The sequence below is a fragment of the Carcharhinus amblyrhynchos genome, chromosome 26 (assembly GCF_965287045.1).
Source record: "Carcharhinus amblyrhynchos chromosome 26, sCarAmb.v2.hapA, whole genome shotgun sequence".
Lineage (NCBI taxonomy): Eukaryota > Metazoa > Chordata > Chondrichthyes > Carcharhiniformes > Carcharhinidae > Carcharhinus > Carcharhinus amblyrhynchos.
In genome coordinates, this window is record NC_137349.1 from 18,623,805 (window position 1) to 18,729,390 (window position 105,586).

At 42.7% G+C, this 105,586-nt stretch overlaps 1 protein-coding gene and 1 pseudogene across 2 annotated transcripts; both read left to right on the forward strand.

Moving 5' to 3' along the window:
* Window positions 1-7,363: 7,363 nt before the first annotated feature.
* Window positions 7,364-97,138, forward strand: LOC145358858 (nuclear receptor ROR-beta-like). Of its 2 annotated transcripts, none has more exons than XM_080213201.1 (10): window positions 7,364-7,552; window positions 62,108-62,193; window positions 69,147-69,288; window positions 71,849-72,262; window positions 77,207-77,328; window positions 79,365-79,497; window positions 84,001-84,108; window positions 84,864-84,974; window positions 88,030-88,142; window positions 93,891-97,138. In XM_080213201.1, exons 1-10 carry the CDS (start codon window positions 7,546-7,548, stop codon window positions 94,050-94,052), a joined length of 1,398 nt encoding a protein of 465 aa, XP_080069327.1. In that variant the 5' UTR covers window positions 7,364-7,545; the 3' UTR covers window positions 94,053-97,138. The 2 variants fall into 2 exon arrangements, with proteins under 2 accessions (XP_080069327.1, XP_080069326.1); XM_080213200.1 differs by lacking the exon at window positions 7,364-7,552 and adding an exon at window positions 50,516-50,632.
* On the forward strand, window positions 57,515-57,915 carry LOC145358660 (large ribosomal subunit protein eL28 pseudogene; annotated as a pseudogene).
* Window positions 97,139-105,586: the final 8,448 nt, after the last annotated feature.

Below are 105,586 nucleotides of genomic sequence, written 5' to 3' on the forward strand. Positions count from 1 at the left end.
GGTGTTGAGAGACTTCTTACCGTATATCTCATTGGGCGTGTAGTGTCCTGACCTGATCAATATGTTTTGGGCCCAGAGACTGAGTGAGGGGGCGCACAGGCACTCCAAAATGTTCCCAGTGAACTATGTTCAGAGGAGGGAAGAAATTCCAACCTGCAGGGTTGGGGTGGGGGAAAGCGGGCAGTGGAAGGAGTCCATCTCTTCTGCAGCAACTGTTGCTGCTTGGCCTGGCCTTGTGTTCTTCTTCCATTTCTCCTGGAGGCTAAGTGGACCCTGAGAAAAATGTCCATGTTCAGGCATTCCTTTTTCCAGGTGAATCTTACACAAACTGGGGAAGAAGCACAGCGCTGGTCTTGTCTCAGGTGAGTTCCCAGAATAAAAGGCTTGTCAGAGTGTCCCAGAAACTGATGTATTTCAGGAATCCTCTTCAGTTTTCCAGCAGCAAGTGAACTGTAAAAGGTGATAAACCTTTCAGTAGCACTAAGAATTCTCAGCAATGATTTGGTGATTCCCAATCCGCTAATTGCTGTTAGGAGAACATAAGAGGTCAAACACTATCTGCCACAAATGCCATTCAGCCTCTTTAATGAGTGCTAACAAGCAATTGAAGTGTCAATCATCCCTTTAACAATTCTCTGGATGACTGCTTTGAACACAACCCCTTTGCCAAGATGGTGTCTTGCACGAAATGCAGACGAAATCAGTCTTTCAGCCAAGACTCCCATCTCGCCCACCTTGGAGAGTCTTTGACACCAAAAGCATTCAGGTCAATTGTGCCAATGAACTTCGAAACAACTTCCGGCAAGTTGACGTAAGGAGCAAAAATGTGACAGTGGCTTGGGTATAGATTTACCTCTTTAATCTCTTAAGACCATAAGACTATAAGACACAGGAGCAGAATTAGGCCATTCGGCCCATTGAGTCTGCTGTGACATTCAATCATGGCTGATATTTTTCTCATCCCCATTCTCCTGCCTTTTCCCCATAACCCCAGATCCCTTTATTAATCAAGAACCTATCTATCTCTGTCTTAAAGACATTCAGTGACCTGGCATCCATGGCCTTCTGCAGCAAAGAGCTCCACAGATTCACTACTTTCTGGCTGAAGAAATTTATCCTCATCTCTGTTGTAAAGGAACATTCTTTTAGTCTGAGGTTGTGTTCTCTGCTTCTAGTGGTTGTACTCTTAGCAGGGTACAACCACTAGGTTACTGGCAAATCCTAGCTTTAATCTAATGACATTTATGCAAGTCAAGTAATTTCACTGCTGGGGCAAAAGAATCAGTGTCAGCATTAAACATTCCCTCTCAAGTCCAGTGCTGGTTAGGTAGGGTTAATTCCCTTCATCATCATGCTAATCATGTGCCTCTACTCATGTCTCAATGGAATATGATCCGAGTAATGTGATACAACCTCTATTTATATAGCATCTTCAATGTAATGACACATCCCAAGGTATCCCAAGGTATCCAACATAAGTTGACACCAAGCCACCCATATAAAGTGATTTTAGGGCAAAAGCACAGCCTTTGTTGTGGGTTTTAAGGAGCTTCTTAAAGGAGGAATGAGATGCAGGGGTGCAAGGTTTCGGAAGAGAACTCCAAAACTTAAAGCCTTGGCAGCTGAAGGGAAATGATGAAGTTAGCAAAATCAGGGATGCTGAAGAGACCTGAACTGGAAGAGCATGGATCTCAAAGGGCTGTAGGATGGGAAGAGATTGCTAAGATAGGAAAGAGCAAGGCCATGGAGGGAATTACAAACATGATTCCTTAAAATAAAACTGTTGCTTAACTGAGAGCCAGCCAGGGAGATTCACTGGCTTCCCTGCATGTGTTTCTCAGTGGCAGGAGGTGGCGCGCCGTTGGCTGACACCGGGATCTTCCTGTCCCACAGCCATCAATTGGATTTCCCACTGAGTCCACTAAACGCTACCAGGAAATGCACGGCAGGCCTGCGCCGTTGTCAGGACCAGAAGATCCTGCCAGTGTGAAGAGCCTGAAGATTTCATCCAACATCTTTCCATTTCTCACACCAACCATCCTAGAGGCTGGTGTAAATGACACTGCACCCTCCCTAACAGCACAGTGAATGTACCTACACTTCAGAGACTGCAGCGGTTAAAGGAGACAGCTCACCACCACCCTCTCAAGGGCAACAAAGGATGGACCATAAATGCTGGCCTAGCCAGCGACGCCCATGTCCTATGAATGCATTAAAAAATTTGGTCTCCTGTTACTGAACCATTTGCAATTTTGTAGTGTAGGCGTGAACCCAATGGAAATTATAAATATGTTACCTAAATCTTCTTAGGATCCCTCCTGTCCATCCAAACTTACAAAGTGAGAAGGATCATATCCCAGGAATTTGAGTTGGATTCAAATCCAATTTCAATGAGATGAGAGATCTTCATGGGATATAATTTTAAAATGACTATCAAATTTTCATTTCTGGTAAACAGAGTCATCTAATGGGACTACACATTGGAAATTTGCACACGGAGGTTAATAGGTGAAAAGTCCTCGAAGGTTACTGACCACTTGGTAAATTTCCAAATGCGTTCCCAGCACTCAGACCGCTAGTGAAATTCACTCTCCAGATAGAGAATCAACTTAGATTCCTGGTTAGGTGTGTTTGCTGTGCCTAATTCTGGGGATATTTAACAGGTGTCTGTTTGTTTGAGAAGGCTTTTCACCATTAATTTCACCTTCACCACACTAATCTTGAACTGTGAGTAAGACATTTCCAAACTCATTGCACACAAGACTTGAGGCAAGGCAGAATTATATTCCTCATTTACGATAGGTTTTGGAAACAACTGACACTCAGGAGAAGTTTAATTGTCATCTGTGTTGAAGCTTTCTTTTTCCTTCAACATAGTCATTGCATCTCAGAAGTGATTAGCGGAGAAGCCTGCCAAGATACTTCAGTAATGTCATAAGGAACCATATAAATGTGACACTGCCCTGGTAGACATTGCATTAACTTTTGAACACTTCCAAATGTAAACTTTTGTGTACAGTCATTCGGTAGAACAGAACTTGACAATTGCTGAAAAAAGAAACATGCTATCAAAGTTTTTTATCATGCGTTCATCAGGACAGTCACAAGAAATTACCAACAATAAAAGGGAACAACAATTTACAGTTCCTGAGAAGAAAGTGCTGATTGGTTGCCAAGTGGAGGCTGATTGGTGGAGACATTGGCAGACAGCACTCAGCATGGAACAGTTAACTGCCTAGCTTTGCTCAAATTCAAACTGAGGAGCTCCAATTTGATTGGTCAGGTCTTTGCTCTAGGGAATGAACCTGGGAATGTCTGTTCCCCAAACTTTTGTTTAGTTGAAAAGGACGCAAAGGCCATCTGGCTTCTAGCATTCATAAGTGAACCATACCGCGAGCCCAACTGATAGTCTTAAATTGGCTCTCAGTGTAATTCGTAGCACAATCAGGATTGGTTAGCAAGAGCTGTCCAATCATGGTATCACGTCTAATGTCGGACAACAGGGGTGGCATTTTCCAGCTGTGCTTGCCCCAAGACTGGAAAACCCCAGCAAGTTCGATGGACCTTTGCATGGTCTGTGTCCTGCCTACTATGATTCCCATGGTGGGCAGGGCAGGAAGGTTCCGCCCCATATTTTGGGTTTTGCAAGCACAGGCTGATTGGGTACAGTCAGTACCTTTCTATTGTGAACAGTTGAAGAGGTGTGATATTTTGTCTGAATTTGAATAAAGCTTGTCAGTTAATTGTTCCCTGTTGCATTCCTCATTCTCATACACACTTTACTGTTAGCTGTCCTGATGATTACAAGATGAAAAGCTTTGCTGGCCTGTCACTTTTTTCAACAATAAATGCTTATTTCTACATCTATAATACTTTAACCCTAAGGACAGAAGTAAATACCAAATATGAATGCTATACTGATCATAATTTCTAGTGATCATTGCTGATTGCTATATGATCAAGAGCAGTGATCAAAAATCATTATTGTGTGCTTTGCATGTTGCCCTGCAGTTAGTGGCTCCTCATTCACTGACAATCAGCATTCATTGGGATGGGAATCAGAATCCACTGTTTAAATAAGCTCTATCTCAGCAAATTCACATTGCTGCACAGATAAAAAGCTGCGCTACCCAAAAGTGAATGTATATCACCTGTGTTTGCCTGATGGTTATAAATCAAACCTTGTAGTCGATAGCATTATCTAAAACTCTCTATGGGAGTACATTGTAATCACTGCTGTGCACTAGCAATTCACTTACCTTTGATCTCTGCATTGGGAAACAATGGGTATATGCTCTCAGTGCTGCCAAAAAAATTTAGGCACTGGTTCATCTTTAACAGTATGATTGTCAAAGACCTCGGCTTCAGCTTCAGACTTGCTATTTAACTATCATTGGCGAAATATGAGTATGCATTACACAAAGAAATGACTGGAGGAAAAGATGTTGTGACACCTGGTTTGCGCTCACTTTATACTGTGCCAGATGGCTAAATAATTGTGCAGTTTTGTTTTATTTTCTCCAATGTATTACTTGTGAACGGTATTGTGGCACAGTGATCAGCACTGCTGCTTCACAGCGCCAGGGACCTGCATTCGATTCCCATTTTGGGTCACTGCCTGTGCAGAGTCTGCATGTTCTCCCCGTGTCTGTGTGGGTTTCCTCCAGGTGCTCTGGTTTCCTTCCACAGTCCGAAAGCTGTGCTGGTTGGGTGCATTGGCCATGCTAAATTCTCCCTCAATGTACCCAAACAGGCGCCAGAGTGTGGCAACTAGGGGATTTTCACGGTAGCTTCATTGCAGTGTTAATGTAAGCCAACTTGTGATACGAATAAATAACCTTTAGCTTTTGTTAAATCTCAAAAGGTGAATTCCTGTTGCACCAAATGGAAGAGTATGCTCTCTTCACCTCCAGTCCAATTTTGGTTGCAATATTATCGAAGTAAAGCCTCAATATAAATATTCATGTGATTTAAAAAGGCTTCTCCCAAATCGTCTTTCAGCATGGAAATCACACAATTTGCAATGACTCTAAACAATGAAACTTGCTTTGATTACTGTCTTTGCGGTAAATATTGCATTAAATCTTCTACACAAAAATAAATGCAACCATCACTTATCTTAGGTCTTTGTGAAAAGGAAATTGCATGTATTTCACAGGTAACATTTTAGATCCCAGCTTGCATCAAAAAAGTTGCTACTATGGTAACAAATATATAAGAATATTTTTTTCCGAGTGTATTTTCCTCAAACTTCTTGTCTGGAAATAATTGAACACGACAGAGTTAATACAGGAGAGAGAGAGAGAGAGAAAGAGAGAGAGGAGGGGGACAAGAGGAGACAGCGAGGACAGGAGGGGGAGGGAAGGAGGGGTAGTGAGGGCAGAAGCAGGAGGGCAAGAGCGGGAGGAAGGACGGTGGGGGCAAGGGCAAAAGAGGGAGGAAAGACAAGAGTGCAGGGAGAGAGGGCAGGAAGGGAGCGAAAGAGGGAGAGCACGGACAGGAGGGAGAGGTGAATTGTGGGGGAATGAACGATAAGAGGAAGAAGGAAGCAAGAGTGCAGAGTGGGGTGGGGGGTAGATGGGGAGTGAAGATTTGGGATGGCAAGGTTGGGAGGGGGAAGGAGGGCAGGAATGGGGGGGGAAGAGCAAGCAGGGACAGCGGATGAGGGGGAGGGAGGATACAGGAAGGGACGTAGGGCAAAAGAGAGGAACATGGGAGGAGGATTGATGGCAAGGCAGGGGTAGAGAGAGCGAGAGGGGTGGGCAGCGAGGGCAGGGGAGTTGGAGTCAGGGTAAGGGAGGGAGAGTGAGGGTAAGGGAGAGGGAGTGAGGGAAAGGGAGTGGTGAGAGAGGTAAGTGAGGGAGAGCAAGGGCAAGGGAGGGGAGCAAAGGTATTAGGAAGGGGAGTGCAGGCAAGAGGAGGTGGACGAGCAAGAGAGGAGTGAGAGCAAAGGAAAATAAATGGTGATGAGGACTTGAGCTCACAAAAGGAAAGAGATAGGTTAAATGAGTATGTAAAACTCTGGCAAATAGAGCATCACATGGGCAATGTGAAATTGTCCATTCTGGCAGGAAGCATAAAAAAGATACTATTTAAATGGTGAGTAATTGCAGAGGGATGTAGGTGTTCTAATGCATGCATCACAAGTATAGCAAGTAATAAAAAAAAGCACTTTATTGCTTATTGTAACAAGAATTGATTATGCCTCAGTTGTATAGGGCACTGGTGAGACCACATCCAGTGTATTGAGTACAGTATTGGTCTCCTTACTTAAGGAAAAATGTAAATATATTGGAAGCAATTCAGAGAAAGCTAAGAATCATAGTCACAGGGGGCGATCTTACCTAAGTGCCAACGAGCGTGGAAACAGGAGAGAATCACACCCATTTTTTGGGCAAACTTTTAAACAGTATCTTATGCCAGTTAGTGCAATGAAAGAAACAAAGTGTGATTCACACCAGGAGGGGGAGTGGACAGAGTATATTCTCACCAGGAAGCCAGCTGCTGACTGCAAGGGGCACTATTGCACATGTCCTTTGATCTCTTGGTGTTCTGTTGTACAAGTGTGCGCAGAACACTGAGAGATCTGTCACTATCTCCACCCCTCCCCTGGGCTCCCCCCCCCACTCCCCTCGGACATTGCCCTCCCCTGATTGTTAGCCTCTCTGGCTAATTGATGACTGCCCTTAAACCACCCCCCCACCACGCGCACCCCTTTTTCAATCACCCAGGGGACGTCCAGTCCCACCAGCAAGGCCATCATGACAGGTCCCCGCTGCTGGGATTATATGTAATCCTCACTGGTGAGGACCTCCACCCATATGATTGGTCGGCAGGAGGAAAGGAGGGAGCGATTTGGGAAGGTGAAGAAATGGGAGGAAGGGAGGGAGAAAAGGGAAGGTGAAGATACAGTGACCACTGGCCTGAGTGTGGAGGGAGGGAGGGAGAGAGAGGGAAGGAGGGGAGAAATGGAGAGAGGGAGGGTACGGAGGGAGGGATGGTGAGGGTGTTGAGGAAGAGAGTGTAGAGAGAGTGAGAATGTAGAGGGAGGGAGGGGGTGCAGAGGGAGGAAGGAGAGGGTGCAGAAGGAGGGTGTGGAGAGGAGAGGATGTGGAAGGAGGGAGTGAGGAGACGGAGTGGAGAGAATGAGAGGGAGTGCAGAGAGGGAAGGAGGAAGAGAGGTGTTGAGGAAGGGAAGGGGGGGCCGTGTGGAGGGAGTGTCTTAGCTGGGCGGTGATTGGTCAATGGGTGATGAGTGGGCGGAACTGCTGGCGGAGGAGGCGGGGTCAGTGCGGAGGGAGCAACCAATCAGGCGGAGGCTGCACTTTCCCCCCGCCGCCGCTGAAAAGTGGCGAGAATTTGGGTTTGGATTTGGAGAGGAGCGGGAGAGAGAGACAGAGTGGCAGCCCCGCGGTACCCAGCCCCGCTCAGAGCCCAGCCTCACTCAGCACAGCCCCGGCAACTCCAGGCGCGCCGCGACACTGGCTCAGCTCCGAGTGATTATTAATCTCGATACAAGCGAGCAGCCTGTATATAAACTCCAGTATGAGGGGTAAGTCAGTGACTGCGCGGGGGAGGAAATGAGGGCGATTTAAATCAATAGAAACTTTTTCTATTCTGTGTGTTGGAGGCGAGTTTGTAGTTTATTATTGCTCTTTCCAAAGTGCAGGGAATGTTTCAAACCTTTGGGTGAAATCCTGTAATCTCGGTGATAAATAATGAGGATTAAGTTTCAAGTCCCGACCTTTAGTCCACGGCTCCTCCGCTGTGAGTGAGGCTGAATTTGTTGAAATGTTCTCACTCTCCAGTCTGGATTCTGAAATGAGCTGTGTGCTGTCAGCCTTTGATCTCTTAGCTAAATTGCCCCTTTTCTAACCCGTTTGTATTTCAGTCAATCCTGATCCAGTTTCATTTCATCCCCATGTGTATATAATCCTGGTCCAGTATATATATTCCATCTGTATAGAATCCTGATCCAGTCTACATATTCAGTTTCCATGTGTATATAATCCTGAACAAGACTGCATATTCCATTTCCATGCGTATATAGTCCTGACCCAGTCTATATATTCCATTTGTATGTGTGTATAGTCTTGATCCAGTCTGCATATTTCATTTGTATGTGTATATAATCCTGATCCAGTCTATATATTCCATTTGTATGTGTATATAATCCTGATTCAGTCTATATATTCCATTTGTATGTGTATATAATCCTGATCCAGTCTATATATTCCATTTGTATGTGTATATAATCCTGATCCAGTCTATATATTCCATTTGTATGTGTATATAATCCTGATCCAGTCTATATATTCCATTTGTATGTATATATAATCCTGATCCAGTCTATATATTCCATTTGGATGTGTATATAATCCTGATTCAGTCTATACATTCCATTTGGATGCGTATATAATCCTGATCCAGTCTATATATTCCAATTGGATGCGTATATAATCCTGATCCAGTCTATATATTCCATTTGGATGCGTATATAATCCTGATCCAGTCTATACATTCCATTTGGATGCGTATATAATCCTGATTCAGTCTATACATTCCATTTGTATATGTATATAATCCTGATCCAGTCTATATATTCCATTTGTATGTGTATATAATCCTAACCCAAACTATATGTTCTATTTCTATGTGTATAAAAGTCCTGATCCAATCTGTATATTCCATTTCCAAGTGTATATCACCCTGATCCAGCCTATATATTTATTTCCATGTGTATAGGATCCTGATCCAGTCTATATATTTATTTCCATGTGTAAAGGATCCTGATCCAGTCTATATATTGCATTTGTTAGTGCGTGTATGATCCTTCTGTTGCTGTTTGCATTAAAGTGGTTCTTGCTGATTTAATATTGCATAGCCTTGCATCCTGCACCCCAGTTTGTTGAGCGCTGATTTCCAGCGTTGCTCCCTTTCGAACGGCGTGGGCTACAAACTTGGTGTGCAACATTGTATGTAAAACCTGCTGCTTACAACTTTGCCTCCTCTGCAAGCACACATTGCTATTTACCGATCTGCTTTTGATCTGGAACTTTTGTTTATGTGCCTGTAGGTGTGTGCTCATCCCGCGCAGCTCTCTTATTGTGTGTATGTATGTGTGTGTGTAAATCCGATGTTGCTCTGATCTCTGCCCACTTTGTGCAATGGTGTACTTTTTGATCGGGTTTATTTAAAATGATTATTTCAGTGTGTGCACTGCATCAAGGCAGGCGGTGTGCTGATCAGCTGCCAGACTGCCAGAGCGTCCCAGTGACCTAGATCTGTCAGAGGGGATCAGTCCGAGCCAGGGCGGGGGTTGAGGGGCTGGGGGTCGCTAAGTGCTTCTGTGCCTCAGTCCTTGTGTACATCATTGTTCAGTACACAATCAGGGCACAGACAAAGAAAAACATGCACTTGCTCACTGCAACTAATGTGTGTACTGCAGCTTTTAATACAGAGTGGAGCAAATGTCGACTTTTTTTTGTAAGAAATCAAAGTTCAAGGAGATTCCACCCTCCATTCCCCCGGCTGTATATTCAAAATAATATTGATTAGCTCTGAATTTTAATAACTAAACTACTGGTTTAAGGGGAGTCCAGCCAATTCAATCACCATATCTAGGATTCGAGTGTATAGTCTAACTTCATTTTTTTGTTCATATCCAGGGAAGGTCGTTCACAAATATCATTTATTTATGTTTTAAATGTATTGTACTTCTCGAAAAAGGCAGAGATTTAACCAGGCTTGATATCTCCTTGTTACAGCTGAGCGTAAGAAATTAATTTTAAAACAAAACCAGAGTTTGACTTTAGAAACAAAAATCAGAATATGTGTAAAAAAGAAAGCTTTACTGGATCCTGGGATGTTACCTTGTTTCCTATTCTAGGTACAGACTGACCTGCCCTGCATTTTCTTTCCTTAAGGATGGTAAACATTCAATGTAGCTTATGTGGACACCTTTTTTTGGGGAGAAATAAGAATTTTGGGGAGATTCCTCATTTAATGTATTGTGCTATTTGTACAATTGTTTGGTCTGCGCCTCTGTCCTGTAGCTACGAGCTTTAAGCTCACTGGCGTCCACTATAAAATGGAGGGTAGGAAGAATGAAGGAGGCAGAGGAGTTTGTGGGTATTGGTACACTGCCTGGGCACCTTGTGAATTTTCCCATCAGCCAGGCAGTTCTGATTATTGTCTTGACTATAGCAGAAGCATCAGGATATTGGGACGGTGTAAAATCTAGGGTGCCGCCTGGTTGGCGATTTAAGCGAGTGGCTGTTATAATCCTCTGCTGGGGAGGCAGATGGAGCCCTGTTGGTTTTGACTCCATCTGACGTGCAATAGGTGTGAATAAAATTGAAATGTTAGCGAAGGAAAGGCTCTAATTAGATTTCCGGGAGTGAAGGCATTAAGCTACTTAGAGATAGCCATGTTATTTCAGTGCTGGATTTAGTGCATTTTGATTTTTTCCATTCGATGTTTCACTCAGAGTAACAAATAATAAGCACTTCAAAAGTGAACTGCACGTTCAAAATGTACATGTTCCATTTTATACTAGCTGCGCGACGTAGGTAAGATGGTGCAGGAGCAGAATCTTAGACTGTTGAAATTTTTAAATTAGGATTTTTATCCTCTTATTCTACCCCCCCCCTTACTAGTCTTTTTCTACCCATCACATCTTGTTCGATTGGGGAATGAATGAATCTGCTTTAGACTTCTTCACGTTAACCCTCCCCTTCCCCAAATGTAAATATTACATCATTTGCAAAGTCCTTCACCTCCTGGCCTGAAAGACAACTGGCAACGTGAAACTTACAACTTCACCAATGCCATTACCATCTCTGCCATCCCTTTGTGGTCACTAAAATCTAAATATGCCACACAGTGTTGAAATTTCCCCTCCCACCTGAACAGATATGAGAAGAAAAAGCTTGTATTACATTAATTGAAAAATTAATTGACCTCAAAAAAGAAATGTCTTCATATCTGATTTGAAGTGTCTCATTAAACTGAAGCCTCTTCAGTAGTATACAGCTACTTGCCTGTACAAAGTAGCACAATAGATGTCAGAATGCAGAAGTCATGTTTTTAAGATAAAATTCAAGTTGCAGAATTTGGTGATTTGTGCATCAGATTAGAGGACAAATTGTCTAATCAGAATGTCATTCCTTTCTCAACTAACATTTTCTAAAAGTCTCAATGCCAGGGTTTAATCACACAACAGTATTTGCTCTTCAGGTCTGTTCCATTGTGAAACTGTTCCGATTTCAAAGTTCATTGCATCAAACGCAACTGATTGACAGCTTGTAGAACCAAACATATTAAAACAAAACATCAGCGCCTTCTATAGAACCGTTCAGTACACGACCAGGGTGGAGTCAGATTCTGTGTGAGCACCAGAATTGCACAGATGGTTAAGAGAAAAATGGAGCATTGCCATTTCATTGGTTATATAACCATACAGTCAGAATCCAGCCAAGGTTGGTCTGTTACTGATAAATTTATTGTGGAGATATTTAGCATTACACAGATGATTCCATTGGGATGATGCACTGTATTTTTCCAGTTTTCCTTTAACGGTCTTCTTAAAGCTTGAACCTTTTAAAAAAAAATCCCAACTTCTTTTGTTTCCTTGTGCTAATTAATTTCACTTTTGAATATTGAATCGAACTTGTTGACCGTGTAAGAATAAAAATAATTACCTTTTCAAAGAATGTATCAACTGCTAATGTACACTGTACCAGTGCTAACACTCAGCCTTTGGAGTTTATATTTTCTTAATTGACTATTTTTACCATAGTACAAGAATAAATATTAACTCTTGGTTCTCTGAACAAAATTTTACACCATGATAGGCTTGCTAGTGACAATGGAAGATTGTGTGGATGGACACATTATGGTAGCTTGTATTATTAAGGACTGGGAACAAGATCTCTTCCCTTACTAAAGTGAACCCTTCACTTGTTGGGGCCCTCTTTGACCATAACTTAGAAAAATAGCTCACTCCTGCCACAGCTGCAGCCACGAAACTAGGGTTTGGGATTTTGTCAAGATTGTTGGAAAGATATTCTTTGGAGCATGGTCAATTATCAAAAAAAAGGATGCACAGAGCTCAACAGTTGTGCTTTTTCTTGTTAAAGAGGGTTGTAAATTTGGCGGCACGATAGCACAGTGGCTAGCACTGCCGCCTCACAGCGCTAGGGACCAGGGTTCAATTCCGGACCTGGGTGACTGTCTGTCTGTCTGGAGTTTGCACATTCTCCCCGTGTCTGCGTGGGTTTTCTCTGGGTGCTCCAGTTTCATCCCGCAAAGATGTGCGGGTTAGGTTGATTGCCCATGCTGTACTGACTGTAGTGTGAGGGGATTAGCAGGGTAAATATGCAGGGTTAAGGGGATAGGGGCTGGGTGGGATTGTGGCCGGCGCAGACCCGATGGACCAAATGGCCTCCATCTGCACTGTAGGGATCCTATGATTGTCAATGGATGCTCGATAACCTGAGGAGAAACCTACAGAAGCAGGTCTTTTCGATGGAACTTTGATTTGTTTGCTTATGAAATGAATCAAAAACTAGCAGCTTTGATTCTGAAGACAGTTTGACCATCACTTAAAGCACTCAGTATGGCAGGAGAGAAAGAAGTTCTCCATGAAAAAAAAACATTTGCAGAAGTATTGTACCAAGAATAGTAGCATTGGTCATGAGGAGTTATTCCTTTTGAGATATTTTCCCATCAATGTTTTGGTTTTGTACAAGCTGCAAGACATCTTGCTCAGGAATGAGTGATAGCAATACCAGGATGAATTCTTCAGATGCAGCTGGCTTTGTTCTGTTGCATTTGATATTCATATTAGTGTAATACCCATTTAGTAAGCTTTAGGTCAGGGAAGATTGTTTTGAACTAAAATTTTCTGATGTCAAATGATAAAAAGGTAAGTAAATGCAGGGATCAAATATTCTTAACAGCATTTGGAAGGCCCGTGAAGGAACTAGCACAGCATAAAAGAGATACTCTTGCATTGATGAGATGCGAGCATCTGTCTTTGTGAATGGGAAATCAGGGTTAACCGGGAAGTCTTGGTAACCAAAATCTAATCTGCTCTGGCATGGACTTGCAATGTTTTTGCCTGCAATGGGAACTGTCACCACTCATCCAGCCGATTCGGTAGATCATTAGCACATGAGTCATTCACGAATGGCTGACGGCCCAAATCAGTCTCTGGAAGGTGTTTACTAATTTATATATATCCACAAACATGTTTTGACAGACTTATTTATTCCAGCATCGCCAGAGTGAGAATGAAGTCTAGATGCTGTCTGTTTCTAAATGTATTTTGAAACCTTTCTAATATTTGAGTTCAGTGCTTTTTTTAAAAAATCAAAACACGGCACATTGCTCAATGAATTTACATTGGTGGCTCGAGTAAGAATGAAGCCAAGCAATAATTGTGATATACGGTTCCTCAAGAAGGTCTAGTTTCAGTTCTTTATATTGTGACTTCCTGTTTACACATTATTAATTTGCATATATTAAAACTGAAATCCATTCCAGGAGTATGTCGTTGAGTGTGTGTCGGTCACCATTGAAAAAAAAACTGATTTATTTTGAACATTTCTTGGGGCTTTTTCTCCTCTGACTCAGTGGGTGGGATTTGATAGTCTCGTTCATCCCGAAACCATGAAATCCTGCCAGGGGTCAATGGACCTTCCCATCGCCCGCCCCTCGCCCGCTCCCATTCCCGTGGGGCAGTAAAATTCCAGCCAGTATGTCATTCGACGCTCAGCTAATTTTAATTCGATAGATCTAATCATTTTAGCGGCATTAATCTCTCGCACTTGCACTGAGAAGATCAACACAAAATGTTTTAAATTTATTAAACAGCATGCCACAAAATTCAATAAATCTGCTCCTTTTATCCTCAAAGTGTATATTTTGTATTACCAAATGTTTTGGGTAATGAGTAATTCATTGTAATCAGAATGTATAGTTTGCACCATAAAGTTACCATGTGTTTAATAGCTGGTGCCTAATTAGCAAAATAAATGATTTTTCTGGAAAGCCGCCTTATTTGGAAGGTACAGTTCCTGCATTCTGCATGAAAGCAAGTAATAAAGAAGTCATTTGTAATGGCACATGGGATTCAATTACAGGGTACAGAATATAAAACTGGATAGTTGAAAGAAAGACTTGGATTTATTTAGCATTCAACATAACCCTAGGACATCCCAAAGCGCTTTACAACTAATTAAGTACTTTAAAAGCTTAGTCATTGTTGCCATGTATTCAGTAAAAGATGTTAAATGTTAGTGCTTTTTTGAAAAAAATGCACTATTCTGATGGGAGGCATTTTACCTCAGTTTATTCCATGAAAGAGTTGGGGTGTGAAATTTGAACCCACTCCCCCACAAACCCATCTATGTGTGGGAGGGAATCAGTGAGATTAAAAGTGCGAGCTTCCCCCCCCTCATCACCTACCAAAAGAAACATTGGCTCTTGTGTGATGCTAAAGCCAGTGGGTTTACAAAATGTTGCTACCATGTCTTCACTGCCCTTTGTAGAGACTTCCGTAAGAGCAACTACCAGAAATTTGATCTTTCTGTCAGAAAAGCAGCAAACTGAATGCAAGGCAGCTGAACCATAAAGAGGCTGAAGAAACAATTGTGAAGAAGAGCCATACGGACTCGAAATGTTCACTCTATTTCTCGCTCTACAGACGCTGCCAGGCCTGCTGAGTTTCTCCAGCACTCTGTGTTTTCATTTCATAAAGAATCTGCTTTGCTTTTCACAGAATAAGCAAATCTCGGCTTAATTATTTTTTAACACAGATTTAACAGACGCGTACTTCTAAATTCGATAAGAAAACGGCAACTGTGGGCAATAATGATTGTTTTACTGCATATCCTCTGGGGCTGAATTAAATTGTTTTATCCTGAACTGCGCAGTGAGTGAAGCACAATGGCCTGTTCGTTTGCCAGTGAAACCACATTGTTTTGCTGCACCCCTTTGATATTACGGCAAAATGTCTCATTTAGTTGTTGTGTTATGTAGATTTGGAGTCATACTTTGGACTGCCAAAGCTGCAGTCAAATTCACCAAGCTGCCCATTGAGGCTGGGTTACAGGGAACTATCAGTTTGCTGATGCCCGCCCGTCAATTCAGAAAAGATGTTCAAGTTGTGAACATTGGCCCTGTCTGCATCTTAGAGACTTACCGTCATCACCATGACTTTATTTTATAAAAACACATAGGGCTGGATTTTATGAGCCCCCTGCCTGGCATGTTTTTACTCACAAGCTTTCGAGGTTTCCCTCTTCGTCAGGTGAATGGAGAGTTCTGGCCTCAGTCAGAGCATATAAAGCACAGACAGTTTAGAGATTACTGATTAGAATGCAAATCCTTACACCTAACCTGCTGTTCAGGTTAGGTGTAAGGATTCGCATTCTAATCAGTAATCTCTAAACTGTCTGTGCTTTATATGCTCTGTCTGAGGCCAGAACTCTCCATTCACCTGACGACGAGGGAAACCTCGAAAGCTTGTGAGTATTATCAAATAAATTGGTTGGACTAAAACCTGGTGTTGTCAGACTTTTTACTGTGTTTACGCCAGTCCAACGCCGGCATACCCACATCATGGCATGTTTTTGCCAGGGGAGCGGTGGGCATGTAAAATAGGGTGAGCGCCAACCCCATCACCTGCCCACTCACCCCCAGATAATCAAGGGTCCATTGAGCTTGTTGATAAGCCAATTGACTCTCATAATATGCTGCCCACACCACACCATGGTTGGCAAGGGGGTGGGAATGGTCTTTTTAAACACAAAACATTTTGGACGGCCTGGAATGCACTGCCTGGGAGGATGGTATAGGCAGGTTGCCTCACATCCTTTAAAAAGCACTTGGTATGTCATAACATTCAGGGTAATGGGCCAAGTGCTAGCAGATGGGATTAGGTGGGAATTCAGGTGTTTCTAATGTTTCAGTGCAGACTTGATGGGCTGAAGGGCCTCTTCTGCGCACTGTGATTCCATGGAGGAGAGTGCATATTTGTGCACAGGGGTTTGGGGGGCAGGCCTCCCCTACGATTGTATCCGTCCTCCCGGTCTGCCCTATAAAACACACCATGCCATCCTAGGACCCAGACTTCCCTGACTCTGGGATCAATGGGCTGCCTTCCTGGGCCTGCTCTCCATCCTGGCAGCATCCACAAATGCACACTGGGATTGCCAGAACTGCCAACTGGCCAGCAGTGCCCGAGGGCAGGACCTCCTCCCTAGTGAGGGACGCAAGTCCCACAGGCAGCCAATTTAGCCCACCCCACAGTGAGTGCGGGGCAACTGACCTGGAGCAGTTTGGTTCCACACCAAGTTTGCTTCCAGGAGTGGAGGGTGAAACCTCCACCTCCCATTATTATAATGCCACCTGTTGGCCTTTTATGAGGGAAAATTATGGAACAGATGCAAACCAATTGACCACAGAATCCCTACAGTGCAGAGAGAGGCCATTTGATCCATCAAGTCTACACCAACAACAATCCCACCCAGGCCCTATCCTCGTAACCCCGCCTATTTACCCTGCTAATCCCCCTGACGCTAAGGGGCAATTTAGTATGGCTAATCCACCTAATCTGCATATCTTTGGACTATGGGAGAAAACTGGAGCACTCAGAGAAAACCCACACAAACAGGGGAGAAAGGCTAATTTCTACACAGACAGACAGTCACCCAAGATTGGAATTGAACCCTAGTCCCTGGTGCTGTGAGGCAGCAGTGCTAACCTGGTCCCTGGCACTGAGGCCATGCCGTACAGGTACAAATGTTTAAAGTTGTTGAGTGATGATACGTGCAAGTAGTGACCTATTGACACTTACGCAGATAATTTGTTGATGGGACTAAGAACATAATAAAATGTCAGGCAGGAAGTAACTTGACCATGATCATGATATCTATCAGGAGCCATAGCAACTGCTGGGAGGGGTGAAAAAGTAGATAAGTGGTGAAGTGGGTGAATGGGTGGGGGGATGATGGAAATTTTATTTCCTCTCCAGCCCTACCCCTGGCAATCAAAATAAGTCCCAACAGTTCACATTTATTATAAGTTAGATTAGTTGGCACTTGCCTCTTTTATCACAAGGCCTTTACCTCAACCTCAGCTAGACCAGTTCTCTCTAGTATGGAAACTGTGCTTGATCCAAAAGTCAGCGATTCTCTAAGAAGAGAAGAGCCACCTATCTGACCTAGTTCTGTCCTTGTAACCTGTCCAATCTGTCTAATTGAAATGATTTTGTCATTTATGGATGCATTCTAGTCCCTTCATTATTTTATAGATCTCAAACATACAGCCTTTGAGGAAATGCTGCCCTAAAGACCAAGCTATCTGGGTTAATAATATGTTTTAAAGTAGAAATCAATCTTATGGCCTCCTCTGAAATGTTTCCAAAACCTGAATATCCCCCAGTATGTCTGGGTTAGGTGGATTGGCCATGCTAAATTGCTCCTTAATGTCAGGGGGTTAGGAGGGTAAATAGGGGGGGATTATAGGAATATGGCTTGGGAGGGATTGTTGTTGGCGCAGGCTCAATGGGGCGAATGGCCTCTTTCTGCACTGTAGTCATTCTATGACCAGTTGATTTGCATTTGTTCCACAATTGTCCCTTATAAAGGACAATGGGCGGCATAATACCCATGGGAGATGGATGTTTCTACTCCTGGAAGCAAACACACTCCAGTATGTGCGTGGATGCAAAGGGTTAGAACTTCATCTTGGGCAATACTGTATTGCAAAAGGGGCAATGTCACATAAGGTACCTGTTACATTTCTTCCCCCTGCCCTCTTCCAGGTACGTTTCTACCTTGATACTCTAAATGAAGCTTAACAAGGTTTACAAGGACTAAATGGTTAGTTTTGTTGTATACTGAATAGTCCTGTGAGTGCAGCCAGTACTCTCGTCTACTTTACATATCGCTTCACTGCATTGAATGTGGACTTTTAGCAAGTTATGCAATATAATACCAGAACATTTTTCTTTCTCCACAAGTTTTAGTTCTGTTCCTTGTATTTAAATGTAATGTTAATCTTCTCCATATGGACAACAGCATTCCTGCCCCATTCCTCCTACACATTGAGATGTGTTTGCCGTGTACCTGCTCCACTCACACTAATTGTACCTGTGTAATCCTGTTAGCGAAAGGAGAAACTAGTCTTGGTACAGATTTATTCACAGATGTGAATAAATTACAGGTGTGTATACGTAACTCCTCACATGATCTACACCTTTGTAGAATAGTGTGGAGGATGCTGGGTGAAGAGTCAGTAAGAGTCCTCCACCAACTCTTTTGGAGAAGGCCTCCCACACCTTGTGCCACTTGATAGGCCAATGAAGGGCCTTCCCATGGGATCAAGGACCCTGGATGCGGTAGCCCTGCCCACTGAGAGGTGTCAGCCAATCACAGCTCAACAGCTGTATTGAACAGCAGCATCACTGGGGAGACCATGGCTGCTGCTGGCATGGCCCCCGTGAAGGTCCAGGATCATGACTGGATCTCAAGCCAGAAGTGAGTGATGGTGGGAGGCATGGTAAAGGGAGGTTGGCAGTGGGTGGCACTTGCTATCAGGAAGGGGGGATGGACTGCTATGTTCCTCAATCAAGCACCAAATGTCAAAAAGAGGACCCCTCCTGTCCACGGCCCTGGGAACCTATAAGCAACCCAGCAGAAGTTTGCTTGATGTGCTCCCCACACAGCCAGCCGCTGGCAGTGGTGACAAGTTGAGGTCCCTCAGTGGACATTAATTACCCACTTAAGGGCCTCAGTTGGCAGCAGAGTGGGAAACCAGTCTATGGGCCTTCCCATCACAGACCTAAGGGAGGCGGGAAGCCATCTTTCTGGCTGATTAAATGCCTTCCACCATCAAACTCACTCTGGGGCAGGGAGCGAGATTCCAGCTACCGTGTCAATCTTCTTATGTGCTCAAGTAACCATCCAATCAGTTCTACTTGCCTACACTCAAACTCAATTGGTAGTTAGATTTTGCAACAAGATACTACGCGTGCCTTACTGCACATGCAGCACTCAACACAAGTGTAGATAAACCTGTTAATCAGAAATGGAATATGTTGTGGTGCAATGTAACTTCTTTTAAATATTCATACCCAACAATGGCATTTACAGAATGTCTCGTACTCCCCACCCCCAACCCCCACAACCCCAAGTAGTGAATTTCAGAACTTCCCCTGCGTTTCCCAAAAGAAACACTGAGGTGATTTACAATTTCTGAAACTGTTGCGAAAGGTCTGAACTGCTGTCTATTGTCAGCTTACTGGAAATGACTTGTCTCTGTTTTAACTCCTATACCAGAACTGGAAACAATGAATAGCGTTTTTTTTAAAAAATAAGTGTCTTGTAAAAGGTAATGCGGCAGATGAAGGTGTAAGTAAGCATTGTCAAACAAAGTTATCCACCAGAGCTCTTTGGGCTGAATGATAATGCGGTGCAATTGTTATCTGCAAGAAGACCGTATCAATGGTTTCTGCTCTTCTCCTATGCATTACCCGAATCCAAAATGTGTCTTCTTTCCTTTTTGGAATAGTGACTTGGCTTGATTGTACCAGGTCAGACATCAGTTGCACTGGATACTCCATGGTCATGTAGATTAAAGAAGTCGGTGTGGTGAAACCTTTGAAAGTATCACTTTGCAGAATTCTGTAGGGACATGCTCGCATTTCCAAACTAAAGATCCACGACTCAAGACTTCTTCGCTAGTCCAGTCCCGACTGGAGACCACAACCGTTTTAAAAAGTAGATTACCCACACTGGCTTGTTGCTTTAACTCCTGAACCTTTGTACCTCTGCTGATCTTGCCTGTGATGGTTTTTTTTTAACAAAAGGACAAGCTGCATTTAACCGTTTAATACCCATATGGACTAAATTGGACACCTCCTGAAAATAGGCACAAGGATCATGAGGCAAGATTAGCCCAGGCTGATTGATGTTGTGCATTAACCTTGTGCAGTCCAATCATTTGAATGATCTCTGCGTGCGGCCAAGGCGAGCACAGGCCACCTAGCATCCCAGTGCTGCAGTGGATGTGTAGATTGCTGTTGTTACAGAGTTAGTTTGCTGCTATGTGAGGTCAGGCTGCTGCTACCCTGGCTGTTTTTTACACTGTGCATAGGGGTTTTCAGGGTGTCTAGGCACCCCACAATTTGTCCTCCAGCAGATTCCTCAGATTGTTGAGGTGTCACCCTCCCCCTTTGTGGACCAGAAACCTGTTATCCTCCTGTCGGGGAATACAACATTCATCATTCCGTGCTGCCAGTGAGTTTCCTTGTTGTTGCCTGTCAGCCAGCCAGTCCATATTGTTGCTGCCCATGTGGCCACTCTGGGATGTACTCGATGGAGGTTAGAAGGATGAGGGGGAATATCATTGAAACTTACAGAATACTGAAAGACCTGGATAGAGTGGACATGGGGAAGATGTTTTTCCGTTGGTAGGAGAGGCTAGGATCCAAGAGCAAAGTCACAGAATAAAGGGACGAAGCTTTAGAACTGAGATGAGGAGGAATTTCTTCACCCAGAGGGTGGTGAATCGATAGAATTCAGTACCACGCAAGGCTGCAGAGGTGAAGTCATTGAGTGTATTTACAACAGAGATAGGTAAGTTCTTGATTGGTAAGGGAATCAAAAGTTGTGGGGAAAAGACAGGAGAATGGGTTTGAGAAACATATCAGCCATGAACAAATGGCAGAGCAGATTTGATGGGCTGAATAGCCTATTTCTGCTTCTATTTCATATGGTCTTATGGGAATAGTGCAGTTTGAAGCTGAACTTTGCTGCTTGAGGTTGTGCTCCAAAGTCAACTAATCCCCACTGAAAGTCAGCAGTTTTCTACCAGTCTTGTTGCAGCCACTGGACTAGTACTGTGTAGGAGCACAAGGACAGGCCAGGGCAATGAGAAAGACAACAAGAAAATGCACAATGGTGTTTAGTTGACTTTTACATGCAATATAGCAGAATTTCAGTTATAAATTTGGTTTGGAATATTTTATTTTGTGCTTCTTTCTTTTAGTATTATGGCCAGTGGACACAATGATGGTAAGTGAGGGCAGACAGGGTGCAGGACTGTTCGTCACCTGGAGAATTTGGATTGCATTTACTGGTTTCATACTCTTCCCATATAATGCAAGTAGAAAGGTTGTCTGCCCTCTTCCTTCTTTCCTCTTTCATACTTCTGCATCTCAAGATGATGAAGTAATGAAGCATGTAGCAGGCCATCACAAATCTTCTCTTCTGCATTGAGTGTCCAGAGCAGTCTCAGATGGGAATAACAGCCTGTCTTTCATTGTGTGTGTATGCTGCACACCCAGAACAAGTATTTGTACAGCCAATAGCACCCTGCATTGTGGGAAAGCCAACAGTTATAAAGTTACATGCTCGGTCTTCCTATTTCTGTTTAGCAAGAGAGCTGTATTCGAATCGAGGGCCTCATTTGACCTCCCTTAAGCATCAGTAGGTGGCACGCAGAATGATGTTGCATCAATCTCCTGCTCCAGCCTGGAAGGATCTAGACAAATGAACACCTTCACAGCCACTGGCAGTGCTGCCTTTGCCACACTCTGTGGTTGCTGCAGGTGGCACATTTCAGTGGGGATGCAGATATGGTGCACATTGTTTCTTGCTGAGTTTCAGGTAGGAGAATTGCTCCCAGAACACCCTGGCAGCAATGGTCTCTTCCTTCTGCTTCTCCTCACTCTTCTGGCAACTTGCTCTGCACTGACAGCCTCTCTTATTGTATGCAGTATTCCAAAGGGAATGCCTGGGAGTGCTAGGAAGACATTGGTTGCATTGTGCCTTGAAGTTAGCAACAAGTTCTTACACACGTGTTGCACCACTCCCTAAAGAGTTTTACAACTTGTAGCAACTGTAGGAAGTGTCAAACACTTGTCGCAACAACCAAAAGAAATCAATTAGCCGCTAACCTGTACGGTAATTATTTTTTATTCATTCTTGGGACATGGGCATCTCAGACTGACCAGCATTTGTCGCCCATCCCTAGTTGCCCTTGCAGGACAGTTCAGAGTCAATCACATTGCTATGGCTCTGGAGTCATATGTAGGCCAGACCAGGTAAGGATGACAGATTTCCTTCTCTAAAGGACATTAATGAATTAGATGGGTTTTTTTGATAATTGACAATGGTTTTATAGTCATCAGTAGATTCTTAATTCCAGTTTTTTTTTTATTGAATCCAAATTCCAATTCAAATGGTGGGATTCGAACCCAGGTCCTCAGCACATTAGCTGAGTGTCTGGATTCGTAGTTTAGTGATAATACCACTAGGCCACGGTCTCCTCTGAATCTCTTTTAAACAGTACTTTTGGCAAGAGCGGTGTTTCTGCGGAAGATGTGTTCGGGAGACGGTTTGTTTGGAATGGTGGCCTCCAAAAACAGAGCAGCAGCATCACATCAGTGCTGCCTGCTGATTGTAGAGCAGGCAAATCGTAATGTCATCAGCAGATGTACACTTTGTACCATCTAAACTTGCACCAGTGTGGGGCCCAACACAAATTGCCCCACCATATGCAAAGACACCACATACACAATTGTGGAACTCTTAAGGGCACTTGGAATGCCCAACAGAACACTTTTGAGCCAATGTACTAATGTTTCCAGAGGAACAGGAGTATTCTGGAAGGTTATAGAATCCCTACAATGCAGAAGGAGGCCATTTGGCCTATTGAGTCTGCACCAACTCCCTGATAGAGTATCTTACCCAGGCCCTCTTCCCCTCACACTATACCTGTAACCCCACACACTTACAACAGTTAGTTCCTCTAACCTACACATCGTGGGACACCGAGGGGCAACTTAGCATGGCCAATCTCCCTAACCTACATATGTCGGGACAGTAAGGGGCAGTTTAGCATGGCCAATCCACCTAACATGCTGCTCTTTGGATTTAATCTTTAATTTGTGGGAATTGAAGATGGCATGTTAATGGGATCAACTCCTGCACACGTGACATATTCTGCTCCTGTTTAACAGTGCATATTATCAATCAGTCAAAGGATGGTAGTTAGTTGGTAGTCTGTGGACCTGCATGTTTGTAAGTTCTTGTACGCATTTCTAATGATGAGTGTCAAGCTACCTTTAAAGAAATTCTTCCAGCTCCAGTGCCTTCCTCTCCAGTCTTTCAGAACACTTCCTCGCTGCTGCTATGCTTTCAGTACACTGCCCTTCATGCTCTGCTCCTCTTCATATGTCTTTCCAATGTTTAACTTAAGTCCTAGAACACATTCCCGTCTCCATTCCCACATGCACGTTAACATGGATGAAATATTACAGGATTTTCTATTCATTTTTTTTTGTGCTGGTTATGTGCATTGGCCATGCTAAATTCTCCCTTAGTGTATCTGAACAGGAGTGTGGCCACTAGGGGATTTTCACAGTAACTTCATTGCAGTGTTAATGTGAGCCTACTGTGACACCAATAAATAAACTTAAACCTACTAAATAAATTTTATTTGTTATTAGACTGAGGGGAGGGAAAATGACCAAGGCTGCAGGACTTTTTAACAAATTTGGGTGCATCAAGGCCAGACTTCCTCAAGCAAACCTTAGTTTACTTTCCTCCTGTACATTTGTGATCAATTTTATATCTAATGTCCACTCATTTTGTTTACTGTTTTCAATGCGTTTCTGAGCTAGATCACTTTTCTATCCTTCCCCACAGTAGCCATAATGTTTGTACATAGAGATTTCTTAACCTGAACTTAGAACCTTCTATCGATTGCCAATATGCAACGTTTCCTATCCTCTGTGAGAAGGGTAACAGTGAGTACAGATTGTATGCATTGCCATAACCTTGTTTATTGCAATTTTCCACATGACCAGAATTGGTATTTATCACCATCTAGTGTGCAATAGTTAAATTGCACTCCCATGTTATTAATACACAACATTTGTCTCTTAAAGAAATGTTTTAAAAGTTCAGGAAAATACAGATAGTCTACTTGAGGAGGTTTCTTCAAATACTGCAGATAATCCTTTCAGAAAATCAGGACTGTTTTTTCCACCCAAACAATTATGAGCAGACATTTTTTCCCAGTTAGTTCAATGTCAGGGTTAAAATTTTGCCTCTTAAAAATCCTCTACCTAAAGCTCAAACTCCATTCCTGTCCAATGATATTTCGTAAAACCATTTTGCTGTCACTTGTACAAGTAGAGATCATTTTGGGGACAGGACAGGAGTAAAGCATTCAGCCCTTTGAACCTTTGGTTTGATTTATTATTGTCATATGTATTAGTATACAGTGAAAAGTATTATTTCTTGCATGCTATACAGATAAAGCATACCTTTCATAGAGAAGAAAAGGAGAAGGTGTAGAATGTAGTGTTACAGTCATAGCTAGTGTGTAGAGAAAGATCAGCTTAACATATGGTAGGTCCATTTAAAAGTCTGATGGCAGCAGGGAAGAAGCTGCTCTTGAGTCAGTAGGTACGTGATCTCAGACTTTTGTATCTTTCTCCCGACAAAAGGTGGAAGAGAGTATACCTGGGGTGCGTGGATCCTTGATTATGCTGGCTGCTTTTCCGAGGCAGTAGGAAGACAGAGTCAATGGATGGGAAGTTGGTTTGCATGATGAATTGGGCTAAGTTCACAACCCTTTGTAGCTTCTTGTGGACTTGATCAGAGCAGAAGCCATACAAAGTGGTGATACATCAGAAAGCATGTTTTCTATGGTGCATCTGTAAAAATTGGTGAGAGTCGTAGCGGACATGAGGAATTTCCTTAGCCTCCTGAGAAAGTAGAGGCATTGGTGGACTTTCTTAACTATAGCTTCGGCGTGGAGGGACCAGGACAGGTTGTAGGTGATGTGGACGCCTGGAAGCATGAAGCTTTCGACCATTTCCACTTCAGCACCATTGATGTAGACGGGACATATCCTCCACTACACTTTCTATAGTCAATGACTATCTCCTTCGTTTTACTGACATTGAGGGAGAGATTATTGTTGCCACACCATTTCACCAGATTTTCAATCTCTTTCCTGCTCTCTATCTTGTCATTATTTGAGAGCCTGCTCTGCCATTTAGTTAGATCATAGCTGATATAGCTCTCACCTTTTGTCCGTAACCCTTAATTCCTCTACTGATTAAAGTCCTATAGATCTCAGCCTTGAAAATGTTCAAGGATTCGGCCTCCACAATTTCCTGGGGTAAAGAGTTACAAAGGTTCACCATTCTGTGAGAAGAAATTCTTCCTCAAATCCATTTTAAATGAGCAACCGCCTGTTCTGTGACCAAGCCCTCTGGTCCTATGCTCTCCCATGGGTAGAAACATCCTCCCTGTCTATCTCCCTCCCATTTACCCCATCTAATCCCCTAAGAATTTTATATGTTGCAATCTCATCACCTCTCATTCTCTTGAACCCCAAAGAGTACAGACCCAACTTGTCTTTCCTCATATGGCAGTCCCTCTTAGCTGGGATCATTCTTTACTGCCTCCAATGATATACCTCTCCTTAAATAAAGGGGCCAGAACTGTGCTTATCAATCCTTGTTCCCTGAAACAGGCTGTTGTTACCACAAGCATTTTGACTGTGATTTTACTCAGTCCAGCTGCACATTCAGCCCTGGATCTGTATTTGTACAGATGTCAGTTTGGTTAATATCCATTCGGAGGACATCAATCAAATGTAACTTTGTGGATCAAGGATGAACGAAAGTAGCACAAGTGCTTCATTTGGTGTGATGCTGCAATATGGGGTTGGTGTGCTGCACAGTATTAATTTTCCAGACAAGATTGAGAACCAGCAGAAGTCCTTGACTACCTTTTGTTTTCGAAAGTGCTCTTTTTCTACTTCAATGCTGTAATTCTGATGGGGGTGAATTCTGGCAATCTAGACCGCGCAGCCCAGCCAATTCAGTTCTCTCTGCACTTATTACAAATCCACCGGTTTGTCCTGTTTGAATTTCGTAGCCCTAGAGGTTTGGAAAAGGACGTTTTTAGCACACACAATAAATGCTCGGGCACTCCTGTCTAATCTGACTAAGGGGTGACCTAGTTGAAGATTCCTGCCAGTGCCACTTTTGAGTTGTATCTGCGGATGTTATCTTGCCTCGTATGATCTGTTTTCTCACTCCTCCGCTACACAAGCCCCCCGCCCCCTGCTGCCTGCACGCCACCAGCCGCTGAGGTCTCTTGCCCACCCTAGAATGAGAATTCACCAATTAGGGGGAGCCATCATGCCCAGTGCTTTGTAAACCAGTGCAAAATGAGTGTTAAGGTTTTCTAAGTGTCAAGCTACAGAACAGAGCGGTGAAAGTAAATCAGTTTTAATGAATTTCTGCAGTTGGATAGCCGCAGTCATGAAGCAATTGGTTTATCAATGCACAATTTGTACAGTTTTCTCTTTAACAAGCTGTGGTGTCGCTTTACCATCATTTTAACTAGATAAAAATACAGTTTTTGTGAAGTAAATTGACTGCTTTTGTCACTTTTTTTTCTTCTCTGACTGCCCCTTACTTTTGGATTTTATTCCCTGCAATCTTAAAGCATGTTTACATTTTGGGCCACGCTCAGGCATTCCTTTGGCTACAATGCCACTCTGACAGAGCTGGGTCTTCAAGGTAGCATCCAATGCACCAAAACTTTGCCTCAAAAGAGCAAGCCATTTTTGAGAAAAAGAATAGCACAAAGGATTAAGGTGTAACTATCTTCACAAGGCAATTATCTAATTGAATTTGGAAGGCAGGCTGTAGGAACCAAGTCTTCTTGTGGCCATACCCTGAAGAAGCAAAACAGCCGAGTTGACATTTTAAAAAGCGATTTACTTCCTTTGCCACTCAGTTTTGAAAAGACTGTCTGTGGTTTCTATGCACGCCAAGTAATTCACATCTTTCTCTGTGCCAGTCGGCCACTTATCTCTTTGGTTTGTGGGTGCTGCCTATGACAGTTTCAAGTTGCTGTTCTCAGCATTGACGTGGAAAATAGTTGAAGTTTGAGGGTTTGTACCTATATTAGAACAAAGGCCCCCTTGAATTTGCGATAACTGATTCACTTTCAGAAGAGGCAGGGAAGGAGAAAGACCCGAACCACAATCTCAGGCTGAGCTGGAGATGCAGTTTCAAAGTTGACTGCCGTCTTTGTTTTCAGATCCCCGTCTTTTTTAGTGTTTGGATAGATTTTCCTCCTCAGATCCGGTTATACAATCCAGTGCCTCAGATGGTGATACGATATCGACTTGTTTGTGGTCATTGCCTCAGAGGCTTTGTGGCCAGTTTTCAGAAAGCTCGGTTGAAACAGAGCATAGGTAGAGTTCATCCCTTCACCCAGGAAAATCTTTGCAGCCTAGATTCTAACTATTCAACCAAGGGACGTAACCCTAAGTGCTAAGGCGCTGCCAGCAGTAGAGCTGTCTGCATAGCCTTTCTCAAACTGGACAGCTGGCCAACATCCTGAAAAATTACGCCTTTATCATGTTTAAAATTTTTGGACAGTTTCACACCCAGCAGAATTAGAAAAGCTCTCGCCCGTTTGAAAAAATTTCAGAAGAATTAAAAACTGAAGGAGTGCTACCAACTTCATTTGACATCTAAAATCCACTTCCGTAGATGAAGGCAGAACTTACCCGAAGTGTTACAACAAATGTTTTCGCACTCGTGGTACCTCTCACCAGCCCCATAGGGGATATGTCTATTGAAACCCCATCCTCGCCCTGCTCCTTTTTTGGGCAGCATGGTGGCACAGTGGTTAGCACTGCTGCCTCACAGCACCAAGGACCCGGGTTCAATTCCTGGCTTGAGTCACTGTCTGTGTGGAGTTTGCACATTTTCCCTGTGCCTGCGTGGGTTTCCTCCGGATGCTCCAGTTACCTCCCACAATCTAAAGATGTGCGGGTTAGGTGAATGGGCCATGCTAAAATTGCTCCTTAGGGTCAAGGGACTAGCTAGAGTAAGTGCATGGGAGTTTGGAGATAGGGCCCGGGTGAGATTGTGGACTCAGTGGGCTGAATGGTCTCCTTCTGCACTGTAGGATTCTATGAAAGAAACTGAGAGGTTCTTGAGAGAGCTTGAATACTGACATAATGACTCGGCTACACAATCATGTATTTATATAAGTGAAATACTAAGACCCATCTCTTACTATGGTTGCTGAATGTTTTTGACAATTTCAATCTTGATGAAAGATTTTGAATAGTAGCAGACTGAAGACAAATGCTGGAGATGCAGAAATCTCAACAGTTAAGAGTTTCATCTACTTGATCTATCAATGCAGGATAAGCACAGCACAGCTCAAACCTACATCACAATATTAGAGTGTTTCGGTTTCCACAGTCAAGGAGATACAGTCAGCAGGCTGTAAATTTGACACAGTTGAGAGGCTATGACACAGTGCAAATTCTCTGGGGAAATGCATCAAATGCCATGTTTCACAACACAAGGTGGAAAATTAGTCAACAGCTGATAAGGTGTGAATGAAAGACATCAGCCGATCTGTTGGCATTGGGGGTTCTAGTCATTACAACAAGATGTTGTATTTATTAACATGTGAAGTGTTTCACCGGACAATGGTGAAGCAAAATGTGACACAGCCACTTGAGATATTAGAGCAGATGACCAAAAGTGTCATCAGCGAAGTAGGTATTGAGGAGCATCTAAAAGGAGAAAAGAGGGGTGTAGAGGTCTTGGAAGAGAATTCCAGAGCGTAGGGTCTTGGTAGCTGAAGTCGCAGCCACCAATGATGGTGTAGTTAAAATCAGGGAAGCTCAAGAATCAAAAAGTAGAGGTGCACAGATCTCTCGGGAAGTTGTGTATCTGTTAGAAATGACAAGAGAAAGGAAGTGGCAGGGCACTGGAAAGATTTGAAAACCAGGATGAGGATTTTGACTTCAGCTTAGGTTGCCATCTCCCGCAAGCTGACTTGTGACATAATTTGAGATCACTATCTAAAGCTGATTTTCTAAACTGATGTACTGGTGAATGCATTGGCTTTTTGTTAAAAGAAAGCTAATTTTTTCAAGCATGTGTCAGTTTGGTCGATGTGTTTGTTAGTGAACACTAACCGCGAGAGGCATGCGGTGTAAATAAAACCAAGCAAGATCATTCAGTAGTTACCGATGCAGTCTTTCTGTGTCCAACGCAAAGCTGCTACAGATACCCAGTAAAGATGATTAATCTAAGATTGTGCAGAAGAACATTAAACCACACAGTGGTCATGAATCCATTAAAAAGAGATCACATGCATATGTTTCCAATAATATCTTGAGCAATACCTTAGACTATACTGTTTCCTAAATGCTTCACAATAATTAAGCATCCACTAGATAAGTCAAAAATGTTGAAATTCCAAGCGCAATGATAAAATTGTAAAACAGACAATCTAAGTGATTAATCTAGTGCTCAGAACTTTGAGATTGTTTTACTATCTGCTATTGGAAATGTCTTGTGAAAAGAAGCTAAAAGTCTGCAGCTATACAATTAATAAGTTAATTTAACATGCACTTTACAATTTTGCTGTCAATAGTTCTTTTCATATCTTGACACTCTTAGTGAGTAACGTGAAGGTATGGATGGACTTGCAGGCTGCTTAACTGTCTGGCAGGCAGCAATGTTAGCAGTCTTTTTTTGCCATTACCAATCTTAACCATTCAATAAGTCTGTTAGTTCCACATGGCCATGATGTGGAGATGCTGGCATTGTACTGGGGTGGGCACAGTAAGAAGTCTTGCAATACCAGGTTAAAATCCAACTGATTTATTTGTATTATGAGCTTTCGGAATGCTGCTCCTTCACCAGGTGAGTAGAGAGTTGGGTTCACAAACAGGACATATATAGACACAGACTCAATTACAAGATAATGGTTGGAATGTGAATGTTTACAGGTGATCAAGTTTTAATAGGTACAGACAGTGCAAGTGGAGAGAGGGATCTAACCAGGACAGTTAGTAAGATTTTGTAAGTGCAGGCCAAATGGTGGTGGTGACAGATAGTGTGACATGAACCCAGGATCCTGGTTGAGGCAGTCCTCATGTGTGTGAAACTCGGCTGTCATTTTCTGCTTGGCAATTCTGCATTATCATGTATCTTGAAGACCACCTTGGAGAACGCTTACCCGAAGATTGGACGCTTAATGCCCTTCACTGCTGAAATGTTCCCCGTCATGAAGAGAACGCTCGTGCCTGGTGATAGTCGCGTGGTGTCCGTTCATCTATTGTCATAGTGTCTGCATGATCTTGCCGATGTACCATGCCTGGGGACATCCTTTTGTGCAGCTTATCAGGTAGACAACATTGGCCGAGTTGTATGAGTATGTACCGTGTACCTGGTGGATAGTGTTCTCACTTGTAGTGATGGCATCCGTGACAATGATCCAGCATGTCTTGCAGAGGTTGCTGTGGCTGGATTGTGTGGTGTCGTGGCGGCTGTTCACCTGAAGGCTGGCTGGTTTTCTGCGAACAATGATCTGTTATGCTCTATACGGCGGAAAGGTTTTTGGGTTCTAAGAATCTATCATCCGGAAGTTCCCCTCAAAGCTACTCACCACCCTTATTTGGAACAATTTCACTTGCTCCTTCATTGTTGCTGGGTTAAAATCCAGGGATCAGCTAGATAGTCAACAACTTTCCCCAAAGGTAGGGGAGTCTAAAACTAGAGGGCATAGGTTTAAGATGAGATGGAAGAGATACAAAAGGATCCAAAGGGGCAATTTTTTTCAGGCAGAGAGCAGTAAGTGTCTGGAACAAACTGCCAGAGGTAGTAGTAGAGGAGGGTACAATTTAAAAAACTTTTAGATAATTACATGGATTAGATGGGTATAGAGGGATATGGGCCAAACATGGGCAATTGGGACTAGCTTAGTGGTTAAAATAAAGGGCAGCATGGACCGAAGGGCCTGTTTCCATGCTTTAATTCTCTGTGACTCTATCTCTCTCTAACGGCGTAATGGGTGAACCTACACCACATGGACTGCAGCACTTCCAAAAGGCAGCTCATGTCCATCTTCTCCAGGACAATTGGGGATGGGCAATAAATACTGGCCTTGCTCATGTCACTTGAATGAATGGAAAAAAAATCCCTACTGGACACGAATAGCCTGCTGGTTGTCAGCCCAGAATTCAAAGTCAGCTCTCTGGTTTCTGCTTATCAAGACTGACGGGAGTAGCATTCAAATCCGAGTCTTACCATTAAACCAAGGCTATTAATTAACCTCAAAACTGCAGGATTCTTGGAATGACTAGTTGTACTGGGGGTTGGGGGAATTGGGAGAATGTAGATGGGCTAGCCAGAAGTAGTGTTAGGATCACCAATGACTTGGATTTAGAATCTGAAAGCCGCTATTGGTCATATCTGAAGAAAATACTGTACCAGATAGAGCAGTGGGACTTGAGGAAGCAGTTCAGAAGTCACCAATCATTTCGATTCAATCTGTGGCTGGGCGATAACAGATGTAAAGTATTGCTGTACGATGAGAAAATGAGTGACTTAGCCCATATATCATGTTGAACTAAGAGATAAGATGTGGAGCTGAAGAGCGTTCATTCTCCTACCCAGCAAGCCAATGTATGGACAAAACAGCAGAGTACAAGCACAAAGTCACGAACAGTCCTTTGGACACAACACACCTTGAATAGCAATTTGAATCTCATGAGGTTGATGGGGGACCTGTCCACCATCAGAAAACCTGTGGAGAACCCTCTTCACTTCAGTGAGGGAGGCCTAATGGAACCAAGTGCCCATTAGGTACTTAAATGGCCATTATCAAGACTCCCCCATAACAGAGGTCCACAGCAGTGGAGGTTTTGCCCAACAAAAACTCCTAGCCAATCAGAGGCTGGCCACGACTCATCAGTACCAACAAAAGCACTGGCTGTAGGCGTCACTTTACCCACCAGAGGCCCAGCAATCTTGTGGGATCCTAGACCAAAGGTCAATGGGAAAAGATGGCATTCAGCCCTCTCCCCTCCCCACCACTTGACAAGCCTTTGACAATGAGGGATGGCCCCTGGGAGGCTACTGGCAAATGCAACATGATTTGCTGGGCACTATGCCGCTGTTAAATCTTTGAGGTGCCACTAAATAGTGACTCACTACTAAGCCTCATTGACAGCTCTGGGGCGGCAGCTGGGAATTCCATTGCCAACTCCTTGAGGGGAAGTTTTCCCGCAATTAGCAGACTGAATTAGGACCTCTCAGGCACAGGCCTAGATGCCATGGTGCCCACCACAACAGGTTGCATTAGATCCAACCCATCGTGTCCAAATCCGTTTACAGAGATAACAAGGCAACATTCAGATTTTTTTTTGTACTGCTCCCAATCAGGAGCCCAGCCTTCTGGGTCAGGAGTTTTGAGTTGAAGAGCAACTGTGGAGACTTATGCTTTTCAACCTTGAGAGGGAATGCTGAAGAGGTGATCCTTCAGAGGTACAGGGGTAGTTAAATGTGTGAAAAAGATGAATCCTCGGAAGTATTTGAAGCTGAATTGTGAGACTAGAGGAAGAGTACAAAGGGGAATTAGGGGTTATGGGGGAAAGGCAGGAGAATGGGGATGAGAAAAATATCCACCATGATTGAATGGCAGAGCAGACTAGATGGGCCAAGTGGCTTAATTCTGCTTCTATGTCTTATGGTATGCCTTTTTGCTTCCAGAATGGGGAGCTGTCTAGTGCATCCCACCAATCAGTCCCCACTTGTCAAATTCAGCACTAAGACCAGGATTTCAATCCTTGAGTCTGGGAAGATTTCCAACTCAGCCTGCCTGCATCAGGGCTTGGTGGCGGGGATGGAGATGGGTGTAATGGCTGGAGTTACCCTCCACACACTGCCCCCTCACCCTCCACACACTCTCCCCTCACCCTCCAGGCTCCATTCATGCCCCCATACCAAGCCAAGGCATTTGCATACCTATTCACCCACGGTGCACTATATAGGACCAAGAAACTCTATAATGATGGTAGGTTGTGTTTAAAAACAATAGTAATTCACAATACTCATCTTATCCTTTGAAATTTCAGTAACTGAAACTGATAGCCTTTGAAACCTCTTTTTTTATCCTGTGTAAATAAATTGGAGTTGACAGCAAAAGTAAGAGAGCCAGAGCTATCAATTGGGCAGTCTTTTCTCTGGGGCTCAGGTGTTTCAACAGGCTAATGGATTTCTGGGCTCTCAGCCAAGGGTCATTATGTATTCTTGGCTGAGAGGTGAGACATGAGGGTGCTAGAACACCTGAGCCCCAGAGAAAACATTGACACTTTTGTTAGGCTGTAGTAAATAGGATTTTTTAAAAAAGAAAATGCAAAGTTATCAACTAACGGTATTTAGGGATGGACTTTAAATGCTGGCAAGGCAATAATTCCATGAGTAAAAATAAAGTCATTGACCTTGAGCCTGCCTTGAAGTAACAAATTTGTGCCCCTTCCCCCTTCCACCTAACACTCAATATGATGCCACAGGAAATTAAATAGTATCTATCCATATATTCTGTTTTCTGGGCCATGCATCACAAAATTCCAAACTCTTACCAACAATTCAGAAGTTAAATGTGAATAAAACAGTTACAATCGATTGGAATTAGATGGAGAAATTGCTAACTCACCAGGCTCTTTCTGTAGGTGTTACAACATTTTGCCACATGTATGTAGTTTTTTTTTATACTTATTAAATTACAATTGTAATCTGCTTCAAGGTGTAAAATGTTGGCAGTGGGAGAAGATTCCCCTTTGAATGAGAAGCCCACCCCCGTGCCCCACTCCGTTCCCCAGGGCTTCATTAAGAATAAAGAAACAGACTTGACTCAGCAGTACAAGTTGTACATTTTGCAATTTTACAGCTACACCATGCACGTCAGTGGATGAGGCGTACATTTGCAAATTGAGTACTACTTTTGTGGTCTGTTTGAAGTCTTTTGGCATTGAACTTGGATCATCAGGTACTCAATGTACTATTTATCTTGCCACCCTATTTTTCATTTGAAAAGTAAGTGATAAGCTTGACCACACTGAGATTAGAAAGTATCAAATTCCATATGTTCAAACTCAGTTTAATTCCATCCTACATATGGTCTATTGAACTGCAGTTGTGTTGAAGTGGATTGTTGGGTTAAATTATTTTGCCCCTTGTTTTAAATGGCTGAAGATAGAAACATGAGATATCGGAGCTGGAGGAGACCATCAGTCTCCCTGGGCCCTATTTTACCATTTTGATTCTAAGTGCTGGACAGACTTGAAACTGGGAGTGTTTCAGATCCGACTTTTAGACCTGTTCTGAGACGCCCCTATACGTACTCTGCCTGAAAAAAAATTAGCAATTCTGAATCATGCTATAGAAGCCTGAGGGTGGGGCTTAAACTGTCCAAAACCCTGCAGTTCCGATCGGCACCTCCAACTGCGCATGTGCAGCCAAAAAAATGATGGATGCTCCTCCCCTGCCACATCCCTCCCGGGTCAGATAATGCCTCCCTCTGGCCCCCACAGACATTGCCCCACCCCATTACATTACTGACCCCATTATCCCCCCATCGACCCACCACCCAGACCAATCGTGGCCCCCTCTTCCCATTCCCCCACAGGCAGAGTGGCAGCCTCCTTCCCTCTCACTGATCACAGGCAGAGTGACCACCCCCCTTCCTCCCCACCCACAAATCTCAAACAGACACTCAGCACTTACAGCACTTACCTCTTTGCTTGCTGGAGCACTCGAATCAGACTTTTGTAGAGCATGTGTGTTTCACACCAAATCTAGATGGGTGAACCCTGTGGTAAATGGAGAAGTGCTGGTAAGGTTGGACATGCAGCCCATTAAGTTAATGTAAATGCATGCAACTGTACTTGTGGTGGTCGTGACTGTTTTGGGCGTGGTCCCAATTGCGGTCATTTTCAGGCCTTGGTAAAGAGAGAACCGGCAAGGGCATGGATCGCGCTATTCACCTCACGCCCGACTTTGTCAAGTTTTCACACCTGAAAATGGGCACAACGTGATGGCAAAATTGGACCCCAAGTCTCCTCTGTCGTTCAGTATGTTCTTGGCTGATCTCCTGCCAGAACTCCACTTTCCCACTCACTCCTCATATCCTTTGATTAACTGGGATTGTCCAAAGTCAACCTTGAACATACTCCATGATAGAGCATCACAACCCGCAGTAGCAGAGAGTTCCAAAGGCTTCAAATCCTGTTTGGCGAAAAGAAATTTCTCTTAATTGCTGTCCTAAATAATCAACCCTTTATCTTGTGGCTATACCGCTGTATTCTAGATTCCTCATCTGGGAGAAAGCAGTCTCGGTGTCTTATCTGTTGTTTCCCTTCAGAATCTTGCATATTTCAATGAGATAAATATATAGATGCAGAAGTAGGTCATTCAGCCCATTGAGCCTCCTCCCCCATTCAAGATCATTGCTGATCTAATCTCCCATTTGCTCCCTCATTGATCAAACATTATTCTTACTTGCCTTGACTATCTTCAATGACCAAACCTCCACTGCTCTGTGGAAGACAATTCCAAACACTAATTATCCTCAGAGAAGTCCACTGTGCCTTTAAGAAATGTATTTTTATCATGTTTCTTATAAGAGGTATGTTTAAAATTCAGCTGTATTTTATATGGTGCTGATTTGTCTGCACCAGGCAGCTCACATGCTGAGAATGTAAGCTGATTGAGCTTGGCTAGGGATGTGTTTGCTTTAATCGGAGTTAATGTACTTTGGTTCATTTTGGTTTTTCCTCTGGGGTTTCAGAGCAGGGGTTTAATTAGGTTGATTGACAGAGACAGAGTCCTGTGAATGGGCAGAGCTAAGCTTGCAGGGAAAATGCACAGTTCTCTTTTATTCAAAAACAGTTGGTTTTTGTCTGCTCCTGAAAGAAGCAAGAGATGCCTTTCTGTCTCTCTCTCTCTCTCTCTCTGGAGGCTGCTGTTTGGGGCTATCACTTTCTCTCTCCCTTTCTCTTCAGAGGTGTTCAAAGGCTCTAAAGCTATTAACAAGTACAAACTCATAAGCCTGGGAGTTTGCTAAATGATTTTGAAGAGGAGTTTAAGTCTATAAGAGGAATATTACTTGAATTGGCACTATTAGAGATAGGTTAGCAGTTATGAATTGTGGCTTCTCATGTTTAAGTGTTTCAAGATAAAAGTTAAGCTAATTCATTTGTAACAGTTAAAGTATTGTTAAATAAAGTTTGTTTTGATAGAAGCTTCCTAGTGTGTCAGTAGAATCACACCTGGAGTGAAACACCTTATCCTCAGACCAATGACAAAATAGAAAAACTGTTGGGGTCTAGTCGCGCTTCATAACATACTTCGGAGTTTCTTCTCTAGTACTGTAACAGAAAAAACTACTCCTCCTCCTTATGAATTTGAGAGAGTATAGGCAAATATTCAACCTTTCAACATTGGGGTACCGTCTCATCCTAAGAACGTATCCAGTGAACGTTTTGCTGTACAGGTTCCAATGCAAGAAATAATTGGATCATCTCCACTGCAAGAGACCCTTTCTTAAATATGGAGACCTGAATTGCAAACTGAATTCCAGGTGTAGTCACACCAAAGCCCTCTCCAATTGTAGCAATCCTTCCTTGCTTTTGCATTCCAGTCCTCTTGCAGGACATGCCATTTGTCTTCCTAATTGCTTGCTGCACTTGCCATGCTAGCTTCTTGTGTTCCTGGTACAAGAACATGCAAGTCTCTATGAACACCAACATTTAAAAGTTTTATAACTTATAAAAAATATTCAACTTTTCTGTTCTTACACCCAAAGTGAACAACCTCCCACCCGCTCACATTATACTCCATCTTTACCATCTTGCTTGCTGCCCACTCACTTTACCTGGCTTTACCCTCACAGCTTACACTTCCTTCTAGCTTTGTATCATCAGCAAACTTGAATGCACTGCCCTTAGTCTGTTTTAGTTATAGATTGAGGCACCGACACTGCACCTTGTGGCACTCCATTGTTACAGTCTACTATCTTGAAAATGCTCAAATTATCACTAATTTCTGGTTTCTGTCCGTTAACCAATCCTCCATCCATGTTAATACATTACCCCTTCTCCATCTCTTGCAAATTAACCTTTTATTTGGCAGCAATTGGAAATCCAAGTCTGCTGGTGTCTCCCTTTTATCTATCCTACTAGTTACATCCTATATTACATTTGCCATACGTGATTATGCAAAACTCTACGAAGTGCATTGTCAAGACTTTCTTAAAAATAGATTCCCAGCACTTTCCTGAAGATGATATCAGACTAACTGACTTTTTAATTCCTTATGTTTTTTTTCTCTCCTTTTTCGAATACAATTGTTGAATTTTCTAACTTCCAATCTGCTGAAGCCATTTTGCTTATAGGGAACTTCAGAAAATCTTTCCCTACGGGTTACCTCTTTTCGATCGCTAGGTGTAGCGATCAGGTCCCTGAAGTTTCTCGAATAGTCACTCTAGTCAGCTCCTTGGTCACCCTCTATTTCTGGTATATAATTCAAGACTTCTACTGCGGTTAGCACTGCTGCCACACAGTGTCAGGGACCCGGGTTCAGATCTGGCCTCAGCTCACTGTCTGTGTGGAGTTTGCACATTCTCTGCCCATCTGCGTGGGTTTCTTCTGGGTGCTCCAGTTTCCACTCACACTCCAAAAATGTGCAGGTTAGGTTGATTGGCCATGCTAAATTCCCCCTTGTGTCAGGAGGACTAGCAGGAATAATACTTGGGTTACAAGGATAGCCCTGGTTGTCAGTGCAGGATCGATGGGTCAAATGGCCTCCTGCACTGTAGGGACTCCATGATAATGTGAAAACAGGGATAAAATATTTGTTCAATGTCTGCAAATTTCTCAATTCCCAAGGTAACTTCTCCTGTCTCTAAGGGGCGAATGTTTAATTTAGCAACTCTCCTATTTATATACTTGTAAAAGGCCAAGTTCCGTTAATCCATTATATACCTGCAAAAGCTCCGACAATCCATCTTTATATTCCTTGCTAGTTTACTCTCATTGAATTTCCCCCATTTTACAACTTTTTGATCACCCTTTGTTGATTTCTAAAACTCTTTCAATCCTCCACTTTACTGCTACACTTTTATAACATTATAAGCCACTTCCTTCAATCTAATTCCTGTTCCTAACTTCCCTAGCACGTCGTGAATGGATATTACTAAGTTTATGTTTTTGAATGCATTTTTGTTAAAAACTCTAAATTCTTTTAATGTTTCCTACTTTTTCTGCACTCTTGTAACTTTTGATCTATTTATCCAATCAGTCTTCCCTCAGACCTGTGAAATTACCTTTGCTTAAGTTTTAAGATTCTTGGTTTGGACACGAATATGTCTCTCTCGCATTTTAAATAGAATTCAGTTACTTTATGATCAGTTTTTACCAGAGGACCTTTGAATATGCAACTACTAATTAACCCTGCTTCATTATACAATACGCGATCTAAAATAGATTTGTCCCTAGCTGGTTCGGCAATCTTTTGTTCTCGGATAAATTCACAGAAGTATTCTGCAATCTAATTTTCCAGAAAACCTTTGCCAATTTGATTTCAGTCTTTATGAAAATTAAAATTCCTCTGCAATTATTACATTGCTTTTTGTTTAAAGCTCCATTATTATTTTGTTTAATACTGTATTCAAAGGTATAACTATTGCTAAGAATCTTTACTTTACACCCACCCGTGTTACCCCCATCTTATTCCTAATCAATCAACACCTATACTATTTCTACTTTCTGATTTGAGGTAAGATTCTCTGTTACTGTTGTCCTGATTTAGTATTAGGGCTACTCCTCCTCTTTCATTCTAACATTTTAAAATGTTGTGTACTTGGAATATTTATTTGCAAACCTTGGCCACCTTGCATCCAATGATGGGATTTTCTGCACCCCCTCTCCCCGCATGGCCTGTTTCCCAGTAGTGGTGGCAACTCACCATTGGCTGCTGGCAGGATCTTCCAGTCCCACCAGTGTCTACAGAATTTTGTATGCCTTGCACCCTCTGTGAAGTGAAGTGAAGTTTATTTATTAGTCACAAGTAGGCTTACATTAACACAAAGTTAGTGTGAAAATCCCGTGGTCGCCACATTCCGGCGCCTGTTTGGATACACTGAGGGAGAATTTAGCATGGCCAATGCATCTAACCAGCAGGTCTTTTGGACTGTGAGAGGAAACCAGAGCACCTGGAGAAAACCCACACAGACACGGGGAGAAAGTGCAAACTCCACACAGACAGGGACCCAAGCCAGGACTTGAACCCAGGTCCCTGTCCCTGTGTGTTGCCAGGGAAGCTGTGGCCATGTATCACCATTGGCGGGACTGGATTTATATCAAATCATTTACCTCTATTTGTGTAGTTAGGTCGTCTGTCCTGGTGGAATTGGTTCATACATTCATATTCATCTGAGTTCTCCAAGCTGAGATCTCCACACCAGTAGGGCAAAGAGATAGGCCCTGAATGCATCCCAGCTGGAATGGGGATTGAACCCCATGCTGTTGACATCAACCTGATCCACACTGGCCATCCAGCCAACTGAGCCAACTGCCCCTGTCTCCTTGCCCCCTAAAATAGTGTGTGTTGCTGTGGCAACATGCATTTTTACATGTATGTTGTTGTCTGAAACTATAGATGGTTAAGGCTCCAATTTCTTTCCATCACTTGGCTGACAGGAATGTTTCCTGAATATAGCACCTGCAATTAGAAGGATTGACCCATTGATCATCAGCTATTTGGCCACATCATGAACCTTCCTTGACCCATAAATCTTGAAGTGGAGACCTAAACCCTGAGCTACTGGCTCAGGGAGAAGGATAAGACCCACTACCACAAGACCCCCTCACTGATAAAGAGCCTTTCAACAGATCAAGAGCCTTTTAATTATACTTTTTCCCCTCAATGCTTTATATGAGCCTTATTCATTGGTGCATTGTGTAAATTGCTGCACTGTCCATTGCCTTGACTTATCATTTTAGATTTCAAAATCATCCTTAAGCTGACTCTTCCTGATCGCCTTTTGATTTGTTTTATTAGTTAATTACCTACAAATTAAATAATAGCAAGTTATAGTTTCCCACCCAGATGGCTAAGCTGTAAGTATTGGCAACCTATGGACAATACTCTATTGATTTTTGCTCTAAGGGACACCAAAATCTGTTCCCACCGCAGCCTGTTTGTCTGCTCTTCATCAGTAAGTTCTATTTAGATTGTGTCTTTAATGCAGTAAATTGCCCGAGTGGTTAACGGAGGCATATTCAAAAAAGATCCTCAGCACTGATTAAGAATCAAATCGAAGACTATGACAGCTGTAGTGGCAGTACAGTGGTTAACACTGCTGCCCTCACTGCCAGGGACCCTGGTTCGATTATGAGCTTGGGTCACTGTCTGTGCAGTGTCTGCACCTTCTCCCCATATTTGTGCGGGTTTCCTCCAGCTGCTCCAGTTTTGTTCCACAATCCAAAGATGTGCAGGTTAGATGGCTTAGCCATGCTAAATTGCCCCCTTAGTGTTCCAAGATGTATGGGTTAGATGGATTAGATATGGTAAATGTGTGGGATTACGGGGATAGGGCAGAGTAGAGGGCCTGGGTAACATAATCTGTCAGAGATTTGGTGTGTACTCAATGGACTGAATGGCCTCTTCTGCACTGGAGGGATTCCACTATGAACATCTCATCTGAAAGGTGGCACCCCCTACACTCCAGCAGTCCCTCAATTGCGCTGGCATGTCAACTGTGTTTCTGGAGTGAGACTTGAATGCACAATCTACTGACTCAGCGGCCTATGTGAGCCAAGGTTGGCATCAAGGGAATTTCCAAGTATGTAAATCATAGAAATAATGTATTTTTTGTAAGCAAAGGAAGGAAGTATCTTGCCTAGGAGTTTACAAAGCACGTTGAATCAAGAAATAAGGTTTGGGAGCCACGTCAACTTCATACAATACATTCAGTTTCATTCCCTAAAGGATCAAAAACCAATTTAAAATGAAGTTATTAATACATCCAGCAAATTTTAACATTCCAAGGTAGTTCACAAGCATATTGGGCTTTAAAGCTTGACACTGGTTAATGCTGTGTGAAATACTGATTATCACTTCATAGCGTATTTTACAGCTATTGAGAGGGGTACAGCACAACTTGGAATTGGAAAAGCTACACAGAATGGCTAAGAAAGTTACATTCTAATTTTGTTAGAAAATAGCAAATGAAATTACTCAGACTGACAGGATTTGAAGTCATTTAATAGTTAGGAGCGTGGCCATAAATAGGGAACTCATGCAGAGCATTTTCACACAGCTTACTAGATTCCCAGAATAATTTTCCCACTGTAATAAATAACATCAGTAGGGTGGAGAGACATATTTTGTGAAGAAAGAGCAGACTGAAATTGAATTTCCCGGACAACAAGATTGAAATCTAGTAAAAGCTAAATGGGCATCTAGGGCTGAATGGGCTCCTCCCGCTTACCCCAGTTTCTGTTTGTCGCTAATTCCATTCAGAATCCATATGGAACCATTAGCACTGTGAAAAGGGGAACAGCTTTTCTTTTGTGAGCAATATCTGACCATAGCCTTGCCTTGTTAGGACTCTCACATCTGAGTCAGTTGCTGGGGGCCCAAGACCTACTCCAGCACGTAATTCTGACTGGCAGGGTAGTGCGGTACTGAGCGAGTACTGCAGTGTTGATGGCACCATCTTTCAAATACAGTGTCCAACTCAGGGGCGTTGGTATACATGAGGAATCCCATGACACTGTTTGAAATTGAGCTGGGGAATATCTCCCAAAATCTCCAGTATTTTTTCCTCAACCAGTTATTCAGGCATGTATCCCAAGTGGGATTTTCCACGCAACCCTCCGCGAGTCCGCCTGCCATTGGCTGACAGCAGGATCTTCTGCTATTTTCAGCAGGATTTCCTGTCCCAGCGGTGATGGGTGCACCATTGGCGGGTCTGGAAGATCCTGCTGGTGTGACCGGCCAGAAAATTCCAGCCTTCATTTCTGTTTGTGTCTCCTACCTTTTAAAGTTAAAGTTTATTTTATTAGTATCACAAGTAGGCTTATATTAATTATATTGTTATTAATTATAACACTGCTATGAAGTTGCTGTGAAAATCCCCTGTTATACAGTCGCTACACTTCAGAAATATTTAATTGGTTGTAAAGCACTTTGAGATGCCCTGCGAAGGGTGCCTTATAAATGCGAGTCTGTTTTCTTCCTTTATGTCTTCTAAATATGTGACCTGCGAACAGTGAATAAGAAGTTATTTGACTTTTCTGCAATAATTGAGTGAATTTCTGAAGTTGGGGGCTATCAGAACTAGTGTACTTACTTAATCATGATCCCTTCATTACATAACCAGCTGCAAAGTAAAACCCCATTTCCTACATTAGTGGCCCCCGCATCCTTGTTGAGTAAAATAGCAAAAGTGTGATGAATTTAGGGCACTTGCTGTTTAATTCACCAGTCACTAGATTCTGGGTTGACACTGTCCTCTATTTCTCAACCAACAAGAGAACGATGATTATCATTGCATGGCTGGGGTTGGATACAAACAAAGCAATAATGTGCAAGCCCAGAACTGTTCAAATTGTATAATAAATGATGGTAAAATGGCTTCAGACAGTTCTGTAAGAAATCCAGCACACCACATAACTGGTTCATCAACACAGCCTGTAAATAAATATGCATAAACTAACTGCTGCTTATTGTTAAATTAAAGGAAGTGCTTACCGCAGTACACTTTCTTGTAGCTACACTGTGGTTCTACACACCAAGGAAGGTGATCAAATTAAATAAGTAGGAAGCACGCAAAGCTTTGATATTGCAACACTTGGGCAATATAAGATGTCCTCGTGTAAGTCTACTTTTGTGTATTAATTTGTAGTCTGCCTTCTTGTGTACTTATTGCTTAAGTTTTCAAAGTAAAAGTGTGCAAAGTTGTAAAAATTGGGCACAGTTTGCTGGATCTGGAGATCAAAAAGGGTGATGAGGACGGAAAACTGTACATTTTAATCTTAGGAAAATTAGTAATGATTTGGCGCGCTACAAGTTTACTCCTTAGAAGTGTGTGGCGTCAGACTATGTGGTGAACATAAAGACTGAATTGGAAAAGGCATCTTTATGTATCTGTGTCATTTTGATTTCTTAGTCTTGCAGCAGACTGCGAGATGGACAGAAAATTTGCTTGACTTGTGTTTACATTTAAGAAGTGAAAATATTTCTGTAACTTGTTTTCTTTCAAGGTCTAAATTTCTTTGGTTGGGTCTGCTGTTTGTGAAGCTTCTAGCGATGTTTTGTGGTTTGCTAGTTCACCTGCCACTGTGAATTCTGCTGATGCTCAGCGCAGCCAAGGACTTGCAACAAATGTTTGTGTTTTGGAGGTGCTTCTTATCACTTGTGTTGCACCTTTTCTCCATGTGCTATTTTCTGAAATCACTAAAAATTATTTTAATCTTGAGTTCAGAGGAGGAAGAATGGATAAATTTGGCAGTTTATTTGACAGTAAAAGTTTCTTCCAACACTTGTAGATTGTATCACAATGACGGAAAATTTGAAATAATCAAGGTTGTCATGACATTTATCTGTTAAGGGAATCATTTCTTCAATGTACGCATCCTTCTGCCAATACCCTCCCTCTGCTCCTCCCATTCTCTTTCTCTGAAAATATTTATCCAAGATTACCATCTTATTTTTGGGGTTTTGCCAAATTCCTACTCCTAATTTGTTCCTAATTTGAACAATCATTATGTATCAGATTATCCAATTGAAGAGAAACTCAATCCCTAGTGCACCTGCTACTCCCACACATCCAAAAGGGGTGAGTGGACAAGCTGGAACTCCCAACCATTTGTTTTGCTCCCTAGTTTGGGGACACTACAGCCAGCTGGAAAATCCTCACTGTCTTCTTCCTTTAGGACTGTTTATCTCAACATGGATTGAGCATACAACTATTTCAGTCCTGATTTGTGTGCCTCACTGGGGAGTTCCAAAGGAATTAAATACTGGTTGTGGTGTTACACTTGTTTGCTGTCCATTGCTTACTGGGCCCACCACTGGGATTTGTCCACTGAGGCCACTTGTTTTGTTGTTTAGCTTTATAATGGCAAATGCTTGGCTGATACAGCTACAATGGAACACAGCCAAGAAAAGTTAACAAGATTTCTCCTGCATGGAATTTAGCTAAAGCAGGGTTTTTTTTTGGTCTGTTTCTAGCTAACCATTTGTCATATTGCACAGCTGATAAAATGTTACCTCTTGTGATTGGCATCCATAAGGCATAAGCACTTCATTAATAATTTGATGACTTTTAAAATTTCATCATGTAAACAAAAACAGGCCTGTTTAATCATAGTGCTGCCTAGATACATTGTTTGTGCATCGGTTTGTTGGTATGTCAAATTTATGCCTGAGTCAGAGAAATCCTTTTAATTCAAATGTTTTGGTGAACATTTTTGCACATCAGTGTGACCAATATCTATAAACTGTGTAATTTTTAAATCTCTGGTTGTGTCAGGTATTTCCAAGGCAGCTGTGGTATGGTTTATTTGCAAGGCACACATTCTATGCTGAGCTAACCAAAATCTGAAGATCGGTACCTATTTATTAAGCTGTGATACTTCACATTATCTACACCAGCCATCTATCTGCAATCTGAGAATGCGATACGTGAGGAGCTTTGTGCAATGGAACCACACGTTCTATAAGAACTGATTCGACATTCAGAAAAACTGATCTAATGTCAAACCCATGAAACATAGAAAATTGGGGCAGAAATAGGCCACTTGGCCTGTCGAGCCTGCTCCACCATTCATTATGATCATAGCTAGTCCTCTATCCCACTACCACACTCTCATGCTCTCCCCATAGTCTCTGACACCTTTTAGAGTCAAGAAATCATTCAGTGACTTGGTTTGAAGGTGGCAGAAAGAATATTTGCCTTCCATCAGTTCATTTTTGCTTGTGTCCCAGAGATGAAAGGACATTGTACCAATGCACTAGCTGATCTAGACATCATGCTGTGTTCTTGGTTTGATGTGTTGTCACCGTTCTGGGGAATGGTGTGATGCTACCAATTAGAATGGGAAATATAAAAGACATTGAAGGTAAATAAAGCTCAATAACCGATTCTAGAAAGCTTTGTCTAAGCAGAAACTTGTTAGTTATATGGCATTGATGTGGAGATGCCAGCATTGGACTGGGGTAAGCACAGTAAGAAGTCTCACAACACCAGGTTAAAATCCAACAGGTTTATTTCGTAGCACAAGCCACAAGCTTTCGGAGCGCTGCCTCTTCATCAGGTAAGTGGGAGTTCTGTTCATAAACTGGGCATATAAAGACACAAACTCAATTTATAAGTTGGAATGCAAGTCTTTACAGGTAATCAAGTCTTAAAGATACAGACAATGTGAGTGGAGAGAGTGTTAAGCACAGGTTAAGGAGATGTGTATTGTCTCCAGCCAGGACAGTTGGTGAGATTTTGCAAGTCGTGGGGGTTACAGATAGCGTGACATGAACCCAAGATCCCAATTGAGGCCATCTTCATGTGTGCGGAACTTGGCAGAATATGGCTTCTTTAAATTTTAAAGATTTTATTAAGCATTTTAGAGTACACATCCAAGTTCATATTTCGTGAAGTGATTGTGCATTGAGTGCAGCATACTTGGAGGAAAATACACCGCAAGGAAAATGCAGCATACTTGTGTGTCTTCAACAACTGCGACTGTTGGTTTGGTAACAAACCCAGTGATTCAGAGGCTGGAATTCTCCAATTTTGAGACTAAGTCCCATGGTGAAGGTGAACATAGAGTGTTTCCCACTGTGGAGGCTGACAGGGAAGCACGGCAAATCTTCTAGCCCCGGCCTCATTAATTATGCACCGGGATGTTCTGCACCATATTCAGTGGCAGGGTAGGCCTGGAGGGCGAGTCGTCTGTCATCGTGTCCAGGGAATTTATTGAAAAGGCACCCAACATCACTGACCCAGTATTGGAGAAAGAAGGTGGATATGCTAACAATGCAGATGGATTTCCACGAACATTCTGAACCTCGTAGATGGACCCCCTCCAGGACACCAAATCCGGAAGGTCATTTGCAGGTGGACCCCCGACTCACTGCTGTGGTGTTCCAGGGTGCAGGGTCGTGGGCTACCCCCATCCTGAATTCCAGAGCAGCCCCAGGTATTGTTCAGGTGAGTCCTGAAATCTGCAAGCCATGTTGTTCCAAATGTGTTTCACGCTAGCGTGTTTTCCTGCTGATGTTGCAGAGGACATGGGGAGGGGGGTCAGGCCTCCATCTGCATCCAATTAACAGGATGGAAATGAGGTTCACGCTGCCCTCTGATGGCACCAGCAGTGGGGATCCCACTGTAAATTTACACTGACGTTAAACCGATTCCTGGGCCTTCCACCATATTCTCCCATCATGTCCACTAAGGCGGGAACTTGGGAGAATTCTGCTCAAGGAATCCTGCTGAACTAAAGATCCAGTTAGTTGGAATCGGTGCCCTTGCCTGACTTTGGAAGGGTTGAATTCTTTGCTAATTGTTAGGACATCGATGTAACATCACAGACCATATAATGAGTTTGACTCCTTAAAATAGCAACTTCAAAGGAGCTCACAAATGTATTCAGCATGTTAGTTAGTGGAACAAGACATTACCTTTACATCAGCACTAAACTTGTTCTTGCTAATGCTAAGTTAAGACAATAAATAATCTGACACTGGGGGATACTACTAAATTTGGAAAGTTGTTTTCAGAATTTTGTGGGAGGCTTGCCCTCAGTGGTAGTTTATTTTTATAAATGGTAATTATTTATGGTAATGGAAGCAGTCTCATTTAATTCCACTCTAGTAGTGTCATTTAGCTTGTCTTTTTTTCCCACAAAACTGGTACAAGATGGGCCATTCTGAACAATATAAAGTTTCTTCAACTGAAGTGTTTTACGAGCTGGGAAGATTCAATGAAAGCTCTTTCACAGGATTCACTGGATTCAAATGGCCAGAATTGTCATCCATTCACTAATTGGTAATGGATTGAAGGGTTATGGGGAGAAGGCAGGAAGAGGGGGACGAGGAGCATATCAGCCATGATTGAATGATGGAGTGCACTTGATGGGCTGAATGGCCTAATTCTGCTCCTATGAACTTATTAGATGTACATCTCACCGAGCACAGTGTTTAACGGCAATAACGAGGTGGCGGGGTAGGTCTCTTGCCAATGGGCTGGAGAGCTGACGAGATCCCTGTATGTTTCTCTTCGAGAAGATCCTCTAAGTGCCAATCAGTTATTAATTGGACATCAGTGGGCCTTCCCAGGATCGGGGGGGCGGGGAACTGTAGCTGCTACTGAGATTTCCACCTGCCACCCTCCTGAATGCTTCGATTCCACCCTGGAAAGGGGCTTAAATTTCACCACTGCTCAAGAGGATTTATTTTTAAATGATATATGAATGGTAATAGGGAAAAATCTTTATTCCCCTGATGTTCATTGAAAATTGGCCCCTTTCTGCACTGTGCATTTGTTAGTTGAATGTATTTCTTATCATTAAGTGCACATCAGTTATGAAGGGAGTTAGCCATTGCTGCATTTGTAAGCTAGTTTTGACCCTGCTAAAATATGACTTAGCCTGCTCTTCATGAACCCATGGTATGTTCGATTAATTTGGTGGAGTTCTTTGAGGGCATTACGTGCATGTTGGACAATGGGGAACCCGTGGATGTGGTGTATGTAGATTTCCAGAATGCATTTGACATGGTGCTGCACCAAATGCTGCTGTATGAGATAATGGTATTACAGGTAATGTATTAGCATGGATAACGGATTGGTTAACTAACAGAAAGCAAAGAGTGAGGATAAATGGGAATCTGTGGTTCTAATTTAGTAAGTGGCTTTATTCGGTTTAATTGCAACTTGAGTCATTTTCAGGCCCCAAAAATTTGCAAGCATTCCAGCTGACCTTCACTGTGTCTACACAGGGAGGCTACTGGAACCCGGATATATTTATCCAAGTTTCTGGAATGGTCCTTACAGGTCTGGAGTCTCTTACAAGGTCAGGATGGATAGTGGTCAGGAATAGGGACTTCTGTGTTCGAATTCTGATGAGCAGCACTCACCTTTCAGGCTCTGGGTAGAGTCAGCATAGGTAGTGGAGCCTTGGGTCACCATAACAACATGAGAGCCTCCAACATGTTTTTTGTGTGGGTGGTGGGAGGGAACTGAGGTAGGGGTACTAGGATGGGAGGATGGAGTCACATTTCCCGGCCCTCATGGGGGAAGGGGCAGACTGCCCCCCAACTGATGAGACATCACAGGATCTCTCCCCCTATTAGTAAGCTCTGAGATGGTTACTGGTAAAGATGGGCGCACTTGGACCAAATTGTGTAGATTATTGGGGCCAAACATTTTTAAAAACTAAGCATTGCAGTCATTTTAAATAATTTGTAGGAATTGGACAATCCTAGCTAGATATTATATACTGTATGTAATAGTGCAGTTTCATTTATAAAAAAATCTTAGAAGCTTTAGCCAGAATTCATAGAATCATGGAACCCTACAGTGCAGAAAGAGGCCCTTCGGCACATCAAGTCTGCACCGAACACAATCCCACCCAGGCCCTACCCCCATATCCCTACATATTATACCCACTAATCCCTCTAACCTACACATCCCTGGACACTAAGGGGCAATTTCTTAGCATAGCCAATCAACCTAACCCGCACATCTTTGGACTGTGGAGGAAACCAGAGTACCTGGAGAAAACCCACGCAGACACGAGGAGAATGTGCAAACTCCACACAGACAGTGACCCGAGCCGGGAATCGAACCCAGAACCCTGGAGCTGTGAAGCAGCAGTGCTGCCCACGGTAGCACAGTGACCCAATTCTCTGACCTTATCCGTGGCTGGGATTTGCCGGTCCCGCTGCGGTGAATGGAGTATAGACTGAGCGCCAAATTCCACAGGCAGTGGCGGTGAGGAGAATCCCAGCCATCCTTCTATTAGGCGACAGCTAACTGGGACGTTAGCACTGATAAAATGAAGGCATTTTGGCCGGGATTTTCCGGCTATGCTTGCCCCAAAACTAGAAAATCCCACCTGAGGTCAACAGATTTTTCCATGGTCTGCCCCTCACCCACTATGATTCCCGTGGCGAGCAGATCCCCCCCTTTTTTGAGTATATACTGTAATGACAGGTTTCCTCATTGATTCAGAAACTAATCTAAAATGTGAAACAATTTCCATTTTCTTCAGTCTAATTTGAACCTTGCAGTAGCAAAAAAGACTGCAGTCTTCAGAATAGCATGCCTCCAGTGGCTGAAGTGGAATAAATGCTTTTAAAACTATATGAAGATATATGGTGACCAAAGTAGTGCATCTTTTAACTGGAGACTTTGGCTTCCATTGATCTGCTTGCCAAATTAGAGGAATAGTGAATGAAAAGTTATCTATCATTAGGTCAGCGGTAAATTAATTGGCATTTCAGATCTTCACACTCATTTATGATTCATTCTGAAGAGGCACTGTTATGTGTTGAGAAAGAAAATGTCCAAACGACCCAAGCACAGCATGCTTTACAGTACACAGGGTGACACAGTGATACAGTGGTTGGTCCCAGGTTTAATTTGGGCTTGGGTCACTGTTCTGTGTGGAGTTTGCACGTTCTCCTTGTGTCTGCGTGGGTTTTCTCCGGTTGCTCCAGTTTCCTCCCGCGGGTTAGGTGGATTGACCATACTAAATTGCCCCTTAGTGTCGGGGGTTGTTAAGTGGAGGGGGGGGGATTGGAGGTTGGTAGGGTGAATGCATGGGGTTATGGGGATAGGGCCTGGGTGGTATGCAGGCTCGATGGGCCAAATGGCTTCCTGCATTGTAGGGATTCTACGATCCAAATTACTTCAATATGTTTCTGGGGGAAAATAAGCTTTTGAAAAGTTGCATTTTAAAATGTTCTCTTATCCTATGTTCAGCTTCTATATGAACTAACAGTGATTCGGCCAACTAGATTAGGCTCGAAGGCCTTAACATTGCTATCATTTGATGATGATGGGGAGATGCCGGCTTTGGACGGGGGGGGTGGGCACAGCAAGAAGTCTCACACTGTCAGGTCATTTGATCACTATTGTAGCATTTTGCTTCTTCATTTGGAGATTGAAAGTATTTCTTCCATATGTCTTGAGAATTGACTTTTTTTTTCATTAAATTTTTTCCTTGGCAAGTAACCACTTCTAGTTGAGATTTAGTTGTGTTATTGCCAGGCTAAATGATTCAGCTTTTCAGAGCTCTTTCATTGTCACTCAATTTCAATGACTGGACCAGGAGTAGAAAATTACCTTCCGAATCAGGTTGCAGGGCAAGTGGCTAGAAAGACTCTAAGATAGAAGGAAGTGATTGCAGGTGCTTTTTCTTTCACAACGTGCCTCTAGGGTCTGACCAAAACAAGGCGGTGCTGTTGGGTTTGGTTTGGGGACGATCATTAGACCTGTTGTGGAATTGAAAGCTGAGTGATGCAGTTTGAAAGAAGCTGAATAGAGCTTTCCATGCTAAATCCTATTAGCATAAGCACTGCTTTGCTCTGTGCAGAGGGAAAGAGAGGGTGGCAGCTACTGCCCGCGAATGGCTAGATAGTAATTGTTTCAGCAAAGCATCGAATGCAGTTTTGAAATGAAGAATCCATCCCACTGTAAGTATCAACTTGTTAAAGTGACCAATATAGGGGAGGAGGGTAAACTTTGATCATTTGTTTCTGCAGTAGATTTTTGTGCTAAGTCTTTAATGGATATTTCTGCACAAACTGATCAGGCCAGAACAATGTTGAATTTGTTCATCTGAGGGCATCGCTTCATATGTAGAGAAAAAGCTGGAATAACTTCTTGTGATGTGTAGTAAATGGCGGCATAGATGTTTGCATATTTACCCAAATGTCAGCTGCCGATAAATACATTTGGGTGTAACCCCCTTTTTTCCCCCCCAATTCTTGAATCCTAATTAGTTACATTAAAATAGTTGTAGACACGATACTGAGAAAGGAGAAATAATGACTCATCAGTAGTAAAGGTTTTTTTCTAAGTAGTGTTACTGCTCTGGAGGAAAGATCAGTGTCCTGAATTGTTGGGCAGGATCTTCTGGCTACGTTCACCCCGAAACAAGAAAATCCTACCCGAGGTCAGTGGACCTTTGCGTGGTCTGTGCCTCCCCCTGCCCTCTTTGGCAAGTGGAACAGGAAAATTCCCCTTGTTATCTTTGGCCCAGACATTATTGCCTCTCCAGCAGGATATTATGGTCCTGCTGAGGTAAATGGCAATTTAACTGGCCCATCGTATCCGCTGGGAGAGCAGTGGAGACACACCGTGGTGGGACTGCAAAATCCTGGCCGATGTTTCTTTTTCCACAAGTACTGCCCGACCGCTCCAACATTCTCTGTTTCTGCATTTCAGTTTTCCAGCACCCGCAGTATTTTGTCTAGTCTTGCTATATTGAGATTTACTTGCTCGTTCTTGTGCAGAATATGAGTACCTTTTCCAAATCACACAGAAAGGTCTCTGTACAAAATAATCTCAGCAAAGCTAGCTTAGCACTTTCCAATAATGCCATTAAAGCTCATTAGATCCTGCAGTAACATTTTCCTGGACGGCCCGGTGACACAGTGGTTGGCACTGCTGCCTCACAGCACAATAAGAAGTCTCACAACACCAGGTTAAAGTCCAACAGGTTTATTTGGTAGCACAAGCTTTCAGAGTGTTGCTCCTTCTTCTTCGATTCCCAGCTTGGGTCACTGACTGTGCGGAGTCTGCATATTCTCCCCATGTCTGCGTGGGTCTCCTCCAGGTGCTTCAGTTTCCTCCCACAGTCTGAAAGATGTGCTGATTAGATGCTTTGGCCATGCTAAATTCTCCTTCAGTGTACCCGAACAGGCAACTTGGGGATTTTCGCAGTAATTAACGGAAGCCTACTTGTGACACTAATAATTAAACTTAAAACTTTCCAAAGAGCAAAGTGATTCAGTACCAGACAAAATTTTATAGATGCAATAAGCTCTGGAGAGATCCTGCACATTCGGACCCACGTTGTACAGTGCTAAACGTAACTCCGATATGGCTAATGCATTCATGCTTTGTCAGCTTTTGTTCAAATTTTTTAAAAATAATAAAGGGAAACCTTGTTGCTATATTTTGATTTTGATTTGATTTATTATTGTCACATGTATTAGTATACAGTGAAAAGTATTGTTTCTTGTGTGCTATATAGACGAAGCATACCGTACATAAAGAAGGAAATGAGAGAGTGCAGGATGTAGTATTACAGTCATAGCTAGGGTGTACAGAAAGATCAATTTAATATGAGGTAGGTTCGTTCAAAAGTCTGATGGCAGCAGTGAAGAAGATGTTTTTGAGTCAGTTGGTACTTTTTAAATGTATCGACTGATACAAATTCATCGACAATATGTTCTTTGTTAGCTTTAAATTTTCTTACTATAATAGTGTTGGTTATCTATAAAATCTGCAATATGTATCTTCACGGTCTCAATTTCAGCAAATCCACTCAAAGTAATGTAAAAAGTTTCGAGCCACATTGGGGAAAATTGAGACATTCTGGAAACTGTTGGCTACCTGATCACAAGCTCTTACAGGAGTGTTCCTTCTGCATTTTCAGCGTTTAGAAAACACATCAAATACTAAACAGGAAATATTTTTGTTTCCTTTGTAGTTTCCTGTTATTTTTATTTACCTGCTCACCTTTGCTGTGAACTTTCTTTTCTTCAACAAAACAATATTGTTGTTTCTTCATCAAATATTCTTTTCGACTTGTATCACTGTCCTCGTAACGTCAGTCCTGGCCAACATGTTGAATAAAATTATATAAGATGCTTGCCTCAAGACCAGAGGACCCGAGGGAGCTGTGGATTTAGAAAGAATAATTCTGTGAGAAGGTAACTATAAAGATTAGGTAAGCGCTATCCAGAAGATGTAGCATACATTTTGAAGAAGAAACATTTGGTAAAATTTTATATATTTGAAACTTTTCTCAAGAAAAGGCTAAGAAGGCATCCTATTTGTGACCATAAGCTGAGCTTCTGACAGTGTCCAGTCCATTAGCAAAATTGCCTATTTGGACCTCCATAATATAGAATCATAGAATACTACATTGCAGAAGGAGGCCATTTGTCCCATCAAGTCTGCACAATCCGACCTAACCCTATCCCTGTAATCCCATGCATTTACCATAGCTAGTTGTCCTCACTTTAAGGGGAATTCAGCATGGCCAATCCACCTAACCCGCACATCTTTGGACTGTAGGAAGAAACCAGAGTACCTGGAGGAAGCCCACACAGACACGGGGAGAACATGCAAACTTCACACAGACAGTGACCCAAGGCCAAGAATCGAACCCTGGTCCCTGGCACTGTGAGGCAGAAGTACTAACCACTGTGTCACAATGCTGCACCTGTCTGTATTGTCTGTCTCCACCCATTTGCAGCTGAAACCTCATCCATACTTTTGTTACCCTCAAGCTCCTCTATTCTAATGGGTTCCTAGCTGACCTCTCCATCTTCCATATTCTATAAACCCAAGGTCATCCAAACTCTAATACTGCATTCTAATTTGCAGTGATTGCCCTTGACATCAAGGCAACATTTCAACTGAGTGTGGTTTCAAGGAGCCCTAGTAAAACTGGAGTCAGTGGGAATCAGGGAAAACTCTCTGCTAGTTGCAGCCATAGCTGGCATAAAGGAAGATGTTTCTCGTGGTCGGAGGTCAATCATCTCAGCTCCAGGACATCACTGCGGGAGTTCCTCAGGGTAGCGTCCTAGGTCCAACCATCTTCAGCTGCTTCATCAATGACCTCCCTTCCATCATAAGGTCAAAAGTAGAGATGTTCGCTGGTGATTGCACCATGTTAGCACCATTCGTGTCTCCTAGATGTTGAAGAATGCATGTACAAATACAGCAAGCCCTGGACAATATCCAGGCCTTGGTGATCAAGTGGCAAATAACATTCATGCCACACAAATGCCAGACAATGATCATCTCCAACAAGAAAGGATCTAAGATCACAAGACATTCAGTGGTTTTACTAGTGCTGAATTTCCCACACTTGAATGCCTGGGGGTTACCATTGACTAAAAACTGAACTGGACTAGCCATAAATGTACTGTGGCTACAGAATCAGGTCAAAGGTTAGGAGTTCTGCACCATGTAACTCACCTACTGACTCCCCAAAAGCCTGTACACCATTTACAAGATGCAAGTCAGGAGTGTGATGGAATACTCTCCGCTTGCCAGAATGAGTGCAGCTAGATGCTCAACACCATCTAGGATAAAGCAACCTGTTTGATTGTTATTCGTTCCACAAAAATTCAATTCCTTTGTCACCAAATAAAAGTGACAACAATGAGCACCATCTACAAGAAGCACTGCAGCAACTCACCAAGGTTCCTTAGGCAGCATCTTCCAACCATGTAGAAGGACAGATGCAGCAGCTACCTGGGGACACCACCACTTAGAAGTTCCGCTCCAATAAATCATTATCCTGACTCAGAAATGTATCACCATTCCTTCAGTGTTGCTGAAAATCCTGGAATTCCCCCCTAACTGTGAATGTGTCTATACCACATAGGCTGCAGTGGTTCATATGGAGGGGGGGGGGGGTTAAACTTGTGTTAAACTAATTAACTAATTGTTTCTAATAGTTTTAGTCAACTGAAAGTATGCCTTTGCTTAGAGCAGTATCTTCTCAGTAGCTTGTATCCCAGATGCTGGGGTCATTACAGTTTCCAGGAAATCTTTTACCACTAGCATCTCTTTGTTCCCTCTTTATATGACCTTATGTAAATATATCCCAGTTTAATGAGTCAAAGATTACCTTAAGCAGAAAGTATGAATTTGACTACAAAAACTACTGTTGTGTACAAGCCCCAAGAGCTGACAAGAATGTTCTATTTTTAACCTTAAATTGAAGCATAACAATTAGACTAATACATTTCAGGACTTTAGGATAGTTTGAGATTTTCTTGAAATCCTGATTGAAGACATTTACTGTTATTTTAAGTATCTGTTGGGATTGCCCAGAAGCTGTTCATGGATCATTTCAGGCCAAAGCATAGTATTGAGTAACCTAGGCTGGGATAACCTCTCCCAGCCATGGCGGTTTTCCAGCAGGGGAGATGGGCCTCCAGTGGGATCTTCCAGTCCAGCTGGTGTCAATGACCATTTATGTTCCTTCCCCCAGTTGGCTTTGGTGGCGGGGGAATGGTAGGAAAGGCCAGAAACTCCCGGCCCCTTCTTTTTAAGAGAGGTGCTCAATATATTACCCGGAAAAGTATTTGAATATAGATCACAATGGTTATTGGTGGCTGGAAAGTACGAAAGTTAGTTGGAGCAGGGCAATAGTAACAACACACACAAACTAGTCGTGCTCAGCAGGAAATTATTTCCCAACTTTAAGAGGCTTTGCAGCTGTAGCAATTTGTTATAAGTCTGGATAAAATTAAACATTGAATCATAAAATCACAGAAACCCTACAGTGCAGAAGGAGGCCATTTGGCCCATCAAGTCTGCACCGACAACAGTCCCATCCAGGCCCTATCCCCGTAACCCCACGTATTTACCTGCATGTACTACGTTTTCATATTGTATTTCAGCAGCCTGCTAGGATTGCTCATGGATTATCTTCATATTGCTGACCAAGATATTCCAAAATTGAACAGAAAACTCATGCAAACAATAAAACATTAGTGCCAAGAGCAAAGTACTGGAAATCTAAAAGAAAGATAGGAAATGCTCAGCAGATAAGGCAGCATCTGTGGAGGAAGAAAGCAAGTTAATCATAGAATCCCTACAGTACAGGAGGAGGCCATTCAGCCCGTTGAGTCTGTACCAACCACAATCCCACCCAGGCCCTATGCCCGTAACCCTCATTTATCCTGTTTATCCCCCTGACACCAGGGTCAATTTTAGCATGGCCAATCAACCTAACCCTTTGCACATTTCTGGACTGTGGGAGGAAACCAGAGTGCTCGGAGGAAACCCACTCAGACATGGGAAGAAAGTGCAAACTCCACACAGACAGTGACCCAAGGCTGGAATTGAACCCGGGTCCCTAGCACTGTGAAGCAGCAGTGCTAACCACTATGCCACCGTGCCGCACATCAATTCTGACGAAAGGTTAATTCTTATTTCTGACTCTCCAAAAACGACTGCCTGACACGCTGGTCGGAATTTTCCGGCTGTTCATGTCCCACCACCGCTGCAAGCAAGGACGGGGAGTTTGGCGCTCAGCCAAATCACTATTTACCGCAGAATCCCGCAGGCACGAACGGTCGGGAAATTCCGGCAGCTAGGTTTTTCCAGCACTTTGACTTCATTATACAATGAAGCACCTTTGATTTTACAGTGAGGTGTGGTCTGTTTAGCAATGCAAGTGCAGATGGACAATCCTTCCTGTTTTCCAGTTGATAGTCACTCACTACTGTGTACAGGTCTTCACAGCACAGAGGTCATGAGTTCAAATCCCCTAATGACAAACTGTGTGTAGGTGATTTGAATAATTCTGATAATTTGTGGGCAGAGTTTGGAACAATATGGTGGTGAAAGCGTTCCGTTAGCGTTTAAATAGATCCATTCTAGCCCAGTCTGATCTATACACGCCTCCAGTTGGAATTAACACTTGATGGGCTGAATTTTTGTGCTGGGGTTGAGACGCTGATGTCATGTATATTTCTGGTTCCTGACCTTGAGTTTGAGACAGATGGCGTCGGCAGTTTTTGATGTGCAAGGTCAGTAGGCGATGGCCTACTGGTATTATCACTAGATTATTAATCCAAAAATTCAGCTAATGTTCTGGAGACACGAGTTCGAATCCGGCCACGGCAGATGGGGGAATTTGAATTCAATAAAAAAAAATTTGGAATTAACAATCTACTGATGACCATAAAACCTTCTGGTTCACTAATATCCTTTAGGGAAGGAAATCTGCCATCCTTATCTGGTCTGACCTACATGTGACTCCAGACCCACAGCAATGTGGTTGATGCTGAACTGCTGCTCGGGCAAATAGGGATGGACGATAAATGCTGGACAGCCAGCGACACCCATGTCCCACGAACGAAGTTTTAAAAAATTACCCAGGATGCATGCTGACCAGCCAATAAAGGTCTGCATGGTTGCACAATGGTTAGCGCTGCTGCCCCACAGTGCCAGGGACCCGGGTTCAATTCCTGGCTTGGGTGACTGTGTGAAGTTTGCATGTTCTCCCCATGTTTGCGTGGGTTTCCTCTGGGTGCTCCGGTTTCTTCCCCCAGTCCAGTTAGGTTGTTTGGCCATGTTGAATGGCTCCTTACTGTCAGGGGGATTAGTCGGGTAAATATATGGGGTTACAGGTATAAGGCCTGGGTGAGATTGCTGTAGGTGCAGGCTCGATGGGCCGAATGGCCTCCTTCTGCATTGTAGGATTCTATGATTCTAGGTTGGGCTTCTGAGGCTGGAGGGCCAATAGACTGAAGATGGGAGCTGTCAGTGTTGTGGTGAAAGCGAAGATTTACAGCAGGTGGAGCAGGTGATTAACAATGCCAGCTCCTCTCCAATGGATAACTGTCCCAAACTGCTCCAGCTCCTTAACTGAAAGGAACAAGCAGATCTATAACACTGAGTCCAACACTCTGAAGTCCAGAAACTCTTTCCATTACAATGGATTTATTCACCACAAAAGTGTAGATGTAGAGCCAGCAGCTGACCGAAAAGGAGTGGTGGTCTTCCTCAAGAACGCAAACCAGTAACATCCTATGGAAAGATCACCATCAACAAGAATGGTCATGCTACCCTGAACAGGTTACAACACATGATCCGTAAGAACAACTATCAAAAGGATCTTGGCATGGCTGCACTTTGGCATATCAGTGCATTTCTGAAGAGTCAAAAAGCGGTTGTGGTCAAGAGGAAGCACATTTGTGCTAACGAGAGTGCATAAACTTGGAAAAGATTTGACATAATCCATAATAAAGGAGAGTTTTAAGTAGAAACGGAAGAGGCCACAACGCCATGGTGGGGGTTAAAGACGCTAAGTGAAGCTTTGCCCCTTCCCCAGTCTGTCACTGGGAGATTGCCTTCAACCATTAGACGGGATTTGGCCTCAATGCTGGTGAGTGGGGCAAGCTGACTGGAAAATTCCAGTTGGCCTTATTAGACCCACTAAGGGGCTTAGTTTGCTACCCATCGCTTACACACCTGTAAGCATTACCCTGGCAAAACGCTATGTTTATGAAAGGTCTGGAAGTGGGGGAAGCCGGCCAGAAGACTGGCATAGTGGCAGGAAATTGGTGGCAGGCCAGTTCTGGACCCACCTCACCTCCATAGCGGTTTCCACATTTGGCTCACTATCTTTTGGTTCAACTCGGTAAGGGTACTCAGTGTTGTCCTGTACATGTAGCTGTCAACCTTGCAGAAATTTTTATACTGAAGGCAGTATGAAGACTGAAGATATATACGGATATCAAAGGAATCAAGGGAATAGAGTAGGAAGATGGAGCTAAATTAGAAAATCACTAACAGTCTTATTGAGTCAGGATAGATGCGTGAAACAATTGAATCGGATATATTGGCTGGAATTTTACCACCCTGCCCACCGTGGGAATCGGATTGGGTGGACAATGGGAAGTTGTGGTGACGTTCGATGGAATTTTATGGTTTCAGGACGAGCGAGGCCATAAACTCCCACCCACAATGTTACATATCATTCACTAAGCCTTTGATTGCAAATTAAAATTATTTAAAAATACATTTTATTTTTCAGTATCTGAACTGGACTAATTTCTCAAAGGCTATTTTATATCTATTATTACAAAATGGGAAGATTAATGAGGTATCACATTAGCAGGATACTAGTCTGAAATTGCCTTTTCGATTGCTGCTTCTAAAAACAAATAACCGTTCTTTCCATGAGATTTTAACCTTCCAAGCTGCTTTTGGATATTTGCCACCCAATACACTAACATGGAAAGTTGTTCTTTTCCAAATCCAGAGTTCATCTGAAGGCTCTCACAATGATCGCTCAATCTGGGGGGAATGAGACCAATCTGATCTACCTGCTGGGGACAAATGGCAAGGTAGCTGTCTTTGTCTCAACAGGTATATTTTGAGACTGGTGTTGTGAAAGGTTAAAAAGAGTAAAGAGGAGTTTGGCAACAGAGTAACTGTTGTTGTGTCGCCACTCTTGCTTTGCAGTTACTTAAAAACAACCTTTTAGGATAGAAAGTGAAACTGCAAAAGTGATCCTCTGCCTCCATTGGTGGTAACAAAGTACCACCCCGCCTTGCAGGAAAGGAATTAGAAGGGGAAGTCGCCACCAGGTACATCTTGCCCACAATACCCATCTCCAGCTCCCTTAATGTAATTCTCACTAAATTGTTGCTTATTCCAGCTCCCTTTCATTGAGTTCCATGGCTAGCTGACATTATAAGTAGCTCTCTCCCATCCCTTTCTTTCAGAATCATTTTCACACAGATGATTGGCTGGGAAGAAGAAGCAATGCAATCTTTTTTTCTGAAACATTAATTTTTCCTTTCAATCTAAGACACTGAGACCAATTACAGTCTCCCTACAGCTGCTGTCACTAAGACTGGCATAGCGATTAGCACTGGTGCCTCACAGCGTCAGGGACCCGGGTTTGATTTCCGGCTTGGGTCACTATCAGAGCGGAATCTGCACATTCTCCTCGCGTCTGTGTGGACTTCCTCCGGGTGCTCCAGTTTCCTCCCCAAAGTCCAAAAGACATGCTGGTTAGCTGCATTAGCCACGCTAAATTCTCCCTCAGTGTACGTGAACAGGCGCTGGAGTGTGGCAACTAGGGGATTTTCACAAAACTTCATGCAATGTTAATGTAAGCCTCCTTGTGACACTAATAAATAAACTTTAAACCAATTGATTTGAAACAAACTTGAATATGTATAGCTGAGCAATCCATTGTGGTAAAAGGGAGATTATGCATTTGAATTACATCTTGTCATGCCTGCAGGACACCCCAATAATGGAGAACAACTGGTGGATTACTTTTGTGGTGGAATCATTGTTATTATGTAGAGAATGCAGATAGAAAATATATCCTGCTGCATCTGATCCAATTTCTTCTTTAATATCTGCTGGTGGGTAGATGTCAAGTTTCATTTGGAAACACAGATGTTTGAGGAAGGGCTTGCAACATTCACTGCTAATTTTCTGTGGCTGCTTCCTGAGCTGAGTGTTTTAGCTTTTTTCCACTTCTGTTGATGGACTTCTGGCATTTGGAATGTTTAATTTTGTATTGTTAGAATCTCTCGACTGTCTTTACAGCCAGTCACCTTACTGCTGACCCCTACTTTCATCTCACTCTCTGTGCAAGTCTAATCTCAGTACAGTGTTGCACCTATTTTTGAATTCTTTGTTGTGGGATGTGGGCACTGCTGGTTGGACCAGCATTTATTGCCCATCTCCGAGAACATTGCTGTGGCTCTGAAGTCACATGTAGGCCAGACCAGCAAGGACGACAAATTGTCATAAAGATCCACATCGTTCACTAATGTCCTTTATGGAAACATGTGGGCCTTTATGACAATCGAAAGTGGTTTCATGGTCATCACCAGATTTTTAATTCCAAATTTTTATTGAATTCAAATTTCACCATTTGCTGTGGTGGGATTCGAGCCTGGGTCCCCAGAGTGTCACCCTGTATCTCTGGATTACTAATCTAATGACAATACCACTTCACCATGACCTCCCCAAAGTCACTGGTCTAATATTGCTATTAACATCCATAATCCCCCATCCTCAGCTGCTCATGAAATCATAGCTTCAGTCTATACTTTTTGCTCATCAGTATAGTGAAAAACATATTTCCTATTTTTGATCATGTGGGCAATTGTGAAATCTCTTGACGTATTTTAGAACATAAATTGTTAGAATTTCACTAAATAGAATATGTAAAAAAAAAGTCAATGTCAGGAGTAACTAAAGTAAAGGCATATGACTTGGTATCATGCATTGCTTTACTAATTGCACAAGGGATATTTGTATTCTGAAACAAAACTGTCTTAGTTGAAAATATGTTTGCTGTGGAAATATTGAACTGTTTCTAACAAGAAGCTGTAGTATCAAATTTGCTCTCAAGTTTGTAACATTGGAGAACAAACAACCATGTTCGTCATATCCCAGGCTTACAGTCTTCCCAAATCTAAAGGATTAAAAGCATGGTGACTTTCTTAATGTTGTGTTCTAGTTTCATAACTAAAAATTTACCTGCATATTGACAGTGTATCCCTTAAAATCAACCCAAGCTAAAGGTGTGTGATATTGCATTCCTGTGCTATTGCTCTTGTTGCCTTCTGCTTGTGGCAAAGGCACAAATAATATTTTCATACAATTACAAAGCCTGCAGGGAGCGGAGGGAAGTTTTCATAGACACTGGTCTTGGACTTTAAAGTTCACTGTAAAATGCATTTTGGTACATGCACCAGAGTGTACATATTTCCTTGTAAATATGATGTTTAAGGTTTTAAAGCTTGTTTATTATGGTCACAAGTAGCCTTACAGTAACACTGTATTGAAGTTACTGTGAAAGTCCCCTAGTTGCCACAGTCCAGTGCCTATTCAGGTACACTGAGGGAGAATTTAGCATGGCCAATGCACCTAACCAGCATGTTTTTCGAACCGTGGAAGGAAACCAGAGCACCTGGAAGAAACCCACGTAGATGTGGGGAGAACGTGTCAGACAATGACTCAAGCCGGGAACTGAAACTGAGACCCTGGTGCTGAGGCAGCAGTGCTAACCACTGTGCCATCCCAGTAGATGGGTCTACAGGCTGTGGTCATTCTCAGGCAGTAGGTTGTATATTTTCCTCACTTATGACATCTTTATTGCATGGGACCTGGGGCTTGAATTTGGCAGCTAAATAATTCATAGCCATTTATTTCAAATGTAAGAAAAATTAGAATATTACCAGTTTGTGATCTCCTGGATAAAGGACATGGAGTGATTCAATGTAATTTCCCTAGGAGCATTCAGAGATGCAGAAAAAATAATTCCCCTTTCGAAAATGTTTGCTTGATTTGTTGCTATGTTTAATTCGTTCATAAGTGTCTAAGAAATCCTTATGTAATTGATTTCCTTTTCTTTTGTGTTCTCGTTTCAGCCCAAATAGAAGTGATACCATGTAAAATCTGTGGAGATAAGTCTTCTGGAATCCACTATGGAGTCATCACTTGTGAAGGATGTAAAGTAAGTGATACCAAAGTGTAAATTTAATTCCCTCTAATTTATTATTGTCCCTTCCTCACCACTTCTCTGTTCAGTTCTTTTAGTCAGCAGGGAGGATGCAGGAGGTGATAATTGTACCTGTTTCTTTTGGGAAAAGCCATCTGATTAGATCCAATTCCCTGCCTTTTCCCCACACCTTTTTTAGATTGTCCCTTTTCATATTGTTACCCACTTGCCATTTAAAAGCCAAGATAGTTTCTGATCCCACCACTATGCACATTCCACGCACTCCCATTGCAAAAAAATTCTCTTCAAAATCTCCTTGAATTCTATATGGCAGCTTTCCCTTTGTACTGTCTAGTTTGGGAACACAAGAATAACACTTAATCAGCTTTATCTTAGCAAAGTGTCTAGTAATTTTGAATGTCTCTGAGAGAAGATCTAATATTCTATGTTCTAATGCAAAGATTCCATTCCTTTGTCTTTTCTCATTTCTGATATTATAGTGAATTCTTTCCAGGCTGTACATGGCGTAAGCATTCTTTCTAAAGTAACATCATCAATCGGCTACAATACTAAAGCTGCGCCAAGACTGATGATTAGTATAGACTTAGTATTATTTTGTTTGTATGCTATGTCCCTGTTTATAAAATCTAGGATTCCTTATCAGCTTATTAAAGTCTCTGCGTTCCTCTTACATATCAGGACATTGACTTTTTTTTCGTTCATTTGCTGGATGGAGGCGTCGCTGGCTGGGCATACATTTATTGTCTATCCCTAATTGTCCTTGAGAAGGTGGTAGTGAGCTGCCTTCTTGAACCACTGCAGTCCCATCCTGTGGTATAGGTACACCCACAATGTCACTGGGGAGAGAGTTCTAGGACTTTGACCCAGTGACAGTGAGGGAATGGTGATATATTTCCAAGTGAGTGGCTTGGAGAGAACTTGCAGGTGTTCCCAGGTATCTGCTGCCCTTGTCCTGCTAGGCAAGGCCTGCAACAGTTTAAAATTTAAATGTGGAAGCAGAAGGGATACAAACGTTACAAACAAGGAGTAGGCCATTCAGCCTCTCGAGCCTGCTCTGCCATTTAATAAGATCATGGCTGTTCTGATAACAACCTCAAATCTGCATCCCGCTTACTCTCAATTTAAAAAGATAATTTAACCTTTACAATTGTGTGCATCAGCCTGCAATCTTCCAATGTTGCTATACCTCCTGACCACTTTAAAAACTTCTTTCTTATTCTTGCTGCTTTTATGATTTTGTGAGTGATGTGAGATTTGTGACATTCAAGAGGAAAGAAACTATTTGGTGTTGTAGAACAGATTTTCTCCCATTCAGTCTTGAATTTCTCTCTGGAACAAAACCAAAGGAGGTTTGCTGCAATGTATTGCACACTTTTGAGACTGAAGATAACAATCTGTATTGACTTTTAGCTTAGGGAAGCCCCTCAGTCTCCGAGACCAGTTGTGCTTATGACTGTGCATTAGGGTGAAATTGCTCAATGAATGCCAAGTTACAGGTAGTGTGTGATGTGGAATTGTTGCTGCTGGGAAGTAACAACTGCCATAACCAATAGCTTTCATCCTTTTTCTCAATGCAATACAAAATATGAAAGTCGATTCTGCAGCCTAACCACAAACTGTAACAGGTACAGTTTACTTGCCCATAGCTAGTATAGATGGAATTTGCCAAAAAGAATCTTCCAATCTGCTTTAGGTGATTCACTCTGATAACTGATTTAAGTTGCTGAACCACAGCCGGATGATGGATAATTTGTACCATCCATACATATTGGGTGGCACTGTGGTTAACACTGCTGCCTCACAGCGCCAGGGAGCTGGGTTCAATTCCTGGTTTGGGTTGCTTCGTTTCCTTTGGATACTCCAGTTTCCTCCCACAGTCCGACAGACATGCTCATTAGGTGCATTGGCCATGCTAAGTTCTCCCTCAGTGTACACGAACAGGCACCAGATAGTGGCGACCAGAGGATTGTCACAGTAACTTCAGTGTTAATGTAAGCCTACTTGTGCCACTAACTAAAACTGGATTGTGTGAGGACCCAAAGTGAATAGGATTGCTACCCCATTGCAACATGCATTGAGCTTCTGGTGGTTTGGGCCATTTAATAAGATCATGGCTGTTCTGATAACAACCTCAGATCTGCATCCCGCTTACCCCCAATTTCAAAAAGATAACTTAACCTTTACAATTGTGTGCATCAGCCTGCAATCTTCTGATGTTGCTACACCTCCTGACCACTTTGTAAACTTCTTTTGTATTCTTGCTGCTTTTATGATTTTGAGAGTGATGTGAGATTTGTGACATTCGAAAGGAGAGAAATTATTTGACATTACGGAACAGACCATTATTTTCCCCCATTCAGTCTTGAGTTTGTCTCTGGAACAAAACTAATGAGGGTTTGCTGCAATGTATTGCACACTTTTGAAACTGTGGGCTTGAAGATTCTCAGACCTTGTGTAATTCTATACAGTAGTTAAGATTCTGAGTTGTCAAACATCATTTAATCTTGACATTTACTTCCATTTATTCTGAATCATGGGAAAATAATTGATAAATGTCTACATTAACATGTCTTATAAAGTTTAATTGTGTACATAGTTTCAGATAGAGAATCTGTCAGGAGACAAAAAAGGGACTTGCATTCATATAGTGCCTTTCATGGTGATCGGCCATTGTAGTGAAGTGCTTCACAGCCAATAAGGTGCTTTTGAAATGTGCTCACTATTGTAGTGTGTAGAAAACGCAGCAGCCAATTTGCGCACAGCAAGTCCCACTCGAAGCAAACTGGTCATAGCTAGCTAATCTGTATTGGTGATGTTGTTTGAGGGATATCTAAATATGGTAAGACACTGTCCTTCTTCAAATTAATGCCTTGGGTTCTTTCTGTCCACCAGAAAGGACAGATGGAGCCTTGGTTTAGTATCTCACCTGAAAGTCAGCACCTCTGACAATGCAGCGCTCCCTCAGTACTGCAGTGGACTACCATCCTTGATTCTGTTTTGTCTGGTCCCATCTACAAGGCTGAGAGTGCCACCAACTGCACCACAGCCGACACACAACAGGCCACAGTTGTTGGCAGAAATTCTGCTCAGCCACTCCACGTTCATTGTGTTCTACTGAAATTTCATCACTGTACCACAAAATTTATAATTTATGTTTAGCATGGAACAAGCACAACTTTCTTCACCATACTCAAATGTAGACTGGAACACTAACCACAGTAACCAATGCTGGCTCTCATCATTATGAATAATAATTTCTGCTAATAATAATTGACATGACAAGTGTTATTTATTTTAAGTTGACACTATTCATTCTTACAGCCAGAACTACTAAATTCCTTGGTTGTAAAGTACAGCTTCTTTAGTGGCTTACGTTAGCCAGAACTGTATTTCATTTTGATGTTTATTACTGATATTCCAAAGCTGTTGGGCTGATGTCCCATTTACATCCCTCGTAAACTTAAGCATATCCAAAACCCTACTGCCTCTAACTCATAGAGTCATAGAGGTTTACAGCATGGAAACAAGACCTTTGGCCCAACTTTTCCATGCTGCCCAGTTTTTACCACTGAGTTAGTCCCAATTGCCCACATTTAGCTTATATCCCTCTAAATCCACCTCAACCATGTAACTGTCTAATGCTTTAAAACGACAAAATTGTACTTCTACTACTTCCTCTGGCATCTCATTCCAGACGCTCACCATCCTCTGTGTGAAAAAATTGCTCTCCTGGACTCTTTTGTATCTCTCCCCTCTCACCTTAAACCTGTGCCTTCTAGTTTCAGACTCCCCTACCATTTGGAAAAGATGTTGACTATCTATCTTATCTATGCCCCTCATTATTTTACAGACATCTATAAGGCCACCCCTAATCCTTCTATGCTCCAGAGGAAAAAGGTCCCAGTCTATCCTGCCTATCCTTATAACTCAAACCATCAAGTCCCAGTAGCATCCTAGTAAATCTTTTCTACACTCTTTCTAATTTGATAATATCCTTTCTATAATAGAACAACCAGAATTGGATGCAGCATTCCAAGTGTGGCCTTCCTAATGTCTTGTACAACTTCAATAAGACATCCCAACTCTTGACCAATGAAATCAAACATGCGAATGCCTTCTTCACCATGCTGTCCACTTCCAAGGAGATATGAACCTGTACTCCTAGATCACTTTGTTCTATAACTCTTCCCAATGCCCTACCATTAACTGAGTAGGCCCTGTGCTGATTCAATCGATCAAAATCACCTCGCATTTATCTAAATTAAATTGCACCTGTCATTCGTCAGCCCATTGGCCCAATTAATCAAGATCCCTTTGCAATCCTAGATGACCTTATTCTCTGTCCACTATGCCACTAATCTTGGTGTCATCTGCAAGCTTACTAACGATGCCTCCTATAACCTCATCCAAATCATTTATATAAATGACAAATAACAGTGGACCCAGCACTGATCCCTGAGGCACACCACTGGTCGCAGGCACCCAGTTTGAAAAACAACCCTCTACAATCACTCTCTGTCTTCTGTCCTCAAGATAATTTTGTATCCAGTTGGCTATCTCACCCTGGATCCTGTGAGATTTAACCTTATGCTACAACCTTCCATGCAGTACCTTATCAAAGACCTTACTGAAGTCCATGTGGACAACGGCAGTTGCACTGCCCTCATCGACCTTCTTGGTTACCCCTTCAAAAAACTCAATTAATTTTGTGAGACATAATTTTCCACTCACCGAAGCCATGCTGACTGTCTCTAATCAGTCCTTGCCTCTCTAAATGCTGTAGATCATGTCTCTCAGAATACCTTCCAACAGCTTACCCACTACAGATGTTAAGCTCAGCGGTCTGTAGTTCCCCCCAGGCTTTTCCCTGCAGCCCTTCTTAAACAAAGGCACAACATTTGCTGCCCTCCAACCTTTAGACACCTCACCTGTGGCTGTTGACTACCTCACAGCAAGTCCTTGTTCCTGGTGACCTAATTTGATTCCCAATCTGGCAATGCCCTGATTTTTAAAATTCTCTTTCCTGCTCTCGGAATTCTCTGTGGCCTTGTTTTTTTCTTTTCTCTGTAACCTCCCGCTACCCTCTGATATCTCTGGTTAAGAATAGCCACATCAAAGCCTCTCACAGCGACAAATAATGCACAGAAGCCCGAGCTCACAAGAAGAGGAATGAGTGACACTACCTTAAAGAAAAAGATCATTCTTGCAAAAATACTGCGTTATAAAGAGAACGTGACAATAATGTAGCGCCTATAATATCCTCAAGATGTTCCAAAATGAACTGCCAGAACATCAAGGACGTCTATATTTACCCAACCTAGGAAGCAAAATCTCCAGGGAAAGTGACGTAGAGATTGACATCCATGCAAGAATTGGTAAAGTAGCATTTGTCTTCCAGGGCTCTGTATAGTCTGGGCATCCAACACCATCAAAGCAGCTGTTAGGTCCTCTTATTCCTTTAACAGACGAGGGGACAGCACTGGAACGGGGTTTTTAAATGTTTTTTTTTAATTGAACAGAATTTAAGAAAATTAACATGACAAAGACAGTATTGTTAGCACAGTGATTAGCACTGCTGTTTCACAGTGCCAGGGACTCAGGTTTGATTCCTGGCTTGGGTCACTGCGTGTGTGGAGTTTGCACGTTCCCCCTGTGTCTGTGTGGGTTTCTTCCAGGTGCTCCGGTTTCCTCCCACATTCTGAAAGACGTGCTGTTTAGGTGTCTTGACCCGAACAGCCGCCAGTCTGTGATGACTAGAGGAGTTTGACAGTAACTTAATTTCAGTGATAATGGAAGCCTTACATGTCACTAATAAGTAAACTTTACTTTTTTAAAAAAAAAGCGAAAAGAAAAAGAAAAACGAACTCGAGTCTGGTGTTTACTGCCAGCCCAATACTGAAAGTTGAACAGGATCTTGGGGAAAAAAAACTGAAAACTGAACACACAGTTCCAAACTATATTTCAACTCTTATCTCGTTACTGGAAATGTTTTTTGCAGTCTCTCTATCTAGAGAAAACAATTCTTGCAGCTGCTGTTGTTTATCTAAATTGTGTATTCTTCAGAAATGCAGTTAATTTTCAGCTAATCTTTAGCCTTCTGAGTTTTAAAATGTAGTCAAGTTAGCAGTCAATTTTTTTAAGTTTAGCAGAATTAGTTACTTAGGCAGAAATATCTTAAAATGAAGTCTTTGCATAGACTGAAGCAAACAGGACTAAGCAAACACGGGATCCCTCAGCAGCCATGAAGCTGTGACTCTTCATTTTCAAAGTAGCACCACCTGCAGTTTATGTCAGACGTGGAAATGAACAGGAAGAGTGTTAGCTAAGCTGGATGTTTTTTATCATTGTTTCCAACATTGGATCGTGGGCTTTAGATGGAGAGACAGCATCACCAATGCGAAGTGTGACAGAGAACTGGGCATAAGCACCACTGGGACACTGTAACCAAGATAACACCATGACATGATCTTTGCTTTTTGGACGTATGCCCTCAGCAGGTTGGCAGGAGAATGAATACCACCATTTGGGAAAAAAGACTGGGCTGGCCAAAGAGGACTCAGCAAGATACATTTCAGGAGGACGACTTCAAGAGCTGGATATCACCTGAGCTAGACCGATAATGCATTAGTCTTGTTCATTGTCCCACACTGGACCACAGGATCGAAGTCTAAGATCCCATTGCCTAAGCTACCCATGATTTGCAAGTTTAATTTTACTTTTGAACTTCACTTCACCGTAAAGTAGGTATTTAATCAATACATGGGAAAAGGCATGAGTAGTTTATCAATCTGTGTCAACTGCTTGTTCCAAGCTGTGGGATACCTGCTATTTCTTGGCAGGTCTGACGCTGCGAGGCAATGGAAATGCTGCATACTTTCACAAATTGACACTGTTAGTCACAGCTGTGTCAGGTTTTCCTGCTAAAAAAAATTTGTTTTCTGAACCAGGGTTTCTTCAGGCGAAGCCAACAGAATAACGCTGCATACTCGTGCCCACGCCAGAGGAATTGCTTGATTGATCGAACTAATCGCAATCGGTGCCAGCACTGCCGATTGCAGAAGTGTCTTACTCTTGGAATGTCACGTGATGGTAAGAGAAAACTGGAACCTGTCTTTTTCGCAAATCACCTCCTGCTCAATATTGTATTTATTATTTCACCTTTCTGTATTAGGCATTGTGTGTGCACTTTACGAATTATCCACATCTAGGAAACTAAATTGGCCTTGCTTCAAGTAGTTTGTTGATTTTGGACCAAGAACAGACCCCAGGTCCAACAAGCTGTTTAACTGATTCACATTGGGAAACATTCATTGGCAGCACTTCAGTGAGAAGCTGGCTGTGTTCTGGCATTCATATTGGCTCAGGGTGTCCTGTGAGACAGACAGCCAAATTTCAAATCACATCACATTGAGTTTGTACGTGTCCCTATCTGCTAGTATAAATTCCATGCATTAAACCCAAATAAACATATTCCTGGCCAAACTATAAATTTTATGTATTTATTCAGAGGAGGCAATGGCCTTGTGATATTATTGCAAGAGTATTAACCCAGAAACTCAACTAATGTTTTGGGGACCTGGGTTCGAATCCCACCATAACAGCTGGTGGAATTTGAATTCAATAAAAAAAAACCTGGAATTAAAAATATACTGATGATCATGAAACCATTGTTGATTGTCAGAAAGACCCATCTGGTTCACTAAAGTCCTTCAGAGAACGAAATGTGCCATCCATACCTAGTCTGGCCTACATGTGACTCTGGAGCCACAGCAATGTGGTTGACTCTCAACTGCCCTCCAAGGGCAGCTAGGGATGGGCAATGAATGCTGGCCAGCTGGCGATGCCCATGTTCCACAAATGAATTTTTTAAAAATTCCAAGGCACAAAGCCAGATGCTCCAGTTCATCCTCCTAGATCCGGGCGTTAATGTGATGCCCAATTATCTTTCTTTTTAATAAGTGGCACTTGAAGCCTATCCCTCCATCATCAATTTCACCTCCAGGCACCAGCACATTTTAGAAGTTTCTCCAATTTGACTTTTCTTTACTCCTTCCGTTGAGCGAGCGATTGAGTGGTCTGTAGTCACAAAAACATCCAAATTAGTTATTTTTATCTCCAGTATACAGAAACCCCGAGCATCATCAATATACAAGCAGTCCTTTTCTTGGTAGGGGTGGGTAATGTATTTAACAGGGTTTGACTACTGACAGCCTGCTGATGGAATGTTGCTGTGGAGCTGGGAAATGGAATGCACTTTAGTAAAAGGCAGCATTCTCGTCAATTTCATGTTGCTGCGTTCTATTAAGATGCATTTCGATAAATCATTGGTTGATTTTTAAATTCTCTGCTTTCCATTCTGTATCGCTGTTCGTCTGCTTTTTTTACATTGGAAAACTTGACTTTTAACGCTCTTTTTGAGAAAAACAAATCGTATCGCCTGCACTCACGTTTTGGCAGTTTTAAACATTATTGTCCACAGTAGGATTTTTAAGTATATTTTCCCAGATTATAAGAAGGCAAAGCCCCTAAGATGAAAGGAGGTTAATAAGCGAGCGAAAGTTCAAGACAAAGAAAAGCAATTTCTTGGCTTATCTTGCTGATCAGAAAATATCTTACAGCTGATTTTTTATTGACAATCAAAGAGGATCCGTGATCCGTTTTCTGCCCTGTCAGCGCTTGTTCATTTTAAACTTGGCATTCAGACATAATATCGGAGCACTATTCCGTGCATAGCTCACAGCCACCTGAGCAGCAGTGCCTGGGAGTGCCAGGAAGCACTAAAGAGTTTTGCCCTCACCTAGAGGAGTGGGAGACATTTTATTGTAATGTTTTCTGCACCCTCTCCTTTCCTTCTCCCCTATTTACTCTATGAATGGTATGTTTTGTCTGTATGGTGCACAAGAAACAATACTTTTCATTGCATTCCAATACATGAGTGCCGATAATACATCAAATTCATGTTTCCCAGCAAATAAAGAGCAGGAGAAATGGAGTTTTCAACATCAAGGCAGAAATGGAAGGGCAGCACGGTGGCACAGTGGTTAGCACTGCTGTCTCATAGTGCCACGGACCCAGGTTTGATTCCTGGCTTGGGTCACTGTCTGTATGGATTCTGCACGTTCTCCCCGTGTCTGCGTGGGTTTCCTCCAGGTGCTCCGATTTCCTCCCACATCTGAAAGATGTGCCGGTTAGTTGCATTGGTCATTCTAAATTCTCCCTCAGTGTATCCGAATAGACGCCAGAGTGTGGCAACTTGCGGATTGTCACAGTAACTTCATTGCAATGTTAATGTAAGCCTACTTGTGACACTAATAAGTAAACATCTTCTGTAGTTCCTGGGGCTAAAGGGGTCGAGGGGTATGGGGGGAAGGGGGGAATCAGGATATTGAATTTGATGATCAGCCATGATCAAAATGAATAGTCAAGTGGGCTGAAGAGGCCGAATGGCCTACTGCTGCTTCTAGTTTCTATCAAAATTACAACAAAGTTGGCTGATGTCTGAAGAGAATACTTTCCCTTTTTAAATAATGGACCTCATTTAAGGACCTATAACAATTGGATGAGTAACGGCGTGACTGTACAATTATTAATAAGGGGATTTGATGGCCAGATATTTCCTAATAAGGGCTTTTCCCTTGTTTTCCTATAGCTGTGAAGTTTGGCCGCATGTCCAAAAAGCAACGTGACAGCCTCTACGCGGAGGTACAGAAGCACCAACAGCACCAAGAGCAGCTGGCAACAAAGGAGGATTCCGAGGGACTTGCGCGAGTCTACACAAACAGCGTCAGTAGTGGACTGGGGGATCTGGATGACATCAGCAGCACATTCTCAGACGGCCTCCTGTTTGACTTTCCGCTAACCCCTGACGGCGGGAGCAGTTTTTATAATTTTGATCTTTCAACCTCTGCCGAACCGTCTCCCGATCAGTCTGCTATAGACGTGAATGACATTAAACATATCAAGCAGGAATCCATATATGAAATCATGCTGGAGCCCAGCTTGTTCTCGTATCCCTCGCCAGAGAATGGTCAGCTAGCCACAGGAATTTCAATGGCGGAGATAGGTATGCATCATTGCTGTTCCTTATTAAGTCAGTATCTAGATCTGTGCTAGAAATGTGGGCTGACGTTCACTTATTCTGCTCACGAGATTACAAAATAATTGATGGCTGCAAAACCCCATTTAGTCCAATCTAATTCCTCCACCCAGACAAATCCTCATTTTTTTTATTCCCTCGTAACCCGCTATACTGCGAAATGAATGTTTCTCTCTGAAATGATTAAGAACACACTGGGGTGTGTTTACATTCCCCTGCCAGGTGGCACGGTAGCCCAGTGGTTAGCACTGCTGCCTCACAGCGCCAGGGACCCGGGTTCAATTCTGGCCTTGGGTCACTGTCTGTGTGGAGTTTGCACGTTCTCCTCGTGTCTGCGCAGGTTTCCTCCAGGTGCACTGGTTCCCTCCCACAGTCCAAAGGTGTGCAGGTTAGGTGAATTGGCCATGCTAAATCAACCCAAGTGTCAGGGGATAAGCAGGATAAATGCATGGGGTTACAGGAATTAGGCCTGGGTGGGATTGTGGTTGGTGCGTACGCGATGGGCCAAATGGCCTCTTTCTGGAGGAATTCTATGATTCCATACTGTGTTGATTTTATCCAAATATTTGTGTATCCCATTAATAACTTGAAACTGAGCCTTATGATAAGGTATGGAGTTGAACTTCAGTATTGGGCCAACGTCTGCTGTCAAGGTAATAAAGAACTTATAGCCTCCTCCATTTCTGCATGAAATGGGACCGTTGCTTTGAGGGTGAGGAGCAGGTGCATGGCTAAATAACAGTCACAAAGAGTTGTTGTCTGTCACTCTGCCAATATCTTTACAAAAACAGCTAGATTTTACTATAGCTCAGCATCCTGCGGCATGTGCTGTTAGTTTGACTTGTTCCAATTCACTGAGATATTATCACTTTCAGAGATTCGGCAGGTAAATGCGCAGAGAGGGAAATAAGTGAATCTGGGACCTGAGTGGAAGCAATTGGGGATGGAGGGGGTGGGGCGAAGGGCTGGAGTTTACATGCCCCTGCCAGGTGTGTTTGCAGAGGGCACCTAACTAAAATGGGTGCCAGTGCCACCACCTTATTGCTGACCCCCATAATACAGAGATGGAGGGTGGGGTTGCAGTGGAGGTTACCAAATTTGGCAGCTAGCCTGCCAGATTTAAATAAATAATGAAGGGTCAACTAAACTTATTAACAACTCTGATGATGAGCTGTCCATGCCTTAATTTGGTTGGCCTGGTCAGTCAATGTTCAGGGGAAGGGATGCTGGCTTTTTAAAGGAGTGCAAAAGGAAGGGAGGGGTCACCATTTTCAGAGGGTGGCCTTTGCGCACTGGGGAACTGCTCCATAAGATAGTACTGTCCCCACCCCTCCTTTCTACCCTCTTGCTTTAAAGCTCACATCAATCCAGAGCTCCTCTCTAAACTGCCCAGATCCTTCCTGCCTAATACCCCAGACTGTCCCAGTCCAAGATCCATGGGCTATCTTTTGGGTCTGCTTGCAGTCCCAGCTGTGTCCATTAGTACCCTCTTGGTGCTGGTGGGACTGCTGGAGTTACAAGGCAGTCGATTAGCAGGCAGCTCCCCAGTGAAAGGTGTGTTAGGACTGCAGTGTGAGCTGGTGTACAATGAGTCCACACTGACTTTGCTTCTAGGAGGGTGGGGCAGAGTGTGAGCTATTTACAACTCCCCCCTCCCTCAACCCTTCCCCTCTCTCCAGAGGGGTATCCGCTTAATCACTGAAAATTAAAACCATTTAAAATGGAAACAGATGAAGAATTGGGAAGGCGGGTGAAGACAATGCCAAAACAAGTACAGAAAGAGAAATAAAGAGACAGAAAGAAAGATTGGATTAATCGAGGGGGAAAGCACACAGGAAAAATAAGAAAGAAGAATTACATATTAAAATTTGACGTTTAAATGTCCCTGAAAAATTTCAAAACCAGGGGAAGTGAGATACCACACATGTAACAGTGGGGTTTCAGTGCCAAATAATGAACAATTACAGAGTACTATGGCTACTAATTAATACCCAAAGTATCTGCAATGGGTTTCATTTGTGTCTGTCTTGAAGTACGGTGGCACAGTGGTTAGCAGTGCTGCCTCACAGCATCAGGTTCCCGGGTTCAATTCCCAGTTTGGGTCACTCTCTATGTGGAGTTTGCACATTCTCCCCTTGGGTTTCCTCCGGGTGCTCTGTTTCTTCCCACAATCCAAAGATGTGCGGGTTAGGTAGATTGGCCTTGCTAAATTGCTCCTTAATGTTGGGGATTAGCAGGGTAAATGCATGGGGTTATGGGGATAGGTACTGGGTGGGATTGTGGTCGGTGCAGATTCGATGGACCGAATGGCCTCCTTCTATGATTCTATGAACAGTTTCACGATTAAAGAATCATTGGAGAATCAACAGCAAAATGTCATTTTGACAAAGCTAACAAAAAGAATGGCGTAAATTGGACAGCGACACTTTTACATTTGGAGCTTTAAGTTTGTTCCTTGCCTTATATAAATAGTGGTGGGTGCCATTTGCCTCGCATTATTTTGAGAGCACATTGTGTATCATGATGTCATTTTATTTGCATGTTTTCTCTTCCTTAATCCAATGTTTCATAGCATCATAGAATCCTACAGTGGAGGGGGAGGCCATTCAGCCCATTGTGACAACAATCTCACCCAGGTTCTATCGCCACAACCCCATATATTTACCCTGCTAACCCTCCTGACACAGGGGCAATTTAGCATGGCCAGTCAACCCAATCTGCATACCTTTGGGCTGTGGGAGGAAACCCACACAGACATGGGGAGAATGTGAAAACACTGCAGACAGTGACCCAAGCCAGGAATCGAACTCAGGTCCCTGGCACTGTGAGGCAGCAGTGCTAACCACTGTGCCACCATGACGTCTGCATTTCTTTCCTTCTCTTTTCTTAATATCTCTATCTGTACCAGATTTGATGCTGAATTTTCAATGCTGGAGATTTCTTTTGGTTGCCCAGCTCTCCAAGCCCTAAGAACATAAGAACATAAGAAATAGGAGCAGGAGTAGGCCATCTAGCCCCTCGAGCCTGCCCCGCCATTCAGTAAGATCATGGCTAATCTGTCGTGTCTCAGTTCCACATTCCCGCCCTCTCCCCATAACCCTTAATCCCCTTGCCTATCAAAAACCTATCAACCCGCGTCTTAAATATATTTAGTAAGGTAGCCTCCACCACTTCAACGGGCAGAGAATTCCAGAGATTCACCACCCTTTGAGTGAAGAAGTTCGTCCTCAACTCCGTTCTAAACCGCCCCCCCTTTATCGTGAGGCTGTGCCCTCTAGTCCTACTGTCCTTTCTGAGCGGGAAGAGCCTCTCCACCTCTATCTTATCCATCCCATTCATCATCTTATACGTCTCAATGAGATCTCCCCTCATTCTTCTAAACTCTAACGAGTACAAGCCTAGTTTATTCAGCCTCTCCTCATAGTTCAACCCCCTCAACTCCGGTATCAGCCTAGTAAACCTCCTCTGCACTCCCTCCAAGGCTAAAATATCCTTGCGTAAGTGTGGCAACCAAAACTGCACACAGTACTCCAGCTGCGGCCTCACCAGTGCCCTATACAGCTGCAGCAAGACCTCCCTACTTTTATATTCAATCCCCCACGCTATGAAGGCCAGCATCCCATTAGCCTTCCTGACCACCTGCTGCACCTGCAGGCTGGGTTTTTGCTACTCATGCACAAGGACCCCGAGGTCCCTCTGCACCGTTGCATGCTGCAGTTTTTCGCCATGTAAGTAATAGTCCTTCCTACCATTATTCCTACCAAAGTGGACAACCTCACATTTGCCAACATTAAATTCCATTTGCCAGTTCCTGGCCCATTCGCCCAGCCTATCTAGATCCTTCTGCAGACTCTCCACACCCTCCGCACAATTTGCCGTTCCACCAATCTTGGTGTCATCAGCAAATTTTGACACCATACACTCGGTTCCCTCCTCCAGATCATCAAAATAAATGGTAAATAGCTGAAACCCCAGCACCGACCCCTGGGGTACTCCACTAGTCACCAACCACCAATCCGAATAGCACCCATTGACCCCCACTCTCTGCCTCCTATTTGACAGCCAATCCTCTATCCACGCTGACACCCTACCCCCAACTCCATGTCCCCTGATCTTCTGTAATAACCTCTTGTGAGGCACCTTATCAAACGCCTTCTGAAAATCAAAAAACACCACATCCACCGGCTCTCCTCTATCCACTGCCCGAGACACATCCTCATAGAACTCCAATAAATTCGTCAGACACGACTTCCCCTTAAAGAAACCGTGCTGCGTCTGCTCTATCAAACAATTCTCCTCAAGATGCCTCGCTATTTTCTCCTTGATCACGGATTCTAACATTTTACCTACAACAGACGTTAAACTAACTGGCCTATAATTCCCTGCCTTTTGCCTGCCACCCTTCTTAAACAACGGCGTAACATTAGCCGTTTTCCAATCTTCCGGCACTTCCCCGGAATCCAGCGACGTTTGGAAAATAATCACCAAGGCATCCACTATCACCCCCGCCATTTCTTTCAGAACCCTTGGATGCATTCCATCCAGTCCTGGGGACTTGTCCACAATCAGTCCCTCCAGTCTGTCGAGCACTGCCTCTCTAGTAACAATAATGTCATTTATTAATGTCATTCAATAAGCCCTATTTCTGTCGCTGTGCCAATCAGTATTAACTGGCATTTCCAACTTCATGGGCAAAATCCTTCTAAAGCTGAACTGTTTAATGGCAAATGGCTTTGCTTCATTAAGTCCAGACCCAATAGGAGAGCAATCAATACAAGTGCCTAGAAATGCAATTTTTCTTGTGAGAAAAGGGGTCATTATAAATAGCATCCATTGGATTAAATTCATAAATATTTCTGATTCTGAGCTGAGTATTTTGTGTTGTCACTTTAAAACCTGCATTCTCTTTAGATCGGGTAGCGCAGAACGTGGTGGAATCACACTCGGAGACTTGCCAGTACACAGTTGAAGAGTTAAAGCAGTTTGCCTGGCAGCCCTATACACAGGAGGAAATCAGCAACTTTCAAAACAAGGTATTGATCAAACCTTGACACAAAGTACAAATCTTCACAGGTTAAAAACCCAAAGGCTAGTTTGAAATGATACATTCCTATTCACTCCAAATTCATAACGTGGGGAAGAAGATATTTTCTACTGAAGTGAGAGGCTGTTTATAGAGACAGTGCAGAATACAAATTCCACTGAGGTTTTTTTTACCCTCCATAACCATTCTCAGTAGTGAGAGTCACATACCAACCGACTCAAGAACAGCTTCTTCTCTGCTGCTGTCGGACTTTTGAATGGACCTACCTTGCATTAAGTTGATCTTCCTCTACACCCTAGCTATGATTGTAACATTACATTCTGCACCCTCTCCTTTCCTTCCCTATGAACAGTCTGTTTTGTCTGTATAGCATGCAAGAAACAATATTTTTTGCTGTTTGTTAATACATGTGACAATAATAAGTCAAATCAAAATCAAATCAAAGTGTATCCTTCTGCTTGTCTAGTCTTGACAATCCCAGTGCACTTCTGGCTGGTCTCCCACATTCTACCTTTCCTTAACTTGAGGACATCCAAACTCTGCTGCCTGTTTCTTATCTTGCACCAAGTCCCATCCCTTTCTCACTCCTACATTTTCCGGCTGTTCATGCCAGTAGGATCTTCCTGTCCTGCCAACAGCGCAATCCCAATGCTGGTTTGACGGCGGCGAGGGATGTGTTCGGTGAGAAACCCCATTAACAATGGCGGGAGTAGAAGATCCTGCCCCTGGCCAGCAGCAGGCTGCCTCCACCGGCGGATTGCGTGGAATATCCCACCCAAGCGCCCAATCAGACAGCATCTTGATTTTAAAATTCTCATCCTTGTTTTTAAATTCCTCCCCCGAGCCCCTGCCTATCTCTACAATCTCCTGCAGCCCTCTGAGATATCTGCACACCTCAGATTCCGCCTCTTGTGTATAGCATAATGTAATCGTCTGTCATTGCCCCTAAGCTATGAAATATCATTGCTATACCCCTTGGCTTCTCTAATTACTTTCCACCTTTAAGATGCTCTTTTATAACCTATCTCTTTTGCCAGGTTTTCGCTCACTGATCTATTATGTCCTTATGTAGTCAGGTGTCATATTTGATAATGCTCCTGTAAAGAACCTTGGGATGTTCAACTATGTTAAAGGTGCTGTATAAATATAAGTATTTATTGTTGCTTTCTCATTCAGTTAATGGGAAACTTCGCCTCAGTCAATGCACTGAAACAGCTGGGATTGCTTAAGAGTTTGTTAGATGTTGTTCCACAGGCTTTAAGCTTCATAACTGTAATCACTAAAGCCAGCAGCATGTTTTGCGGGGTGACATGGTGGCACAGTTGTTAGCACTGCTGCCTCACAGCGCCAGGGATTAGGGTTTGATTCTGGCCTCGGGTGACTGTCTGTGTGGGATGGGCTTGAGTAAGATGCTCTATCAGAGGATCTGTACAGACTTGATGAGCCACATAGCTCCTTCTGCATTGTAGGGATTCTATCACACAAATAAAAGGAGAATTGGGCTGCACTTCACCTAGCAATAAACCAGAGCTTTGACATATTCTCCAAGAATTATATATTTATTTATTAGTGTCACAAGTAGGCTTACATTAACACTGCAATAAAGTTAGTGTGAAAATCCCCTGGTCACCACACTCTGGTGCCTGTTCAGGAGTACGGAGGGAGAATTTAGCATGGCCAATGAACCTAACCTGCATGTCTTTTGGACTGTGGAAGGAAACCGAAGCACCCGGAGGAAACACATGCAAACACAGGGAGAATGTGCAGACTCCGCACAGTGACCCAAGTCAGGAATCAAACCCAGGTCCCTGGCGCTGTGAGGCACTGTGCCACCATATTGCAGATATCTTCTTTCTAACCACAAAAGCTTGATTTGCAACAATTGCATACTATGTTATAAGAATTACCCAATTATAAAAAAAGTATAGATAAAGGAACATATTGATCACTCAGTCACTATTACTTGTTGGGTATAATCTACAGTATAAAACTTACATTTACTTTGATTCTGTGTTTGTTGAACAGTCCTGTGAGGCCATGTGGCAGCAGTGTGCAATCCAAGTGACAAATGCAATCCAGTACGTGGTGGAATTTGCCAAGCGGATCAGTGGATTCATGGAGCTATGTCAGAATGATCAGATCATACTTCTCAAAGCAGGTACCTAGCACATTTCACTCTGACAAAAAGGTGCTGATGGGCACTAAACATTGTTTTTAGGAAATATGGACATTGGGATTTAACGGGAATGTTTCAGGAATGACAAATGAAAATCCACAGCGGCAATAATAGCACCAAAAGCAGGAGTAAAGCTGAGGGCTTGAGTAGCACTAAGAATTCTAACCCTATATTGTTAACTTCAGGGCAGCACAGTGGCACAGTAGTTAGTACTGCTGCCTCACAACGCCAGGGGCCCAGGTTCAATTCCCGGCTTGGATGACTGTCCATGTGGAGTCTGCAAGTTCTCTGTGTTGTCTACGTGGGTTTCTTCCAAGTGTTCTGGTTTCCTCCCACACACCAAAGACATGCTGGTTAGGTGCGTTGGTCATGCTAAATTCTCCCTCAGTGTACCCAAACAGGCACTGGAGTATGGCGAGTAGGGGATTTTCATAGTAACTTCATTGCAGTGTGAACGTAAGTCTATTTGTGACTGATAAATAAACTTTTTTAACTTTACTTTCAGGTTGAATCCAAGTGAGTTCACAGACTCTCTATTGGACATCATTCAAGGGCCTGTAATGAAGGGACAGCACAGACTGCACATTGAGTCAGCAGCATCAGATAGAATACTTTCCAATTTATTTTTTACCTTATCCTTGCAGTTCATAGTCACCGTTACAAAAATGTTATTTCTGGAGCATTCGCTGCCCTGGTTGATGTAAATGTGCTTCCCCCAAAGTTTTCATCAGTCATAGGCAAATTATCCTGCTTTCAGAAGATTGCAACTATAATAGATTCAATAGCAAAGATAATTAAATACAGGATACATGCCCAAAGCTGGTAAAACTACTGGACCTCACTGGAAGGAACTAATAGCTATAGAAAGCCAACTTCACTTCTAGAGGCCTTTCAGGTTCTAAAATGTCCCAAGGCTCTTTAAAGAGGCTCAGAGAATGTGAAAAGAAGGACAGAGGTTGAGGAGGTGATTGAAAAGCTCATGAAGGTAGAAAGAGAGCAAGATAGATGAAGTTCAGGAATAGAGTTCTTAAGAGGAGGGACATGGTGCTAAAGACCCTATACTGATGTTGAAGCAGAGAGAGGGATATGTCCATTAGACCAAACTTGCAAGAATGGATGATCCGTTCTGGTATGGGGAGAGGGTGGGAATGTGGAACTGAGCCACGACAGATCAGCCATGATCTTATTGAATGGCGGGGCAGGCTCGAAGGGCCAGATGGCCTACTCCTGCTCCTATTTCTTATGTTCTTATGTACCTTGGATTGATTAATTCTATCAATTTCACAAAAGTTATCCAAAGATTCATGTGGTTCAGAAACTGGACTGAAATATTGATATTTGAGCTGCTATACACATGTCTTAGATGTTCCTTATGCTTAAGTTTGCACTGTGGATAGGAAGATGTTTTTAGTTGCCATTTTCATTGATTATGAGTGGGATTTTAACGGCACGTTCACCCGAGGTTCGTACAATCCCGCCCAAGGCCAATGGAGAATGCCATTCTCCGAGCCTCACCCAGCCCCGGAATTGGGGCAGGCGTGCCTGTAAAATTCTGACCTATGTGTTTTTCTTAAGTTATCTCTTAGAGACTGCACTCAAAACAACCATCAGTGATCACTGCCGTGTAATAAATTTCCTTCATGTCTGTGGCAAGTTATAAATTGGTAGCCTACATGAATGCTGTAGAACGTAGGAATATAACCAACACAGAGCTGTATTACTGGGTGGGACTTTCTGCATCCCTGTGGCGGGTTCTGCAGGAGGCAGCCCACCATTGGCGAGCGATGGGATCTTCCAGCCCACCGTTGTCAATAAGGTTTACCATTGTTCGCACCCTCCACCACCAGTTGAAAGTGCAGCAGTGGGAGGGGGAATGATCCCACTGGCAGGAATGGCTGGAAAATCCTGCCTGCTTATTTTGGTAAATCAACTGGACATCCTTCAGTGCATCTTCATAAAAACTGATAAGACTCCACATAATAACGTTCAATTTTAAAATGGAGGATACAGCATTAGAGTGTGTCAGAACTAAGCTACTGAAACTTTTCAGAGATTGCAGAATAACACAAAATAAATCACACACGTGGAAAGCAAAATATATAACTGCCTGGATTTAATATCTGGCTTAGAATATGGTAGACCTTTTACTATTCTTTCGTGGGATATGGGCATCACTAGCTGGCCAGCATTTATTGCCCGTCCCTAGTTCGCTATTACTTAGAATTTCAGCATACTTGTTTGTGTTTGTTATGCCTATTTATTCAAACATTATTTCTTACTTCATTTCCTGGGTTCTTTTACATTCTTCCTTTCCAGTGGTTAATCCAATTCCATTCTCAAAAGTAGTCGGCATCTGGCTCAATAAAACTTCTGGAAAAACTTCTGAACTTTTAGTTCTTCGGGAAAAACATCCGATTCTGAGCCCTCTTGTTGATTTACTTTTTTCTACTTTTCTGTTGCAATTTTCTCTGAAGCTTTATTTATTCATTATTTCTTAGTGTCACAAGTAGGCTTACATTAACACTGCAATGAAATTACAGTGAAAATCCCCTAGTTGCCGCACTCCAGCGCCTGTTTAGGTACACTGAGGGAGAATTTAGCATGGTCAGTGCACCTAACCAGCACATCTTTCGGACTGAGGGGGAAACCGGAGCACCTGGAGGAAACCTATGCAGACATGGGGAGAGCATGCAGACTCTGCACAGACAGTGACCCCGGAATTGAACCCGGGTCCCTGGCACTGTGATGCAGCAGCACATGCCACTGTGCCTCTGTGCCACAACCATCCCAGTTGTGGATGTTTAACATCACCTTCATTTGGTCATACTTTCATCTTTGTCTGTGAAAACAGGTAAAGTGGGTGATTTTTACCATCAGGAAGCTCATGAGATTGGGAGGAACCAGGATCGCTCCTCCGCTGCCCCCCACCACTTTTCCTGAACCCCCAAATGCTAGTCTATACTTTCAACAGCGAGTGAAATCAGGCTGGATATAAATCCAGCATTTCAGTTAATTGGACAGATTAAGCTAAACTTACCCTCAAAGTCAGACCATAAGATATAGGAGCAGAATTAGGCCATTCAGCCCATCAAATCTGCTCTGCCATTCAATCATTGCAGAAATAATTCTCATCCCCATTCTCCTACCTACTCCCGTAACCTTTGGTCCTCTTATTGATCAAGAGCCTATTGCCTTAAAGACGCTTAATGACCTGGCCTCCACAGCCCTCTGTGGCAATGAGTTCCACTAATTCACCACCTTCTGGCTGAAGAAATTTTCCATGCAGTAAACCTCTGACTGTTTGACTCCTCATCTCAGTTTTAAGTACAAAGTATTTAGTGATCATTTCTATCAATGCCCCGTTTGTCAGGTATACACCTTTAATTAACGTTTAGAGTTACAGAGGTTTACGGCATGGAAACAGGCCTTTCAGCCCAACTTGTCCATTTTGTTCTTTTTCTTTAAGCCACTAAGCTCATCCTAACTGTCCAAATTTGGCCCATATCCCTCCATATCCATTTTATCTAAGTAACTATCTAAATGCTTTTTAAAAGACAAAATTGTACCCTTGTGAGCTTCTACTACTACCTCTGGCAGTTCATTCCACACACTCACCACCCTCTGTGTGAAAACATTGCCCCTCTGGACCCTTTTGTAAGTCTCTCCTCGCACCTTAAACCTATGCCCTTTAGTTTTAGACTTGCCTACCTTTGGGAAAAGATATTGACTACCTAGCTGATCTATGTCCCTCGTTATTTTATAGACCTCTATAAGATCACCTCTAAGTCTCTTATGCTGCAGAGAAAAAAGTCCCAGTCTATCAGCTTCTCCATGTAACTGAAACCATCAAGTCCTGGTAGCATCCTAGTATATCTTTTTTGCAGTCTTTTTAGTTTAATGATATCCTTTCTATAATAGGGTGACCAGAACTATGCACAGTATTCCAAGTGTGGCTTTACCAATGTCTTATACAACTTCAACAAGACATCCCAACTCCTGTATTCAATGTTCTGAACAATGAAACCAAGTATGCCAAATGCTTTCTTCACCACTCTGTCGACTATGACTCCACTTTCAAGGAGCAATGAACCTGTACCCGTAGATCTCTTTGTTCTATAACTCTACCCAACGCCCTACCATTAACTGAGTAAGCCTGATTCAATCTACCAAAATGCATCACCACGCATTTCTCTAAGTTAAACTCCATCTGCCATTCATCAACCCAGTGATCCAATTGATCAAGATCCCATTGCAATTGGAGATAACCTTTAACTCCAGATACACACACAAATAGTTCCTTGCCCTTTTTGGTTGAAGCGAACAAGCTTTTTAATTCAATGTTGTCCTCTAATTTTCAAGGTTCCTTTTGGAATGTCAGTTTTACTGCTGCTATGAAACTAATTCTAGCCACGCAAATTCTGTTCCAAATTTAAAAGTGTTGACTTTGTGAGTTCAGAGAGTGAACTTTCTGTCTCCCTATTGTAGGTTGCCTTGAGGTCTTGTTGGTTCGAATGTGCCGGGCGTATAACCCTTTGAACAACACGCTGTTTTTTGAGGGAAAGTATGGAGGCACACAGATCTTCAAATCGTTGGGTAAGATTTGATTAGCACAGAAATAAGGTGGTATCACAGGTAAACGCAGCCAGCCTAGAAATTTGATGGTGCCAAATTGGCACCTAAGCTTTCGATATGGAAGTGGAGAAGTGCACAGTTATTACAAACCAGGAGTCCGCCACCCGCCACGTTGGTACAGACGCAAAAATAAGGTTCAACCTTGCATTTGAATTTCCAGTTTAGTCTTGCAGTAAAATGAATTGTAATAAGGTGAGTTTCCTGTGAAAGCATTGAAAGATTTTGAGACCAACGCACAATGTAGAGAGTGAGACCCCAAACTTGTCCTAAAAGCTTGCAATTGAGGAGATTCTCAAATATTGCTTTATGTCATTCATTCAGATTTAGGTATCATCGGTGGCACTCTGGTTAGCACTGCCACCTCACAGCACCAGGGTTCAATTCCGACCTCGGGTGACTGTGTGGAGTTTGCATATTCTCCTCGTGTCTGTGTGAGTTTCCTCCGGGTGCTCCAGTTTCCTCCCACAGTCCAAAGATGTGTGGGTTAGATTGATTGGCCGTGTTAAATTGCCCCTTAGTGTCAGGGAAAACAGGAGGGTAAATATGTGGGATTAAGGGGATAGAGCCTGGCTGGGATTATTGTTGGGTAGACGTGATGGATCGAATGGTTTCCTTCTGCACCATAGGATTCTATGATCGTCATTATCCATAATTTATTTTGCACAAGTTCCTGTAGCTGGACTTACATGGCTAGTGTTTCCTCTTTCTCCCCCCAGGTTGCGATGATTTGATCAATGTTATCTTTGACTTGGCAAAAAGCTTGTGCTGCCTGCATTTGACGGAGGAAGAGATTGCATTGTTCACAGCTGGTATCTTATTGTCACCGGGTATGTAAAACATGGATATTGATCAAACTGGAAAATCCAATGAATGTTGACCATAACCTGACGTTAAAAGCGTTGCATTGTGTATGGTCTGGTGGTACTGTCTGTTGGTTCAGTAATATTGAACAAAATAATGGGTTGTTTACCATGAATCTGCGTTTGAACAGCTCCATCTAACCAGTGGAGCCAAAGTGCTTCTTGAAAGGGGCTTGGGTGTGGCACTGAAGGGAGAAGGAAAATGAGAAGATGTAACATGGCTTACTTTGTGCACCTCCTAATTTCCATTTCACATCTGAGCAGATAGTTCAACCAATGGATGGCTGGACACCAAAATCAACATCTTGAATTTCAAACGCTGTAGAATTCATTTACATTGTTTTGAAATTGGGGAGGCGGTGGCGCAGTGGGGTATTGTCACCAGACCATAATCCAGAGACCCAGCGTAATGGTCCAGGGACCCAGGTTCAAATCCCACCATGGTAGATGGTGACATTTGAATTCAATAAATATCAGGAATTGAAAGTCGAATGATGATCATGAAACCATTCTTGCTTGTCAGAAAAACCCATCTGGTTCACTGATGTCTTTTAGGAAAGGAAATCTGCTGTCCCTAGCTGGTCTGGCCTACATGCGACTTCAGACCCACAGCAATGTGGTTGACTCTTAAAAATGTCTTCAGGGATAGGCAATAAATGCCAGCCCAGCCAGCAACGCCCACATCCCATGAGTGAATAAATTTTTTTAAAAGTGATTAATGAGTACCACGTTTTGGAATGTCAGAAGGAAACAGGAGAAATGCTTGTCGTGTTGTTGAATCTCTTAATTGTTAGATATGCCATCAGTCAAAATCTCAATTTCCGTTCCAAGAATGTTGGCCCTCCATGTATATTGAGGGTGATTCTCCCACCCATTACGTTGAATATTCTGCCCAGTGTTTTATTAAAAAGATCATTTCCTGATCTGACCCAGCACTGATAAAAATGAGGACAGAAGTTTCCACTCGCGACTGTTCCAAATTTAACTGTTCCATGCTGCTGAACAATGTAACTGAATAATAGGTACATGAAGGTCTGTCATCAGTAAAGGATATTCCTCTTTAAGTGTAAAATAAGAGAATGTCTGCCCATTTTTCCCTGTAAAAGCAACATGAACTGCTTGGCAGAATTGCTGGAAGATGCAGCTTGGAACATGCAATTTCTGGAAAATTTGTTGGAGCCCAAATTATAATTTTTTAAAAAATGGGTGTTCTTTGATTTTCATTCAATAACTTTATTTCTGCTGTCCTGCTGATCAGCTAGTTTAAGACTTGGATATCAAAGCCAAGAAGTATTGTCTGGTCTCAAATATTTTAATCTGAGAATGAAGGAACCTTATTAAACCATTGCAAAATTTGGACAAGTTTCCTGTCCTATTGAGGTGACTGATTTCAGTCTCTAGTTACTTTCATTATCTGATTTGCTGGTCCTTGGACCACCACATGAACATTTATCAGAATAAATTTGTGGACAGTTATCATTTCACCATCCTGTTCCAGTGCCCCAGATAGCATCAATGAAGCAAAACAAGTTCATTACAAACCAGTGCAATATGGTGGCAGTGGTTAACACAGCTGCCTCACAGCGCCAAGGACCCGGGTTCAATTCCCACCTTGGGTTGCTGTCTGTGCAGAGTCTACACATTCTCCTCACAACTGCGTGGGTTTCCTCCCACAGTCCGAAAGATGTGTTGGTTAGGTGCATTGGCCATGCTAAATTCTCCCTCAGTGTACCCGAAAAGGTGCCGGAATGTAGCAACTAGGGGATTTTCACAGTAACTTCATTGCAGTATTAGTGTAAATCTACTTGTGACACTAATAAATAAACTTTAAAACATGTATATCTTTACTTTCCATTAATCATAATGGCTAACACATATTCTGCATTTACAAAATAAATAAAATATATAATTGTTATTTAATTTCAGCATCTTAAATTATAGCAATCATGTAAAAAGGTGGGTTTTCTTACTTGCAGTGTAAGAATAAAATGCTTTGTCAATTTCTAAATTGAATGTTAGCCATTCCCAAGATATTGCTTCTTTCCCATCTAGCAACCACCTTAATAGCTGAGCAACCCTACTGATGTGCGGGTAAGTGGGTTGACTATGCTAAATTGCCCCTTAGTGTCAGGGGCACTAGCTACAGTAAATGCATGTGGTTATGGGGATAGGGCCTGGGTGGGATTGTGGTCGGTGCAGACTCGATGGGCCGAATGGTCTCCTTCTGCACTGTAGGATTCTAAAATTCTATGAATGAAGATAGTAATATTAACTGAAATTGTAGTTCAAAGCCTTAAGTTGATGTTACAACTTTAAAGGAAGAATTTCAGTTTATAAGGTGGCTTCTCACACTCCCAGGAGGCTCACAAGGCATTCTTTGTTCAATTTCTCTTTGTGACTTGCAGTGGTGGTTGTAATGTAGACACACCTGGCATCTGTTTTACAAACAGGGAAGTTCCCACAAATGGCAAGTGATTTTGAAAAGGCAGTTAATTTTTTCCCGGAGGTGCTGACCGAGGGAGGAAAGTTGGTGGGACACCAAACTTTCAAGAAGGGATCTTTTTCAAAGACAGACAGGGGCTTTGTTGAATGTAGGAGCTGAAAGGTGACTGTTTCCTCAACATTAGTATGGTGTTGTGAGGCCCCAAAGGAAATAAAGGAATGCAGAATGATGGCTTTTTTATTTAAAGTGAGCTCCACGTGTTGTACATGCATTTGACAAGTAATCATTTAATTTTCCATAGAAGAAACCAAGGTTTCATAAACAGTCATTCTGTTGCACTGAAATTTTTCTCAGGCAATGGTGCACAAAGGGTGGTATCAGATTGGTCACCTGTTACATGTGGCACGTGATGTTTCATTCCATTGACTGCTATGGAACTAGTAACAGGCACCGTGTACAATGGGCAGCCAATCTGATACCACTAGTTTTGCATCATCGGCTGAAAAGAACTTCTGGGCACAATCTTTGTAAGCAGTTCTTTAATAGGTATGGAATAACATCTCTGCCTCTTTCTTTTAGATCGACCATGGTTGACAGAAGCTAGAAAAGTCAAGAAGCTACAGGACAAGATTTTTGAGGCACTGCAACATGTCATTCACAAAAACCACTTGGACGATGACAAGTTATCAAAGGTATATTGATTTGTTTCATAAATGCAACAATTAATGCAACCCAAGTACAATCCAAGCTAGGTGAACAAAGACAACATGCATCTGTTTAACACTTCAATGCAGGGGATTGCTCCCAGGTACACCACAGAATCATACAATCCCTACAGTGCAGAAGGAGGCCATTCAGGCAATTACACCGACAACAATGCCACCCAGGCTCTATTTCTGTAAACCCATGTATTTACCCTGCTAATTCCCTGACACTAAGGGTCTATTTAGCATGGCCAAACAACCTAACCCGCGCATCTTTGGAGTGTGGGAGGGAACTGGAGCATCCAGAGGAAACCCACACAGACATGGGGAGAATGTGCAAACTCCACACAGTCACCCAGAATTGAACCTGGGTCCCTGGCACCGTGAGACAGCAGTGCTAAACACTGTGCCACTGTACCAGCCAAGCATCAGGGAGAAAGTATAGAAAGCAAGACAAAAGATGTCAGGAGGTGATCAAAAGCTTGGTCAAGGAGATGGATTTTAAGGGTGTGGGGAAGGTTTCGGAATTCCTGAAAGGTGCCAATGGTGGAGTGAAGGGCAGAATCCATAAGGCTGCAGTGGAGAGTTCAGGGAATAGTTACAGTGCTAGAAGACAGTTAAGACAATGGAGGGGCTTAAACACAAAGGTAAGAATTTTAAACCTGAGGCACTGGAAAATTTAGAGCCAATTTAACCCAGTGAGGACAGGTTGACAAGTAGGACTTGATGCAGCATGGGACACAGGGAACTAAAGTTTTGACTACTTGAAACTTACAGAGAGAAGTATGAAAGACTGACCGGGAGACTATTGGAATTGGTCAGCCTGAGGTCACAAAGGCATGAGATCATTGTAGAGCAATGTTACAGAGGAAGTAGATGGTTTTTGTGATGGGTATAGAGATAGAGAGAGCAGGAAAATCTGCTTGGGATATAATGGCAGGTCAAAATTGTTCCTTGGTTTACCTTGGAAGAGTAAGAAAAAACACGAGTGAGTATGCTGAGTAAGGCTACAGGTTTCAAGCAAAGGCTGGAAATAATGGTTTCAGACTTCCTTGTATTTAGCTGGATGTCATTGCAGTTTATCTGGGACTGTGATTCACAGAAGCCCCTAACAAGACAGAGACTGGACTTCTATGTGGCTTGCATTTTATTTTGGTGAACACTGAATGAATGGTTAATAGAGTGCTTAAGGATAGATTTATCATCTGGCTATTTTTATTTCCGCTCTGGTAATCCTAATCCCAACTATAATCTTTATCTGACAGAGCAGCTCTGCATATTTCTGGATTCAAGAACATTTTTTTCTTTGGTGCTCTTTGTTTCTGTTGCATCATGTTGGCAAAATGTCAGTAAATTTCTAAATCCTAATGTGAGTTCTTGAATTAGAGTACAGTATGCGCCTTTTATAAAGGGCAGTTATTTGTGATTTTTGACCAGAATCCTATGGCCGTTCACACCAGTGGGATTTTCTGGTCCCACTGCAGTGAACAGAGATGTGGCCAGGTGGCAAATTCTCCCTGCTGGCTGCAGTGGCAGGGGGTGTGGTAAAATCGCGCCCTATGACTTCTAAATTATTGATTAGATTAACTGGACTTGCATAACTTGCAAACATGATGAGTGAGGCAGGAAGAGAATGGGAGATTGATTTGGGAATGAGAAATCCAGAAGTATGCGTTTGCCTGAAGTCTTGCCACTTTACCTATTTTAAACTTTTTTTTTCAGATTAACAGGCGTCTTGGAAGCAATTGGAATCTTCAGAACTTAGATTGGGGGTTGAGTGGGTTGCTTAGGATCTTTGGTGTTTAAATTGCAGCGAGATCAGGGTCTCTGGGGTTTGGGTCAGGGAGAGAAGAGAGTTTGCTTTTGGTGGGACATAGAAGGTCAGGATGTGGTTAGGGAAGAAAGAGTGAGTTTTCAGGATTTGATTATTCGGGTACCATCAGGGCTGGAAGACAGGTGAGAGTGAGGTTTCCATCACGGGTGAGGGGCCAGTGTCAGCAGGGAAGCTTAGTTGTTCAACCTGCTACTCATCCTGCCTCAGAAACAGAGCCATTCATCTGCCCTAATGCCCTGTCTGTGCATTGATGTCATGTTTTGTTTGATATCACTCCGTGAAGCACCTTAGACTCTCTGCATCACTCAAGGTGCTGTGTAAATGCAAGCTCTTATAATGATGCTGGTGGTAATATTTGGACAATCTGTTTTCATTTGGTGTGCTTCAAGACCTGGGAAAGCTGGAAGGCAAGCGTACAAAGTAAAAGTTAAAGCAGCACATAGCCTCCTGAAACAAAACATTTTAGTGGCTGACCCACCTCCTGAGAGTGTTTGGTGGCCCACTCTTCAATCCACCTCCATTCAAACAGTTCTGGGGCATTTAAATCCTCCCGATGTGTCTCACATCCGCAAATTCCACGATCATCTTTTCCTTCAAGTACTTGAAAATTTATCTTCATTCATGCCACATTCACTTTGCGTCAAGTAACTGATATCACAAACCTAACCAGCAACCAAAATATCGCATGTCTAATCCCACACTAAATAATTGGCTTTCCTTTTACTAAAGTACTTCCATTTATTAACATTAGAAAATTATTTTACTCCTGATGAAGAACAGCTTGCAAAGATTCACCCAGTTAATAAAAGTACACCACCAAAATGGTTCATTGAAGGCAGTGATGGCCTAGTGGTATTACAGCTAGATTATTAATCTAGAATCTCATGCAATGTTCTGGGGACCCAGGTTCAAATCCCGCTGTGGCAGACGGTGGATATGCATTCAATAAAAAATATCTGGAATTCAGAAGCTACTGTTAACCACGAAATCATTGTCGATTGTCAGGGAAAACCCATCTGGTTCACTAATGTCCTTTAGGGAAGGAAATCTGCCGTCATTACCCGGTCTGGCCTACATATGACTCCAGGCCCACAGCAATGTGGTTGACTTTCAACTGCCGTCCAGGGGCAACTAAGGATGGGCAATAAATGCTGGCCAGCCAGTGATGCCCATGTCGCACGAATAAAAAAAAAATAATGACCATAGTAACATTAAAATCATGGCAGTTTTCAATTTTACTTAAGAAACTGGACGCAATTCACACTTAACCTTAGTTTCCACAGCATGTTCTATTTTTAAAATGTCAATAGCCACAAAACAAATGACATCCTGAATATTTACCAACTTTAATAAGTAAGGTTGAGTGAATATCTCTGACAAAGAATCATACATGAAAACAGTGAACAGGACTGCAAGACTTCCAAGCTGCTGGAATATACCAGTTGGTTTACAGCAAACTGGTGCTAGTTGATCTGATTTCACATTGTAAATCCCATGGTCAGGGATTTTCTGGTCGTGCCCACCCAGAGACCAGAAATCCTAAACTCCCCACAGTGCAGAAGGAGGCCATTTGGCCCATTGAGTCTGCACCAACTGTCTGACAGAGCACCTTACCCAGGCTCTATCCACACAACCCCACATATTTACCCTGCAAATTCCCCTAACCTATACATCTTGGGAAACTAATGGGCAACTTAGCATGGCCAATCTGATTAACTTGCCCTTCTTTGGCCCCGGTGTTTGACGTATCAGATGGTCAGTCAGCCTGTTGCCTGTACACTGCTTGCATTTAAAATTTATGACATGTGAGGTCATTTCAACCTAACCCATCCATTCTGGAAGCTGACAGATTCTGGTGTAATTCTGATTTGGTATCCTGTCTGATTTTGAAGTCAGTGTAAAGTAATATTGGATGGGGTGTGAAACCAATGTTAGAATCCCTACAGTGCAAAAGGAGGCCATTCAGCCCGTCGAATCTGCACCCAGCCCCTATCCTTGTAACCCCACATATTTATCCTAATAATTTCTCTAACCTATGCATCCTGGGATACTAAAGGGAAATTTAGCATGGCCAATGCACCTAACCTGCACATCTTTTGACTGTGGGAGGAAACCGGAGCACCCAGAGGAAACCCATGCAGACATGGGGAGAATGTAGAAACTTCACACAGACAGTGCCCCAAGCCAGGAATCGAATCCAAGTCCCTGGAGGTATAATGCCACCTTGCCACCCTCTGACGTTCCATCCAATGCTGTGGGTTTCCCTCTGGGGAATTAAGTTAAATTGACCCCATTGAAACCACAAAAAGGCAAATAGACTATGCTCTAAAATACCAAATACCAACTCTTCAGTAACCACCACAGTTTGTTCTCATAAGACCATAAGAACACAAGAGCAGAATTAGGTCACTCAGCCCATCGAGTCTGCTCCGCCATTCGATCATGGCTGATATTTTTCTCATCCTCATTCTCCCGCCTTTTCCTCATAACCTCTGATTCCCTTATTAATCAAGAACCTATTTATCTCTGTCTTAAAGACACTCAATGACCTGGCCTCCACAGCCTTCTGTGGCAAAGAGTTCCACAGATTCACCACTCTCTGGCTGAAGAAATTCCTCATCTCTGTCTTAAAGGATCATCTCTTTAGCCTAAGGTTGTGCCCTCTGGTTTTAGTTTTTCCTGCTAGTGGAAACATCCTCTTCACGTCCGCTCTATCCAGGTCTCGCAGTATCCTGTAAGTTTCAATAAGATCCACCCTCATCCTTCTAAACTCCAATCAGTACAGACCCAGAGTCCTCAACTGTTCCTCATACAATAAGCTCTTGATTCCAGGGATCATTCTTGTGAACCTCCTCTGGATCCTTTCCAAGGCCAGCACATCCTTCCTTAAATATGGGGCCGAAAACTGCTCACAATACTCCAAAATTTACGTTTTGTAAAATTACACTTAGCACATCAGATGTACAAGTTTCAAATATCGTTTCAAACATTGTACAAGTTCAAAGCTATCCCAATGCAGTCTACCTTATACAGTGTATTTACAAATACTCATCACAGTGGATGACTTACTCCACTGTGGGGTATACAGCCTCAGAAGTACATCCCTGCTCTTGTATTCTAGCCCTCTCAACGTGAATGCTAACATTGCCTTTGCCTTCCTGACTGCCAACTGAACCTGCATATTAACCTTAAGAGAATCTTGAACAATGACTCCCAGTTTCCTTTGTGTTTCTGATTTCCTCTCCTCTGATATATACCATTAGGCTCAGTTTAAACCGTATTCGTGCCTGAGGCAACATGAATTCAAAACCATTTTAGACAAACTTGTCTAATTTTATTCCACAGACTTTACATTTCAATGTGACACCTGAGCCCAGAAATTTTATATCATATTTTTAATGAGGATGTTCACATCACTTTTAAATCAGTGGAATGATAGAATATAATAGAAATGTTCTAGAAAGGATCAATAATTCATACGTTAATCTCCTGAGCAGTGTTTCTGCAGGGAGGTGGTGACGCAATGGTATTGACGCTGGGCTAATAATTGAGAAACCCGGGTAATGCTCTGGGGATCTGGGTTCGAATCTTGCCACAGGATTATTGAATCAGGAATTAAAAGTCGAATGATGTCCTTAAAATAGTCATCGATTGTCATAATAGCCCACTTGGTTCTTAAGAGAAGGCAAACTGGTCTGGCCTACATGTGACTCCAGACTGTTAATGGAAATGGCCTAGTAAGCCACTCAGTTCAAGGACAATTATGGACGGATAATATCTAGTCAGTAATATGCATAAAAATTTGTAGAAAAAATAAAATTTCTACTGTTTTATGATTGCATCAAGAAGCACTTTCTGTTTTGTTGCAACTCAGTGTAGTCTTTTCTCTTCCTCCTCAACAGCTGATCTCCAAATTATCGATGGTGAAGTCCGTCTGTAACCTTCATGTGGATAAGCTACAGCTGTTCAAGCTGCTGCACCCTCAAACGGTACACAGCTTTCCTCCGCTCTACAAGGAAGTATTCAGCACAGAGATGCAGTATCCAGACTCCGCCAACAGCTAAGCCTATCAGTCCCGTGCGACACAGCATTCCCAAAGTGAAAAAAAATGAATGGATTTAATTTCCTCAATCACCAATTGCAATAGCACTAGGATGAATGTACTGCACTTCATACGGTTACACCGCAACAGTCAAAAGAATGTAAATACTTGGATACTATAAATAGTGGAAAGACCCTTGTGCATGACATTTAAAAGATGTTCCATTGTGTTCATGGACCAGAATTAATTCAAAATCGCAAGACTGACCTTCCAATGCTCTAAAATCTGTTTCTGCTGGTAAAAAGCGGAGGGAATTAAAGGAGTATAGATAGTATTTTATCTGTATTGCAAACCTATATATTTTATGAAGAGTGTTTCTTTTTACTCTTGAGTTTTCGGCGATTTCAGAGTTGTTCTTGGTGGTTCACCATTGATGTAAGACTTCTTCTCCAGGCAGTTGTTTTTTTTAGCATACTGCCTGGTGAAGATTTGAAGGAGGGCATCGCAATTCCTTGAATTTAAATTACAACAATGCTGAAGCCAGCAAAACTCTGGAATCTATCCATGTAAATGTGTATGTGTTTATATTATTAATATATATCTTTAGAAAATGGTCAAAATGACACCTGCATGTAATAATAATTAAAAGGTTATGGTGTCCATTAGCACTTAGACCATCTTAGTGGACAATAGTCATAGCTTTGCAAGGTATTTTATTTTATCCTTAGACGAAAATCCAGTGTTTCCCACAGTGACCATAAAATGGCTGCTTGAGCTGACTACTGGTTTAGTATATTAGATGCCTAAGCATTAGGGTTTCTATACTTTGTTAATAGGGAGCCAAATTATTCCAGGCTGTGGGGAACCTGAAGAACCCTGAAAGTATAAAAATGAAAAAATACAGTCACAGTCGCTGGAAAGGTTTCCCTATGTAGTCTGCTGTAAGGAAGCTGAGACCTTCGTCAAGTAATATCCGTAAACCAGCAGAGCACAACAATGAAGTGACATTTGGCCTCCGTCTTTGCAGGCACCCAGAAAACTAAGTTAACATAGCTGAACCACTGCTTTAAAAAATAAAATTAACGTTAACTACCGATCTACACTGCAAACTCACATATAACATCCTCACTCTGCCCAGTATATCCCAGATCAAGAATAGTTTCCAAGTATTAGTTACAGCCTTTGCTAAACTTTCAGGGACTTTATTATCCATTGTCTGATTTTTTTTTCTCCCTCCACACGTATGGCACACTCCTGCAAAGTTCCAAGAAATCCATTCCTTCGTAATGAAAACAGTTGAACATTCTTGCAATGTTTGGAAGAACTGGCTTTTATAAGTATCACACTTGTTTTAATGTATTTTGTACTTTTTTTTTCCATTAGTGATATTCTATAAGGGAATAATATGTAACAACGTGCAAGCAAAATTGTTTAAGTTAATTATTTATTGGTTGGGGATTATAGTGTGTAGCTTTACACATAGTGATGGATTTTCAGCACAAATTGGGGGAGTGGGGGGAGCTGCAACAAAGAATAACAATCCATTCTAGCAGGTAGGAGGTTGTCAACAAGTATGCAGCAATGAAGAAGATCCATAGAAAGTGACGTGTCTATGGGAAGTGGCTTCAACAGAGATGAAATAGGTGACAAATCTGATGCCACAAAACTGATTGTTGCGCTGCAGTCTGTCACACATTATATAAGGATTTTTAAAATATGTAATACATACAAGGGAACATTCCAAGTTTTTGGTGTGCTCTGTAAGTAATTGCACTGACTGAGATGATATTCAGCCCACGCCAGCTTCAATGACCATATGTCGGTCAATTTCTACCAAGGTAGAAACGAGACTCATTACAATCAAAATCAGTGCCCTGGACCAAGGGGGAGAAACATCAACAAGTCTGCTGTCATTCCATATTGCTTTTGGTTAATTGACTTCTGGACATTGGACGTGTGTAGACAGTTTGAAAGACCCATTGGGATTCTCTGTCTGGGTTCAAACATGGCCACTTCAGCCAACTGCCAGAAAGCTATCAGTGCCCACAGTTCAATAGTGTAGAAGACGACCAAGTGCAGAGCTTTGAAAAAGGGCAGTGTCCTGTTTTACTGAATGGGGTTCTGAAATAGTACAGGGTTTTTACTGCCATTCTCAAATCTATCCCACACCTAGTGCAGCATCTAATCTGGAGACTACAACACCACATTGGCACTGGATGCCCCAAAGGCCATCAATGCCTTTTAAGTAGGTGCATTCAGAAAACTGCTGAAACAGCAATGTAGAAGGTAATATTTTTGCTATGTTGAGTACCGTTGAGATGTTTGAACATGTGTAAGCTAAGGATCTGCTTGCTCGATTCCAGATTTTAAGCACTTTTTAAGTTTAAAAATATTGAAGATTTCTTTATGAGACATTCCTTGGAGAGAGGGAGAGAGCCTAATGTGTGTTTTTGATTTTAACATACATTTTTGGGTCTTGCGTATTCATTTCCACTTCTTCACTTGCAGTGTAGGACATACTTCTAGTTGTATATGGAAGAATATAATTGGCTTGTATGTTGCATAAGGTAGAGTTTAGCAAAAAGAAAAGTATTTTTAAAAAAATGATCCACTGGGATTCAAAACGTTGATCCATTCCTTACAGGATGTGTTTCAGTTCATATAATAGAGTAGTGTCTCGCACCACTTAAAAATAAATAAATAAAATTACACTGTGTGTATTATTCTTGTGAATGTTGTGAAAAAAAAGAGAAATGAAACAACACCCGGCTTTATGTTTCTCTTTCAAAATGTGGAAAATGCTTTCCCTGGCACATTAACTGATGGACAATATTTGTTATATAGTTTAGAAAGTTATTTGGATTTTTTTTTGGTCTGTATTGTAAAACTGTAATTCTATTTTTTTTTAAAAAGAATGAAATACCTATATAAATGCAAGATGAGAAGAATAGAAAGATTTTTTAAAAAGTCTTGTTCGGATTTCAATGACAAGCAAATTCTTATTTTAATATATTGACAATTTAAGAAAGATTGGGTAACAATTAGTGAATGGATATAGATGTATAATGTAAAGGATGTGTACATGAACTACATTAAAATTATATATTGTATGAAGAGTGGGTAAATACTAAATGTTTTTTTTCATCAACTTCATTATCTATGATTCCATCAGAAGCAAACCATACATTATGTTGGGGTTTATTGTGATGTTTTTATTCATTTCAAGGGATGTGGGTGTCACTGTCTAGGCCAGCATTAATTCCCATACCAGAATTGGGAAGGTATGGAGTCCCTTTTCCCCTTGTTTGAGAGGTTAATCACGAGGGGGCCTCATTAGGGTAAGAGGCAGGAGATTCAGAAGGGATCTGAGAAAAACGTTTTCCACTCAGAGGGTGGAGGGAATCTGGAATGCACTGCCTAGGAAGGTGGTGGACACCAGAAAGCTTGCAACCTTAAAAAAAATTTGGATGAGCACTTGAAATATCATAACATTCAAGGATGTGGGGCAAATGCAGGAAAATGGGATTAGCATGATTTTAGTGGTAGTTATTGTCAGTGCAGACTTGATGGGCCAAAGGGCCTTTGCTGTGCTGTATGACTCAATGGACAGAATTTTACAGCCTTGCTTGAGCGAAACTGGAAATTCCCACCCGAGGTCAACAGACATTTCCATTGTCCACCTCTTGCCCGCACCAATTCCTTGGTTGGCAAGGTAGTAGAGTTGCCTCTAAAGTGGCAGTAGTGAGTTGCCTTTGGTATGGTGTAGCTACACCTTCAGTGCTGTTAGGGAGGGAGTTCCAGGATTTTGACCCAGCGACAGTGAAAGAACGACAATATATTTCCAAGTCATGGTAGTAAGTGACCTGAGGAGAACTTCCAGGTGGTGGTGGTCCCAGTATCTACTTTTCTTGTCCTAGAGATGGCAGCCATGAGGGTTTGGATTGTGTTGTCCAAGGAGCTTTGATGAGTTCCTGAAGTGCGTCTTGTAGATGGTACACATGGCTGCCACTGTTCATCAGTGATGGAGGATTGAATGTTCCAGGCTGCTTTTGTCCTGGATGGTGTCAAGCTTCTTCAGTGTTGTTGGAGCTGCACTCATGCAGACAAATGGAGATACACTCCTGACTTGTGTTTATTGAGGGATACTTATTGGCTAAGACATTGAGGAGAATCCCACACCTTCTCTTCAATGTGATGCCATGGGATTCTTTACATTCACAGAATCCCTACAGTACAGAAGGAGGCCATTTGGCCCATTCAGCCTACACCAACAGCAACCCCATGCACTTACCCTGCTAATCCCTTTAACATTAAGTGGCTGTTCAGCATGGCAAATCTACCTAACGGACACACTTTTGGACTTTGGGAGGAAACGGAGCACTCAGAGCAGACACAGGGAAAATGTGCGAACTCCACACAGACAGTCACCCAGTGCTGGAACTGAACCCGGGTGCCTGGCATTATGAGGCTGCAATGTCTGCCACCGTGCCACCCATAGAGAGGGCAGAAAGATATTGGCTTTAATATCATTCAATGCCAACATATTGCAACATTTCTTCAGAACTGGGACTAGACATGAAATGGGACTAGAATCCACAACATTCTGACTTGGGTGACAATGCTACCATACAGCCAAGGCTAACACATGAACCAGGGTTTATGTTATAAGGCCACAGAATAGTATATTAAGTGAATATTACCCATGATGCACATTTATAAGACTTTAAAAATCTAATGTTAATATTCAAGGGAAATTGGCACATAATTACGAGTGGTAAACTATAGTTTTGGCTGCATCTTGTCAAGATTATTATTTGGATCTTCTTGCTGAAATTCACAGCTTTTTGCCCCTTGCTTAGTGTGGATTTTAGACAGACTACTGCACTGTAACAAAGACCTGACTGAGGGGCAGCACGGTAGCACAACGCTGAACAATGCTGCCTTACAACGCCAAGGACCCAGGTTCGATTCCCAGCCTTGGGTGACTGTTTGTGTGGCGTCTGTACGTTCTCCGTGTCTGTGTGGGTTTTCTCCAGGTGCTCCAGTTTTCTCCCATAGTCCAAAGACATGCAGGTTAGGTGGATTAGCCATGCTAAATTGCCCCTTAATGTCCCAAGATGTCTACATTGCAGGATTAGTGGCAAAAATATATGGGGTTACGGGGGTAGGGTCTGAGGAAGATGATCTAGCGGAGTTTGTGCAATGGAATGGCCTGGTTCTGAACTGTAGGGATTCTATGATGAGTAATATTACAGTAGAAATAAAATGGATGTCAATAATATGATACATTGTGGATAAGTATATGTGACCTTTGTCACAATAAGATCATTTGTCACATCCACAGTGGCAAACAATGATCTAACTCAATGTTAGAACTGGCTGCAGTGCTGGAAAAAGCACAATGACCTCACATCAGTAGTCAAGGTCAGTGAATATCCTGCAGCCAACATCTCTTGCTGATGTGTCACAGTTCCATCACATAAGACATCAGTATGCAAGACTCATACCTAACATGCTGAAACTCCACCTCATCTTGGCACAGTTAATGCTGCCCACCTCATACTTATTTCTCTCTGCTTCCACATCCAACTATTCAGCTGTGGTAGGCACATTACCTAAACACTTTGCAATGCTCACTGATGTTAACCCCCTCTCACCTGCAGCACAAATAGGCCCATAACTGCAGATTTTAGAATAGAATGGAGAAGAAACAGGCACACTGCTTCATCTCCTGAGTTAGGTGGAGACTGCTCCATTACATGGGGCTGTGACTCGTTACTGGCAGAAGCACCAAGAATACTCAGAGTGATATCTTCCTCACTCACAAACCCCAACTCGTCCTTACCCCGCTATATGCCATGAAGTGCAAACTGTGAGAATCTTATTTTCCATCTCACTCCAAACCTCTGCTCCTGTATTCAGAAAATCAAGAATTTCCACCCAGCCAGCACCATAGACTCACCATGAAGCTGAGAGACACTAAACCTATGAAGAAGCACCGTCACTTCATCTAACACCCACAACCAGCAGTCCTTATGTTCCCTGTCAAACTGGAGGCTTCTAAACTCACGCTCACAAGGCCAAGAGCTCCTTGAGATCATCCAACAATTCCCCCCGCACCCCCCCAGTGAAAGTCAACAGTCCCCCATCAGCAGCCACTGGGATAGAACTGTGTAAGAATTCTAGAATAGGGGCATAATAGGAATGCACAAGGGTGAACATTATTGAATATACTGTAGGACAGAATCACTTGCTGCTGGTTTTTCATTCAGGATTTTGGTCAAAAGGAATCATTGATGCCAAGTGGAAGATGGATGCAAGGTGGGTGATTACAAAGAACAACACAGCACAGGAAACAGGCCCTTCGGCCCAACAAGCCCGCGCCGCCATTTTAACATTGTGAGTGCCCTCTTCTACCTATGACCTTTGCCTATGCCTATTGGACTCCACAATAAAAGTGTGCAAATTTAGAGAATTATAACCAGATTGAGGGATGCCTAATTTAGGGACAATCTGTTAACACCAATCAGCCTAAGAGCACATTTTTGGGGTGTGGGAGGAAACTGGAGCACTCGGAGAAAACCCACGCACGCATCAGGAGAACATGCAAACTCCCACAGGCACTGCCCCAAATCCATGTATCTGCACAGCAAACAGCGATAGTCACTGAGCTGTCATGTTGCCCGTCAGCTGGTCCAGTTTAAGCATACAGTAACGGCGTGAAGCACTAGGCAACTCTCGAAGCAACATCCAAGAGCAACCCACGCACGACCCACCGCGTGTATGCCCCTTGTTGGACAACAAGGTGGACCGAATCACTAGCGGATGTAAAAAAAAGACATCAATCAACATACACAACTTATACAGACATTACACAACTTATACAGACATTAGGTGACAACTATTGTGAGGCTGACATCTGAGGGAAAACAAGAAGCTGACTATCTGTTCACCATCCGAGAAAAGGTGTCACAGGTGCCTCCTCCCTTCCTCGCATCTTCCTTCTCCTCTTCCTCCTCCTGAGATGACCACCAATGGCCTTTGGCAAGGACTGCACCTTCACGTTTGCAACACTTTGGAGAATGCAGCAGTTTGGAGACATGAGTACTGGAGGGAACTCCCATCCACCCATCCACCCCTCCACCCCCCAGTCCCCACCCCTACCCCCCACCCCCCGGTCCCCACCCCCACCCCTCCCCAACCCCCAACTAAGTAGTCCAGCAGCAGAAGTATTGTTCTTGAATGTCACTTGATTACTACACAGTGTTCCTGATTGCTCTTGCTGTAAGTGCGCTGTCCATTCATGGTCAGGTGGCAGAGGGAATTATTCATTTGGTATCAAGTGGTTTCCCCACACCATGGTGCACTGTGGAGGGCCGAAGTTCACGGATATGATAAACTGAATACATTGTGGCTGATGCCAGGATAGCGGGGATTCACCCAGAGGATCAACTGGACATTAATGGAGTGCTCGCTCTTGAGTTTCTAGTACATCTCCCCAAATGGAGTCCATCTATGTGCAGTTAATTGCACCTGCTCCACTGGTAATTCTCTCTGGTCACACATCTCAGTAAGAAATCTCACAACACCAGGTTAAAGTCCAACAGGTTTATTTGGTAGCACAAGCCACTAGCTTTCAGAGTGCTGCCCCTTCATAGAGTCAATCATAGAACCCTACAGTGCAGAAAGAGGCCCTTCGGCCCATCGAGTCTGCACCGAACACAATCCCACCCAGGCCCTACCCCCATATCCCTACATATTATACCCACTAATCCCTCTAACCTACACATCCCTGGATACTGAGGCAATTTCTTAGCATGGCCAATCAACCCAGCCCACACATCTTTGGACTGTGGGAGGAAACCGGAGTACCCGGAGGAAACCCATGCAGACACGAGGAGAACATGCAAACTCCACACAGGCAGTGACCCGAGCCGGGAATCGAACCCAAAACCCTGGAGCTGTGAAGCAGCAGTGCTAACCACTGTGCTACCGTGCTGCACTTCATCAGGTGAATGAGAGTTCTGTGCACAAACAGGGCATATAAAGACACAAACTCAATTTACAAAACAATGATTGGAACATGAGTCACAATCACAGTCAGTGAGAAGGCAATGAGGCTCCCTCTGCAATATAAAGCCTCACCGATGCAGTAAGGGGTGGTGAACTGTAAGATGTTGCCGAAATCTGCTTCCATCTGGAAGGGACCATTGGTATGAGGACTATAGTAATCTTGACAGTCAATATCAGCATTGTCCTTGTGCTGCTGCATAGGTGCAGTTCAGTTTGCAGGAGACAATGTTCACCCTTGTGTATTCCTAATCAATTATCACACTTGGTGAAACATAAACACCTCTGGCTCTGCTCCCAGCTGAGATAGAGATAGTAGGAATGCTTCCTGGGTCCCGCGGGGGGGGAGGCTGGACCTCCTAACAAGAGCGTCTGCACACAGCTTCCTTCCTCTGCTGCCAGTTCTCCACGTCCAATCCGCTTCAGTTCAAAAGGGGGACTGTGATTAAGCTGCCAATACTGAGCTAGGCCTTCCCCTGACAGATCTCCTGATGCCTCTGACTGTCTGGGCTAGATTCAACACCATACCCTTGTGACCCAAAAAAAATTAACAAAGCTTGCTCAATAATTTTTCCACCAATTCTCAGCAGCAGCAAGTCAAAAGCACGTCACCTGAAAATTGGATGGTTAGCCCTTTAAGCAATTTTAATAGGGATGCCTTATGCAGTTCAGTGCATGCTCAGTGTAAAGTGATTACTAGCCCCGCACAATCCAAAATTGGCAGACTGGGCACTGTATTAAATCCTCTTAGGCAGGCGGTCCTTCACCAAAATCCTTTTATTTATAAGTCTGACAACTGCATACAGAGTGCTTTCAGTTAGCAGTCTACACTAGGAGTGCCAGAAGAACTGACACTCCTGGTTAAATACAAAGCAAGAGCTCCCAGATTGGCCAATTAATTTGGGTCTTAATCAAGGACATCTTTTGTTGTCCAACCAGATAAACAAAATCAAACTAACTGAGGGATAATTCAAAAGGGGCAGCTTCCTAAAAGGAGGGGAACTGCCTGAAACAAAAGACAAAGTGGAAAGGAAACTTAAAACATCAAACTAAAATGTGATTAAAGAGGTCAATAATGCACCCCTGTCCCTGCGGTGCCCAGCGGGCATGGAAGGCATTAACTGTGCCCTCAGACACCACATGCTCTGTCTCCAGGGACACTGGGCCATGAATGTAGCTGCAGTAGAGGAGCAAACAGGCCTTAGTCAGGGAGTTCATATTCTAATAATAATTAACAATAAAGATTAAAGTCGTTACAGGAAATGTCAGAGATTGTTTGAGATCATGTTGTACCCAGTCTGTATGCTTTCATCACATGCACAGCACAGTATGCTAACACCCTAACAGTAAGGAAACAATAGACCAGAAGTGTTTTAGCTGGCAATTACACAGCTTTGGACTTCCATAACACCAAGCTAATTAAAGAGTCCAATTTCATGTATACATAAATCCAACTCTGTTGCATAAGCTATACTGAATCAAACTGTGATGGATGAAATGCCTCCTGTGTCAAACAACATATCAACAATTGCCTCTCTCTCTCATGTAAATATTGATCCTTTTAATTGGGCTTCTCTCTGATTGTTTTGCCTTTTTGTGAAGGAAGTGATGAATATACAGACATGGAGGAATTTCAAGAAGTAGATAGAGAGAAAGTGAGGCGGCACAGTGGCATGGTAGTCAGCACTGCTGCCTCACAGCGCCAGGGACCGGGGTACGATTCCTGGCTCGGGTCACTGTCTGTGCTGAGCCTGCACATTCTCCCCATGTCTGCATGGGTTTGCTCTGGTTTCCTCCCACTGTCTGAAAGACATGATGGTTAGATGTATTGGCTATGCTAAATTCTCCCTCAGTGTACCTAAACAGGTGCCACAGTATGGCAACCAGGGGGTTTTCACAATAATTTCACTGCAATGTTAATGTAAGCCTACCTGTGACACTAATAAATAAACTTTAAACTTTGTCAGAAATGTTGAGAACATAAGAACCAGGAGCAGGAGTAGGCCATCTGGCCCCTCGAGCCTGCTCCACCATTCAACAAGATCATAGCTGATCTTTTCATGGACTCAGTTCCACTTACCCGCCCGCTCCCCATAGCCCTTAATTCCTTTACTGTTCATTAAGTTATCTATCCTTGCCTTAAAGACATTCAGTGAGGTAGCCTCAACTGCTTCACTGGGCAGAGAATTCCACAGATTTACAACCCTTTGTGAGAAGAAGTTCCTCCTCAACTCAGTCCTAAATCTGCTTCCCCTTAATTTGAGGCTATGCCCCCTAGTTTTAGTTTCACTCGCCAGTGGAAACAACTTCCTTCCTTCTATCTTATCTATTCCCTTCATAATCTTATATGTTTCTGTAAGATCCTCCCTCATTCTTCTGAATTCCAATGAGTATAGCCCCAGTCTACTCAGTCTCTCTTCAGAAGCCAACCTCTCAACCTGGAATCAACCTAGTGAATCTCCTCTGCACCCCCTCCAGTGCCAATATATCCTTTCTCAAGTAAGGAGACCAAAACTGTACACAGTACTCCAGGTGTGGCCTCACCAGCACCTTACACAGCTGCAAACATAATCTCATTGTTTTTAAGTTCCATCCCTCTAGCAATGAAGGACAAAATTTCATTTGCTTTCTTAATTACCTGCCACGCCTGCAAACCAACTCCTTGAGATTCCTGCACAAGGACACCCAGGTCTCTCTACACAGCAGCATGTTGCAGTTTTTTACCATTTAAATAATAGTCTATTTTGCTGTTATTCCTATCAAAATGGATGACTTCACATTTACCAACACTGTACTCCATCTGCCAGACCCTTGCCCACTCACTTAGGTTATCTATATCTCTTTGCAGACTTTCAGCATCTTCTGCACACTTTGCTCTTCCACCCACCTTACTGTCATCTGTGAATTTTGACACACTACACTTGGTCCCCAATTCCAAATCATCTATGTAAATTGTAAACAATTGCAGTTCCAACACTGATGATCCCTGAGGCACACCCTAGTCATTGATCACCAACCAGAAAAACACCCATTTACCCCTATTCTTTCTTTTTTGTTAGTTAACCAATCCTCTATCCATGCTAATACATTACCCATAACACTATGCACCTTTATATTATGGAGCAGTCTTTGGTGCGGCACTTGTCAAATACCTTCTGGAAATCCAGATACATCACATCCACAGGTTCCCCACTGTCCACTGCACATGTGATGTTTTCAAAGAATTCTCAGAGAACTCAATTTAATGTGATTGAAAGAAAGACAACACAAAAAAAAAGCTCTGAAGAAGAGTCATATGGACTCGAAACATTAACTCCATTTCTCGCTCCACAGATGCTGCCAAACCTATTATGCTTTTCCAGCATCTCCTGTTTTTATTTAGGAGGAGAAACTATTTTATGCAGTAAGTGTTCAACATCTGGAAAAACTGCCCACAAGTATGGTAAAGACAGATTTGATCATAGCTTTTAAAAGGGTGTTGGATGC

What these genes read in the sequence shown, in the direction of transcription:
- LOC145358858 (XM_080213200.1), top strand. An exon ending in TCTTGGAATGTCACGTGATG is followed by an intron (nt 69,289 to 71,848) that starts GTAAGAGAAAAC and finishes GTTTTCCTATAG; the next exon opens with CTGTGAAGTTTGGCCGCATG. An exon ending in TCAGCAACTTTCAAAACAAG is followed by an intron (nt 77,329 to 79,364) that starts GTATTGATCAAA and finishes TTTGTTGAACAG; the next exon opens with TCCTGTGAGGCCATGTGGCA.